This window comes from Salvelinus fontinalis, chromosome 32 (assembly GCF_029448725.1).
Source record: "Salvelinus fontinalis isolate EN_2023a chromosome 32, ASM2944872v1, whole genome shotgun sequence".
Taxonomy (NCBI): domain Eukaryota; kingdom Metazoa; phylum Chordata; class Actinopteri; order Salmoniformes; family Salmonidae; genus Salvelinus; species Salvelinus fontinalis.
The window spans coordinates 18642708-18758491 of record NC_074696.1 but is presented as its reverse complement, the minus strand read 5'-3'; the positions used below and the strand labels follow the sequence as shown (position 1 = coordinate 18758491).

Genomic DNA, 115784 nt, shown 5'->3' with positions numbered 1-115784 from the left:
TCCAGTGTGGGATTAAGAGGAGTGTCTCTCTCTCTCACCCCTGCCTGAATTGATCTCTCTGGTCTGGTCCGAGGCTAGGCTGGGCTAGGCAGGCCTGGCTGACACTCCCTGTCGATCTGTCTCGCCGCCTACGTTCTCTGTCATGTGGCCATGTTACGGAAACACAGATCAACTGTACTGTGTACCTCTGCTGGAGTGATGCAGTGGTGAAAAAAGTAGTTGTGATTAAAAAGTTACGCTCACTATACTTTCAATGCCGTTTTCTGCAAAAGGTGGGTAAACTGTAAAGCAATTTCTTTTTTTTTAAGCTGGGGAAACGTTTACTTACGTTTACCCTCCACTACACCACTGCTCTGCTGTAGACGTTGTAATGGGCATTGCTTTAAAGCATACGACCACCAATTCTTCCCATAGTTCTGTCAAGTTGGCTGGATATCCTTTGGGTGGTGGACCATTCTTGATTCACACGGGAAACTGTTGAGCATGAAAAACCCAGCAGCGTTGCAGTTCTTGACACAAACCGGTGCGCCTGGCACCTGCTACCATACCCTGTTCAAAGGCACTTCAATCTTTTGTCTCGCCTATTCACCCTCTGAATGGCACACGTACATAATCCGTCTCAATTGTCTTAAAAATCTTTATTTAATAACCTGTCTTCTCTCCTTCTTCTACACGGATTGAAGTGGGTTTAACAAGAGACATCAATAAGGGATCATAGCTTTCACCTGGATTCACCTGGTCTGTCTATGCCATGAAAATAGCAGGTGTTCATAATATTTTGTACACTCAGTGTATAACTGGGGGTTTAGCATTCCCATCCATCAAGCTTGGTATCTTAAGATCTACATGCACAAAATAAGAGCTTGAATGTGATTTGAATATTCAAAGGATGTAATCAAAGGCGCTATAATTTCATCTGAATCCCTATCAAAAAGTTCAACAGTGAACTCTGCATTCACGGAATCCTGGGTTTGATAGTGAATATTTTATTTTAAATAATCTGTGTTTATTCACAGACCTTTGTTTTTTGTTGGGGCTGAAGCATATACCTTTAGTCTGTAGGTAGAATCTTCCTTTATTTTGTGATGGGCGGTAGCATACACCTTCAGTCTGTAAACAGAATCTTCCTTGATGGCACACATTCTATGACTCTCAATGGAGATAAAGTAGATCCACCACTGTAGCCTGCATGCTGCACGCGTGCCAGAGTCATTTTCAATCAAAGTTTGGAAGATTACAAATTACTCAAACAAATCCCCTGAATACAGACACACAGCCACACATTTCTTAACCTGATGTATTTTACAACACATTCACAAAGTAAAGTGAAGAAAGATTTCAATATGTGCACTCCACGCGGCAGCCTCCAAAGGTTAACAACTTTATATCAAAAATAAATGTCATCCGTTCTCAGCAGACTTGGTAGGTAAACACATTGGCGCTATTGTATTTGTGTGTCTTAATAAAGTAATATATTTTGTTAGGTTTGTGGATGGAGGCTACTGTAGAGCGCTCCACCTCCTGAGAGCTGAACTTAGAACCCTCTGAATAGGCAAGGCGTATGCAAATGTGAGGCGTGGAACCATCCTTCTTCTGTGATTACCTTCGTAAATCAAACAAAACGTTATTCTGCCAATGGAGCACAGCTCAGAGGAATGGTCACGAAATGCTGGCCTGGTACCAGGGGAGACTGAGTGCATATGCTTCTAGCACCACAGTTTCTGGAGTTGAGTTGTAGTGGGTCTACAGTAAATAGAATGTGTCCCACAGTATTGCCTACACACAATAAATCAGACAACATTTTGACCATAAAGGTCTTCTCCAGCTGATGGGATTGAATTCTGTGGCTCTACAGGTTTTTTTAAAAGGTTCTTGGAAGAAAGTTTAATTTCTCATATGACAGTGACATGTGATGTGTGTAACAGCATCTTACCCCACTGTGAGTAGACCTGCAGGTCTTAAGATTGTGACTTTGATAAATACATTAGGGAGGTTTGAATCTGTGTGGGCATCCACCATTTTTGAGCCATTCCAGAATCAAGGACCTATCAATTCAACACAATCTACAGACTTATTTGTTACCAAATATACTAATTGGAGGAGTTGGAGGAAGTCTCCAGATTTTACCAGAGGGATCCTCTCTGTGGATCCAGACAATTGATGCCCGTGACATTATCTGCCACCAGCCGCCATTATGTGCCTTTATTTTCACCTCCAGAGCCTAAAATGTAGCATCTCCTCGTGAAACCGGTGCCTGACTGGTTCTATTTCCTCTCTACCTGGCTCAAACAATGGCCATGATGGGCTTAAGCTGGATAAAGATCTCTTCCTTGCTTGTGAAGGTCACTGTGGCTGCCTCATATCTAATAAAACATGCAAACCAGTGGGCAGCTGAACCACACTGCTAACCTTATGCCTAACCCTAACCTTAAATTAAGAGCAAAATATTCATTTTAGTTTTCATTAATTTCTAAAATTTAGCTAATTTTGACTTTGTGACTGTGGTAACTAGTGGAAACCGCGGCTTTGGCTTTCTAAGAGGATTCTGCCTGCAGCTTGGCTCAGTGTTTTACGCTATGTCAAAACCTTCATCCAGGTGTAATTGCCCTTTTAAAACCCCAACTCTCACTGGTCTCCAATGGACAGATGAACTAGAGGAGAGAAGCTGCGAAGCTGGTGAGAAAGCCCCTGTGTAGTATGGTTATTATTACCAAGGCTGTGTCCTAAATGGGACCCTATTCCCAATCGCTACATAGTGCGCTACATTTGACCAGAGCAATGAAGGTTCTTGTCAAATGTAAGGCACTACAGTATGTAGATAATAGAGTGCCATTTCGAACACATCCCAGGAGTTTCTTCTCTCTACCTGGTTAAATTAACATTGTGGCATCGCTGATGCACAGTGTGTATTAAAGTGTGTATTAAAAGCATCACTAGGAGGTGGCAGTTTAATTTGACATGCACCTATTAAGGTTAATCTAATGATCTCGTGGAGACGTGAACAAACACTCCTCACATACAGTCGTGGCCAAAAATATTGTCAACCTTGCACTTTTTTCAAGTAACTCACAATTTTCCCAGAAAATAAGTTGACAATTATTTGGTTTCCACAATTCTTTATTGCACTGTTAACATTACAGAGCCTTTGTTTTTAATTCAGAACTTAATATATCCATTTGAATCAGAAAATAAACAGAAATAGCATCGTCATCGTTATTGACACCCTAGACTTAATATTTGGTAGCACAAACTTTGGTCAAAGTAACTGCAATCAAGTGCTTCCTATAACCATCGATGAGCTTCCTGCACCTCTGTACTGGCAGTTTGTCCCACTCCTCTTGTGCAAACTGCTCCAGTTCTCCCAGATTAGAAGGGGGCCTTCTCCTAACTGCTGTTTTCGGATCTCTCCACATGTTGTCAATGGAATTTAGATCTGGACTCATTGCTGGTCACTTCAGAACAGTCCAGCGTTTTGTCTTGAACCATTCTTGGGTGCTTTTTGAAGTGTGTTTAGAGTCATTATCCTGCTGGAAGATCAATGACCTTTCGACGGAGACCCAGCTTTCTGACACTGGGTCCGACATTGCGCTCCAAAATGCCTTGGTATTCTCCTGATTTCATGATGCCATGCACACGTTCAAGGCACCCAGTGCCAGAGGCTGGAAAGCAACCCCAAAACATCACTTAACATCCTCAACTTTTGACTGTAGGGAAGGTATTCTTTTTTTTGAAGGCTTCATTTTGTTTTCTGTAAACATAGAGATGGTGTGCTCAACCATAAAGCTCTTATTTGGTCTCATCTGTCCACAGGACATTCTCGCAGGAGGATTTTGTTCAGGTGTGTTTTGGAAAATTGCAGTCGGGCTTTCTTATGTCTCTCTCTCAGCAGTGAGGTCCTCTTCGGTCTCCTACCATATAATCCCTTTTCATTGAGTTGGCGACGGATGGTGCGAGTTGAAATTGTCATACCTTTGAATATGTGGCAGTTGAACAAGGTACCTTTCCACCATTTAAAAAATCCTTTGCTGCAATCTTCCATCAGGTTTTCTCTTGCGACCACGTCCAGGGAGGTTGGCTACAGTGGCATGAAACTTAAACTTCCTAATAACATTACATACGGTAGAAACAGGAATATCAAGGTCTCTGGAGATGGACTTGCAGCCTTGAGATTTTCCATGCTTGGCTACAATCTTGTGTCTGACCTCCTTGGATAATTCCCTGGTTTTCTTTCTTTTCTCCATGCTCATTGTAGTACACAGTGACACAAAACAGGAGACTTTGTTATTTTCTCTATTCAAACTGGTTGAATGAGTGATTTTTATATTGCAGGCAGCTGCAACTCACCACAGGTGAGTTTAATGTCAAAGTAAAGGAGAAGCACCGGCTTGAGATCTAGTTATTTATAATACTTCTAAAAGGTGGCAATAATATTGTCCGGCCCATTTTAGGATTTATTTGTGGAATAAGCTAAGCTTTAATAAATGATTCAATTTTTTTGTTTTTTCAACTGGATACCAAAATATTTTGACATTTCAACAGTTTTCTGAAAGAAATGGTGTATTATTTCAAAAAAGTGCAAGGGTACCAATATTTTTGGCCACAACTGTATATGTAATTACTTGTGTGCCTTTAATATCAAGCAAACCTTTAGAATTCGAGAAAATTGAACTATTGCAAACAAAACAAAACATATTGAAAGCAAAACATTAACCCAAACGTATTGAAAGAAAAATCTATTATATTGCAAGGAAATACATTTTGAAAGGCAAGAACAAACGAATTGTAAATGAATGCAAAAAATTGCAGTGAAACATTTTCAATGATAATGTGATTGTGATGAAACACTTCCCTCTTTGCTTGCAATGTTTTCTATCTTTGGTTACGTTACCCTGCCCTTTGCATTCGTTGCCTTTTTATGTTTGCAAAATTCTGGCACATTCATTCCATGTAGGTGGGGTTTAGCGGGATGCATAGATGATGAGTCTCTATTGGTCAATAGGTTTTGGAGTGACAGTTCTTCCTCATTTTTTCTATCCCAGCTAGCAGCTTAAAACGATCACCCGGACAGCAATGTTAGATTGCTAGCTAGCTGGCGATGCTGAGGCAACAGCATTTTATGCTAACTACCTGTCACGACTTCCTCCGAAGTCGGTCCCTCTCCTTGTTCGGGCGACGTTCGGCGGTCGACGTCACCGGTCTTCTAGCCATTGCCCATCCACCTTTCATTTTCCATTTGTTTAGTCTTGTCTTCCCACACACCTGCTTTCAATCCCATCAATTACATGTTGTGTATTTAACCCTCTGTTCCCCACATGTCCTTGTCCGGTATTGTTGATTGTAAGAGTTTGTGCACGTTATGTCTGGCGTGTGAAGGGTTTCGTCCCATTGTACTTATTTATTGTTTTTGTTCACTGTGATTTTTATTATTGAACTGCACCGTTGTAACACAGTCTTTGCTCTCCTGCGCCTGACTTCTCTGCCGCCAGTGCGCACGCATTACACTACCCAGCTAGTGTATAAACAAAGCTTGATTGTTTATTATTTAACTGTACATGTAGGTAGGGGTAGGTAGTAGGTAGTACCAATAAAAAATGTACCCCGATTCTCCACCGTTCTCCCCTAAGTGTCCACTTGCACCCTTTTTGCATGGATTTAGCAATGCCAGGGTTTTTTTCTGTATCAAAATGGGGATTAGGTGATGGGCGTGGCTGGGGCTTGGCGAACGGTACATTCCCAGACCTAACATGTTTTAGGACCTGCACATACATGTAGCAAAAAGACAGAAACTGCAAAGTTATTTTCAAAGTTGGAAGAAGAAAAAACATATATGAAAAGATTGTTTGCCCGCCCCGTTCTCCCCAGTGAATTAAATGTCTATCTTCTCAGCATTGTTTCCCCTGCTGTTTGAGACTTAGAGATGACAAGATCATCATGCATTTCAGTCTAATAATATGTCATGAATATGCAGCTTCACGCCCCCATTACCCCCTCTCTGTGTGTGTGTGTGTGGGTGTATGTGTGTGTGTGTGCGTGCGTGTGTGTGTGCGTGCATGTATGTGTGCGTGCATGTGTAGAATACAGACAGATAAATGCTGAAGCTATAATGACATTGACGTCAGGCAAACACCTGGAAGTGCACCAATGAGGTGGGTATAGAAAATAAAAAACAGCAGAGAAAAACTAAATGTTCTTCCAAATGTCTTGAACTGGGGCTTCTGATTTAGCGAATGATGAGGAGGAGGAAGAGCAGGAGGTGGAAGAATAAAAAGGTGGTGACAATGGTGATGATGTTGATAATGATTACCAGGACAATGACAGTTCTGATGATGATGGGGAAGATGATGTTGGTTTCTGCTGCCCCTCCTATTGCCATTGTCTTTTGAGGATTCAATGCTGCTTGTGCTTGGTTTTCAGTGGATCTGGTTTTCAGTGGAACCCGACTCTATCTACACCTTACACATAAGACACTTTTTTGTAAAATGATTTTTTTTTAAATTTAAATTTTAATATATGAAATCACAAACTCCTCACCTCACAAAAGAAAAGATCATTTAAAAAATATGAGTTAGTTAATGTTCAACATTTTCTTAATGAATCAGTATCCATTGAGGAGAAAGATGATAACGACAGCAATAATCAACCGGTGGGAGTCTTAATTTCAATTGGGTTGCATGTATATTACCTCACCCAGGACGGTCACCCAGCACCATCGCATATTGTAACCTGAGCGTTGAATTTCCTTTTTAGAGTCCTTCACTTGTGCCAAGAGCGCCAGTCAGAAGAAAGCACACGCTGAGATGCTCGCGCCTCGCCACTGTGAGTCTTTAACAAAGTGCAGAAACCCACCAGGCAGTCACAATCCTAGGAGGAACTCCGCGAAACGGGAGGCAGTTAGATGCACTTGGATTACCGGTTGGTGAAGTGTCACAGAGTTAACCGCGAACAGACTGGCGCGTTATCACCGCAAAACGTAAACCACGCGTCAGTCATAAAAAATTGCTTTCATAGCTGCAATGAAATCAACAATGGCAATTGTCGCACTTGATTGATATTATTATTATTTGATTTTCGAGTGGATATTCCTTTTCCGGTTGAAAAAAATATTGTAAATGTACATTTGGTTGAGTTAAATAGAATCACGGACGATGGAAGTCAGTCTCAGAATAAGCTTTCTGTCTACATAGGCTGCACCACCGGGCTCTTCTGAAATACATCACTATTGGACTCCTTACAGAATTGTAATCTTTCAACCCATTTTTTAGCAAGGTAAGAGCTTTCAATTATGTTGTTGCATTTATTTTATTTTATTCCTATTTGTATTCATTCAATTCTTTTAACGTGACAGTCACAATCTTAAAATTAAGTTTAAAAAAATTAACTAGAATAGCTTGCCAATTAACAGTCATTGATCATTGTTAAATTTTGCGATTTTACATAAATAAATTGCGCCTTCATATTCCGTTGTACAGCTTGTGCTGAGTAGATGGCAGTGAACTTTGCCTTCCACCTACTCTGTTCATAATACTGGCTGATATGGAAGGAATGAGACCAAGGGAATCCAATGTTATAAACACCAAAGAGGCACAATGGTAAATATATTATGAATTTATCTGTGACCATAAAAGGGCATATGTGTAGGTCTACTGGTTGGTTTCTGATTGATGAGCTCTCTACACTCATCAGTCATTAGTCAATGGGATGGCATATTTCGTTGGACATATCAAGCAATCGGTCTCACACAATTTAACATGGTTTATAGGAATGTGACATTTATTTAATATCATAACAAATCAAATCACAAAATGAAATGCTGTATTGACTTTTAAAATGTTTCATACCTTAAAAGCCCACACCCATCCCTCCCAAATAGACTAATACTGTTGACACATATTCTAGATTTCTGTTTCAGCATGTGAAATATGCTGATTGAAGACATTCTCGCAAAGCTTATGTAGAAAACATTGCAAATTTCCATTCCCATACCATACTGTATAGCCACTTTCCCTCTCAGTCATTTGGGCAGATTTCTAAGTATAATCAGATCAGTGGTCTAGCAGTGCCATTTAGAGGTGCATATAATTTTACATGTGAATCAAAGTAGCCAGTTGAGCATTAAACATTGTGCCTAAAGCAGCACTTTTGCCCCTCATGAGGAGTGTGTAAAGGAGATGTGATTGGGACTGGGGAGACTGTGGCTGTTGTCAATGTACCGAAAGTCTAACGTAGTCAACCACCAGGTTGAATTACAATCAGTGTGGTATTATCCAAGCACCACAACGTGTCCACTCAGACGATTTGATAGTGAGAAGAGAACTGCCATGACACAACCTAGAACCATTCTCCTTATACATTGTTTTAGCATATTGATGAAGAAGATCATTAGCAATCAATGATGTCATTCCATAGGCTACTTATATCAAATTCATTCTTGTCGAGAATCAGTCAGGCTACGTCCCAAATGGCACCCTATTCCCTACAAAGCGCACTAACATTGACCATAGAAGGGGCAGAAAGTACCCAGGCGGCTATTGTGGCTAAATGTTGAATAGATTAGTTCTGTTAATGTAATCATGTTTAAGGAAATGTATTACCATCTGTCTGTCTGTCGGTCTGTCTGTCGGTCTGTCTGTCGGTCTGTCTGTCGGTCTGTCTGAACGGGCATTGATTTGAGACGGGATGATGGGCTGAAGGGGCGATGTGCACATATATGACGGGATACTGTCAGAAACACACACGAACACACAATTGGAGTGTCACATTTGGGTGGGAATTCTATGTTCATTTTCTATGTTTTGTATTTCTTTGGTTTTGGCCGGGTGTGGTTCTCAATCAGAGGCAGCTGTGTATCATTGTTTCTGATTGAGAACCATACTTAGGTATCCTTTTCCCACCTGTGTTTTGTGGGTAGTTGTTTTCTGTTTTGTGTTTCTGCACCTGACAGAACTGTTTCGGTTTCATTCGTTCTCTTTGTTGTTTTGTTATTTAGTATTCAGTTGTATTAATAAATCATGAACACTTACCACGCTGCGCTTTGGTCCACTCCTTCTTCTTCAGACGGCCGTTACATGGAGCTCAGTTGCATACGTCTGGTTGCTCTATCTGTGAGATTGGGGAGTGATACATCAGCTGTCTGATCAGTGATGAGTGGAGCGGCAAATATGCCAGACTAACAGGAAAGCAGAGAGCCAGGAGGGAGATCAAATTAAAATGAAAGTTAAACCTCGGTGCTTTCATGCCCTGAAATGGCACACACACAAAAGGGTTTTCTAATGATTAATTAGCCTTTTAAAATGATAAACTTGGATTAGCTAACACAACGTGCCATTGGAACACAGGAGTGATGGTTGCTGATAATCGGCCTCTGTACGCCTATGTAGATATTCCATTTAAAAAATTGCCGTTTCCAGCTACAACAGTCATTTACAACATTAACAATGTCTACACTGTATTTCTGATCAATTTGATGTTATTTTAATGGACCAAGTTTTAGTTTTTCTTTCAAAAACAAGGACATTTCTAAGTGACCCCAAACTTTTGAACGGTAGTGTATGTAACTAAGAGCTATCTGTCAACGGAGGTCAGCAGTGTATACAGACTGAGCTTGTTGTTCCTATGTATTAAACTAATGCTTCATGTTTTATTCATTGGTTCGTTCATGTACGCCACTCTGCCTCTCTCTGTCTGTCTCAGGCTGCGGTTCTGTTTACAACGCTCCACTAGGGTAATTTGACAGAGCAACGATATTTGTCATAATTGTTTCCAGTAGAAAATATCTGTTCAATAGTAAATTTCATTCTTCCATGTTGTTATCTTTCAAATCCCAGACTGTAGCTTTAAAATAAATGGGATTGAAATGTGTTAGTTGTTGTGGGGACATGTTGTCCTTCGGCCTTTTGTGTAGTGTAGGTTGTGTGTAAGACAAAGTTTGTGCAACCTTAGCTTGTAGTCGTTTTCTATTTGTCTTCCTCTTTTATGGACCTTGTCAAATTTCACAGCATCAAATTGTACTACGGGCTAAGTCAAGACATTAGCCAGCCAGAATGACGTGTGGATGTTTTCCCATTATAAAATACACATTAGTGCATGAAGCCAGTGTGAGAGAATACAGCTCCCTTTCGGATACTTGTTCTCGCGGATGTGTGGATGCAGCTGCTCCCACAAACATTGATTAAGTCCCCGCAATGTAGTAAAGACATTTTCAGAGCTAGCGATGATATGATGTGGTTATTACATTACATGTGTAAGTGTTTCAATGTGTGCTGTGATTTTCAAATTAGTGCATATCACTCATGTTCTTGGAGCAACATGATCGGTTGTGTGCGACCTACCCATGAAATGACACCGTAGTGAAATATTTTCTTAACATTTCCTTATTCATTAATCTGCTCCAACACAAAGAGGAGCTGTTCTCTCTGGGTCTATTTTTGTATAGTCCCGGTGCGCCAGTTCTCCACACCCTAAGCGGTGAACAATTTCCAGTGATTGCCTGCCCTGTGTCTACCTAACGTTCGCTCCAGGGAGAAGTTTCCCCAAGGTACAAATCTAGGATCAGCTAACCCTTATTCATTATTACATTAACCATTAGTGGGGGAAATGCAAAACGGACCCAAGATCAGCATTTAGGGATAACTCCCCCATACTCTCCAGAACTACAGTGTCTATTGTCACGTTCCTGACCTATTTCTGTTAGTTTGTTGTATGTGTTAGTTGGTCAGGACGTGAGTTTGGGTGGGCATTCTATGTTTTCTGTTTCTATGTTGGTTTAAGGGTTGCCTGGTATGGCTCTTAATTAGAGGCAGGTGTTTGGCGTTCCTCTAATTGAGAGTCATATTTAGGTAGGTTGTTTCACAGTGTTCGTTGTGGGTGGTTGTCTCCTGTGTCAGTGTTTGTCGCACCATACGGGACTGTTCGGTTTGTTTTGTACATCGTCATTTTGTGTAGTCTATTTTCCCTGTTCCTGCGTTCTTCGTGTTTATGTAAGTTCGTCGTCCAGGTCTGTCTACTCCGTTTGTTGTTTTGTTAGTTATAGTGAAGTTTGTGTTTTTTCGTCTTTTCTTTAAATAAATTATGTGTTCACAACCCGCTGCGCCTTGGTTCCATCACTACTCCTCCTCTTCGGTTGAAGAGGAGGAGGACCGCCGTTACAGTCTATAATATACTGAACACTAGTGATGGGGGAAAAATCGCTACAGTTACATATCGAGATATTATTTTTGACAATATAGCATATTGTATTGTTTTGACAATATCGCAAAAAGGGTAGTTGGCTGTACCTGCACCAAAACGTTTCCTTTATAGATTGTTCTCCATCTTCTTTTTAAATAAGGAGCCAATTCGTTTTCAGCACTTTTATTTCCATTACTGATCATAACTCGTTTTCTCATGCCTCTCTCTTGTCCCTCTGCAGCAGACATATGGTGATCAACATGTTTTCGAACATCGAATCGGAATAAAAACACAGTATCAAATCACAATACATATAAACTCTGCAAAAAAAGAAACGTTCCTTTTTCAGGACCCTGTCTTTCAAATATAGTTCGTAAAAATCCAAATAACTTCACAGATCTTCATTGTAAAGGGTTTAAACATTGTTTCCCATGCTTGCTCAATGAACCGTAAACAATTAATGAACATGCACCTGTGGAACTGTCGTTAAGACACTAACAGCTCACAGACGATAGGCAATTAAGGTCACAGTTATGAAAACGTAGGACACTAAAGAGGCCTTTCTACTGACTCTGAAAAGCACCAAAAGAAAGATGCCCAGGGTCCCTGCTCATCTGCGTGAACGTGCCTTAGGCATGCTGCAAGGAGGCATGAGGACTGCAGATGTGGCCAGGGCAATAAATTGCAATGTCCGTACTGTGAGATGCCTAAGACAGCGCTACAGGGAGACAGGACGGACAGCTGATCGTCCTCGCAGTGGCAGACCACGTGTAACTATACCTGCACAGGATTGGTACATCTGAACATCACACCTGCGGGACAGGTACAGGGTGGCAACAACAACTGTCTGAGTTACACCAGGAACGCACAATCCCTCCATCAGTGCTCAAACTGTCCGCAATAGGCTGAGAGAGGCTGGACTGAGGGCTTGTAGGCCTGTTGTTAGGCAGGTCTTCACCAGACATCACCGCCAACAATGTCGCCTATGGGCACAAACCCACCGTTGCTGGACCAGACAGGACTGGCGAGTCGCGGTTTTGTCTCACCAGGGGTGATGGTCGGATTCGCGTTTATCGTCGAAGGAATGAGCTTTACACCGAGGCCTGTACTCTGGAGTGGGATCGATTTGGAGGTGGAGGGTCCGTCATGGTCTGGGGCGGTGTATCACAGCATCATCGAACTGAGCTTGTTGTCATTGCAGGCAATCTCAACGCTGTGCGTTACAGGGAAGAAATCCTCCTCCCTCATGTGGTACCCTTCCTGCAGGCTCATCCTGACATGACCCTCCAGCATGACAATGCCACCAGCCATACTGCTCGTTCTGTGCGTGATTTCCTGAAAGACAGGAATGTCATTGCCATGGCCAGCGAAGAGCCCAGATCTCAATCCCATTGAGCACGTCTGGGACCTGTTGGATCGGTTGGTGAGGACTAGGGCCACTCCCCCCAGAAATGTCTGGGAACTTGCAGGTGCTTTGGTGGAAGAGTGGGGTAACATCTCACCGCAATCGAACTGGCAAATCTGGTGCAGTCCATGAGGAGGAGATGCACTACAGTACTTAATGCAGTTGGTGTCCACACCAGATACTGATTGTTACTTTTGATTTTGACCCCCCCTTTGTTCAGGGACACATTATTCCATTTCTGTTAGTCACATGTCTGTGGAACTTGATGAGTTTATGTCTCAGTTGTTGAATCTTGTTATGTTCATACACATATTTACACATGTTAAGTTTGCTGAAAATAAATGCAGTTGACAGTGAGAGGATGTTTCTTTTTTTGCTGACTTTAGAATTGTGAGAATCGCAATACATATCGTATCGGTACCCAAGTATTGTGATAATACCAGCCCTACTGAACACCCCGTCTGCATCAGTAGGTGGAGCTGATGTACACAATAGTTGTGTGCCCAATCTACCTCATCCCCATACTGTATTTATTTATTTATTTATTTATTTATCTTGCTCCTTTGCACCCAAGTATCTCAACTTGCACATTCATCTTCTGCACATCCTACCATTCCAGTGTGTAAGTTCTATATTGTAATTACTTTGCCACCATGGCCTATTTATTGCCTTACCTCTCTTATCCTACCTCATTTGCACATGCTGTATATAGATTTTTCTACTGTATTATTGATTGTATGTTTGTTTATTCCATGTGTAACTCTGTGTTGTTTTATGTGTGGAACTTCTTTGCTTTATCTTGGCCAGGTCGCAGTTGCAAATGTGAACTTGTTCTCAACTAGCCCACCTGGTTAAAGAAAGGTGAAATTAAAAATAAAAACAGAAAAATAGCAGAGGGCTGCGATTACACTTGATCCTATACAGAGCTTATCAGAGGAGAGACATAGGGTATGATTCAGATGTCATTTTTCTCCAAATGAGGGAGTTCTGTGCATTGTTGTGATTTTACTTCGAGGCATTTTTCTATTTGTGAAAGGTGTAAAATTCATCTTTCAATACTTGCATTCTGTATAGAAGCAACACAAGCCTCTCTCTCTCTTTCTCTCTCTTTCTCTCTCTCTCTCTCTCTCTCTCTCTCTCTCTCTCGCTCTCTCTCTCTCTCTCTCTCTCTCTCTCTCTCTCTCTCTCTCTCTCTCTCTCTCTCTCTCTCTCTCTCTCATTTGAGTTGTCTCCCCTGACATGAGAAAGAAGAGAGGACATTTTCTGAAGATGGTTAGGGACTCCTCTGTCCTGATGTTAGGGGGAAGCTTGTTCCAACATTGGGGTTCCAGGACAGAGAAGTGCATTGACTGGGCTTAGCGGGAGCTGACTCCCTGTATGGATGGGAGGGTCAAGAGACCATAGGTGGCAGATCAGAGTGCTCAGGTTGGGGTATAGGGTTTGAGCTTAGCCTGAAGGTACGGAGGGGCAGTTCCCCTTGCTGCTCTGTAGGCAAGCACCATGGTCTTGAAGTGGAAGCCAGTCAGTGTGCCGAGGAGCGAGGTTACATGGGAGAACTTCGGAAGGTTTAACACCAGGCATGATCTGGAATTCTGGATAAGTTACGGGGGTTTGATGGCACAAGTGCGGAGCCCAGCCAACTGAGAGTTGCAGGAGTTCAGACACGTTTTACCCACTGTGCAAAAACTGGTTCAATCAACGTTATTTCCACGTCATTTCAACAAAATGTTATGTGATGACGTTGAATCATGTAGAAAACGGTCCCGTGTGGCTCAGTTGGTAGAGCATGGCGCTTGCAACGCCAGGGTTGTGGGTTCAGTTCCCACGGGGGGACCAGGGTTCAATTCCCACGGGGGGACCAGGATGAATATGTATGAACGTTCCAATTTGTAAGTCGCTCTGGATAAGAGCGTCTGCTAAATGACTTAAATGTTAAATGTAAAACTTTGAGAATGTCGACCATAGATATCTTTCGATTAATGAGCAGATGTTCTATGCGTCATACATAGATATCTTTTGATTAATGAGCAGATGTTCTATGTGTCATATATATATATATTTTGATTAATGAGCAGATGTTCTATGCGTCATATATAGATATATTTTGATTAATGAGCAGATGTTCTATGCGTCATACATCTACGTACTGTACAGGCTATCATGGGGTTGGGATGAAAAGGGCACAACGGATCTGTCAGCCTCTGATAAAACTGAGGAAAACACTGACACAGTCAGATTTGAAAGCTTAGTTCTCCAGCCATAAGAACAAGACTTTCCCTAACTAAAAGGCTTCCCCAGTCTTACACAAGTCTATCAGAGAGACTGGAATAACTGTTTGGTTGCAAATTATAATTCATTTCTCTCAGCGATTCATTAACAATTGTGAGACATTTATAATTCTGACTGATTATGCTTCCCCTTTCCAAGTCTCTCTGTCCGGATAATCCCTCAATGGTAATTGATTTTCCTACTCCTAATTGATTGCGTTTTACCTGGCCACCTATACGTAACTGCCATTTTGGCACATTTTGGAACACCAGCAACAATCATCCCCAGATGGGTTTTTCTATTCTATTGATTATGAACCCTAGGGCCTGTCCTGGTGCCTTCAAAGGAAGTTTGCATCCCAAACGGCACCCTATTTCCTATACAGTGTGCTACTTTCTGACTAGGACTGATAGGGCTCTGGTCAAAAGTAGTGCACTATTTAGGGAATAGGGTGCCATTTGAGACGCAGACGAACGGATCAATATTCTTTGTTAAACCTTCTTAATCTCCTGTCTGTGTGGGGGCTATTTCTTCTGGATAGGTTTTTGAGAACCAAACAAAAGTGGATACTGAAGACAAGTTAGAGTTTTTAGAAACATTTTGTCAAATGTACAAAAATATTATTAAAACGGTTTGTATACTTTAACAATTGTAATTTCATTTAGGCTACTGCTATGTGAACGCTGTTTACACAGTGGAATTGTCTCTGCCAAAATCAATATAAATTGGTAGCAATGGAAATTATGCACCAATGTTGCGGTATAAAATCTTTATATACTCTCCATACTTGATATATGTATTGGTTTTAGAATTGGTTAAAAACAATTGATTAAAAGCAATTTTTTTCTACATTGCAGCTCTAACATGCATCAACTCAGCCTAAGATAACAATCAACAATAAAAGGGTCTGTTGAGCATTATTAACCATCGTCAGTGGCGAACAGGCCCTCGGCTACCTTTAAACAAGCTTGTCAGAGCAATATAGCGGCCCGGCTTGAGTTCTCTGTCCCAGAACCAGAGCATGCTTCTCAGTTAACTATTTAACGAGAGACCGGGGGCTTGTCATAAAATAACTAGCGTCCTCTCTGTACACTGACACTGTTCTCTTTCTTTCTCTCTCTCTCTCTTTCTTTCTCTTTTGCCATCTCACACCCTCAATGTTTGTCTTTTATTTCACACACCAAACTCTTGTGATGCTATTTCTGAGTCTCTCTTCCCAGCTCTGGTGCTTGTTTTAGTTCTGTGTGTCTGTGATCGCCGGACCGTGCTCCTAGCTCCTCTGTTCTCCTCTGCTTATCCACACCCCACTACATCCAAATGCTGCCTAGTTAGTCCAACACCCAAAAGACTATACTGGAAAGCTCAGTGCAGAAGGGAATCATAATGCTTCTCGGCTAATCTCCAGCCACAAATGTTTATTTAATCACTTTTCCCATTTCTGCCAGCCGCAAGTATAAGGCTACTTCCCCAACGATTACATATGGGACTTTTTCATTCAGGACAAAGGGTGAATTTTGTTTTTATTTATACATGAACATGAATCTTGCCCACTCTGCATATCAGCAAGTTGTTTTGATCTTTTGATGAATATTTTTTTAAATTATTCAGCATTTGACAAAATGTTGGTACGTTTAATTCACATTACAAATTGTTCTCTTTGAAACTCCAGTAATGCTATCTCATTTGGTACCAAACTGTATTAATGAAAACTGTATTGAAAATGAAAAGTTCTCCAGAAACTTTTTCAAAATGTCTGCCATGTTCAGCGAGATAGAACCTTTGATTACAATGAGGTAGTTTTCTCATGATGTTGATATATAATGATATCTGCTGCCTCTGCCTGTCTTTGCCATTCACTGTTAGGTTGAGATGATGAGTGATAGAGGAGAAAAGAAGAAACCGTTAGAAAAGCACATCACTCCGTCTTCGAGATGGAAAGGGAGGGAGGGTAAGAAGGGATTCTTGGGAAAGGTCTTCTCTCCTGGTAATAATTGAAAGCACACACTAAAAGAATGTGAGCAAGTTTTTCTTGAAAAAGGAGGATATCAAAGCTCATGAGTTATGATCCACAGATGCATTATCATATATAGAAAGGCTTATACTGAGTCAACATACATGTCTGCATACAGGGTTCTGGGTTCAATCTACTGGATTATTTTCTTGATTTATCTTCTATGAATTCTTCTAAAGATCTTGACATGTTTAATGTTCATTTTAATTGGTTGTACTAAACACTACTTCAAACAAAGTTGGTGAAGTAATTGGAGAGAGTTTGGAATACGCTGTTTTCAATTTGCCATAATAGATGGAATGGTCATAGTTATTTGTATTTTTTTAATCTGTTGTAATATGCTGTACTTTAACAAAGTGAGTAAATCATTTGAAACAATTAGGAATATACTGTTTTTGATTTGCCAATATAGAATCAATGATCATTGTTATTTTTCATGGATTTTTTTTTTTATTTTTTTTATCCATTCTAAATCATACTAGCTAACTCAAAAGTAATACAATGCACATTCCCTCACACTAACTACGAAACTCCAGGTAGGAATTCCTACCAAATGTCTGCAAAAATAAATTATAGCAGTTCATGAAATGTTATTATCAGCCTATCAAACTCTCAAAAATACACCAACGTGTCTGTGATCGTTAAAGACGTACAAAACTCGGCTCAAGTCTAGAATGACATCATTTCACTTGTGGCATGCTCACCCTAATGCCAAGTCGCAGATTCAGGACCAGGGAAGTGTTTTCATGTGGTTATCAACATTTTCCTGGACCATCCGACGTATCTTTTAGTGCCGATGGAAGAATGTGAGGAGAAAAGTTGATTTATGATGTCTTAAAAAGAAAAGCTCTACTTTTGCTAAACTTGCAGCGTTGTTTTATTGCAAGAAATGCAATGTGATAAAGATAAATACACTAGCCTGCTGGTGAACACCAAACAGCTTCTGGCTGAGATGGATTTATTGCCTTCTCTTCTAATCAATGCAACACAACCGATGGCCATTCTTCATCATTAGTTTTCTAGAATCAAATGTCCCTCGAGAATTTCCAACACTGCTAAATAGCCCTGATTTATTTGCATCTACAGTATCATCAGAAACAAAAATGCATCAAGACTGAATTGTTTCTACTTCTCCACAGAAAAGGAAAGATCTTAGTTGAATCTGTGCAGTGTATGTCACCTAGACAGACCTGGGAAATTAGCTTCAAAGAGCCACTGCAGATTGTTTTACTGCCCATAAAAAGACATAGGCCAGACCCCATCTAGTGATTAGTTAATAGTTGTGTAATTTAGACCTTACTTACTTAGCTGTCCAGAGGGAGGGAGAGAAACAGAGAGAGAAAAAGGGAAACAGAGAGAGAGCGAGATGGACAGAGAGAGAAACAGAGAAAGAGTGTAAAGGGAATGGTACGTGTTTTCCTTACTGACAGACCAACACGTTTAAAGAAAATACCTAAGCCAGGCGCAGATAAAAGAAGAGCTCCTGATGAGATAAACATATCTGAACCCACTGACCATTTACATACTGTAGATTAACCAAACAGAAAAACAGAAAATGCATCCCTTCAATAACCATTTGTAAATTGGTAATCTGAGACTAGAAATAATAGAATATGTCACGTTCCGTGGGCATTCTATGTTGTCTGTTTCTATGTTGGTTTAGGGTTGCCTGGTATGGCTCTCAATTAGAGGCAGGTGTTTGGCGTTCCTCTAATTGAGAGTCATATTTAGGTAGGTTGTTTCACAGTGTTCGTTGTGGGTGGTTGTCTCCTGTGTCAGTGTTTGTCGCACCATACGGGACTGTTCGGTTTGTTTTGTACATCGTCATTTTGTGTAGTCTATTTTCCCTGTTCGTGCGTTCTTCGTGTTTAATGTAAGTTCGTCGTCCAGGTCTGTCTACTCCGTTTGTTGTTTTGTTAGTTTATAGTGAAGTTCGTGTTTTCGTCTTTTCTTTAAATAAATTATGTATTCACAACCCGCTGCGCCTTGGTTCAATCACTACTCCTCCTCTTCGGTTGAAGAGGAGGAGGACCACCGTTACAGAATAGCAGAATAGCGAGAGTAGACAGAAGTCAAGTTACGTAGTTATCTTCACAGTAGAGCTAGGCATGCAGTATTTCTATAAAGATACATTTCAATGATCAAAGTGGCGTTAATTACCTTTCAGGTACAGTCCCAGTGCTCATGACTTAATTACAATTTAATTCAAATTAGCTAAGTATGAATTATTATAGTTATTTAATGTTAAAAGGCACTGTAAAAGTGTTATGCATGTTATGCACATATGTTGGATTTTAGATGTGTCATCTGTCAGTCACCAGAGCCAGATGACATCACAACAGGAACCGCCTCACTAAAAGGGTTATTTTGCACACAGGGAATGCAATTGTATGGGTCTGTCTGTCTGTCTGTCTGTCTGTCTGTCTCTAAGGGTTGTTTTGGACACAGGGAATGCAACTGTATGGATGTGTCTGGCTTCATTGAGAATCTCTCTCTTTCACTCTCTCGCTCCCTCTCCCTCGCTCTCCCTCCCTCGCTCTCAATTTCAATTTCAATTTAAGGGCTTTATTGGCATGGGAAACATTTTAACATTGCCAAAGCAAGTGAAGCAGTTAATAAATAAAAGTTAAATAAACAATAAAAATTAACAGTAAACATTACACTCACAAAAGTTCCAAAAGAATAAGGACATTTCAAATATCATATTAAGTGCAAATAGTTAAAGTACAAAAGGGAAAATAAATAAACATAAATATGGGTTGTATTTACAATAGTGTTTGTTCTTCACTGGTTGCCCTTTTCTTGTGGCAACAGGTTATTGAATTATTTGTGTGTCTGTGTAATCTGAAGGAAAAATGTGTCTCTAATATGGTCATACATTTGGCAGGAGGTTAGGAAGTTGATGCCAGGTGATGCAGACTGTTCTAGTGCCCTCGCCAATTCGTTGATATATATGTTGAGGAGGGTGGGGCTTAAGCTCCCCTTCTCATGTGGAAGCTATTTCTTTAATAAACAGAAAGTAATTCCTTTGATTGAACATTCCACCGTATCAAAAACCTTTCTCATTGTGACATGAAAGGATCCTGGATTTACATTTAACATTTACATTTAAGTCATTTAGCAGACGCTCTTATCCAGAGCGACTTACAAATTGGTGCATTCACCTAATGACATCCAGTGGAGCAGCCACTTTACAATAGTGCATCTAAATCTTTTAAGGGGGGGGGGGCAGAAGGATTGGTTTATCCTATCCTAGGTATTCTATCCTATGGATTAAAGGTATGTGGTACAAATGCAAGTTTACAAATTCTCTATTACCTCCTAGTGGTCTGTCTAAGACTATAGAGGTAAATGTCCTCATTCTTTCTGATGTTGTTGTCTTCTGGGACACAACGTCCCCATTCAGACATCTGAGGCTGCGGGGCATGTTGTGTGGATCAAAAGCCGCTCTCCCATGATGCTTTTCTGTGAATGAGAACATGGCTCGGAAAGGCATAGCAATAATCCGGTTAATAATAGATTTTTCCCTCCAGTGTTGTCGTCACATGTAGTTCCTCTTACGTCATCAGTAGGGGTCGATATGACAGAATGCACTACAGTGAATAGGGGACACTAGCACCATAGAAATTGAACAGGCCATTAGAATGAGATCAATTATTATATTTTGATGGAATTAGATCCATTATTCACGCACAATTTAACTGGGGGAGAATGTGCTGCTGGCGCTGTTCGTTAACGATTTGGGAAATCTTTCAACGTGGCCACGTTCCAGGGCTGGGAATGCGGTGGCATCTCCGCTCTGATCTCGTGTGACTGACGAATCTGCTATAGAAACTTTCCTTTCTATTCCCCGCTAAAATAAATGTGGTGTTGACTGTTGACACAACATGTGATTGAACATGTGGTACATAGGTTAAATGTTTTGTTATATGGGTGTGGTTAATTATGAGGATTAGTTGGCCAGGGAGAAGGGTCCAGAGCTGGGCTGTCTTCTAGCGTGACTCTCCCAACGGGTCCTATGCAGCTGAGCTGTCTGTGTTGCTGACAATGAGCAGAACTACAGAACCAGAACACTCTAGTGTCAAGCTACATTCACTTTTTGGAACCATCACTTATTTGGAGTGATATTTACTGTAATGCTTTTATTAAAACGCTGTCAAAGCAATGAGTTTTGTCATAAAATTAAGTGATATGTAGGTGTATAATCATGGTGTGTTTCAATGGTTTATTTTAACTGTACATCTTTAAATGATTTAGCAAAATCAGAAAAGGCCAGTGAAGAGAAAAGGTTGATGTCAGAATCACAGCTGAACTGTACATGTATTAGTAGACTAGCATTATATACACCTTTCATGTCTCTGTCATTTCTGAAGGAAACTGGGTGTTAAGAATAGGTTTATCACGCTGATTCAGGGATTCCTTATTTGGCTAGAACAACCATACAAAATATTGTAAACCCTGTATAAACCCTAACATACACAATGGGATGGTTTAGCCACCGGTAATGTATATATGAGAGTGTGGAGTAGACACACACACACACACACGATGAGAGTGAGAGAGAGAGAGAGGGTGAGACAGACAGAGAGTGAGATATAGAGAGAAAAGGAAAGGGAAAGAGAAAATGTGAAAAATAAGAAATTGAGAGAGAGAGAGAGGGGAGCATAAAGAGAAATAGAAAGCTCCAAAGGAGCACCCATGCAGGCAATAAATTCTGTGGTTTGGTGGTAGCTGGCATGCTGACTGACTGACGCTCAGGGAGCCAACAGAATAATGAGATGATACCACTCCGTCCTCTGAATTCTGTTTAACCCAACCGCAGCCTTTCTTTTCTCCTCCCGTACCTAATTTATATATGTCATAATGTTCTCATGGCTGTGCTTGCCAGGTTTGCAAGCACGCTCACCCATTTTCATAAGAAATTACTTTTGCAGGTATTCTGTGCTAGTTAAAAATACATGTTGAAGAGATTTCCATGGAATGAACGATTCTTGTTTTTTTTTATGGTACACAAGCAATATTTCTGTCTTGTTTTCAGAGAGAAAGACTTGTAAGTGCATTGTTAGGTAAAGATTTTCCTCGGGAAGTAAGTTGGGGGTGCTTATTTCCATGGAGGGGGGGAGGGGGGGGAGCCCAATAACAGTCTTCTTCTCATTAAGGTTAGTCGGTGTGTAGCCTACCCCTTGGCCATATTGCATGATGGAAGACTGACATCCCCCTCGAGTCTCCATTGACTTGACTGGGCTCTGTCTGCTTCTCTGCTCTCACAGAGGCTGCGTCCAAAATGCTATATAGGGAATAGGGAATACTATATAGGGAATAGGGTGCCATTTGGTATGCAAACAGAGCTATTTCTGGAAGTTTTTTGCCTCCTACCGGCTCTGATTTATCGGACCAATGTTGCTTCCATTCACCAAGCGCTGCACTTCCCACAGCTCTTAGACACTCCCTTTGTGCACCTATATTTATCATTGAGCATGTTTGTGTTCTTTCTCTTTGAAGCTTTGAACCTCTCAATTTGAGTCCCAAGATTGAGTGTTAGGATAGGATTTCTGACCTATTTGGCCTTCCATCTAGTCCACAGATCTATCATCTCTCCTAGATCCTCAGCCTTTGACCCTGAGGCCTAATCTTGGTTTGACTGGATGTGGCCCATCAGTCCTAATGCTTTAGGACAGAGGCAGCTCAGCCATACCTGTTGTGCTGTTTTGATCACATTGTCATATTTCTGACTGTCTTAGCAGTTCCACTATGAGGCCAACCTTTTTATTATCTAGAAATACCTATGTGAAACAGGCATAATAAACTTAGCCTTATAATTCAGTTCTGATTTTAAAAAGATGGCAATATTGTGCACTTGTTGTTTGACATAGGAATATGGATACACTCGTACAGTATATGTTATTTTTTGTTGTTGCTGTACAATCATCGGGATGTCATTCCTGTCTGTGTTTTCCCTTTCTCGGGCCTACATGGCCTAAAGCTCTGGCAGCAATATTCAATACGTCACTCTGCATCATAATAGTTATGACTGTCTGCTTTTGGAGAGGAGAAGAACAAATGTCACTCGCTGAGAGATGAGATATACGTTGGTGAAAAAGTCAAAAGAAATCAACAGACAAAGGGAAGGATAAACCAGTGCAGGATAAATCAGTATAAACAGAGGGAAGGTTGGCTAAATGAAAGGACTTGATATTCTCCCCCTATAATAGCCCTCAGCCCTCATTCAAACGTAGATATCCGTATAATAGGCCTGAAATCATGGACTTTTTATCCCCTCGAAAATAACTATTATGCAATGTTAGAGAAGGGCCTGAAATCAAGGGGTCTACCTAGTAACAGAAGAGCGAAACAATACAAAATCAGTCCAGGGATAATCAAAATGGCGGCACTGTCAGAACAGAATTTGAGTGTCGGCAAGAAAAGAGCACTGTTGTTCCTTTAACTGAATTACATTTATTTATTTATTTTCCTTTGTTGATATCAAAGTGCAGACAACTGTGAAAATACAGGGGAAATTATAGGATATTTGACAGCTGTCTGCCACCCCAGCACAGCTGCATTCCTTCATTGCCTTGCAGTAGAGCAAAAAGAGGACGTCATGATCGAGCATTACTACCCACAGGGCTGGAAGCAAGGGGGATTTACAAGAGGAAGTGTGTAGGATTTAGAGATGATTGACTGTCCGCAACATCTCCTGAATAAAATCCTGAGAGTAAAACAACATCTCCTGAATCAAATCCTGAGAGTAAAACAACATCTCCTGAATAAAATCCTGAGAGTAAAACAACATCTGCTGAATAAAATCCTGAGAGTAAAACAACATCTGCTGAATCAAATCCTGAGAGTACAACAACATCTCCTGAATAAAATCCTGAGAGAAAAACAACATCTGCTGAATAAAATCCTGAGAGAAAAACTGTCCTATTAGTCCTAGACCAGAGTTTAACAGCCTGGTATTGCAAGTATTTGGGGTTCACGAGTGTGGACTGTTTTCCTGGTGAGATACTGTACACCAGAACTGGGTTACAAATACCTACATCGATTCACATAGTGTATCTGTGTCTGTTTGAGCTTGCCTGGCTTAAGAAACAAACAGGAAAGTTAAAAAAAACTGCAAACCCTGCCCATCTGTCACTTCAGGCAGAAGGCAAGCAAACGTTCCAAGTATTTGAACACATCTTTTCTATATTTGCAGCCCAGGTCTGCGGCACACATGGTGTTTTCATCCATATAGTAACTCTCCATGTACTTCCGATGTTTTCAACATCACAGAAACATATCAATGTACTGTGTAATGTGGTGTTATTGTTGTCATGCGGTGTTGCAACCATCTGCGCTGTCATGTGTTGCTGCCATGCTATGTTGTTGTCTTAGGTCTCTCTTCATGTAGTGTTGTGGTGTCTCTCTTGTCGTGATGTGTGCTTCGTCCTATATTTTTAATCCCAGCCCCCGTCCCTGCAGGAGGCCTTTTGCCTTTTGGTAGGCCGTCATTGTAAATAAGATTTTGTTCTTAACTGACTTGCCTAGTTAAATAAAGGTTCAATATCATCTAATAAAATAGTTCTGCGTGAACTGTGAATGAACTAACATGTTGGTTCCATGTTAGTTATAATGCTATTCTTCTCTCTACTATTGGCACAGCTGAGAAAGAAGCTGCAATAGAAACGTTTTCTATTTACAGGTAAACAGTATAATTGTTTGAATCTCTATGTAGCAGCACCACTGTTTAGATAACCAATTCCAGTACAGTACCAGTCAAAAGTTTGGACGCACCTACTCATTCAAGGGTTTTATTTATTTAGTATTTTTTACATTGTACAATAACAGTGAAGACATCAAAACTATGAAATGTGTCCATTGGTCTGATGAGTCTAAATTTGAGATTTGCTGGTGACACTGTCTGTGATTAATTTAGAATTGTATTTATTTAACTACTCGGCAAGTCAGTTAAGAACAAATTCTTATTTTCAATGACAGCCTAAGAACGAACAGTGTTCAGGGGCAGCACAACAGATTTTTACCTTGTCAGCTCGGGGATTTGATCTTGCAACTTTTCGGTTACTAGTCCAATGCTCTAACCACTAGGCGACCTGCCACCCCAATTCAAGGCACACTTAACCAACATGGCTACAACACCATTCTGCAGCGATACGCCATCCTATCTGGTTTGCGCTTAGTGGGACTATCATTTGTTTTTCAACAGGACAATGACCCAACACACCTCCAGGCTGTGTAAGGGCTATTTGACCAAGAAGGAGAGTGATGGAGTGCTGCATCAGATGACCTGGCCTCCACAATCACCCAACCTCAACCCAATTGAGATGGTTTGGGATGAGTTGGACTGCTGTGTGAAGGAAAAGCAGCCAACAAGTGCTCAGCATATGTGGAAACTCCTTCAAGACTGTTGGAAAAGCATTCCAGGTGAAGCTGGTTGAGAGAATGCCAAGAGTGTGCAAAGCTGTCATCAAGGCAAAGGGTGGCTACTTTGAAGAATCTAAAATCTAAAATATATTTGGTTACTCCATGATTCCATATGTGTTATTTCATAGTTTTGATGTCTGCAATAGTATTATACAACATAGAAAATAGTAAAAATAAAGAATGAGTAGGTGTGTCTAAACTTTTGACAGGCACACCTGTCAATTGAAATGCATTCCAGGTGACTACCTCATGAAGCTGGTTGAGCGAATGTCAATAGCTTTCATCAAGGCAAAGGGTGACTACTTTGAAGAATCTCAAATATAAAATACATTTTCATATGTGTCCAAACCTTTGACTGGTCCTGTAGATAGTGAGGAAAAAATCCCCAGACAGCTGTCAATCTTCCTCTTTAATCTTCCTCCGCATCCCAGGTGTCCCAATGCCATCAGCCATCAGAATACAATGCCATCAGAATACAATGCCATCAGCCATCAGAATACAATGCCATCAGCCATCAGAATACAATGCCATCAGCCATCAGAATACAATGCCATCAGAATACAATCACACACATGTAAATCATTCTGCAGAGTTGTTAGAGCACCATTCAACCAGGGCGTTCAGTGTACTGTTTCTGACCAGGGCCCATTATTGCTTCCTCCTAGTGAGTGTGTTAATGATTCATACTTTAAATATGCAGCACACTGTTACTAAGAATGAATAATACCCTAAATATTCAGACTGTTACTAACGACATGACTTTGTTCTCTGCCTGACATAAATATAAAACCTGAGTGTATTTCGGGACAGCTGTTAATGCTCTAATGTTTTTAGAGAATGGAGATGGAAGGATGGAACAATCTGGCTCATTTTGAGATATTTCCTCGCTCTAAAAGGGAGTGCTTAAAGGTTCTATCCTCAGAGCACAGAGACAGGCGCGTAAGGAAGCTTATGGGTCTGAGTTATGACAGAGTGGACTGGGAGTTAGCCTTACGAGACCCGACAGTATTCCATGTTGTCATATTCAAAGTGTTGAAGGAGGAAATGCTCATTTATTCTCAGCAGGCGCCTTCACAAACATAAAACCCCCGTTGTAAATCTCCACCCAATGCTGCCTGAGAAGAGCCTCAGGCTACAAAACACTGTTCAACGTGGCCTTCTCCTGTTAAAACAAAACTCAAAACTCTTTTTCATAGTGTATCCACTATCCATATTACTCCCCCTCCCTAGCCCTGTAACTCTCCCCCCATTCCCCAATCTCCACCCTTGGTTCTGCTGCTGGCTTATAAAGGAAATGCGTGGGTTGCCGTATAGCGTGTCGATGTGATATGAATCAAGTGTACATGGAGTAGTAAACGCCTAATGGCTTGCATTGAAGAGGCTCACCACCAGAGTACTTGACACTGCCTGCCTCTCTTTTCCTGTCTTCCATTCCATTCTGTAGAAAATCAAATCTGCTCTCATAGTGAAGGGTGCTCCTTCTCAATGGCAGGAAAGGATAGGAAAGAGCTGGAGTGTGTCTCAAAAGGCACCCTATTCCCTATATAGTGCACTTGTTTTGAAAAGAGCCCTATGGTTCCTGGTAATAAAAGTAGTGCACTACAAAGGGAATAGAGTGCCATTTGGGATACCGACCAGGTCTGCTCAGGCAGGGAATAACCCCCAGTGCTCTGTTAGAATAACTATGGGAGAAGGGCCAAGTAACAGATCAATAGCTTTTGCTCTTATGAACTGTAAATATTACATTTTACAAGTTTTTTTGTAACAAAATGGCCTTAAAAATGTTATTGGACAAGATAAGTATTGGCCTTTTGGATAAAAATGCTGACTGTGTCATTGGATGCCTGGACACATGTATTTAACCATTCCTGAAAGGATAGCTGGGTTACTGGGCTCTTATATCCAAGCTGGGCTTCACAATAACAACATTGGTGTAGAACCATTTTCTATTACATTTTTTGTCCATTCTGGTTTTCAAAGTTAAACAATAGAAAAGTAAACACACAAAAAAAATGGTATCCAACTCAAGCAGGAGATTATGGCTGTGTATTATCCTCCTAAATACATTATCTGCATGCGGCACCAAATTTACAAATCCAATTGACCTGGATCTGACTCCCAGATGGAGACTCAGAATAAAGATCTCTCATTCGGTGAGAACGGCAGAACGCTGCACACCGCCGCTGTTTGGTAGGCCTCCATTTTAATCACAACCAACAGGTTTTGGGCCCATAAAGCCACAGATATTTAAAAAATAAGTCATTCTGTGGTTAATTGCTTACAGTTGCCGTTTTCCCTCCATTCTTTTTCTATTATTCCATTTTTTTTTTATGCTGTCAGGCCAGTCTCCGGGGGCTGCGTCGTTGAATATATGCCTTGTCTGGTTCTTGGGGAATAGCAGCAGCTGGATCACATGTGAAAATGGGGCGGAGAAGTGTAAGACGAGGCGGAGACGGATACACTTGAAATGGGACAGGTCTCAATAGAGGAACTCTGCTTGGAACCGAGTAGCAGAGGATATATAGGTTCATGAATGAGGATATCAGGAGGAGAGGAGGAGAGGAGGAGAGGATAGTTTATGAATCAGGGATCAGGAGGAGAGGATAGTTCATGAATGAGGATATCAGGAGGAGAGGATAGTTCATGAATCAGGGATCAGGAGGAGAGGAAGAGAAGAGGAGAGGAGGAGAGGATAGTTCATGAATGAGGATATCAGGAGGAGAGGATAGTTCATGAATCAGGGATCAGGAGGAGAGGAGGAGAGGAGGAGAGGATAGTTCATGAATCATAGATCAGGAGGAAAGGAGGAGAGGATAGTTCATGAATGACGATATCAGGAGGAGAGGATAGTTCATGAATCAGGGATCAGGATGACACTTCCAGAGTCATACATTTAAGATAGCTATAATAAATAATTATAATAACATTTTAATAATATTTTAAATATTTGGCCCTGCACACATCCATTTAGTCAGGTCTGGCTCTGGTTCCATTTAGTCAGGTCTGGCTATGGTTCCATTTAGTCAGGTCTGGCTCTGGTTCCATTTAGTCAGGTCTGGCTCTGGTTCCATTTAGTCAGGTCTGGCTCTGGTTCCATTTAGTCAGGTCTGGCTCTGGTTCCATTTAGTTAGGTCTGGCTCTGGTTCCATTTAGTCAGGTCTGGCTCTGGTTCCATTTAGGCAGGTCTGGCTCTGGTTCCATTTAGTCAGCTCTGGCTCTGGTTCCATTTAGTCAGGTCTGGCTCTGGTTCCATTTAGTTAGGTCTGGCTCTGGTTCCATTTAGTTAGGTCTGGCTCTGGTTCCATTTAGTTAGGTCTGGCTCTGGTTCCATTTAGTCAGGTCTGGCTCTGGTTCCATTTAGTCAGGTCTGGATCTGGTTCCATTTAGTCAGGTCTGGCTCTGGTTCCATTTAGTTAGGTCTGGCTCTGGTTCCATTTAGTCAGGTCTGGCTCTGGTTCCATTTAGTCAGGTCTGGCTCTGGTTACATTTAGTCAGGTCTGGCTCTGGTTCCATTTAGTAAGGTCTAGCTCTGGTTCCATTTAGTCAGGTCTGGCTCTGGTTCCATTTAGTTAGGTCTGGCTCTGGTTCCATTTAGTTAGGTCTGGCTCTGGTTCCATTTAGTCAGGTCTGGCTCTGGTTCCATTTAGTCAGGTCTGGCTCTGGTTTAAAGTAACTGTCCAGTTTTTCCAGATTTTAATTCATGAAAATATGAGTGAAATAAACATGTAATTACGTGAGTGAAAAAGCAGCTTTTCTGTGTTTGAATTATGTTGGCGTACCCAAACAACAGAATGTAGTGGGTGTTTACTGGTCGTTAAAAATATTCAATGAAGTAGACGACTGATTGGCCAGCTCATCCTCCTCGGGAGTTTGAGGTGGGGTTTTTGAAGTGTTTTTTCTTTAATTCATGTTTTGGCCACAAATAAGAGTATAGGATGAGCCAACAACATTATTTGGGTCTGAGTTAACAGAATATTAACTTTCAAAAGTTCGATTTTTTCACTAGACATTTACTTTACTCGTGTGGCCAAACCCATGACCAAACCAGACTGAATAATGATGTCTAATACAATGACATGTCAGGTCCAGAGAATATTCATCCTGGAACAGATCATACTGGCTGGGAAGATTCATCCTGGAACAGATCATACTGGCTGGGAAGATTCATCCTGGAACAGATCATACTGACTAGGAAGATTCATCCTGGAACAGATCATACTGGCTGGGAAGATTCACCCTGGAACAGATCATACTTGCTGGGAAGATTCATCCTGGAACAGATCATACTGGCTGGGAATATTCACCCTGGAACAGATCATACTGACTGGGAAGATTCACCCTGGAACAGATCATACTGGCTGGGAAGATTCACCCTGGAACAGATCATACTGACTGGGAAGATTCATCCTGGAACAGATCATACTGGCTGGGAAGATTCATCCTGGAACAGATCATACTGACTGGGAAGATTCACCCTGGAACAGATCATACTGACTGGGAAGATTCATCCTGGAACAGATCATACTGGCTGGGAAGATTCATCCTGGAACAGATCATACTGGCTGGGAAGATTCATCCTGGAACAGATCATACTGACTAGGAAGATTCACCCTGGAACAGATCATACTGACTAGGAAGATTCATCCTGGAACAGATCATACTGGCTGGGAAGATTCATCCTGGAACATCTAGATCCAGACAGAGAGGTGACAAACGACAATACCACCCCGCACCAAGAGGTGACAGACAGACTGATAACTAAAACAGAGAGAGATAGAGAGAAAGGGGGTGAGAGAGATGGAGCGATAGCGAGAGTGCACTCGTGAGAGAGTGAGCGATAGAGCGATGGAGAGAGATAGCAAGAAAGAGAGTGGGAAAAAGAGAGAGAGGGAGAGGGAGAGCGAGACAGAGAGAGATACCCAGTGAAAGAGAAAGATACCCAGTATGGAAAGGCCGCTCGAGAGAGTGGGAGAGAGAGACAGAGAGACAGAGAGACAGAGAGAGAGAGAGAGAGAGAGAGAGAGAGAGAGAGAGAGAGAGAGAGAGAGAGAGAGAGAGAGAGAGAGAGAGAGAGAGAGAGAGAGAGAGAGAGAGAGAGAGAGAGAGAGAGAGAGAGAGAGCTACCCAGTATGGAAAGGCCACAGTGTCCACGTGCTCTGTGAAAGAGTTGACAGAAATAGAGAGCGAGAGAGACAGAGAGAGAGAGAGATTTGACAGCATAATCCTACCAACAGCTCTTTACGGAAGTGAGGTTTGGGGGCCACTCAATAAACTGGAGTTTAAAATGTGGGACATGCATCCAATTGAAGCCCTAAATGCCGAATTCTATCCAAAGAATTGGTGTATTCCAAAGAAATACACCAATGCATGTAGGGCAGAATTAGGCCACTTTCCAGTGGTAATTAAAATACCAAAAATATTATAAAAAGATCATAAAATATTCAAGACAAATTCAAGTCTCCAATTTAAAGTACTTCAAACCCAAGAGCTGAGCCCAGAAACGAGCCCTCTCAGTCAACTGGTGTTGGACCTAACCAACCAAGCTGACACCAGCACTGCTTCAAAATAAATCATTCAAATAAACAAAACCAATCAAAGGACATTGGAAAAACAAAACAAAATCCCAAAGCCGACTAAATTGCTATCAGGCCATAAACAGAGAATATTAATGAGCTGAGTGACCACCGATTGGCAATAGAAACCAGCAGATGTGCTGTAAGAAGACATGGCTACCCAAAGAGGAGCATGTATGTGGTCACTGCACGACAGGGGAGGTAGAAACAGAGATTGACTTTCTCCTTTCCTATGAGAAATATTCCTCACCAAGAGATTCATTATTCGCAGAAATTACTACATTTATTCCAAACTTTAACTTATTAAACTCAGAGGAAAAACAAAAAATACCCATGGGCGAAGGAACAAAGGCTCCTGTCAGAGTCGTGTGTATAGGTGGCAGGGAAGTCAAGCGCAGGAGAATCAAATTAGTGGAATGGAGTGGTTTAATGACTTAAAACAAAACATAACTACAAAACTACAAAAACAAAGTGGGTACGAGGACCCGTCGCGCAACAATACAAACAACACGAAATCTGAACAACAAACAATCTCTGACAAAAACATGAAGGGAAACAGAGGGTTAAATACACAACAGGTAATGAATGGGATTGAAATCAGGTGTGTAGGAGGACAAGACAAAACCAATGGAAAATTAAAAATGGATCAATGATGGCTAGAAGACCGGTGACGTCGACCGCCGAGCACCGCCCAAACAAGGAGAGCCATCGACTTCGGCAGAAGTCGTAACAGCTCCTATGTATTTGCCTGCCATAGCCTGAGGCACAATGAATAATAACATCTGCATAGTAAATAGTAACTTAGTATTATTGTTATTATTGTTATTACTATTATTGTTATTTCTATTATTATTGTTGTTTATCATTCCAAATAGTAGTGGTACGGGAAGTAGGGTGATGGTAATGATAGCAGTTTAATGATGGTGGTGGTAGTAGTAGTAGTAGTAATGATGATCAAATCAAATCAAATGTATTTATATGGCCCTTCTTACATCAGCTGATATCTCAAAGTACTGTACAGAAACCCAGCCTAAAACCCCGAACAGCAAGAAATGCAGGTGTAGAAGCACGGAGGCTAGGAAAAACTCCCTAGAAAGGCAAAAACCTAGGAAGAAACCTAGAGAGGAACCAGGCTATGAGGGGTGGCCAGTCCTCTTCTGGCTGTGCCGGGTGGAGATTATAACAGAACATGGCCAAGATGTTCAAATGTTCATAAATGACCAACACTGTCAAATAATAATAATTACAGTAGTTGTCGAGGGTGCAGCAAGTCAGCACCTCAGGAGTAAATGTAAGTTGGCTTTTCATAGCCGATCATTAAGAGTATCTCTACCGCTCCTGCTGTCTCTAGAGAGTTCAAAACAGCAAGTCTGGGACAGGTAGCATGTCCGGTGAACAGGTCAGGGTGATAGTGATGTAGTACTGATGAAATGGTGAAGATGACAGTTATAGGTTAGTTATAGTTTCATTTTCCATGTTCAGCCTTTTATATTTATTACATTTCTACTATTGACCGTTACCATTTTATCGTTGTTATTTTTATTTAGAGGGAGAGAGAGAGAAAGAGAGAGAGAGCGGTAGAGCAAGAGAGAGGGAGAGAAAGAGGGAGAGAGTGTCATGTTCTGACCTTAGTTCCTCCACCAACGACAACCGTTACAGAACTACCCACCAACCAAGGACCAAGCAGCGTGGTAAACGGGAGCAGAGGATTATGGACTCCTGGACAGGGGAGGAGATTTTGGACGGAAAAGGACCCTGGGCACAGCCTGGGGAATATCGCCGCCCCAAGGCAAAGCTGGAAGCAGCGAAAGCTGAGCGGCGGCGATATGAGGAGGCAGCACGGCAGCGCGACAGGCACGAGAGGCAGCCCCCCCAAACATTTTTGGGGGGGCACACGGGGAGTGTGGCAGAGTCAGGTTGGAGACCTGAGCCCACTCCTCGTGCTTATTGTAAGCAGCGCGTTACTGTGCACCGTGTTATGCGGTTAAGCGCACAGTGTCGCCAGTACGCGCCCATAGCCCGGTGCGCTATAGGACAGCCCCCCGAAAGTGTCATGCGAGTATGGGCATCCAGCCAGGGCGTATTGTGCCGGCTTAGCGTGTCTGGTCTCCGGTACGCCGTTTCGGTCCAGGGTATCCTGCGCCGGCTCTGCGTGCTGTGTCTCCGGGGCGCTGGGAGGGTGCAGTGCGTCCTATGCCTGCCCTCCACTCATGCCGGGCGAATGTGGGAATTGAGCCTAAGGGAGAGGTGCGCGTAGTGTGCACCAGATCTCCAGTGCTCACCCACAGTCCGGTTCAACCTGTGCCTGCTCTCTGGAGGGTCCGGGCTAGAGTAGTCATCCAGCCTGGGGGAGTGGTGTCAAGGCTGCGCACCATAGCTCCAGTGCTCCCCCACAGCCCGGTCCTTCCGGTGACTCCTCCAAGCACCAGGCCTCCTGTAGGTCTCCCCAGCCTGGTGGGTTCTGTGGCGGCCCCACGCACCAGGCTGTCTCTCCGTCTCCTCCCTCCAGGTTCTCTTTCCAGGCCAGAGCCGCCCATCTGTCCTGAGCCGCCCGCCCGACTGTCACGTTCTGACCTTAGTTCCTTTTGTATGTCATTATTTTAGTTGGTCAGGGCGTGAGTTGGGGTGGGCATTCTATGTTGTTTTTTCTATGTTTTGTTCTGTACGTTATATTTCTATGTGTTTGGCCTAGTATGGTTCTCAATCAGAGGCAGGTGTCGATCGTTGTCTCTGATTGAGAATCATACTTAGGTAGCCTGTTTTCCCACTATGGGTTGTGGGCAGTTATTTTCTGTTTAGTGTTTTTGTTTGCACCTTACAGAACTGTTCGTTTGTCGGTTTGTTGCTTTTGTTCAGTATTCATTCTTTATTTAATTATTATGAATACGTACCACGCTGCACTTTGGTCCTCTTCTCCTTCCACCAACGACAACCGAGAGAGAGAGAGAGAGAGAGAGAGAGAGAGAGAGAGAAAGAGAGACAGAGAGAGATATGGTTGTGAGGTCTGGGTTCCACTCACCAACTAATAACTCACAAAATGGGACAAACACCAAATTGAGACTTCATGCAGAATTCTGCAAAACGATCCTCTGTGTACAACATAAAACACCAAATAATGCATGCCAGTACCCGCTAATTGTCAAAATCCAGAAAAGATATGTTAAATTCTGCAACCACCTAAAAGGAAGCAATTCCCAAACCATCCATAACAAAGCCATCACCTACAGAGAGATGAACCTTGAGAAGTGTCACCTAAGCAAGCTGGTCCTGGGGCTCTGTTCACAAACACAAACAGACCCCACAGAGGCCCAGGACAGCAACACAATTAGACCCAACCAAATCATGAGAAAACAAAATATAATCACTTGAAACACAGGAAAGAATTAACCAAAAAAACTGAGCAAACTAGAATGCTATTTGGCCTTAAACAGAAATACACAGTGGCAGAATACCTGACCACTGTGACTGACCCAGAATTAGGGAAAGCGTTGACTATGTACAGACTCAGTGAGTGTGCATAGCCTTGCTATTGAGAAGGCAGACCTGGATTTCAAGAGAAGACAGGCTATGTGCACACTGCCCACAAAATGAGGTGGAAACTGAGCTGCACTTCCTAACCTCCTGCCAAATGTATGACCATATTAGAGACACATATTTCCCTCAGATTACACAGACACACAAAGAATTTGAAAAAACAAGTCCAATTTTGATAAACTCCCATATCTATTAGGTGAAATACCACAGTGTGCCATCACAGCAGCAGGATTTGTGACCTGCTGCCATAAGAAAAGGGCAACCAGTGAAGAAAAAACACCATTATAAATACAACCGATATTCATGTTTATTTATTTTCCCTTTTCCACATCGTTACACCAGTGTATTTATTTATTTGACCTTTATTTAATCAGGTAGGCTAGTTGAAGTTCTCGTTTACAACTGGTATATAAACATAATATGACATTAGAAATGTCTTTATTCTTTTGGAACTTTTGTGCGTGTAATGTTTTTTAAATTGTTGATTTCACTTTTGTTTATCATCTATTTCACTTGCTTTGGCTATATGTTTCTCATGCCAATGAAGTCCTTTTCTTCCTGAGAGATCACTGGTCAGATTTTCTCACATATAAAACTTTGGCAATTTATTCTCTTTACTGCCGTGTTCTTCTCTCCTAATCTAGTCTTCACATTTCTAAAAACCAAACCTTTAGCCTAAGTGGCTCTGGAGAGGTCCCTACCCCTCTACACATAAGCCTTGTAGCCCCACTTGATCCACATCACCATCCTTTCCCCAGCGATGTGCCTGGTACACTGCTACTGCTACTGCTGCTCTAAAGTGCCATCTTATTATAGATGCTCTCCAGCTAGTGGGTGCCTTTCTCTGTCCTCTGTCCTCTGCATGGGAGTTACACACAGAGCCACATCTCAGTTGTGTGTCCATTCACAGTATTGTACCTTTACATACCACACTTGTCAAAGGCACAGATAATTGCCCATTGATGTTAAGGTCTCCATATATCTCTGTGTAGAGGTTGTTGAGCTACTGAGGTAATGGGTTAGGCAGAAATACTGTAGCACTGTGAATTCCCCAGCTGGAAGAGAAACATGCCCAGAGAGTTAAATCAACTATAGTCTAGGGATTAGCCTACTAGGCTGGGGTTAACTACCTAATGTGTGCCTAAGATATTAAGGATCATGCAGAACGGAAAGCCCATTATTTATTTATTAAGACAGAGTGGATAGTACTGTTCAAACTCATCCTGGGAAAAACTATTTTGTTGAGAGAGAAAGAGGGAGAGATTGCGAGAGAGATGGAGAGAGATGGAGAGAGAGACAGACTCTCAGGATGTTCCTAGGAAGTGTATCTAGTCAACACACATATTCCAATATAAACTGAACAACAATATTAATGCAAGATGAAACAATTTAAAAGATTTTAAGGGAGTTACAATTCATTTAAGAAAACAAGTCAATTAAATGAATTCATAAGGCCCTAATCTATGGATTTCACATGTCTGGGAAAACAGATATGCACATAAAAAAAAATATGGGGCTTGGGTCAGTATCTTGTGTGACCACCAGTCGCCTCTGGAAGCATGACACATCTCCTTCACATAGAGTGGATCAGGCTGTCGATTATGGCCTGAGGAATGTTGTCCCACTCCTCTTCAACGGCTGAGCAAAGTTGCTGGATATTGGCTGGAACTGGAACACGCTGTCGTACACGTCGATCCAGAGCATCCCAACAAGCATACTATATTACATTATAGAATTACATTTTATCATTATATTGTACTATTATATGATATTATTATGTTATATTATTAAATTATATGATGGTATTATTATTATTATGATTATTATATGATATTATTATATTATATTATTATATTGTTATATTATATTATTATTTCATATCATTATATTATTATATTGTACTATTATATAATATTATTATATGATATTATTATGATTATTGTATTATATTATTATATTGCACTATTATATGATATTATCATATTATATTATTATATGATATGATATTCTTATTATTCTTATTATGATTATTACATTATTGTAACGGTTTCTCTCCTCCTCTTCGTCTGAAGAGGAGGAGGGATCAGACCAAAATGCAGCGTTGAATGCAGACATAATAGATATTTATTAAAGACAAACGAAACACGAAAACTTTTACACAAACTACAAAACAACAAACGACGTAGACAGACCTGACCTTGTGAACTTACATAAACACGAAGAACGCACGAACAGGAACAGACTACATACACGAACGAAAACGAAACAGTCCCGTGTGGTGCGACATACACAGACACGGAAGACAATCACCCACAAACAAACAGTGAGAACAGCCTATATGGTTCTCAGAGGAAACGTCAAACACCTGCCTCTAATTGAGAACCATATCAGGGAACACATTAAACCCAACATAGAAACACAACTCATAGAATGCCCACCCCAACTCACGCCCTGACCAACTAAACACATACAAAACAACAGAAAACAGGTCAGGAACGTGACAATTATAGTATTATATTACAGTATTATATTATATTACATTATATTATTATATTATTAAATCATTATATTACATTATAATATTACATTACATTATAATATTATTATATTAATATATTTTTATATGATATTGCATTCTATTATTAAATCATTATATTACATTATAATATTATTATATTATATTACTTCATAATGTTATTATTTTATATTATTATATTATAATATTAAATTATTATATTATTATATTACATTATTATATTATATTACACTATATCCATAAAGCCTATAGTGTTTCTCATTCTGTCTTTGTCCAAAGACTTGATCACTGTTGACTATTGTCAACGTTGTGTGTATAGGTGGCAGGGAAGTCAGGCGCAGGAGAGTAAACGAAGTGTAGATGGAGACTTTTAATGAATGTCCATGACATGCTCCAAACACGAGAAATATACATACATCAAATAAAAATGGGTACGAGGACCCGTCGCGCACCTATACACCAATAAAACAACACTTGACATAAAACAATCTCTGACAAACACATGAAGGGAAACAGAGGGTTAAATACACAACAGGTAATGAATGGGATTGACAACAGGTGTGTGGGAAGACAAGACAAAACCAATGGAAAATGAAAAATGGATCGATGATGGCTAGAAGGCCGGTGAAGTCGACCGCCGAACACCGCCCGGACAAGGAGAGGCAACGACTTCGGCAGAAGTCGTGACAACTATAATGGTTTGCAATTCACTTATGTCCAATTTTAGTCAACAGATATCAGTATTGATGTTGACTAGGCTGTCATTCATCTTGTTGAAACTCAATTTCTGTAATAGAGTTCTCTCCCTGATGTGCTGCCCGTCTTAGAAGGCTGTCTGAGGCAGGTAGTGCACTAAATAGGGAAAAGGGTGCTATTTGAGACACACACAAAGAACCAAGAACCAAACGGCGCTCGACTGAGCGTGACTACGACTGAGTGTGAATTCAAACAGCTTGTGTCCTGATGGGTGGTTACTGGTTTCTTAATAGTTTCTCAGGCTCGGACCCATTTACGATCTATCTTCTTCCACTGCTGCCATTTGATTTATGTAGTTGTTGGTTTGAGTTTCATAACTTTTTAAGGCTAGTCCCTCTGGTTGTTCCCTGCGGTATACTCTGTGAACTGTGTCCTTAAATGAAGGTCAGTTTCTCTCCACAGGTCAATGTGTCCCCAAAGTTTTTGTTTCTGGCAACAAAATCTCATGTGGACAGATTGCGTAAACCTAAATGGTTCCGTAGATCTGTCATGATACAACAGGATGCATGAGCAGCACTAGTTCCAGTGCAAATCACAATTTAATCTAGCATTTTAACAATTGGGTGAGACTTTAGTTCTGGATTAACCGAGATTACGGGCAACACTACATTGTCACGTTAAAATATCCATAATTTTCTCCTAAATGACCATTACATGAAAAACTTGCTCTTTAAGCTATAACTGTCTCTGTTCCCTTGAAGTCTTGAATTATAAATGTATGGCTTATAAACAGCATCAGAGGTGTTCCTGTATAGAATTTATAGCCCATAACAGTTTGTCATTAACACTGTGCCTTTGGAACAAAGACCCGACACTTGCTAGCCTGAGGGACACTGCCTCACAGTAGTAAGAAAGGATGAGGATGAAGGTAAAAAGGTAGACCTAGCACATACAGTACATTACAATCCCCACCCTTCTCTCCTTCCTTCCTTCCCATGTCTGGGTGCCACAGAAATGTACACTGGCATTTTTCTGTAACACCCACATATTCCCATACTTCTCTCTGTGCACCATTTCACAGGCGGGTGGGTGGGTAAGCCATGCCAGCAGCAGATAAGTGCCTTGTTCTCAGCCATCTGGCAGGGGTAGGAGCTGGAGCTGGCATGCAGAGACGAACAGGGGCTTTAACTGTCTGTGCTCAGCAGGACTTCCACCTAGGCACTGATCTGTGGTCAGTTTTACTGTTTTTTGCTGATTCCGGGAGGTTATGCTGCCTACAGGTAACTTCTACTCCAAGCTGTTCAGATGACTATGCCTGTTCTGAGGATGTATTTTCTGTCACGACTTCCGCCGAAGTTGGTGCCTCTTCTTGTTCGGGCGGCGTTCGGCGGTCGTCGTCACCGGCTTTCTAGCTGCCACCAATCTATGTTTCTTTTTCCATTTGTTTTGTCTTGATTGTACACACCTGGTTCCCATTATGTTATAATTTATTCCCTATGTAACCCTCTAGTTCCCACATGGTTTTGTGCGTGTTTGTTCTTTGTTTAGTGTTCAAGACTTCTGTGAGCTGGAGTGTTTTCCCTGCATGGAAATTTTGTTGTTTCTTTTCAAGTAAAGTATGTCTTTTACTCAGTTCTGTGTCCTGCGCCTGACTCCGTCCTACCCGCTGCACATTGTCACTTGACATTTTCAGGGTGTACGGTAGTGAATGCACTTGCACTGATATCATTTCCTTTCCTACACTGCTCCTTAGCCACCAGTAAGCCACAGCTTATTATGTCACATCAATAATGTTCATATAGGGCTTATAGGTTTTTAAGTAACACATTAAAATAATTCAGTTCTTAATCACAGCAACATTAATGAAGTGCTTAATCACCTCTCCAGTTCTTTCTCCTCTTAGACTGAACACACTCCCCCAGCCCCCGTCCGACCTCCAAAGCCAGTCACAATGATATGCTTACTGATGTATGTCTATCAACTGACAGTGGAACCTGCTGTGGAGCCCCAGTGAGGTGTGGAAAGCTAACAGCAGTGCACTGATTGGCGTAACCCAGCATAGTAATGAGTTTACAATGGGGATCTGCAGGGCCAATGTAGAGAGACCTGAGGGGAATTCTAATCTAACTCCCAGGCTTGGCAGTCCAGCCATTCAACCTGAGAAAGAAGCACCACTGTTGACAGTACAATGATTAACTAGCATTAACTATTTTTGTCTGCCTCTTGTGTTGTCTGCCTCGATCGATCTCATTCTCTCTCTCGCACACTGTAGTTTCCCCCCTCTTTCTCACACTGTAGTTGTCCTCCTCTCTCTCACACTGTAGTTTTCCTCCTCTCTCTCACACTGTACATTTACATTTACATTTAAGTCATTTAGCAGACGCTCTTATCCAGAGCGACTTACAAATTGGTAGTTTTCCTCCTCTCTCTCACACTGTAGTTTTCCTCCTCTCCTTCACACGGTAGTTTTCCTCCTCTCTCTCTCTCGCTGTAGTTTTCCTCCTCTCTCTCTTACACTGTAGTTTTCCTCCTCTCCCTCACACTGTAGTTTTCCTCCTCTCTCTCTCTCGCTGTAGTTTTCCTCCTCTCTCTCACACTGTAGTTTTCCTCCTCTCTCTCACACTGTAGTTTTCCCCCTCTCTCTCTCGCTGTAGTTTTCCTCCTCTCTCTCTCACTTTAGTTTTCCTCCTCTCTCTCTCACACTGTAGTTTTCCTCCTCTCTCTCTCTCGCTGTAGTTTTCCTTCTCTCTCTCACACTGTAGTTTTCCTCCTCTCTCTCACACTGTAGTTTTCCCCTCTCTCTCTCGCTGTAGTTTTCCTCCTCTCCCTCACACTGTAGTTTTCCTCCTCTCCCTCACACTGTAGTTTTCCTCCTCTCTCTCACACTGTAGTTTTCCTCCTCTCCCTCACACTGTAGTTTTCCTCCTCTCCCTCACACTGTAGTTTTCCTCCTCTCTCTCTCGCTCTAGTTTTCCTCCTCTCTCTCTCACACTGTAGTTTTCCTCCTCTCTCTCTCAATCTCTTTTTTGAACTATCATTAACTTTTTTGTCAGTCACATACATTAATGCAAACACACACACACACACACACACACACACACACACACACACACACACACACACACACACACACACTCACACTCACACTCACACTCACACTCACACTCACACTCACACACACACACACACACACACACTCACACTCACACTCACACTCACACTCACACTCAGACTCAGACTCAGACTCAGACTCACACTCACACTCACACTCACACCACAACCCGGGACAGAATAACTTTCATTGCCCCAGAACAGTCAATATGGGAACCACTGTTGCAGTATACTAGTATTCAAGAGTAAAGAATGTTGTGCTGTTCTCAACCCTCAAGGCTGCCTAATCGTGATTCAAAACAACAACCTGGTTCTGTTTGTTAATCCAATTTTCCGCTAGAATTTTTTTCTTATTCCCTTCTCTTCTCTGTCTCTACAGACTTGGCTGGAACCAGACAGTATGGGGTTAAAAAGCTCCTACTGGCTTTTGATATCTTTCATGATGGTGAGTACATCTTCAGCTTTTCATTAAAAGTTTGGACACATCTACTCATTCAAGGGTTTTTCTTGATTTGTACTATTTTCTACATTGTAGAATAATAGTGAAGACATTCTTGGCATTCTCTCAACCAGCTTCACCTGGAATGCTTTTCCAACAATCTTGAAGGAGTTCCCACATATGCTGAGAACTTATTGGCCGCTTTTCCTTCACTCTGCGGTCTAACTCATCCAAACCATCTCAATTGGGTTGAGGTTGGGTGATTGTGGAGGCCAGGTCATCTGATGCAGCACTCCATCACTCTCCTTCTTTGTCAAATAGCCCTGACACAGCCTGGAGGTGTGTTTTGGGTCATTGTCCTGTTGAAAAACAAATGACAGTCCCACTAAGCGCAAACCAGATGGGATGGCGTATTGCTGCAGAATGTTGTGATAGCCATGCTGGTTAAGTCTGCCTTGAATTCTAAATAAATCACTGACAGTGTCACCAGCAAAGCACCCCGACACCATCACACCTCCTCCTCCATGCTTCACGGTGGGAACCACACATGCAAATATTATCTGTTCACCTACTCTGTGTCTCACAAAGACACGGTGGTTGGAACCAAAAATCTTCCATTTGGACTCATCAGACCAAAGGACATATTTCCACCGGTCTAATGTCCATTGCTCGTGTTTCTTGGCCCAAGCAAGTCTCTTCTTATTATTGGTGTCCTTTAGTAGTGGTTTCTTTGCAGCAATTCGACCATGAAGGTCTGATTCACACAGTCTCCTCTGAACGGTTGATGTTGAGATGTGTCTGTTACTTGAACTCTGTGAAGCATTTATTTGGCCTGCAATTTCTGAGTATGAAACACTAATGAACTTATCCTCTGCAGCAGAGGTAACTCTGGGTTTTCCTTTCCTGTGACGGTCCTCATGAGAGCAAGTTTCATCATAGCGCTTGATGGTTTTTGAGACTGCACTTTAAGAAACTTTCAAAGTTCTTGAAATGTCCTGTACTGACAGACCTTCATGTCTTAAAGTAATGATGAACTGTTGTTTCTCTTTGCTTATTTGAGCTGTTCTTCCATAATATGGACTTGCTTTTACCAAATAGGGCTATCTTCTGTATACCACCCCTACCTTGTCACAACACAAATGATTGGCTCAAACACAATAAGAAATGAAGAAATTCCAAATAAATTTAAACTCTGGAATGAGTCGGTGTGTCCAAACCTTTGACTGGTACTGCAAATACTTGTTGTTAGATTACTTTTTGCTGTGTTTATTACTGTAATGCAGTTTATATATTACTGTAATTTTTTACCATATTGTACAGGATTTATTCTGTAAATGTGTTTTAACTTGATAAAATACCATGCATTGTCTCAAAGTACTAGATAAACTGCAATGCGTTTTGCTGTGCTGGTTTTCAACGCATAGAGAAAATCAGAGAGATGAATTTGATGTAGTTCACTAATCCGTTAATCACTAATTGGTTCAGTTTGGCCACTAGAGACATGGATGACCTAAAAGCCAGAATATCTTTCAGCCATGACGCTCTGCAGATACTTTCTATGAATGGCAGAGGTTGTTTGGTTGGTGTATATCTGTGTCTCTGTCTGTCTCTCTCTCTGTGTGTGTGTGTGTGTGTGTGTGTGTGTGTGTGTGTGTGTGTGTGTGTGTGTGTGTGTGTGTGTGTGTGTGTGTGTGTGTGTGTGTGTGTGTGTGTGTGTGTGTGTGTGTGTGTGTGTGTGTGCGTGCGTGCGTGCGTGCGTGCGTGCGTGCGTGCGTGCGTGCGTGCGTGCGTGTGTGTGTGTGTGTGTGTGTGTGTGTGTGTGTGTGTGTGTGTGCGTGCGTGAGCGTGATGGATGCATCCCCACTTGTTTGCCAACCCTCATCATACTTTACTTAAACCCAATGGTCAGCTGGCATGGAAAACCAGTTACCTTATAGCACAAATGCCACTGTCTTTGCCTTTTGTTACTTTATGATCTTGAAACTCAAGGCAGCAGATATCAGCCTCATTTATTATTCATGAGATGCAAAGGGTATTATTTATGATGGTAATTTGTTAGAACGTTTGTGTAATTACAGTTTGTAATACCATGTCTTGTTTTGAGGTGTTTTTACTTATGCACGACTATACTAAGGGAGGGGGGGCGAGCTCACTTTCCCTGCCTGTCTCATTACACTACGATCAGAGCCGGCTGCAGACAATAATCAACTAGGGGAAAATCAGATTTTTTTACATCTTGATGTTATATTTATAATTATAAAAAATATATCCAACAAATTTTCCACTAACAGGTTTCTGTGCAAATGCACCACACACATCCAATAAGCAATGAATAACTGCATAACGATTACCGACTTCGAGCGCTTATCATCATGTTTGTGTTTTCAACACCACAGTCAATCTCGACAAACTGAAAATACATCCCTCCCTACTCAGTAGCGAAGGCTTGGTTTGGCAATCTCTGAATGTCATTAAACTTTTTGGTGTTTTGTAACAGATTTTTTGGGGTATTTTGTCTCTTTCCATTAATCAAAAGGTTGTGGCACAGTTTGGATGCTGGAATGATATTAGAGTGGAATTGGATGAATGTGCGCAGGTAGCCTACAGGTAGCCTACAGGTAGCCTACAGGTAGCCTACAGGTAGCCTACAGGTAGCCTACAGGTAGCCGTGCTTCTACATCTGCATCGCTTGCTGTTTGGGGTTTTAGGCTGGGTTTCTGTATAGCACTTTGTGACATCGGCTGATGTAAGTACATTTGATTGATTGATTAGCAACCCATCCCTCACGGGATTAATTGACACATAAACAAATATTACAATAAGTCACTGTGATAATTCAGTGATAATTCTTACGGTGTTCTGTGCAGTGCGCACCTCATAAAGAGTGAACAAGAAATCACGACATAATAGTAAATAAGGTTATCCAACAATAATTATATCCATAGAGCAGTAAAAATAGTACATACAGATAATAAATCCAAGCGCAATGACACACCTGGCCTCTCCCCTGCCTATCAGCTATTCTTCTATCTTGTGGATTTATATTGAAAATCTGTGCAGATGTGAATGATTTAATCTGTGGTATGATTGCTAGTTAGCCTATTGCAGATCTGGACAAACGATGCATGTAGAGCATGTAGAGGTAAAGTAGGTAAAGCGTGTCGAGCTTGCCCAGGTAAAGCATGTAGAGGTAAAGTAGGTAAAGCATGTAGAGGTAAAGTAGGTAAAGCATGTAGAGGTAAAGTAGGTAAAGCATGTAGAGGTAAAGTAGGTAAAGCATGTAGAGCTTGCCCAGGTAAAGCATGTAGAGGTAAAGTAGGTAAAGCATGTAGAGGTAAAGTAGGTAAAGCGTGTCGAGCTTGCCCAGGTAAAGCATGTAGAGCTTGCCCAGGTAAAGCATGTAGAGGTAAAGTAGGTAAAGCATGTAGAGGTTAAGTAGCTAAAGCATGTAGAGGTAAAGTAGCTAAAGCATGTAGAGGTTAAGTAGGTAAAGCATGTAGAGGTAAAGTAGGTAAAGCATGTAGAGGTTAAGTAGGTAAAGCATGTAGAGGTAAAGTAGGTAAAGCATGTAGAGGTAAAGTAGGTAAAGCATGTAGAGCTTGCCCAGGTAAAGCATGTAGAGCTTGCCCAGGTAAAGCATGTAGAGGTAAAGTAGGTAAAGCATTTAGAGGTAAAGTAGGTAAAGCATGTAGAGGTAAAGTAGGTAAAGCGTGTCGAGCTTGCCCAGGTAAAGCATGTAGAAATTAGTTTTCTTTGTCACCAAAATGGATTCTAGACGTTTTATTTAACATGTTTGTCGGGACACATACTTGTATTGTTGAACTGCTTTATCGGTACACCAACAGGTTTTTGGCTCATAATAATACCTTTGTACTGATGATAATACCTTTGTACTGATGATAATACCTTTGTACTGATGATAATACCTTTGTACTGATGATAATACCTTTGTACTGATAATAATATATTTGTACTGATAATAATACATTTGTACTGATAATACCTTTGTACTAATGATAATACCTTTATACTGATAGTAATACCTTTGTACTGATTATAATACCTTTGTACTGATTATAATACCTTTGTACTGATAATACCTTTGTACTAACGATAATACCTTTATACTGATAATAATACCTTTGTACTGATGATAATACCTTTGTACTGATAATAATACCTTTGTACTGATAATACCTTTGTACTAACGATAATACCTTTATACTGATAATAATACCTTTGTACTGATAATAATACCTTTGTCCATTTGGTCTTCTATTCATCAGTGTCGATGTGAAATTAAATGTTCACCTGATGATAAGTTGGCTGTCGATAAGTGTTTGTACCATGTAATTAAATTACATTTGTCTGCCTTGCTGAGTGTAAAAGGTAAATCGAATCCATGCTGATCTCTTTAATCTGGCTGATGTTCATGCACTTGTCTTTGCGTCCAGTGAAGCTTTACTCTAAGCTTCTGAAGTAACTATTATTTCAGCAAGATGCGTGGAGGAAAGGATAGAGGAAGGACATTTGTGTACAGGTGAGGTTTACTTATTGTCTGGACCTTTAAAGCTGACATTGGTGGTGGCCTGGTGGTCGTATGTATGACGTCATTTACTTCAACGTTTGGAGTGACATCATATGTACGGCTGCTAAACTGCTACATGGGACATCGTGAATATTCCGAAAACTCTCTCAGACTTAAAAAAAAAATCTCCCCTTCCTTTTATGTTTGTGTCTGTAGCTCAGTATGCTTTGAATTGTCAGGTAACTGATGTACTATTCCCTGGAGAAGGAAAAGAACTCTCCAAAAGTTCAACGGGAAGAGATGAAAGTAATTAAAAAAGAGAGAAAGGAGGGAGGAGGTTAGGGCGGGTGGGAGGTGTTTGCGAACAAATCTCTCCAAGCTATTGTGTTAATATTTATGTATAATTAATTAAAGTGTGGAAGCGGAAAGAGAACAAGAGAATAAGAGAGAGTGAGCGAGAGAAATGACAAGCCCCGGCGCTTGAGTGGCTTAATTCTCTGTAGAAATATTAGGAGAGATGAGTCACACTCACGACGACACATTGGACACAGTTGCTATTTGAATCTTGATTTCCTTCTCGTCTTTGTGCAGCAAAGTGTTATCTACATCAGCGTTGGAGACGAGACGAGCTCCCATGGTTTTTAAAGATTTTTTTTCCAAACCACACAATAGGAGAACAGACAGGATCAGAGAAACGTTCTTGTCCTCTTCATATAAAAAATCTATCCCTTTTTATTAATTATATTTTTAGTTCTCAAATGCATTTTACTGTGTGGAGGAATACATGAATGAGTCAACCACGATTTGACAAAACTATCGATAGAGAATTTGTAGGTTCTTGTATGCTAGTCATCTGTAACCATGTCAACGCACGTTTCAAATACAGCATTGGGACACTCACAGAATGATACTCTATTCTTCTATTGCTATAAGCATGAATTTAAAAAAATATATTTTTACCTTTATTTAACTAGGCAAGTCAGTTAAGAGCAAATTCTTATTTTCAATGACGGCCTAGGAACAGTGGGTTAACTGCCTTGTTCAGGGGCAGAACAACAGATTTTTACCTTGTCAGCTCAGGGATTTAATCTAGCAACCTTTCAGTTACTAGTCCAACGCGCTAACCACTAGGCTACCTGCCTCTAACCACTAGGCTACCTGCCTCTAACCACTAGGCTACCTGCCGCCCCAAGTTCATGTGGGACTATACTGTCAATAAATCGCTCTCACAATTCCAACAGTATACCATAGAAAGAGAACAGCTCATTCTAGGACTCATTCTAGATTATTACACATTCACATTGACTGTTGAAGAACAAGCATGCCAATATTGTCACAACACAATACAAATTGATTCAGCTCAGGGCAATTAGTTTCAGGGCAGCACACCCTAGGTGCAACCTACACATACATCACTATCCAGTCACTTAGATGTTAAATAGCTCTATTTTGGTAAGATGAAGTGGTTGCTGTGTCTTTGCAGAGCGGAACTGTTGCCGGGGAGTCCAGCTCTGAGCCTGCTAGCCCAGACACATCTCTCAGGCCTGTCCTGACCATAATGGAGGACGAGAGGCAGACCATGACCGAGGGTCAATACAAATGTCTTGAGCTGTTCAGCCGAGACCAGCAGCACAACATCACAGGTGAAGCACAAATCACTCATTTAAAAGTACAAAAATTGATGTACCAATCCCAGATTGCCCCTTTAATCTAATCACACTACTTACTGGGAGTCTGGGATCTGATTAATGGAGCTCTTTGAGAAAGCACTAGTGTTGATGCTATGACCTTTGTTGCTTAAGTAAATCTTAGTGGATGGATGTGTAATCAGTGCTCCCTTGATGCTATAGGTAATAGAAATGCTGGTACTATCTTTTGGTATTTGTTTCATTAGTCCATTGTTGACATACTCCCAAAATGTTTTGCTTGTCACCAATCAAGTTTTCAAGATAGTATGTAACTTTCAAAATACAGAAATAATCACGTATGATACATTTTGCATTATATAATATAAAACACAGCATCATATGATGTAAAATGCGCCATACGGAGATCATTTCTGTATTTTGAAAGTTACATATCTTGAAAACTTGTTTGCTGACAAGTTGGGAATATGTCAACAATGGACTAATGAAAATAAATACCAAAAGATAGTTTTGGGGTGGAGTGTTATATGCCTATAAAATACTTAAATGCTGTGATTTAGGCCTATAAAATACTTAAATGATGTGATATAGGCCTATAAATGACTTAAATGCAGTGACAAAGGCCTATAAAACTACCATAGCTAAATGGTTGGAGCATCTCTGCTTTTATGGAAAGTGCTAAAGGCACCGAGCATCTGCTAAATGTCTCAAATAGACAGTATCAGTCAAAAGTTTGGACACACCTACTCATTCAAGGGTTTTTCTTTATTTCTAAAAATGTTTACATTGTAGAATAATACTAAAGACATCAAAACTATGAAATAACACATATGGAATCATGTAGTAACCAAAAAGGTGTTAAATCAAAATATATTTTAGATTCTTCAAAGTAGCCACCCTTTGCATTGATGCACTAGCGTTTCTGGGGGGGGGGGGGGGGGGGGGGGGGCATTGCCCATGTGAGAACAATTTTGGACCCCCTAAATGTGGAGTGTGAAGTAATTTTTACATAACTCATTTTTGCTATCGTTATTTTTTTTTACATCCATTATTAATGATGATTATGAACATGGTCTTTTGCCTGCTAATGCCTGCAATGCAGTGAAGAAAACAATATGACAACAATAACGTCTAATGTAACTGGCCCCTCTAACATTACAACTGGCCCCAGCCCCCCCAGTTGAAATGGTTTACAACCGCACTGCATTGATGACAGCTTGCACACTCTGGTATTATCTCAACCAGCTTCATGATGTAGTCACCTGGAATGCAATTCAATTAACAGGTGTGCCTTGTTAAAAGTTGAATTGTGGAATTCTTTTCTTCTTAATGAATTTGAGCCAATCAGTTGTATTGTGACAAGTTAGGGGTGGTATACAGAAAATAGCCCTATTTGGTAAAAGACCAAGTCCATATTATGGAAGAACAGCTCAAATAAGCAAAGAGGAACGACAGTTCATCATTACTTTAAGACATGAAGGTCTGTCAATATGGAAAATGTCAAGAACTTTGAAAGTTTCTTCAAGTGCAGTCAAAAAAAACATCAAGCGCTATGATGAAACTTGCTCTCATGAGGACCACCACAGGAAAGCAAGACCCAGAGTTACCTCTGCTGCAGAGAATAAGTTCATTAGAGTTATCAGCCTCAGAAATTGCAGGTCAAATAAATGCTTCACAGAGTTCAAGTAACAGACACATCTCAACATCAACTGTTCAGAGGAGACTGTGTGAATCAGACCTTCATGGTCGAATTGCTGCAAAGAAACCACTACTAAAGGACACCAATAATAAGAAGAGACTTGCTTGGGCCAAGAAACACGAGCAATGGACATTAGACCGGTGGAAATCTGTCCTTTGGTCTGATGAGTCCAAATGGAAGATTTTTGGTTCCAACCACTGTGTCTTTGTGAGGCACAGAGTAGGTGAACAGATGATCTCTGCATGTGCGGTTCCCACCGTGAAGCATGGAGGAGGAGGTGTGATGGTGTGGGAGTGCTTTGCTGGTGACAATGTCAGTGATTTATTTAGAATTCAAGGCAGACTTAACCAGCATGGCTATCACAGCATTCTGCAGCGATACGCCATCCCATCTGGTTTGCGCTTAGTGGGACTGTCATTTGTTTTTCAACAGGACAATGACCCAAAACACACCTCCAGGCTGTGTCAGGGCTATTTGACCAAGAAGGAGAGTGATGGAGTGCTGCATCAGATGACCTGGCCTCCACAATCACCCGACCTCATCCCAATTGAGATGGTTTGGGATGAGTTGGACCGCAGAGTGAAGGAAAAGCAGTCAACAAGTTCTCAGCATATGTGGGAACTCCTTCAAGACTGTTGGAAAAGCATTCCAGGTGAAGCTGGTTGAGAGAATGCCAAGAGTGTGTAAAGCTGTCATTAAGGCAAAGGGTGGCTACTTTGAAGAATTTCAAATATAAAATGTATTTTGATTTGTTTAACACTATTTGGGGTACTACATGATTCCATAGGCGTTATTTCATAGTTTGATGTCTTCACTGTTATTCTACAATGTAGAAAATATTAAAAATAAAGAAAAACCCTTGAATGAGTAGGTGTGTCCAAACTTTTGACTGGTACTGTAAATAATAGGGTTAGACATGAATCGTTAGCACATGGTTCAGCAATATGGAGGTAGCCTGAAGTGTTATTAATGAACAGCTAGTTAAAGATATTAAACAGTAATTCTCCCTAACGTAGGTGTGTTCTGTAGTCGTATGTGGGATGGCTTGTTATGTTGGGACGAGACTCCGGTGGGGACCTACGCCACACAGAACTGCCCATACTACCCCGGCCTGGACACCACTGGTAAGACCGCATACTGATAAATGATCCAATTTCTGCAGAGGGAATTGGCCAAGTCACAGGTAGATTATAGAGATAATTTTGACCAATAGTCTCTATAGGAATGACAATGTAGCATCTTACACTCAAGTTCTGATCTAGGATCTAGGATCAGATTATATGGACAGGGGGGAACTGGTCCTAGATCTGTATCAAACATCAATCTAGGATCAGGTCCTCCCTGTCCATGTACTCTTATGGAATGTGATCTAAAAGGCAAAACTGATCCTAGATCAGCACTCCTACTCTGAGATGCTTTTTGAATACAGGTACTTATCTGACCAGTCTGACCAGTGACACAATGACTGCAATGAGAGTTGGACTAATGAGTGTAGAGTATATAGATTGTTAATCACTAGTGATGCAACAATTGATCTAATTATTTCACTCTTCTTTTGTTCTGTTGAAGCAAGCTGTCTTGGATAGCTCAGCTGGGTTTTATGTACAGAACCGTTGATTAGCTGCTGGGGGAGGACAGGCTGCTGGGTTAGCGTGCTTACAGACAGGGAACATCGTGATCTCAGTCATTATCCAATAGAAGATTCAACTTACGCTTTAGTGATTAGAGCAGGGAAGAGTTTCCCCAAGTCTGGTATATTAAAGTGTTATGTGATGCTCATAACTTATATCTTAAGTGTTTTTCTAGCTTTGGTGGTGAATTAGTTGAATGATAAGGAGCTGGCTCTCAGTGTTATGGAATGCAGTGATGCTCAATTGAGTAATGAGGACAAACAGAATAACACTTAAAGGGGCAATCTGCGTTACAAATAGCAACATTTATATGACAGCAAAATGAGAGAGAAAAAACTACCGACACGGCACAAACTGGTTGAATCAACGTTGTTTCCACGTCGTGTAAAAAAAATAACTGATAGGATTTTTTAAAAATCATCACTGTGAAGGCATTTCAGATTTTTTTCATCCAGCTTCTAACCTAATGACATAGTGAAATGTTTTGTTATTTTCACGTTGAATTCACGTTAGTTGACAACTCAACCAAATGTAAATCCAAACTAGGTGTTGAACTGACGTCTGTGCTCAGTGGGTAACTATTGCCTCTACAGTTGATATTACAGTCCAGTCAGTGTAGCTATAGCAGCGGCTTCATGTGACAATGATGGATTCAGTGATGGATTGATGATGGATTCAGCAGCTGCCAAATCACCATTACTCATTGCTGAAATTATATCGCTAACAATTACCATGAAGTGTTTATTTTTTTGCAGGAAAAGTGTCAAAATATTGTGATGAATCTGGTAATTGGGTCCAAAGTCCCTTCATTAATAAGACCTGGTCCAAATGTCTGACGTTCTCCAAGGAAAAGTTAAAGGTAATTGGAGATTGATTCGTTCTCAGTTGATTAATGGACAAAACAGTACAGGTCTGTCTGGGACAGGCAATGCATCCAAAATGGCACCATAGTCCCTATAAAGTCCACTACTTTGGACCAGAACCCTATGGGCCCTGGTCTAAAGTATTGCATTTTTTAGTGAATAGGGTGCCAATCCTCACGCTGTATTCCATCTATCTGTGTCTTGGTAATCACTGTTATTGTTCCCTGTTGACAAGTAGAAATCCTCACGCTGTATTCCATCTATCTGTGTCTTGGTAATCACTGTTACTGTTCCCTGTTGACAAGTAGAAATCCTCATACTGTATTGTGTGTGTTTCTTTATGGTGTCTGTCCCGTTACATGTGGTTCTTCCCCAGAAGGTGACTCCCCATGGTCTGCTAGAGCCAGGGTCTGTGGAGCCCACTGTGGAGACTCCAGTCAGCCAGAAGGTGACTCCTCATGGTCTGCTAGAGCCCACTGTGGAGACTCCAGTCAGCCCCAGGGTCAGTCAGGAGGAGGAGGAGAGGAAGAAGATCATCGACGGTCAATACAAATGCTTTGAGAAGATGAACAGAGACCAGCCGTATAACAAATCAGGTAGTGATGATGTGCGCTACTCTAATTCCGCTTTCACATAGGATTTATGGGATTTTGCCTGTAAAAAAAATTGCATTTTTGCCTGCATATGCTTTTTATACCTCCAGTGCACATTCCTTTTATACCTCCAGTGCACATTCCTTGTATACCTCCAGTGCACATTCCTTTTATACCTCCAGTGCACATTCCTTTTATACCTCCAGTGCACATTCCTTTTATACCTCCAGTACACATTCCTTTTATACATCCGGTGCACATTCCTTTTATACCTCCAGTTCCAGTGCACATGCCTTTTATACCTCCAGTGCACATGCCTTTTATACCTCCAGTGCACATGCCTTTTATACCTCCAGTGCACATGCCTTGTATACCTCCAGTGCACATTCCTTTAATACCTCCAGTGCACATTCCTTTAATACCTCCAGTGCACATTCCTTTTATACCTCCAGTGCACATTCCTTTATACCTCCAGTGCACATTCCTTTTATACCTCCAGTGCACATTCCTTTTATACCTCCAGTGCACATTCCCTTTAAACCTCCAGTACACATTCCTTTTATACCTCCAGTGCACATTCCTTTTATACCTCCAGTGCACATTCCTTTTATACCTCCAGTTCCAGTGCACATGCCTTTTATACCTCCAGTTTACATTCCTTTAAAAAACCTCCAGTGCACATTCCTTTTAAAAACCTCCAGTGCACATTCCTTTTATACCTCCAGTGCACATTCCTTTTATACCTCCGGTGCACATTCCTTTTATACCTCCAGTTCCAGTGCACATGCCTTTTAAAAACCTCCAGTGCACATTTCTTTTATACCTCCAGTGCACATTCCTTTTATACCTCCGGAGCACATTCCTTTTATACCTCCAGTTCCAGTGCACATGCCTTTTATACCTCCAGTGCACAGCCTTTTATACCTCCAGTGCACATGCCTTTTATACCTCCAGTGCACATGCCTTTTAAATCTCCAGTGCACATTCCTTTTAAACCTCCAGTGTACATGCCTTTTATACCTTCAGTGCACATGCTTTTTATACCTCCAGTGCACATTCCTTTTATACCTCCAGTGCACATTCCTTTTAAACCTCCAGTGCACATGCCTTGTATACATCCAGTACACATTCATTTTATACCTCCAGTGCACATGCTTTTATACCTCCAGTGCACATTCCTTTTATACCTCCAGTGCACATCCTTTTATACATCCAGTGCACATTCATTTTATACCTCCAGTGCACATTCCTTTTATACCTCCAGTGCACATTCTTTTTATACCTCCAGTGCACATGCCGGTGAGGAGTGGTAGTAGTGGTATACAGATGTGGGTGGGTGTCTATTTGAATAAATCCATTGAGAAAATACTCAGGTCATGAGAAACAATATAAGACTAATGAAATGTGTTTTCAAAAGAATAGAATGAAATATTTTGAGTTGAATTATGTTACTGGTCTGTGCAGTCTATATGATATGTGGCTGTGCCATACACAGGAACTCTAGTTATTTTGTTCATTAAACAGACAAGATACACTTAGGCTACGCTGATCACAGTCAATACACATATTTTATAGTAGGCTAAGAATATAATGAAATATAACAGAATAAAATACTGCTAATATGTTTCCCATACAACTTGCGTCGTGGCAACGTGTGGAAACGTTATCATATAAAAAAAGTGATATTTTGAAACAGAGCCCAAGTCTATACTTTTTTCATCCGCGTTTCATTTCTTTCCTCACGCTGCCTTGTTAGGGAGCAGGCGCTAGAGTTTTACATTGAGAATATCTTCATCAGGCGCTAGAGTTTTACATTGAGAATATCTTCATCAGGCGCTAGAGTTTTACATTGAGAATATCTTCATCAGGCGCTAGAGTTTTACATTGAGAGTATCTTCATCAGGCGCTAGAGTTTTACATTGAGAGTATCTTCATCAGGCGTTAGAGTTTTACATTGAGAAAATCTTCATCAGGCGCTAGAGTTTTACATTGAGAATATCTTCATCAGGCGCTAGAGTTTTACATTGAGAATATCTTCATCAGGCGCTAGAGTTTTACATTGAGAATATCTTCATCAGGCGCTAGAGTTTTACATTGAGAATATCTTCATCAGGCGTTAGAGTTTTACATTGAGAATATCTTCATCAGGCGCTAGAGTTTTACATTGAGAATATCTTCATCAGGCGCTAGAGTTTTACATTGAGAATATCTTCATCAGGCGCTAGAGTTTTACATTGAGAATATCTTCATCAGGCGCTAGAGTTTTACATTGAGAGTATCTTCATCAGGCGCTAGAGTTTTACATTGAGAATATCTTCATCAGGCGTTAGAGTTTTACATTGAGAATATCTTCATCAGGCGCTAGAGTTTTACATTGAGAATATCTTCATCAGGCGTTAGAGTTTTACATTGAGAATATCTTCATCAGGCGCTAGAGTTTTACATTGAGAGTATCTTCATCAGGCGCTAGAGTTTTACATTGAGAGTATCTTCATCAGGCGCTAGAGTTTTACATTGAGAGTATCTTCATCAGGCGCTAGAGTTTTACATTGAGAGTATCTTCATCAGGCGTTAGAGTTTTACATTGAGAAAATCTTCATCAGGCGCTAGAGTTTTACATTGAGAATATCTTCATCAGGCGCTAGAGTTTTACATTGAGAATATCTTCATCAGGCGCTAGAGTTTTACATTGAGAATATCTTCATCAGGCGCTAGAGTTTTACATTGAGAATATCTTCATCAGGCGTTAGAGTTTTACATTGAGAATATTTTCATCAGGCGCTAGAGTTTTACATTGAGAATATCTTCATCAGGCGCTAGAGTTTTACATTGAGAATATCTTCATCAGGCGCTAGAGTTTTACATTGAGAATATCTTCATCAGGCGCTAGAGTTTTACATTGAGAGTATCTTCATCAGGCGCTAGAGTTTTACATTGAGAATATCTTCATCAGGCGTTAGAGTTTTACATTGAGAATATCTTCATCAGGCGCTAGAGTTTTACATTGAGAATATCTTCATCAGGCGTTAGAGTTTTACATTGAGAATATCTTCATCAGGCGCTAGAGTTTTACATTGAGAGTATCTTCATCAGGCGCTAGAGTTTTACATTGAGAGTATCTTCATCAGGCGTTAGAGTTTTACATTGAGAAAATCTTCATCAGGCGCTAGAGTTTTACATTGAGAGTATCTTCATCAGGCGCTAGAGTTTTACATTGAGAATATCTTCATCAGGCGCTAGAGTTTTGCATTGAGAGTATCTTCATCAGGCGCTAGAGTTTTACATTGAGAGTATCTTCATCAGGCGCTAGAGTTTTACATTGAGAGTATCTTCATCAGGCGCTAGAGTTTTACATTGAGAATATCTTCATCAGGCGCTAGAGTTTTACATTGAGAATATCTTCATCAGGCGCTAGAGTTTTACATTGAGAATATCTTCATCAGGCGCTAGAGTTTTACATTGAGAATATCTTCATCAGGCGCTAGAGTTTTACATTGAGAGTATCTTCATCAGGCGCTAGAGTTTTACATTGAGAGTATCTTCATCAGGCGCTAGAGTTTTACATTGAGAATATCTTCATCAGGCGCTAGAGTTTTACATTGAGAATATCTTCATCAGGCGTTAGAGTTTTACATTGAGAATATCTTCATCAGGCGCTAGAGTTTTACATTGAGAGTATCTTCATCAGGTGCTAGAGTTTTACATTGAGAGTATCTTCATCAGGCGTTAGAGTTTTACATTGAGAAAATCTTCATCAGGCGCTAGAGTTTTACATTGAGAGTATCTTCATCAGGCGCTAGAGTTTTACATTGAGAGTATCTTCATCAGGCGCTAGAGTTTTACATTGAGAATATCTTCATCAGGCGCTAGAGTTTTGCATTGAGAGTATCTTCATCAGGCGCTAGAGTTTTACATTGAGAGTATCTTCATCAGGCGCTAGAGTTTTACATTGAGAGTATCTTCATCAGGCGCTAGAGTTTTACATTGAGAATATCTTCATCAGGCGCTAGAGTTTTACATTGAGAATATCTTCATCAGGCGCTAGAGTTTTACATTGAGAGTATCTTCATCAGGTGCTAGAGTTTTACATTGAGAATATCTTCATCAGGCGCTAGAGTTTTACATTGAGAATATCTTCATCAGGCGCTAGAGTTTTACATTGAGAGTATCTTCATCAGGTGCTAGAGTTTTACATTGAGAGTATCTTCATCAGGCGCTAGAGTTTTACATTGAGAGTATCTTCATCAGGCGTTAGAGTTTTACATTGAGAGTATCTTCATCAGGCGCTAGAGTTTTACATTGAGAGTATCTTCATCAGGCGCTAGAGTTTTACATTGAGAGTATCTTCATCAGGCGCTAGAGTTTTACATTGAGAGTATTTTCATCAGGCGCTAGAGTTTTACATTGAGAGTATCTTCATCAGGTGCTAGAGTTTTACATTGAGAGTATCTTCATCAGGCGCTAGAGTTTTACATTGAGAGTATCTTCATCAGGTGCTAGAGTTTTACATTGAGAATATCTTCATCAGGCGCTAGAGTTTTACATTGAGAATATCTTCATCAGGCGATAGAGTTTTACATTGAGAATATCTTCATCAGGCGCTAGAGTTTTACATTGAGAGTATCTTCATCAGGCTGTAGAGTTTTACATTGAGAGTATCTTCATCAGGCGTTAGAGTTTTACATTGAGAATATCTTCATCAGGCGCTAGAGTTTCACACTTCTTTTACATTTTTCCTCCTTACATCACAGACATAGTAACTCCTTTTTATGTTAATGATTCATCCCCTCTGGCATTTAGCCACCGTTATCTTTTTGCCTTGCACTAATTTTAGTTTGGTTTCATGTTAGGGCATGGAAACATTAAAGCCATCGCAATAGTTCAAAATTAACATACATGTCATCCTGCTAACTCCTCTGAAATTAACAGACATGTCATCCTGCTATCTCCTCTGAAATTAACAGACACGTCATCCTGCTAACTCCTCTGAAATTAACAGACATGTTCTGGAAAATTCCCAATAGGCGTAACCATGGCAACAGTAAATATTAGGCCATATCACTGGTACAACAGTCATATCCACTCCCCAGACATATCTAATATCTAATGGTGTCTAATGACCCAGAGCACATATAGAGAGCACTACTCTTGCTGGCTCCTCTGAAATGAGCACACATGTTCTGGAAAATACCCAACACCAACACTTTGAAATCCTCAAAATGATGAGAAAACTCCACATGTTTTCCTTTCATTTGCAAAAACTCAGCCATCTCTGACTTTTAAGCCCCTTCCCCAAACTCAGCCATCTCACGTTTGTGTGGTAGGGGAGATCTGCATGACCCGACGCTGTCTCTTCCAACAGTGAGACAAACTGCCTGTGGTTTAAAGATTTTGCTCTTATGAAGTTGACCACTTTAGGGACTGTATCCACAACATGGCTCATTTACAGAGCACCTCCTGATGAATAATGCAATGCAGGAAAATAATTTTCTGATCTGGGTTCAGCTCAGCTACCTGATCTTCTATCCTTTTCAAAAGGCCAACGTTTTTTCCTGGGCACCCATCAGTGGTCACACTGGATAACTTTCAAAAGTCAGTCCCAGCTTTGACACACACTTATTAACCTCCTCCAAGAAATCTTTCCCTGTGGTTGTGCTCTTGGCTGCACTGAAGCAAGCTCCCCTGTAATTTCAAAGTCTGGGGTTATGCCTCGTAAGAATATCAACAACTGTGCCGTGTCACGTGCATCACTGGTCTCATCCAGGGCCAAGGAGAAATAGGTGAAATCCTTTACCTCGTCTTTCAACTGTTGTTCCATATTCTCTGCGATGTCCTCAACATGCCGTGTCACTGTTCGTCTTGACAGGAAAACATTTTCAAACAGCTCTTTCATGTCGGGGCAAATTATTGCTGCAGAGTCAATTAAACATTCTTTAATGAATTCCCCTTCAACGAATGGCTTGCTATGTTTAGCAATTTTGTGGGACAGTACATAGCAGTACATATTGAATCAGATCGTGGGTCGTGGCCGCATACGGCCCCCGGGCCGGTCTTTGCCCGGGCCTGGCGTAGTGCTTGCCAATGCCACCACAGCATTACGGATACATTTTATAGTAGGCAGAACTTTTCCTCAATCATGACTAGGTAGTTTGTCGGAAATAAAAGTAGAGGCTTTGTAACCGGCAATATCTTTTATAAAGAAAAGTCGGCAAAAAGTTGACTGGATGCTAAAGTTGTCAGAAAAACGTATTGGTTTAAAAGGTGTATAATAATACAAACTCAGAGTGTGTGATTATTCCAGATAAGAATTATCAATCAATCAATCAAGTTTATTTTATATAGCCCTTCGTACATCAGCTAATATCTCGAAGTGCTGTACAGAAACCCAGCCTAAAACCCCAAACAGCAAGCAATGCAGGTGTAGAAGCACGGTGGCTAGGAAAAACTCCCTAGAAAGGCCAAAACCTAGGAAGAAACCTAGAGAGGAACCAGGCTATGAGGGGTGGCCAGTCCTCTTCTGGCTGTGCCGGGTGGAGATTATAACAGAACATGGCCAAGATGTTCAAAATGTTCATAAATGACAAGCATGGTCAAATAATAATCAGGAATAAATGTCAGTTGGCTTTTCATAGCCGATAATTAAGAGTTGAAAACAGCAGGTCTGGGACAGGTAGGGGTTCCATAACCGCAGGCAGAACAGTTGAAACTGGGACAGCAGCAAGGCCAGGTGGACTGGGGACAGCAAGGAGTCATCATACCCGGTAGTCCTGACGTATGGTCCTAAGGCTCAGTTCCTCCGAGAGAGAGAAAGAAAGAGAGAAGGAGAGAATTAGAGAGAGCCAAGATGTTCAAAATGTTCATAAATGACAAGCATGGTCGAATAATAATCAGGAATAAATGTCAGTTGGCTTTTCATAGCCGATCATTAAGAGTTGAAAACAGCAGGTCTGGGACAGGTAGGGGTTCCATAACTGCAGGCAGAACAGTTGAAACTGGAACAGCAGCAAGGCCAGGTGGACTGGGGACAGCAAGGAGTCATCATGCCCAGTAGTCCTGACGTATGGTCCTAGGGCTCAGGTCCTCCGAGAGAGAGAAAGAAAGAGAGAAGGAGAGAATTAGAGAGAGCATACTTAAATTCACACAGGAAACTGGATAAGACAGGAGAAGTACTCCAGATATAACCAACTAGCCCTAGCCACCCGACACAAACTACTGCAGAATAAATACTGGAGGCTGTAATAGAATATAATACATTTCATAACCACTTCAAGGTTACAGCACACAATCAGAAGAACCCACAAAGACAAGTACGGTCACAAATCACAGAGCCAAACAATGTCACTGTGAAGAGTTACGATTACCATGCTATTCCAGTAGACAGATGACAGACGAGTGTGGCCAAATGGTTAATGTAGCCTACAGCTGGTTTCACTAAGCTAAGCTACATAGTGTTTTCACAGTGAGTGTTCATTCGTGTGCTGTGTCTGGTTGTGTGTTGCTGGCGGTGCAGGGCTGTACTGTAACCGGACCTGGGATGGCTGGCTGTGCTGGGATGATACACCAGCTGGGACAGTCACCTGGCAGAACTGCCCCAACTATTTCCCTGACTTCGACTCCACAGGTAAGTCCTGGCTATAAGAAGCGTTTGTTTTTGTGTCCTGTTTGTCTCTATGTGTGTGCGTTTGTTTTCTATGCTATTTTTTACTATGTAAATTCTGCATTTCTTTACTTTCTGTAAACTACAAGCAAGAATAAATAAAGTCAAAGTTCTGGATGGTCAGATGCTCCAATGCTGACTTGTTAACTCATTGTGATAAATGCATCACTCTGGAACTTGTCTTGAATTTAAAATATTCATAATATTTAAAGGCCTAGTGCTTTATATACATTTTCACACTATGAGGTTGGAATAATACTGTGAAATTGTGAAAATTATGATAAAACCTTTTTAGTTGTTTGAAAAGATGGCCTGAAATTTCAGCCTGTTTTGATGGGATGGAGTTTTGGCCTGCCTGGTGTCATCACCAGGGGGTAAATTAGTTATTAGACCAATAAGAAAGAGAGTTCCAAACCTACTCAGACCACTCCCAGACAGTCCTAGCAACATTCTTGCTTGAGAAATAGCTCTTTGCTAATAAGCTATTTTTGCCCATTTTAATTAAAAATAATAACAGTAAGGTATTTAATTGTTACCCATAAATGATTTGATATCACAGTATCAACGGCTGCAATTGGACCTTTAATTCCTTATTCATGGTTTCAAGAGGTTGCAAAGCTTATGGACATTGCACAGTGTAACGGCTGTTTTCCTCCTCTTCGTCTGAAGAGGAGGTGTAGGGATCGGACCAAAATGCAGCGTAGGTGGAATACATGATGAATTTATTAAACGAAAGACGAACACGAAAAACACTTGGAAAATTACAAAACAAGAAACGACGTAGACAGACCTGAACATATGAACTTACAAAAACACGAAGAACGCACAAACAGGTACAGACTAGCACAAACGATACAGTCCCGTGTGGAAACAAACACTGACACGGAAGACAATCACCCACAAACAAACAGTGAGAACAGCCTACCTTAATATGGTTCTCAATCAGAGGAAACGTCAAACACCTGCCCCTAATTGAGAACCATATCAGGCAACACATTTAACCCAACATAGAAACACATAACATAGACTACCCACCCAGCTCACGTCCTGACCAACTAAACAAAGTTAAACAAAGGAAAATAAGGTCAGGAACGTGACACACAGTTTAAGTGTTTATGTTTAAAGGTCAACTTTGGGCACACAAAACGGTCCAACTCGCCTCTTTCTCAATTTTCAAACAGATATGGGGTGTGCATTTGGTGGTTCATCGATGTGTCATCCTGGTCATGGGCGCCGCGACCGACGTAGCTAGTTCGTTAGCTAAGCTAGCCACTTGTAGCTAGCCAGTAACTCCTCCAGTATGTGTTGACATCATTTCACAGGATTTGTTTTTGGACAGAAGCTGTAGAGATCGGTAAGAAATGGCACTTCTGTAGCCAAATATCTCATTCATCATTTTATTTGTATTTATTTTTGCGTTCAATTACCTGGTATGATGGTGCATTGATCAATTATCTTCTCTGCGCTACGGATCCCTTTTAAAGGAAACATTCAGAGGACACCTGACTACTTATGAAACATCTCGCTAATTTTTCAAAATAAAAGCCTGAAACTATGTCTAAAGCCTGGTCACAGCCTGAGGAAGCCATTGGAAAAGGAATCTGGTTGATACCCATTTAAATGGAGGATAGACGAGCCAGGGAACACAGATTTTATTTTTTAAATATCACTTCCGGGTTACATTTTCTCAGGTTTTCGCCTGCAGAATAAGTAGTGTTATACTCACAGACAATATTTTGACAGTTTTGGAAACTTTGGAGTGTTTTCTATCCTAATCTGTAAATTATATGCATATTCTACGATCTGGGTCAGAGAAAATGTCCGTTTACGTTGGGCACGTTATTTAAAAAAAATATCTAAAAACATCTGACCCCTAGCGCTAAGAAGTTATGCAGTTTAAAGCCGTTATTTGTGCGGTTTTTGTCCAAAGTCGACCTTTAAGTGTTATAGACTACCATAGACTACTTTCAAGGTGAGGAACCATCTAACATCAAGTTGTAAAATAGTGAACTACTCCTTTAAGTGTCTAAGTGTTAAACATGTTTTGTAGCATGTGTCATTAGTCCTACTTGATTGTTTCAACAGAAAAAGCTACAAAGATCTGTAGCGAATCAGGACAGTGGTTCCGCCACCCAGACACCAATAGGACGTGGTCCAACTACACCCTGTGTAACTTCCACACTACAGGCAAGCTGAAGGTAAGGGTTGTCACAGAGTGATCCATCAATCCCATTTACACATGCTATTTTGAACATACACTTGATCCCATTTTACAATCACAATAAGGGGACATTTTCTCAAGGGGATAATATGCAGAGGAGACAAATGTGGGAAAAATGTGTTAAATTAAGCTAGATATGATAAATATGATACAATAAATGTACCAAAGCTTACACTTGATGACATTTTACAATCATGACATATGGAAGAGGTCATAGAGGGAACAACTGGTCAAATTAAGCTGGCAAACGTTTCTATTTCTGACCAGTGAGTAGTAGTAAAACTCCTGACCCTAGCAATGGGAAACAGGCAGGGCCGGTTTCTTAAATCAATCAAATGTATAATTTATTTATAAAGCCCTTTTTAAATCAGCAGATGTCACAAAGTGCTATACAGAAGTGGGGCATCCTGAGTACACAAAAAATGCTATGACTATTTGTCTACGTCAGTGGTCACCAGCCTTTTATAAGTCAGGATCTCTTTCGGAGTCAAAATGCAAGCCGAGATCTACCACTCAGTTTGTTTTTAAACATGACTTGAAAAACATAAGCCTATCCAACATGAACCAATTATAAACAGTTCTGTAGCAATGAGGTTTGTGCAGTACGCTTTAGGCCCAATACATTATCACTGCATATTGGCTATGCTTGAATTGCCCTGCCAATGTTCTTGTCAGACAATTTTTTTATTATATTTAAAAAATGTAGGTATATGATCACACTGATAATAGATCATTTGTTGTATTACTTGTGAGCCACAGCTGAGTGAGCATAATAATATTTTTTTTTTTACTTGACTGATGGCCTGCATCTGATGATCAGCCTGAGGGGAGGGAGGGAGCAGCGGTGAGGCTAGCTCTCACCCGACTCACCGTCTCTCTGCTCTCCCTCCTCCCTTTGCTGAGAAAAGGGGACACATTCTTCCAGCTGATGGTGGAACTCAAGTCACACTGCATTATCTCTTCCTCATGCACCAATTCCTGTTGTTACTCCTATGATTAGAGAAAAAAACACATGGGGCTAATAATAACAACGCAAGCTTATCGGACCACTTTGCTGTACTCAGTGGTGTAGCTGTGTCTGGAGAAGTGGGTATACTCTAATTTTGACAAAAAAAATGGCTTGCACGGAACCCCGCCGATCTTTCACAACTGGACTACCGACGAAATCTGCTTGAGGGGGTACTCAAACGGGCTCCGCGGCACTGCTAGCCACGGCCCGCTAGCGTTAGATGTCTAGAGCACACCGGACTGTTAGCTTTAGAGTCCCAAATTCTTCGGCCACTATACCTATTTTGCCAATTGGCTTGGTTTACCACACGGAGCCCTGCTGATCCATCATCCGTCATTTTCAGCACGAGGGGGCCACAACAGACTTTCTTCCGTCGCAACGTCCTTCTAAGGCCCTTCTGCTAGCTGCTAGCCCCGGCCCTCTAGCTGCCTGAAGCCACTCACTGGACTTCCATGATTACTCGGCTACGCATGCCTCTCCCTAACGTCAATATGTCTTGTCCATTGCTGTTTTGGTTAGTATTTATTGCCTTATTTCACTGTAGAGCCGCTAGCCCTGCTCAATACGCCTTACTGAACATTTTAGTCCTTACTGAACACTCTATGCACAGGTTTACCCCCACTGTATTCACATCCTACCATACCTTTGTCTGTACATTATGCCTTGAATCTATTCTACCGCGCCCAGACATCTGTTCCTTTTACTCTCTGTTCTGAACATACTAGACGACCAGTTCTTTTAGCCTTTAGCCGTACCCTTATCCTACTACTCCTCTGTTCCTCTGGGGATGTGGAGGTTAACCCAGGCCCTGCAGTGCCTAGCTCCACTCCTATTCCCTAGGCGTTCTCATTTGTTGACTTCTGTAACCGTAAAAGCCTTGGCTTCATGCATGTTAACATTAGAAGCCTCCTCCCTAAGTTTATTTTATTCACTGCCCTAGCACACTCCGCCAACCCGGATGTCCTAGCTGTGTCTGAATCCTGGCTCAGGAAGGCCACCAAAATCCCTAAAATTTCCATCCATAACTATAACATTTTCTGACAAGATAGAACTGCCAAAGGGGGCAGAGTTGCAATCACTGCAGCGATAGACTGCAGAGTTCTGTCTTACTATCCAGGTCTGTACCCAAACAATTCGAGCTTCTACTTTTAAAAATCCACCTTTCCAGAAACAAGTCTCTCACCGCTGCCGCTTGCTATAGGCCACCCTCTACCCCCAGCTGTGCCCTGGACACCATATGTGAACTGATTGCCCCCCATCTATCTTCAGAGCTCGTGCTGCCTGGTGACCTAAACTGGGGCATGCTTAACACCCTGGCCATCCTACAATCTAAATTTGATTCCCTCAATCTCACACAAATTATCAATGAACCCACCAGGTACAACCCCAAATCTGTACACATGGGCACCCTCATAGATATCATCCTAACCAACTTGCCCTACAAATATACCTCTGCTGTTTTCAACCAAGATCTCAGCGATCACTGCCTGCATCCGTAATGGGTCCGCGGTCAAATGACCACCCCTCATCACTGTCAAACGCTCCCTAAAACACTTCAGCGAGCAGGCCTTTCTAATCGACCTGGCCCGGGTATCCTGGAAGGATATTGACCTCATCCCGTCAGTAGAGGATGCCTGGTCATTATTTAAAAGTGCCTTCCTCACCATCTTAAATAAGCATGCCACTTTTTTTAACCAGGAACAGATATAGCCCTTGGTTCTCTCCAGACCTGAATGCCATTGACCAGCACAAAAACATCCTGTGGCGTTCTGCATTAACATCGAATAGCCCCCGTGATATGCAACTTTTCAGGGAAGTTAGGACCCAATATACACAGGCAGTTAGGAAAGCTAAGGCTAGCTTTTTCAATCAGAAATTTGCATCCTGAAGCACAAACTCAAAAAGGTTCTGGGACACTGTAAAGTCCATGGAGAATAAGTGCACCTCCTCCCAGCTGCCCACTGCACTGAGGCTATGAAACACTGTCACCACCGATAAATCCACTATAATTGAGAATTTCAATAAGCCTTTCTCTACTGCTGGCCATGCTTTCCTCCTGGCTACCCCTATCCCGGTCAACAGCCCTGCATTCCCCACAGCAACTCGCCCAAGCCTCCCCGATTTCTCCTTCACCCAAATCCAGACAGCTGATGTTCTGAAAGAGCTGCAAAATCTGGACCCCTACAAATCAGCCGGGCTAGACAATCTGGACCCTCTCTTTCTAAAATGATCTGCCGAAATTGTTGCAACTCCCATAACTAGCCTGTTCAACCTCTCTTTCGTATCGTCTGAGATTCCCAAAGATTGGAAAGCTGCAGCGGTCATCCCCCTCTTCAAAGGGGAGACACTCTAGACCCAAACTGCTACAGACCTATATCTATCCTACCCTGCCTTTCTAAGGTCTTCGAAAGCCAAGTTAACAAACAGATTACCGACCATTTCGGATCTCACCGTACCGTCTCCGCTATGCAATCTGGTGTCAGAGCTGGTCATGGGTGCACCTCAGCCACGCTCAAGGCCCTAAATTATATCATAACCGCCATCGATAAGAGACATTACTGTGCAGCCATATTCATCGACCTGGCCAAGGCTTTCGACTCTGTCAATCACCACATTCTTATTGGCAGACTCAGCCTTGGTTTCTCAAATGATTGCCTCGCCTGGTTTACCAACTACTTCTCTGATAGAGTTCAGTGTGTCAAATCGGAGGGCCTGTTGTATCTGATCCACCTCTACGCAGACGACACCATCCTGTATACTTCTGGCCCTTCGTTGGACACTGTGTTAACTCATCTCCAGACGAGCTTCAATGCCATACAACTCTCCTTCCGTGGCCTCCAACTGCTCTTAAATGCAAATAAAACTAAATGCATGCTCTTCAACCGATCACTGCCCGCACGTGCCCGCCCGTCCAGCATCACTACTCTTGACGGCTCTAACTTAGAATATGTGGATAACTACTGTTAGTTTCTTCTTTTTCAGAGTAAATAACCCACAAACACTAGAGAAGCTTTAACCAAGTTAATTCATCCCAAAGGTTCTGTACAGCTGAAATCAGACAGCAAAACATTTCAGACATCACAGTTTATATACATCCCACTTAAGACACTCCTCTTTCTCTCCAATCCTTACATTTTATGGCTCTACGGGAAGCTAATAAAGAGGGTATAATGATTCCAAACATGTATTACTGTCACGTTCCTGACCTGTTTTCCCTTGTTTTTGTATTTATTTAGTATGGTCAGGGCGGGAGTTGGGTGGGTTGTCGATGTGTGATTTTTATGTTGGGATTTTGTGTGTTCGGCCTGGTATGATTCTCAATCAGAGGCAGCTGTCAATCGTTGTCCCTGATTGAGAATCATACTTAGGCAGCCGGGGTTTCACGTGTGTTTTGTGGGTGTTTGTTCTTGTGTTAGTGTTTCGCCACACGGGACTGTCACAGTAGTTATTTTGTTATTTTGTATCGCATATTGTTTTGTTATATTAAATCACTATGGAAACTAACCACTCTGCGTATTGGTCCGATCCTTCTCGCCTCTCCTCGTCCGAGGAGGAGGAAGAAAATGACTATCGTTACAATTACTCTCTTAAGAGAATCTGTCCTCACCTCCTGACCTCAAACCCTCTTTCATCTAATACACAGATGTCCATCTGTCTTCCCTATATCAACCCATCGCTCTCCTCTCCTCCATCAAACACATTCCAAAGCCTTCTGTCTTTCTTCAGAGAACCATTAACTTCTAACATAACACCCAGTCTCTTTCATTTCCTATCATTCATTTAATATCTCAATGTTCAAAGTTTAGCCGATTCCAACACTACAAATACTTAGGTGTCTGATTAGACTGTAAACTCTCCTTCCAGACTCACATTAAGCGTCTCCAATCCAAAATTAAATCTAGAATCGGCTTCCTATTTCGCAACAAAGCATCCGTCACTCATGCTGCCAAACATACCCTCATAAAACTGACCATCCTACTGATCCTCGACTTCAGCGATGTCATTTATAAAATAGCCTCCAACACTCTACTCAACAAATTGGATGCAGTCTATCACAGTGCCATCCGTTTTGTCACCAAAGCCCCATGTACTACCCACCACTGCGACCTGTTTGCTCTCGTTGGATGGCCCTCGCTTCACTCACGTCGCCAAACCCACTGGCTCCAGGTCATCTACAAGTCTCTGCTAGGTAAAGCTCCACCTTATCTCAGCTCACTGGTCACCATAGCAGCACCCACCTGTAGCACACACTCCAGCAGGTATATCTCACTGGTCATCCCCAAAGCCAACTCCTCCTTTGACTGCCATTCCTTCCAGTTCTCTGCTGCCAATGACTGGAACGGACTGCAAAAATCACTGAAGCTGGAGACTCACATCTCCCTCACTAGCTTTAAGCACCAGCTGTCAGAGCAGCTCACAGATCACTGCACCTGCACATAGCCAATCTGTAAACAATCCATCCAACTACCTCATCCCCGTACTGTATTTATTTATTTATTTTGCTCCTTTGCACCCCAGTATCTCTACTTGCACATTCATCTTCTGCACATCTACCATTCCAGTGTTTAATTGCTATATTGTAATTACTTCGCCACCATGGCCAATTTATTGCCTAATCTCCCTTTTCTTACCTCATTTGCACTCACTGTATATATACTTTTTGTTTTATTTTTCTACTGTATTATTGACTGTATGTTTAAATATTCCATGTGTAACTCTGTGTTGTTGTATGTGTCGAACTGCTATGCTTTATCTTGGCCAGGTCGCAGTTGCAAATGAGAACTTGTTCTCAACTAGCCTACCTGGTTAAATAAAGGTGAAATAAATAAATATTTTAAAAAATCTACTTCTTTTACAGTCTATGGCTCTAGGAAACTGTGCAGACACAGTGTTCTGAGCTATCTGATTGGTCAGCAGTAGACCTATAGGTGCACTTGATTTGCTCTCTGGGCCTGCCAAGTGGGTGGAGTTCTACCTTCATTGAACCTTTATTTAACTAGGCAAGTCAGTTATGAACAAATTCTTATTTACAATGACAGCCTACCAAAAGGCAAAGGTACCGTCCAAAGGTACCGTTTTGGAGGTGTTCAAAACAAGGTTAAGAGTAGAGGAAGCTTGTTGGACACTAAGAAAGCTTTGTTGTAGAGCGTTTAACAAAACATCCGGGGAGGGGCCAGCTGAGTATAAGACTGTATCATCTGCATATAAAGGATAAGAGAGCTTCCTACTGCCTGAGCTATGTTGTTTATGTAAATTGAGAAGAGCGTGGGGCCTAGGATCGAGCCTTGGGGTTCACTCTTGGTGATAGGCAGTGGCTGAGACAGCAGATGTTCTGACTTCATACACTGCACTCTTTGAGAGAGGTAGTTAGCAAACACAGACACGTGAAATTGTTCAAAATGAGAACACTTTGCCTTCCCAGCCCTAGGGCTACTGAATCAAGTGCAACACCGCAAAACTAATTTTAAAAAAAAGGAACGCAAGGCTTTATCATTTTCTTTTTACAGAAATGGTTATTGACTAGGAATGGCTTGGAGATTGACCAGTCAATCGACCAGTTAGTGACCACTGTTCTACATGGTAAATGGTTCAAGCGTGGCTTAGTCACACTGTGATTAGAGTACGAATGAAAACCAGCTGTGCTGCAGAGCTTAAGGACCTGATTTGAAATACCCAGGTCCTAAACCTTAAAGGGATACTTTGGAATTTTGGCAGTGAAGCCCTTTATCTGCTTCCCCAGAGTCAGATGAACTGGTGGTTACCATTTTTATTTTAGCTGTTCCTGTAAACTTTGTCATTGCGGTAACACTAGACAATATCGTCAAAAACTTCCTTCCAGAGTCACAGACACAGAGTCATAAAAATAGTATCCACGAGTTCATCTGACTCTGGGGAAGTAGATAATCATAATCATGAGTGCCGAAATCCCGAAGTATCCCTTTAAGGTCCTAGTCTCACCCCTTTCATATTTTGTTTACATCAAGGTAGAAAATGGAAGTCAGGGTTAATGGTTCATGAATGTCCTTGATGCACCACTGTATGAAATGTTTTGTCATACCTGTGGTATACAACAGCTGTCAGCCAATCAGCATTCAGTGCTCAAACCACCCAGTTTATAATGGTTCACGAATGTCCTTGATGCACCACTGTATGATCCTGTTTGTTTTAATGTTCATGTATCTGTATTTTCCAGATGGCCTATATCCTGTACTACATGGCGATTGTTGGTCATGCCTTCTCCATAGCCTCCCTCCTGATCTCTCTGGCCATATTTTTCTACTTCAGGTAATTATAGATGCTGCTGTTGCTTTCTTTATGAAACAAACTACTGGTTTGATTAGGGAGAGTAGTCGGTCTTGGACTATCAAAGCTTTTTCCCCCACATGATTAATGAATACTTCTGATGATGGTGATAATGATGACGATGATGATAATGGTGATTATGATGAAGATGAAGACACATCTAATCGTGATGAAAATTAGGATGTTGATGATGATAGTGGTGATAAATATGATGAAAGTTATGATACTATTGATGGTGGTGATGACTGCGATTGATACAGTTCAGGCGGTATAATATATTTCTCCTAAGGATCTGAGAGTGCTTTATCAATCATCTTGTCATTATTTAACGGAAGAGATGGCTGTGTATTTCCTCTAAGATAACTGAATTGTAAAGATGGCCGCAGTGGTGAAAAAAAGTACTTAAGTAAAAATACTTTAAAGTACTACTTAAGTAGTTTTTTGGGTGTATCTATACTTTACTATTTTTATTTTTGACAACTTTTACTTTTAATCCACTACATTTCTAAAGAAAATATTGTACTTTTTACTCCATACATTTTCCCTGACAACCAAAAGTACTCGTTACATTTTGAATGCTTAGCAGGACAGGAATATGGTCCGATTCATGCACTCATCAATAGAACACGTGGTCGTCCCTACTGCCTCTGACCTAGCAGACTCACTAAACACAAATGCATCTTTTGTAAATAATGTCTGAGTGTTGGAGTGTGCCCCTGGCTATCTGTAAATAATGTCTGAGTGTTGGAGTGTGCCCCTGGCTATCTGTAATGATGTCTGAGTGTTGGAGTGTACCCCTGGCTATCTGTAATAATGTCTGAGTGTTGGAGCGTGCCCCTGGCTATCTGTAAATAATGTCTGAGTGTTGGAGTGTGCCCCTGGCTATCTGTAAATAATGTCTGAGTGTTGGAGTGTGCCCCTGGCTATCTATAAATAATGTCTGAGTGTTGGAGTGTGCCCCTGGCTATCTGTAAATCATGTCTGAGTGTTGGAGTGTGCCCCTGGCTATCTGTAAATAATGTCTGAGTGTTGGAGTGTGCCCCTGGCTATCTGTAAATAATGTCTGAGTGTTGGAGTGTGCCCCTGGATATCTGTAAATAATGTCTGAGTGTTGGAGTGTGCCCCTGGCTATCTGTAAATAATGTCTGAGTGTTGGGGTGTGCCCCTGGCTATCTGTAAATAATGTCTGAGTGTTGGAGTGTGCCCCTGGATATCTGTAAATAATGTCTGAGTGTTGGAGTGTGCCCCTGGCTATCTGTAAATAATGTCTGAGTGTTGGAGTGTGCCCCTGGCTATCTGTAAATAATGTCTGAGTGTTGGAGTGTGACCCTGGCTATCCGTAAATAATGTCTGAGTGTTGGAGTGTGCCCCTGGATATCCATTCATTTTAAAACAAGACAATGGTACTTGCTGTCTGCTTTGCCCCTTTACCCAGACCTACATGTACATATTACCTCAATTACCTTGACTAACCTGTTCCCCAGCACATTGACTAGGTATCTGTACCCCTTATATATACTGTAGCCGTGTTACCATTATTTTATTGTGTTAGTTTAGTTTATTTAGTAAATATTTTCTTAACTTAAGTTTTCCTAACCACATTGTTGGTTAAGGGTTTGTAAGTAAGCATTTCGGGGTAAGGTCTGCCCTTGTTTTATTCGGTTCATGTGACAAATACATACTTTTTCCACCACTGAATGGCTGTGTGTTTTCTCTGAGATAACTGAATTGTAAAGATGGCTGTGTGTTTTCTCTGAGATAACTGAATTGTAAAGATGGCTGTGTGTTTTCTCTGAGATAACTGAATTGTAAAGATGGCTGTGTGTTTCCTTTGAGATAGCTGAATTGTAAAGATGGCTGTGTGTTTTCTCTGAGATAACTGAATTGTAAAGATGGCTGTGTGTTTTCTCTGAGATAACTGAATTGTAAAGATGGCTGTGTGTTTTCTCTGAGATAACTGAATTGTAAAGATGGCTGTGTGTTTCCTTTGAGATAGCTGAATTGTAAAGATGGCCGTGTGTTTCAACTGATATAACACTGGCAGTGTGCAGTGTGATGATGATTACATCGTCTGTGGATCGATTGGGGCGGTAAGCAAATTGAAGTGGGTCTAGGGTGCGTCTTTCTTTTTCGCAGTTAAGCCAAAACTACGCCCCGTTATTCAGAGAGGTGTTCTACTACGCTGTCATTGGCTGGCTAATGTTGTCTCACTCACAGGCGATCAGCGCAGAGACAGTGGCCTTCCAAGGTAAGGATGGAAAGTGTCATTTAACAATTAGCTGCCTACCGTAATGCAGGCTTACTATTATCATGCTTGGTCAAATTTGCCCATGTATTTATTTTTAGAGTTGTAAAAATGTCTCAGAACTCCGCTGAATTCCCTCAACTGAAGGTCAGCTAAGTTTACCTAGGCTATGTAACGTTACTAGCTCCGTATTGTTATTAGTTGTTATATTATCATTAGTAGTCTATTTTCATGTAAAAGTATATGCTTATTATTAATAATTTCTCAAATATGTATTAGCTAATCATTCAGTCGAATAAGCTCTGCTACAGCCATTGAATCTATCTTTGAGCGTTAAGGGACGTTAATGGCTAGGTCTGTTCATGACATTATGTTATCTATTTTTCAATCTTGAAATACATAGGCAAATGTTATTAATCAGTGACTGAAATTTCGCGCTACGTGATATTCACTTCCGGACATGGAGAGCACTCAAAGCGTTGTAGAACGCCTCTCTGAATAACGGGGCGTGGTTTTGGCTTAACTGCGTTGGGAAAAAGAAAGACGCTGTTGGTGTAGCAGACTGGGATAGGGAGAAATTGAATATGTCAGTTGGTCTACGCATGCTCCGAGGACACGGTTTGGGACGCCATCTGAGCCGGCAAACTTGTGAGGGTTAACACGCTTAAATGTCTTACTCACGTCGGCCACGGAGAATGAGAGCCCACAATCATAGGTAGCTGGCCACGTCGGTGGCACTGTTATCCTCAAAGCGGGCGAAAAAGGTGTTTAGCTTATCCGGAAGTAAGACGTAGGTGTCCGTGATGTGGCTGGTTTTCCCTTTGAGTCCCTGCCACATACGTCTCGTGTCTGAGCCGTTGATAAGTTATTAATATGTCCATACACTCTTGATTTTTTTGTTATCTTGAAGCTGAAAGGGTTCCCTCGGTTGTCCCCATAGGATAACCCTTGGATAACCATTTTTGGTTGCACGTAGAACCCTTTTGGGTTGCAGGTAGAACCCTTTCTACAGAGGGTTCGTTCTACAACATTTTTTTCTAAGAGTCTATAACCATTAGGCCATTATCCTTGAATAAACATTATGGGGGACATAACTGCAGGAGCAAAAACAACATTTCTGCATCATATTGGTTAATACAGACTTGGGATAGTTCTCAATTGGCTCAGTTGCCAATGTGAAAATTCCCAAAATGTTGACATTTGACGTGTTTCAAATCTCAATGGATATAGCAAGTAGGGTGTTAACCAGCAAATGCAGCTGTGGAGCAACAGGTTTTGTAACAGACTGCAATGTGAGCTAAGTACAGTAGGTCTTGTAACAGACTGCAATGTTCCGCAAAGTTTATACCTGCTCATAAATCTAGCTAAGACATAGTTCAGGTGCATATCTTAGTAGCCAACTAGCCGCTATCCATAACAATAGTAAACGCTCAAACATGACACAAATCAGTAAACGCTGTGTCATGACACGAATCAGAATAGAATAGATCCTTTCTTGGCATTGTAAAGCATCAATGGACGATCAAAGCCATCAGCTAATTATGACCTCAATTACATTTTAAAGATGGCAAGCAAAGCATTGCTTTTTAGGGGAACATCGTTTTTATGATCATGGCACTATCTTTATAGGCTGATCCCTTTAAAACTGAAAGTCTTAATGTTCCCAGATGTGCAGTTTACAGTGGTATTTGACGAGGTACAGCTGCACTGTCTTCTTATTTATGGCCTCCACTTCATCACTGCCAGGACTCACCGACAAAAAATACTCCGGCTAGCTGTGGAAAAATACAGTTGGGTTAGCTTAAAAAATATTGTGTCACTGTGCAGTTTGATCCTGTCCTAATGCATACATGATGCTTGTTGTCATAAAATGGCTGTCTGTTTTGACAGGCCCTGTCTGATTAAAGTGTCAATGTACATGGGGTTATCATTTTGGTAGTTCCTGCTTTTACTGTACCTTGCATGTCAGACGTTGCCCTGAAACTCCTTTAGCTTGTTTAGGTGTAGTCTGAGAACATCCATACAGCATCTTCAGATGAAGAGCGTTCTTCTGTCTGTTCTATTTTCTGCTTATCCTAGTTTGAAGATATTCTGCTAATACGTCATTTTACTTCTGTTGTGCCATTTAAAGGTAGCCTTGTTCTCAAAGACATCACACACCACTGACCCAGAATAAGTAATTTACTAATGTTGCCATGCTGACATTTCTTCTTCTTCTTCTTCTTCTTCTTCTTCTTCTTCTTCTTCTTCTTCTTCTTCTTCTTCTTCTTCTTCTTCTTCTATAAACAACACATTTACAGCAAGACTGTTACATTAGCTTCCTAATGACTGGAGACAGATAACAGGACATTGTTGCTGTACACTGGTTTGGCACAAAGTGTTTTCACTCCAGTAAACACTGTTTCCTCCTATCTTTAATTGCTCGTGTTTGGCATTACTTTCCTAACCTTTTATAGAAAATAGTATCATTTGATTCCACTGCCATCCATATGGATGATGGAGCTTTTGATTACTGATGATTTTACCCCCAATACTTTGTAAATTACTTATTATGTGACTAATACGCTTCTGTATCAGATTCTGTGAGAATCAGGAAGCTCCACAGGGACCTCAAATACAGTCGTCAATAATCTTTTTTGACAACTGATTCCACTTATTGTCGGACGTTGTGTGTGCCAGTATTTAGCACGGCTGAACCGAAGCAAATGATATCAGTTCTTTGGTGTTGCTTGGGAGAATTGTTGTGTATTCTTATACCAGTTTACAGCATGCTCTGAATGGAATGACAATCTTTATTTATATTTTACAAGAGGATCCTTCGTTCAGATGACCGCAACATCTGACTAAGTCATTATGGGTCAGAGTTAGTCATTCCAATGGTTCATGTTATTTATCGTCCTGTTTACTTCATCAAAGCTCGAAACATATTTTTTGTAGGATTAAATATGTTGAAGTTGCAGATTAGTTTTTTATTGCAACGTGCAGAATGGATTTTTCATCATGAATATTCATTATTTGATGTTGTTAAAATTCGATTTGCATACAGTCCCAGTAATTTTTTTAATCGTTTCTCATGGCAAGAATAATTTACCTCCAGTTTTGTAGATTATATTCTCATCTGTGACTATCAACTGTGAAGTTATTTTTCAGATTTCACATACTAATGATTTATATTGAAGTTTGTTCTCTCGTTTCAGACTTACAATTTACACTCTCTCTGTATCACTTACAATTCTGTAACCTATGTTCTCGACAGCATGCCCTACATATTTTCACACCAAAAAATGTGATAATCAGCTTAATCTTTTGGCTTCTGTCATTTGGTAAATAGTTTGATGTAGCTCTCTCTGTGAATGTCTGCTGGGGTAACCGCAGCCAGACCCACATCATATGTTAACGTTATTATGCTGTGTCTTTGTCTTCACTCAGGAACCTGAGCTGCCAAAGGATCACGCTTCATAAGAACCTCTTTGTTTCCTATGTCCTCAACTCCGCCCTAACCCTCATCTACCTCATAGCAGTGGTCAACAACCCAGATGTAGTGGGAAGAAATCCAGTAAGTATCACTTTACTTTACTCAACCCATATCACAGTCAAATACATCACAGAAATACATTTCACCTTTAAGGTAAAGAAGATCAATGGGAAGAGGAAATTTAATGTACTGTGTTGCTCAGTGTTGCACTGCATGATCATTTCAAAATAATACTTGTTTGAATTCTTAAAAACGATGTAGCCCTCGAGCACTATTTTATTTCATTCAAATTAGTTTACTCTATATCAGCTGTTTTTTCTAAAAGCGTTCGTTAGAATATAATTTCTTCTTTTCAGCATATCTTTTTAATGTGTTTTGCCATTAACAGACAGCCCAGAGCTATACTTCTCATATCACTCATACTTCTTTAATTTGTCAGACTTTTGAACATTTGCCACTCGTTGAGTTCCAGTCAAACGTGAATTCTTTGTATCCTAAGGTCTGTTAAGGTGAAGATAGTAAATCTGCCTCTATGGAATGTGACATTACTGTATCTGGAATAATCCTCCCTTTCTGATACTTTCAGTATTGTCTTTTAAGAGACATTTTCATTGTCCACCTTTCAATGGAAATTATTTGAATAAATCATCTTCTTATTATACAGTATTGTGACTCAGCAGATAGAGTTACAGAGTTGCAGGCTTCTGTTCCATAAAATTACAAAGAAAAAAATTGAATAATAATAATAATAAAAACAGGTCTGAGAATTGTAGAGATGATGTTAATGTAGAGAAATATCTAGAACATGGGCTTGTAGAGATGGATAGCCTATGAGTAGAGACATTGTTTTTTCCCCCGGTTAGGTTAAATGGTTAGTAAAAAACTGCTGGCCCAATGTATACAGTAAGGTCCTGTTATCATTCTCTCGATTGGAGCATCTCTTTAGAGATGTCCTTCAGTTTAGCCAGACACAGAAAATAACTGTCGTCTGGGTTTGATTTTCAGCGTCTCTTCTCCCCGTACCATCACGTTCTCACTGGAGAAACAGACTTCAAGCCTAATCCAACTGGCATATTCACAGTCGGAGATTTATTCAGATATACCAGCTGACCCTGGTGATCCAACCGACAGGGAGGAAGGAACGACAGCTTTCAAAATGAATATGAATAGCTATGTTCTAGCATCATTGGCTCAGAACCATCTTTCCCAATCTTTACAAATCTGTCTTAAATTTATTATAATCTGCTTGTTTTGAACCAAATTGCAGTTTGTCTTTCACACCTCAGACAACATGGTTTTGATTTCCAGGGATGGGATGAAAAAAAATCCCATCACAGTTGGTTGCACATACTACACGTCTTTAGTGGAACATGTTGAAATTCTAGAGCGGCAAATTTAGACTGGGTTGGTCTGTGTTCTGACTGCATGTTTGATTTAGGGATGTGGTGCTCTGTTGGGAGAATAGACTCAGCTCTCTCTGAACAAAAAGAACAAGGTCTCTTTCTCTCTGGTGGATCACAGCAGAGACTAGTAGTCTGCCAGTAGTGAAAGTGGATCCCTAGTGCTCAGGTCAAGTAGGGCAAAGACTTGAGACACACTTTGGAATCGTCAGACATGAGTGCCTTAAACTCTGTTCCATAAAACACTGAGAACCATCCAGACTGTCCCATTACATCAGGCTGTGGTCATGAAGTGGTGAGACGTTTAAAAATATATATCTTAAATTGAACCTCTACAAGATCGGTGGGTTCCTCGCGGAATGGTTGAGCTAACGTAGGCTAATGTGTTTAGCATGAGGTTGTAAGTAACAAGAACATTTCCCAGGACATAGACATATCTGATATTGGCAGAAATTATTTTAAATGATTTTTAATCTAACTGCGCTGTCCAATTTATAGTAGCTATTACAGTGAAAGAATACCATGCTATCGTTTGAGGAGATTGCACAGTTAGGAACTTGAAAATGTATTAATAAACCATTTAGGCATATTTGGGCAGTCTTGATACAAAATTTGGAACAGAAATACAATGGTTCATTGGATCAGTCTAAGACTTTGCACATACACTGCTGCCATCTAAAATCTAAACTGGAATAATACATTATGGCCTTTTTCTTGCATTTCAAACATGACGGTACAAAAAGAATACAAAAAACGCATATTATTTTCTTTGTATTATCTTTTACCAGATATAATGTTTTTATGAATTTAATATTTTCACAAACTTCAAAGTGTTTCCTTTCAAATGGTATCAAGAACATGCATATCCTTGCTTAAGGTCCAGAGCTACAGGCAGTTAGATTTGGGTATGTCATCTTAGCCAGAAATTGAAAAAGGGGCAGATCCTTAAGAGGTTTTTAACTAGGCAAGTCAGTTAAGAACAAATTCTTATTTACAATGACGGCCAACCCTGGCCAAACCCTAACCCGGACGACGCTGGGCCAATTGTGCACCGCTCTATGGGACTCCCAATCACGTCCGGTTGTGATACATCCTGGAATCGAACCAGGGTCTGTAGAGACACCTCTAGCACTGAGATACAGTGCCTTAGACCGTTGCGCCACTCGGGAGCTCCCATGAAGTGTTCTGATCACACCAATAGACCTTAGTAATGTCAACTGTCTTTCACCATACATGTAATGGCGCAAGAGAAATAGGAGGAGGAGGAAGAGGGGAGAGGAGGAGGTGACATATGGCTAAGAGTTTGTGGGTGACTGACTGGTTTTTAAGGCTGTGTATGCTGCGTACACGGACCTCAGGGACAGGAGACTAGCTAATACCAATGCCAGTATCTTCTAATTAGATCAGCACACTTGGAGACAGAGGGCTGAGAACCAGGAATCTCAACATGGAAAAACTAGAGGATGAGCCTCAGTTAATATGTATAGGCCCGTCTCAAATGGAACTCTATTCCCTATATAGTGCACCACTTTTGACCAAGTCCCATCTTAACAGAAAAGGTGCTATCAATAACCTAAAAGGGTCCTTCAGTTGTCCCCATAGGACAACCCTTTGAAGAACCCTCGTAATTTGTAGGAAATAGGGAGCCATTTGGGACGCAACCCCATTAAAAAAATAGAAAGGCTTTAAAAGACAGAAAGAGACATATGATAGTATGGTGTTGACTGACAAGAATGTGGGGATATTATTGAACAGAATATAGGCTGCTTAACAGTCTATTTTTTCTGGCAAATACAACTATCTGAAATGTGGAGCGAGGGATACGCTGTGGCTCGAGCAGTAAGGGGTAAACGGATAAACATCCTCCTCTCTGAAAAATCATTATACCCCACTAACGATTTTGTGTCAGGGCTGGTTGAGTGTTGGGCTTTGTGTTGTTGTTATTATTGTTTAATGTTGTTGTTATTGTCTCTGTGACTCTGTAACTCTTTGTGATCCTAATCCCCTGCAGGTTGGCTGTAAGGTGTTGCACTTCTTCCACATGTACATGCTGGGCTGTAACTACTTCTGGATGCTGTGTGAGGGGATCTACCTGCACACGCTCATTGTGGTGGCTGTGTTCGCCGAGGAGCAGCACCTACACTGGTACTACCTCCTAGGCTGGGGTGAGTCTTACTACCTGCCTTAACCACAGATCTAGGATCAGTGGTTATAGCTAGCAATAGAAGGTCAACAGTCAATTCAATAAGCCAGAGTTGAATGGTCACAAAACCAAAAAAGGTGAATCAAAATGTTTGAAATGTCCTTAAATCCGACGTCCCAAAAACAGTTAAATTCTTTCCACAAAAAGATCAATTATAATCCAATAAGAAGTGTAGGAGAGTCAATCAACAAAGGAACAAATAATAAATGATCAACCAAAGGTTATCTACATATTGACAAGATGCTGGACTGATCGCTCGTATGCTGTGTTCATAACCAATTGAGAAGGTGGTATTTACCACATACGACTGGGAATTACCTCCAACTGGTAATTACTAGTGGAAAACTTGTTTATCATCCCTGAGCTCCAACTTCTCGCAGATGCTGACCTCTGACGTCACCTACTAAGGAATTGACCTTGATTACATTTTTCTGCAGTTGAATGCAACAAAAATAATATTTTATAAAAGCAATCTAATTAATCTATTTTTTTTAACACAAATGTGTTTACATGCATGATAGTTGTACTTTTAATTTATGCTTGATGCAGCTTGTGGCCATTAGCCAATCAGCGTTTCTGAACGAGTTCAAAGCACGTGAATGCATCCAACTGGTATGTATGAATGCAGCATAACAATGGGAATAAATGTCCACAAAGAAGAAAGGCAAGCGCGAGGAGGCGGTATCAGGCTGGAACATTCTAGCTCATAGGAGGGGGCAAAAACACATGTGAACAGCAGCAACAACTCCGATATAAAATAGTTTTTCTCAAAGTTGCCTGAATGCCATGTGCGTCCATTTTATTTACAACCTAAACATTACTAAACTTATATTTAATAAAATAAGACTCACATAGTAAATTAGAAATGTCATTATTTGTTGACCAAAGTCTTTTCTGCTTCTCGCTGTATTTTCGCACAAACAGATTTTGGGGCGCATTTAGGCCTTTCACGTAGCCTCTTCCTCTCTGGATAAACTCACCACTCCTTGGTGATGATAGGAAGTTCTTATGTGAGAGTAGTCCAGTAATTCCCTTTCTCCAGGCAGATAACCCAAGGGAACAGGTTTCTACCACAGGCAGCCGGTTGCACCTTAATTGGGTTAATTGGCTTCCATGTGTTTGATACCATTCCATTTACTCCATTCCAGCTTTATTATGAACCGTCCTCCCCTCAGCAGCCTCCTGTGGTTCCTACAGCACACACTATTTAAAATTGAATTCATTGTTTCTCAAACCATGGCCATTTCTCTCTCCTCTTTCTACTATACTTCTACTATACTTAAAGTGACAGTCCTCATTTTTAACCATCAAGAGAAATGTAATTTAATGATGCAGTCGTTTAGCCAGATGTAGGCAATTCACCTTTATGATGAGCTCACTAAAACGGAATCCATAACTTTGACAGTGTACCTTGCCCATCTTTTTATGGGTCCTTTATTTTATTATCTCTGTACTCTATTCTGTTTTGTAATTATATTTAGATACCACAAAAAATGATGTCTGAGTTAACACGATATGGTAACAAGCCTGTACAGCAGCTTGTTGCATGTTACAGTGTGTTCTAAACATTAAGCTAATCACCTCTTACTTAGCCTCGGAGGCCTCTGCTCCCTTATATTATGATTCATAGACTATCTTCATATTTCATCACCCTGTACTCACTGTAGACACAAAATAACATAGTAAACAGCTCCCAACATATCGCTGAACCACACATAGATGGGCTTGTGTCACACAACAGGACGGGACAGAGTCTGTGTTGGGACACAGGATCAGAGACATCCCTGAGGTCACTGTTAACCGCGACATTCCCCGTGTGTTGAACCCGCCAAACCTTGCATCAGATTGACAGCTTTATTAGCTCTTCCTATTGGATAGCAGCTATTCATGTGCTGTCTGTTCTGATTAAAGGAGGAGTGTTATAGTATGAGCCCTGGCCATCCGATAAGTGGTACGATATAACTGTGAATGGTTGGCCATTATTAAAGATGCAGCGATATAACTTCGGGGCAGTAGCTACAGTATCTTTCACAGCCACCCAAAGGGATGGAGGGATGGATGGAGAGAGGGAGAGAGGGATAAGAGAGATGGATGGAGGACCTTGATAAATGACTTCTAAACTGACCCGCTGCTCGGATTCATCTGTTTCATCTGTCTATGGCCCCAGCTAAAATGAGAACCCCAATAAATACTGGCATGGTTTGTGTTGTTTTTAGGGAAAGGATTTAACCAGACTTGGTAAGTAGAGGAAATGGCCTCGTATGGGTTGTTCTTGCTAAGCTTGTAGCAGACAACATGATGCTATAAGCTTGTTTTGAGTTTAGAAAGAGCTTCCACTGTCTGTTCTGTCAGGTATCTTCACTATAAATTGCATGATCAATACTTATTAACAGCCTTAAAGGGATAGTTCAAAGGGATATCCACTTACCTCGGCTGTGTTTATGCTCATTTTGTATTTTGAGTGAAAGGGAAAGGGAAAGGGGGATACCTAGTCAGTTGTACAACTTAATGCCTTCAAATGAAATGTGTCTTCTGCATTTAACCCAAACCCTCTGAATCAGAGAGGTGCATGGGGCGACCTTCCCCTTTAACTTCTTCTATACAGGATACAATACAGTAGATATACAAAAAGTGACTCTTATAAATGAGGAATTACACACAAATTACTGTAGTAAAAACATTATAGCGGTTTACTTTATAATAAACACAACATCATTAGTTCATGAATTGATTAATTAAAGTTTTGCAGATGTCCTTACAGTGTTTGTCTTCTCGTTTCCAGGGTTTCCCTTAGTGCCTGCATCCATTCACGCTGTGGCGAGGAAGAAGTATTTTGATGACAAGTGAGTAATGGTCCTGTGCAGTGGTATTGTAAATAAGCTGAGCAGCTGTGTGGTGGGCTGCAGTAAACAGATCTAGAAGGAGAAGAAGAATACTTCATTGTCTGTTTGTAGAGAGGGACTTGTTTACCGGCTAATGTTTCTCCTTCCTGTAGCTGCTGGATGAGTGTTGAGACCCACCTGCTCTACGTGGTCCACGGTCCCATCATGGCAGCGCTGCTCGTAAGTCACACCCTACTCAATTGAAATGCCTAAAGTGAATACTCAAGGATACATCCTGTACAGCCTGGTCTCATAGACTAGACGTAACATAGCAAATGTAAATCCGGGACACCGAAATTAGTATGATATGTTATATTTGGTATGGATGCATAAGACAGAAAGTTCTTTAATGCGAACGTCTAGGAACTCAAAAGGTTGCACATGCGAATCTCATCACGGACATTTTTAGCATTTTAGCTAATTAGCAACTTTGCAACTATAATAAACAAAAATCTAAACGCAACAATTTCAAAGATTTTACTGAGTTACAGTTCATATATGGACATCAGTCAATTGAAATACATTCATTAGACCTTAATCTATGGATTTCACATGACTGGACAGGGGTGCAGCCATGGGTGGGCCTGGGAGGGCATAGGCCCACACACTTGGCAGCCAGGCCCACCCACTGGGGAGCCAGGCCCAGCCAATCATAATTAGTTTTTCCCCACAAAAGGGCTTCATTACCCCCTCAGCACCCCCTCAGACAATCCTACATGTGAAGAAGCTGAATGTGTAAGTCATGGGCTGGTGTGGTTACATGTGGTCTCCGGTTGTGAGGCCGGTTGGCTGTACTGACAAATTATCTAAAACAACGCAGGAGGCAGTTTATGGTAGAGAAATTAACATTCAGTTATCTGGCAACAGCGCTGGTGGAAATTCCTGCAGTCAGCATGCCAATTGCACTCTCCCTCAAGACTTGAGGCATCTGTGGCATTGTGTTGTGTATCAAAACATTTTAAAGTGGCCTTTTATTGTCCCCAGCATAAGGTGGGTTAAGATCACTTGGTTCATCAACTGTATGCAAGGTCTAACTGAAATTTGACTTCCTTTTTATCCCAACCACTCCAAACACAGTACCAGTCACAAGTTTGGACACACCTACTCATTCAAGGGTTTGTCTTCATTTTGACTATTTTCTACATTGTAGAATAATAGTGAAGACATCAAAACTATGAAATAACACATATGGAATCATGTAGTAACCAAAAAAGTGTTAAACAAATCAAAATACATTTTAGATTTTAGATTCTTCAACGTAGCCACCCTTTGCCTTGATGACAGCTTTGCATACTCTTGGCATTCTATCAACCATCTTCTTGAGGGATGCTTTTCCAACAGTTTTGAAGGAGTTCCCACATATGCTGAGCACTTGTTGGCTGCTTTTCCTTCACTCTGCAGTCCAACTCATCCCAAACCATCTCAATTGGGTTGAGGTCGAGGGATTGTGGAGGCCAGGTCCTCTGATGCAGCACTCCATCACTCTCCTTGGTCAAATAGCTCTTACACAGCCTGGAGGTGTGTTTTGGGCCATTGTCCTGTTGAAAAACAAATGATAGTCCCACTAAGCGCAAACCAGATGGGATGGCGTATTGCTGCAGAATGCTGTGGTAGCCATGCTGATTAAGTGTGCCTTGAATTCTAAATAAATCACAGACAGTGTCACCAGCAAAGCAACCCCTCTCCATCACACCTCCTTCTCCATGTTTCACGGTGGGCACCACACATGCGGAGATAATCCGTTCACCTACTCTGCGTCTCACAAAGACATGGCGGTTGGAATCAAAACTCTAAAATTTGGACTCGTCAGACCAAAGGACAGATTTCCACCGGTCTAATGTCCTTTGCTCGTGTTTCTTGGCCCAAGTCTCTTCTTATTATTGGTGTCCTTTAGTAGTGGTTTCCTTGCAGAAATTCGATAATGAAGGCCTGATTCGCGCAGTCTCCCCTGAACAGTTGATGTTGAGATGTGTCTGTTACTTGAACTTTGTGAAGCATTTATTTGGGCTGTAATCTGAGCTGCAGTTAAATATAATGTTCTTATCCTCTGCAGCATATGTAACTCTGGGTCTTCCTTTCCTGTGGCAGTCCTCATGAGAGCCAGTTTCATCATAGTGCTTGATGGTTTTTGCAACTGCACAATTCTTGGCCTTTTTTCTCATTGACTGACCTTCATGTCTTAAAGTAATAATGGACTGTCATTTCTCTTTGCTTATTTGAGCTGTTCATGCCAGAATATGGACTCTTGTCTTTTATCAAATAGGGCTATCTTCTGTATACCATCCCTACCTTGTCACAACACAACTGATTGGCTCAAACGCATTAAGAAGGAAAGAAATTCCACAAATTAACTTTTTAACAAGGCACACCTGTTAATTGAAATGCATTCCAGGTGACAACCTCATGAAGCTGGTTGAGAGAATGCCAAGCGTGTGCAAAGCTGTCATCAAGGCAAAGGGTGGCTACTTTGAAGAATTTCAAACATAAAATATATTTTGATATATTTATATTTGTTTAACACTTTTTTGGCTACTACATTATTTCATATGTGTTATTTCATAGATTTGATATCTTCACTATTATTCTACAATGTAGAAAATAGTAAAAATAAAGAAAAACTTTCAATAGTACTGTATATATACAGGTTGGAGAGCTTGGAGCAGGAGGCTGCCACTCTGGGCGCACTTGGAGCAGTTGTTGTGGCAGGTTAAGTGCCTTGCTAAATGGCACAATGGCAGGAAATGGCATCTAGGATTCTATACCAGCGACCCTCCACTTCCCGACAGATTTTTCACGTCAGACTCGGGATTCAGACTGGCAACTCTCACCTCTCCAACCGCTAGGCTACCTACCACCCATATGGTTCATGGATTTTCTGCTAGATCAAAACTCAATGGGTTGCCGTTGTTGGACCTATAATCCTATATTGTTATACTGTTGAATGTGCAACACATCAATCAAAGCAAATGGTTTCTCATGCTGGTGTTGAGATTTCCATCGTTCAGACAAAATCATTATAATCAGATTAGGTTGCAGCTCTTTCAGACACTGCAACCATTTTCAGCTGTTTATAAAATCCTTTCTTTCCCAGGTAAATCTGTTCTTCTTGCTAAACATCGTGAGGGTGCTGGTTACTAAGCTGAGGGACACCCACCGGGCAGAGTCTAACATGTACATGAAGGCAGTGAGAGCTACCCTGATCCTGGTCCCTCTCCTGGGCATCCAGTTTGTCATCTTCCCCTGGAGGCCAGAGAACCGCCTGGCGGGGGAGGTCTACGACTACATCATGCATATATTAATGCATTACCAGGTAATGACTACATCATGCATATATTACCATGTAATGACTACATCATGCATATATTACCAGGTAATGACTATATCATACATCACCATTACCTCGCTGTTTATTATAGACTCGCTGTTTATTATCTCACTGTCTATTATCTATCACCCCTACGTACATGTACAAATTACCCAGACTAACCTGTACCCCCGCACATTTACTCGGTACCTGTACCCCCTGTATATAGCCTCGATATTGTTATTTTATTGTGTTACTTTTGACAATTATTTCATTTAGTTTATTTGGTCAATCTTTTCTTAACTCTTTCTTGAAATGCACTGTTGGTTAAGGGCTTGTTAGTAGACATTTCACGGTAAGGTCTACACCTGTTGTATTCGGAGCATGTGACAAATAAATTTTGATTTGATTACCAGGCATGACTACATCATGCATATATTACCAGGTAATGACTACATGATGCATATATTAACACATTACCGGGTAATACTACTGATCGCTATGACTACATCATGCATATAAACTCAGCAAAAAAAGAAACAATCTTCACAGATCGTCATTGTAAAGGGTTTAAACACTGTTTCCCGTGCTTATTCAATGAACCATAAACAATTAATGAACATGCACCTGTGGAACACTCGTTCCAGTCAGCTTACAGACGGTAGGAAATTAAGGCCACAGTTATGAAAACTTAGGACACTAAAGAGGCCTTTCTACTGACTCTGAAAAACACAAAAAGAAAGATGCCCAGGGTCTCTGCTCATCTGCGTGAACGTGCCTTAGGCATGCTGCAAGGAGGCATGAGGACTGCAGATGTGGCCAGGACAATAAATTGCAATGTCCGTACTGTGAGACGCCTAGGACAGCGCTACAGAGAGACAGCACGGACAGCTGATCGTCCTCGCAGTGGCAGACCACGTGTAACAACACCTGCACAGGATCGGTACATCCGGACATCACACCGCAATAGGTTGAGAGGCTGGACTGAGGGATTGTAGGCCTGTTGTAAGACAGGTCTTTAGAAGACATCACCGCCAACAACATCGCCTATGGGCACAAACCCACCGTCGCTGGACCAGACAGGACTGGCAAAAAGTGCTCTTCACTGGCGAGTCGCGGTTTTGTCTCACCAGGGGTGATGGTCGGATTCGCGTTTATCGTCGAAGGAATGAGCGTTACACCGAGACCTGTACTCTGGAGCGGGATCGATTTGGAGGTGGAGGATCCGTCATGGTCTGGGGCGGTGTGTCACAGCATCATCGGACTGAACTTGTTGTCATTGCAGGCAATCTCAACGCTGTGCGTTACAGGGAAGACATCCTCCTCCTTCATGTGGTACCCTTCCTGCAGGCTCATCCTGACATGACCCTCCAGCATGACAATGCCACCAGCCATACTGCTCGTTCTGTGCGTGATTTCCTGAAAGACAGGAATGTCATTGTTCTGCCATGGCCAGCGAAGAGCCCGGATCTCAATCCCATTGAGCACGTCTGGGACCTGTTGGATCGGAGGGTGAGGGCTAGGGCCATTCCCCCCAGAAATGCCTGGGAACTTGCAGTTGCCTTGGTGGAAGAGTGGGGTAACATCTTACAGCAAGAACTGGCAAATCTGGTGCAGTCCATAAGGAGGAGATGCACTGCAGTACTTAATGCAGCTGGTGGCCACACCAGATACTGACTGTTACTTTTGATTTTGACCCCTCCTTTGTTCAGAGACACATTATTCCATTTCTGTTAGTCACATGTCTGTGGAACTTGATCAGTGTATGTCTTAGTTGTTGAATCTTGTTATGTTCATACGAATATTTACACATGTTAAGTTTGCTGAAAATAAACGCAGTTGACAGTGAGAGGATGTTTCTTTTTTTGCTGAGTTTATTACCAGGTGTGACTACATCATGCATATATTACCAGGTAATGGCTACATCATGCATATATTAACACATTACCAGGTAATGCTACTGATCGCTATGACTACATCATGCATATATTAATGCATTACCAGGTAAATTATGCAACTGATGGTATGCCAGCAGCACAGTCCTTGCCAAAGCTCTGAGCTGACAAACAGTATGTTAATATTAGCGAGAGTATCTGATGTTTTGTTTTTTTTGCTTTTCCTCCAGGGGTTACTAGTGGCAACGATATTTTGCTTTTTCAATGGCGAGGTAAGCATGACTTTTCAGTAAAACTCAAGCAAATATTTTTCTTCACTTCCCATACAGTTCGACTCTTAGATAATTTGTTTCTTGACGTACAGTTGACAGTATACTGTAACAATTTACACTTGAACCTCTGAAGAACCCTTACCCTTTGGTTAAGTACAGTTTTAATTGAACCTCTGAAGAACCCTTACCCCTTGGTTAAGTACAGTTTACACTTGAACCTCTGAAGAACCCTTACCCTTTGGTAAAGTACAGTTTTGATTGGTCATGTTGAGGGGAAGACAAGTCAGATACCATTGAAACAGCTCATCGCTGCCTGGTGGCGTTTCCAGGTCAACAGGCGGCCATCTTGTGCACCTGATAACACATTGATGAGTGGTCCGTGGTTATAGAGTGGGAGGGAGCGTCTCTGCTGCTGACTCCTGTACAGCAGCAAGGACAACAGCAGTAAGGCCATCTCAGATGAAGAGGAAAGAAGACAGACACTTGAACCTCTCTGGGGCGAATCATCCTGTCTGTCTGCCTGTCTGGCTGTCTGCCTGTCTGTTGCCAACTTAGCTCAGCCTGCAGCTGTTTGCTGTCTAGATTCACCAGTGGGCTCCCCCACCCAGTTAGTTAATGTCATACGCTGATAGAACGCATTTGATAGTTCAGGGGTTGCATACTGCTTGACCAGAGAATAGGAGAAAGAGGGACTGACTGAGCATTTTCTTCGCTTGAGAAACGAGAAAACAAAAACAATACACAGACCAAGAAAAACTGATACCTTATTTGAATACTCAGCATGAGGTGGTATCTGGCACTGACAAAAACACAGCGAATTAACACAGCGTTCATTCATTATCAGGCGCAGTGTTAAGTTATGTTTTATACATTGGAAATGATTTCTGGGCTGGGTAAACGGGTCAATCGTTAGCTCCTGCATGAGCAATCAGACCTCATCAGCGTCACTCCATCGGCTCCCGTAAACAAGTTCGACATGTCCAAAGAACAGATTCAGTTTCGGGGGGATAAAAGACACATTGACACAAAGTTATTGTTTTTCGGTAGAGGAATGTTTGTTTGCTTTGCCGCATAATAGTTTGTACTGTCTCTGAAACATTAGTTTTTGGGGCTGAGTTCATTGCCCGATTTGATTCTGTGGCCAAACTGGATAGACCTAGGCTATGTTCCAAATGACACCCTATTCCCTATATTCCCTATGGGCCCTGGTAGTGCACTACAGTATATATGTGAATAGGGTGCCATTTGAGACTCCAAACAACACAGACTGTTGAATAGCTCTTTGTCAAATTCAGCCAATGGGGAAAAAAGTTGTACTTATTTTTATGTTTTCTAGGCTGTGTCTAAAATGGCACCCTATTCCCTATATAGTGCACTACTTTGGAACAGAGTACAATTAGTTAATACAAAGGAAAGAGAAACCCTGTGCACAGCAGTGTGTCTCGGTCCAGCTGCTGGTTTTGGCAGGAACAACGAGTATTACAAAACAAGAGTAAAAACAGCATACTGAAGAAAAACATGCGATTGGTCGCCTTTTTATTGTTTTTGAATGCTAGTTGTTGATATGCTCTGCATCATTAGATCATGGGAGAGTGCAGTGTGTCCTGTCCTCATTTTCCCTCAGTAATTAGTGTGGCGTTGTTCAGGAATCAGACATTCCTTGTTCTGGGTCAGCCCATTCTTTTGAGTTAACTATTGGCTCTATTCATTCCGTATCACGGACGTTCAGCGTTACAGCGTGATTGATATTGAAAAGCAATGTTCCCTCGTTAGCTGTGATTGCATTCACTATAAACGTCAGCTCAATCGGAAATTACCTTTACATCTTTTATGGCACATTCTGTAACTCTTCAGCGATACAGATTATAATAATAATTATTATTGAATAGGGCCCTATTTCACACACTGCTTTGATTTACATTTTTAGACTGCACACTTATCATGCAGTATAACATTATCACACAAGATAACGCTCCTTAATCAGATTGGTGCTGTGCTCAAAAATGTGATACTCTCATCATGTAAAATGTACAAACAAACAGCAGATAATCTAGCCTAAATTGACACTTGTGTTCACGTGTCTCTTTTCAAAAGTGCCTAACTATTGTTTAAATGCCTCAAACTACTCAACCTGTACTAAACTCAGTGAGGAAGGAAGGTGATTCAAGTAATGACAGGAAATGGGAGCCTAGATTGTGATTGAATTCAGTTCTTGCCAAATTCATATCTACAAACTTCTATTAACATGTATCAAATCAATCCACATTTCCTCAGCTGTCACATTAAATTGAGTTAATGATCATGCATATTGATGAAAGTGTGTGGTTAGACACTAAAATGCCCAACAAATAGTGTTATTTGACATGTATCTTTTTTGACACGCAAAGACCCAAACGGCGTTCCATAGTATATTTGTTTGTTTTGTATGTGTGTTCATGTGAGTGTGTAAGAAAATTCTATTGTCACGTCAAATAGTGTTATTTGACGTGTTAAATATGAATGTTGACCAATCAGGACCTGAATATGACTGCACGTCACATAATAATTTAACGCGTTCATACATTTTTTACGTAGTTGTTACACATTGATTACACTATCAGTCGTATTCCATGTCACAACGATTCATCGACACGTTTGCTATGACGCTGTTAAAGTTGTCTCGCGCACCTAATGTGCTGGTCATAAAAAAAGATCGTTAGCTGATGGATGCCATGTTCTTCCCCAAAAACATGGCAAAACGACATCATCTGTCTCGATAGCTATAGTTAGCTATCTAACTATATAGCTAGGTGTCATCATCTAAAATAACCCTAATTTATAAAACAGTTCTTATTTGATTAATGGTGGTCGGACCCTCTATGTGAAGCTAGCCACAATAAGGATTAGCCACAATACTGGACTTTGCGCTTAGCCTTCAAAATAAAAGTAAATTATTGACAGTGATGCAAATTAATACAAATAGTAGAATTATGCCATAATTTAATAGATCATGCTAAACGAGTTTGGAATGTTGTTATATAAAATCAACAAAAGACAATAATTTGTTAATTTTACAAAAATCTGTTGAAATCACGCTGGATGTATTATACTTTAGAATTGCATTGGGGGCGTACTTATTTCACTGTACAGCCTTACCTATGGATTGTGGATCAATGATATGGGGTATCAGTCTACTCAGTGACATGCAGAGAACATTAGCGTTGTAACAGTTAGCTCTTATTGTGTATAATTTGTAATTTGTTGTACCCCCTAGCATATGTTATAAGTGTCTATTTATGTACGTACTGTATGTATACAGACTTTTGGTAATTGGTAATAAAAAAATATATATATATATAATTTCTTTTAAGTTAGCTCTTATTGCGGGTCTCTGAAACAACTGAATTGAGACACATTTATTGTCAACCTACTATGTGTATTTAACATTATTCCCGAGGAAAAACAATACTGCGTGGATGTTTTGGAGTCTGATAAGTCTGAGGAGGGCGTTGGGAAAAAATATATTGGGTATTGGGTAGATTGATACCCACATTTCATTGATCCCCAAGACTTATTGTGCCTAGCTTCACAACACAACCCGGTCCGGTCAAGCCTTACTAGTCCGATGAAGCTAGCTGGCTGTTTATAACATTAGCTTTTGGCAACACGGTTAAGTAGTTGGCTAGTTATTTATTTTCATGAACTGAAGTTCAATTTCAATAGGCGAACAACAAGTAGCTAATACTTACTCACAAGGATTCCTAAATCATTGCTAAGAATAATGAAAATAACTGCAGTTTCTACTGGTCATTGTTTTCAGGCTGGTTGTATTGGTGCTAGCTAGGTACGCAGCTACCCCAGAAGTAGCGTTCAAACAAATAATGCCTTATTACCAATGCGGTATTGTGAACAAATAAAATTGTATTGGTCACATACACATGGTTAGCAGATGTTAATGCGAGTGTGGCGAAACATCGTTCGTGGCCGGTGTGTGCTTGTTTGCAGACTTTTGTACAGCTTTGACAGTCCTACTGATAAGTACTAGTGGCGCTTGGCTTGCACGCAGTGTTGCCAACTCCTCAGTAAGGAAAGTAGCTATTGGCTGTCCTAAAAGTCGCTAGAAGTCACTAAATGACGCCATCGCCTAATTTGCATAATTGGTTACGTGCATATAATTGTGATGGACGATGTAGAAGAGAGGAATAACATCGTGGGAGAGACAAAATGTGAGTAAAAAACACCCTAAATATGTTTAGAACTACAAATGAACTTTCTTCTTCTTGTTTTTTTAATGTCACAATTCCAACCCTCCTCCTTTATCCCGGCTTGGGACCGGCAAAAGTGACCCAAAAGAGACACTGGCAGTTACTCAATTTTTATTTTTTACATTTACATCCCGCCCTGAATGTAAGCCAGGGCGGGATCAGTCAGCGGCGGGTTCCCGCATTTGCGATTAATTTGCTGTCTGTATGCGGAGGGGTGAACATCTCCTGCTCTGACTGCAGCTGGGAGGGACTGCTGCGCGAGGACTGGGCCGCGGGTGGGGACGGGGCTGCTCGTTGAGAAGAGTAAGAACGATATGTGCTTTCACGTCAGACTATCTAAAAGTCTCCAATAACATCCGAAAAAGTCGCTAGATTTGTCGCTAGTCGCTTTTTTAAAAAAATGTGTCGCTAGAGGGGTCTGAATACTCGCTAAATATACTGCAGTGTTGCCAACCAATTTTCAGGGTAAGTTGCTAGAGGCAGGTTGATTTGTTGCTAAAGTTGCTAAATGACGTTGTGATGTCATTGCGTGATAACGTAAAACTGCGTCATTACGTAGAATACACAATAACGTTACTCAAATTGACTGGCCATCTCGGCAAAAAATATGATTTGACATTTGTTCAGGTACAGACTCCCACTATTTTCTGTACAATTTTGATTGAGACATGTTGATTGATGTTGTAAGTTCTGTTCAAGATCAAACATTCATGACCAACTATATTCATTGTGTTTCGCTCGCCGAACCCATACATTACTGCTGCTGCAGTCAACCAACAAATGATTTGCAATTTGTTGAAATTGCTGCTGGCCTGCTGCTGCCTGTGCGCGAGCTGAACGCCTGCTGGTGACGTCACTCACAATGCACTTTTGCAGCCAGGCACGTGTGTTGCGACTGAGTGTGTGACAAAGAAAATCGCGTGTGTCATTTAGAATACGTGCATTTCAGCGTTTGAGTCACTTTTCGAAAGTTGCTTAAAGTTCCAAATACATTTTTAAAAATAGCTAAATTTGTTGCTAGGTGCTGTTTGAAAAAAAGTTGCCAGGGTAGTCTGAAAAGTTCCTAAATCTAGCATTAAAATTGCTAAATTGGCATCACTGCTTGCACGTGGAAATTCAGCACACACACCATTCTACAATAGAATAGTGTTATTTGACGTGCATCTTTTTTGACACGCAAAGAACCAAATGGCGTTCCATAATATAATTTTTTTTCTTCGTAATTACTGATCAATTAATTTATACACTTATAAAACCTACTATTTATCTGTTTTAATAAACGTTTTTATTTTTGTACTTATGTTCAGTCTTGTGAAAAAGTAAGTACACCCCCTGGAAAGTATTTATTTTCTTTCTTTTTTTACATATTTGGACAGATGAATATGTAATCTTCACTTCAACACTATTGACAGATAAAGGTAACCTATTGTAACGACCCGGTATTGTGTTCTGTGTTTGTGGGTGTGTTATTGTTCTCATGGCTACTAGCAGGGGTTGAATATGTCAGGACGGATGGAAAGGTTGGGGGGGTATGATGGGTAATACCGCGGGATTTGGAAATGCATAAATAGGGATTACTGTCTCATTGTTCTCTCTCTTCTGTTCGTGCCTTGATCTGTTCCTATGAGAGTGACTCTTGACCCGACAGGGTAACATTGTGTACGTTCGGCATTTAGCGGCGTGGGTTGTGGCCGGAACAATAGCCCAGTTTATGAATAAACCTGTGTTCTGACCTGCACACCTAGAGTCCGTCTCTTTTCCCTTTATGACCCAGCCGGGTCATTACATTGGTGTCAGAAGTGCTTTCGAACTACGGGATCGTGACTAGGCGAGTTAGCTGTTCAGTATAGGCCGGGTTGGCTTTAGCGTGACTCGCATCTACGGTCATGTCGCTTGGGGCGAGGCGGAAAATTAAGGAAGAGTCGGACAAAGTGTCCGTTGTGGGCTCGGGGGTACCCGGTCGGGAGGGTCAGGCGGCGACTGCCGTAGGGAAGCTGGAGAGCCACATGGCGGGAGTTAAATTGTCAGTCAGCAAGATGGCAGAACTGGCGGGTTTTCCTTCGCATCGCTCGAGAGCTGACGTCACGGCGACGGGGATATCGACGTCACCGGGTGCGGAAATGGCTGGGCCTGCTAAGGTAAACAGAGATGGCGGCGACCTATTGCCATTAGCCACGGTAGCGGCTAAACTACCAAAGTTCAATGGACAAGGTAAATGGGAAGTTTTTTTCACTCAATTCGAGTTGTTGGCTAGAGCCGGGAGGTGGTCTGACGAGACGAAAGCGTTACAGCTTGCCCTGAGCCTGGCGGAGGAGGCGTCGGAATGCCTGCTAACGCTAGCCCCGGGCGATAGGGGCGACTACGGTGCGCTAGTGGAGGCATTGGGGGGCCGTTTCGGCAGCGACGCGCAGCCCAACATGCTGCGTATTGAACTGTGTAACAAAAAGAGACTTCAGGGGGAATCATTAAAGGCGTTGGCAAGTGGTATTCTGAGCCTGACCAGGCGGGCTTATGCAACTATGCCGATTGGGGTGCAAGACGAGCTGGCACGGGACAGTTTTATTAGAGCGCTCTCTTCCACCGAACTGGGTAAGCATGTTCAGATGGCGGACCCACCATCTCTGCAGGCTGCAGTGGAGATAGCCAGGAAGAGGGAGCTGATCTGGGGTGAGGGAGTGAGAGTGGAAGTCACCAGTCAACCAGAGGTGAGAGCAGCGGTGGCTGGGGTGCCAGGGGTCACAAAGCCAGAGTGGGTTGACGAGTTGGGCGGGCTGGTCAAGACTGCTTCGCTTGTCATGGAGAGGGGCTCAAGGCAACGTCGCAGTGTCAGCTCAACTCCTATTGTCTGCTGGGGTTGTGGCCAACCTGGCCACATTCAGCGGGAGTGTGGCAGATTCCCCCGTCACCAGGGAAACGACAACGGGTTCTCGCGCAGGGGGCAGCGCGGATCCACCCCCCCGCCCCCGAACCCACTGTAAGCAAAGGAGGTACCCAGCAGCGCAGACAAGAGGGTGGGGTCCTGCTCCCCCAGGGTGTAGCTGCCGCCGTGTTTCCTAGTCCGGTAGTTGTGGTGGGACGTACCACCGTTGGGGACTTCTGCAATGTCGTCGTCAAGGTAGAGGGGGTGGAATGTTTGGCCCTGGTCGACACGGGCTCTACAGTAACCCTGGTGAGACCAGACATACTACCTGTTGGGGTGCGGGTGGAGCCGACCCATGTCCAGCTACGGACTGTCACGGGGGAGCTAGCCCCCATGTTAGGGAAGTGTCAGCTATCTGTGACTGTGGGGGGGAGAACTGTGGGGTGTCCGGTGTGGGTAGCAGCGGTGCAGGACCCCTGTATACTGGGAATGGACTTTTTGAAAAACTGTGGGGCTCAGTTGGACTTAGCGTCAGGTACTTTGAGGCTGTCGGGGGGGCCCACAGTGGGAATGTCGCCTTCGGGAGGGCCAGCAGGGGGCAGGGCTGTTCCTCCGTCTTCCTCCAAGCTTGCAGAAACTCCACCGGTCATCCCGGCTGCTCCCTTGGTCGTTGTGCCATCCCAGCAGCTGTCTCCGGCGGCGACGGCCTTCACTCCCCATCATGGTGCAAGCACAGGCAGCCCAGTAGCCCAAAACACACTGGCCCCTTCAACCCATCAGCCCGACGGGGGGAAGGAGGAAGCTATCGACGCCGTCGAGGCTGTGTGGCTGAAGAACTGTCAGGGTCTGGATGAGGGACAACAGAGACAGTTAAAGCAGCTGCTGTTGGACTTTAAAGATAGCTTCGCTTGGGGGGAAGATGAGGTAGGACAAACGCACCTAGTTCAGCACGAAATAGACACTGGGGACGCCCGACCCATTAAAATTCGGCCCCGTCGTATTCCCCTTGCCAGGAGGGAAGCAGCAGACACAGCTATTGTTGACATGTTGCGGGCTGATTTCATTGAGCCATCAGATAGCCCATGGTCCGCGCCGGTCGTCATGGTGCCTAAGAAAGGGGGTAAACTTAGGTTTTGTGTTGACTACAGGGGCCTAAATTCTGTCACCACTAAAGACTCTTATCCCCTACCGAGGATTGATGAGTCGCTAGACCACGTGAGAGGGTCCTCGTGGTTCTCCTCCCTTGATCTGCGCAGTGGCTACTGGCAGGTGCCCCTCTCGCCAGGGGCACGTGAAAAAACGGCCTTCTCCACAGATAGGGGCCATTGGCAGTTCAAGGTGCTGTGCTTCGGGCTCTGTAATGCTCCTGCCACCTTTGAGAGGCTCATGGACAGAGTGCTGGCGGGGGTTCCGAGAGACGAGTGTGTTGTGTACCTAGACGACATATTGGTGCACGGCACATCGTTTGAGGGGGCACTGGGGGCAATTAGGCGAGTGTTGGAGAGAATCTCGGGGGCGGGGCTAAAATTACATCCGGGAAAGTGCCATTTCATGCAAAGGGAGGTGGCGTTCCTGGGGCATCAGCTGGGTGGTGAGGGCATCAGCACGATGCCAGACAAAGTAGAGGCTGTGAGGGGGTGGCCAGTTCCAGGGGGAAAAAAAGAGGTTAAGAGCTTCCTGGGACTGGCATCCTACTATCGTAGGTTTGTGAAGGGGTTTGCGGGGATAGCGGCTCCTTTGAACCAGCTACTCAAGGAGGACACTGTTTTTCAGTGGACCGAAGAGCACCAGCGGGCGTTTGAGGCCCTCAAACGGGCCCTGATGGAGGCCCCTGTCCTGGCCTCACCAGACCCGAACCGTCCGTTCATCCTGGACACCGACGCAAGCAATGAGGGGTTGGGGGCTGTGCTGGCTCAGCGGGGTCCTGATGGGGAACACGTAGTAGCTTATTACAGCAGGACTTTTGATAAGGCTGAAAAACGCTACTGCGTGACAAGGAGAGAGCTTTTGGCTGTCGTGGCAGCAGTACGCCATTTCAAGTACTACCTGGGGGGCCTGCCGTTTGTGGTCCGGACGGATCACTCCGCCCTGCAGTGGCTTCTCTCCTTCAAAGAGCCAGAGGGTCAGATTGCCCGCTGGCTGGAGGAGCTACAACCCTACGACTTCCAGGTGGAGCACAGAGCCGGCCTTCGCCACAGCAATGCAGACGCCTTGTCCCGCCGCCCGTGTGCTGAGGATGGCTGTGGGTACTGCGCCAAACGGGTGGAGCGAGAGAGAGAACTGTGCAGGGAGGAGGGAGTCACCGCCACGGTGAGTCAGCTGAGTGTGACAGAGTGCCGGGAGCTTGAGGCTGTGGACGTTGGGGAGTGGAGGCGTCGCCAGGAGGAGGACGCAGAGCTGCGTCCTGTGCTGCGGTGGGTGGAAGAGAGAAGACGACCGCCGTGGGGGGAAGTAGCCCCTCTATCACCAGTCACCAAAGGACTGTGGGCTAAATTCACAGTCCTTAGAGTGGCTGAGGGAGTGCTCCAGAGGGGGTGGAAAAAGCCAGCGACTGGAGAAATTACGTGGCAGGTAGTGGTGCCCAAAAGGCTGCAGGGGAGCGTGTTACAGCAGCTTCATGGGGGAGTAGGCGCAGGGCATTTTGGGGTCTCCAAAACGTTAAAGCGCATGCGTAAAGGCTTCTATTGGGCAAGGCACAGGAGGGATGTTGAGGACTTTTGTAGGCAGTGCGACGAGTGTGCTGCTAAAAAAGGACCTCCAGGTCAGTCACACGCCCTCCTACAACAATTCCCAGTAGGGGAGCCCATGGAGAGACTGGGGGTAGACATAGTAGGGCCGTTTCCAACCACAGACAGCGGTAACAGGTGGATTCTAACCGCCATGGACTACTTCACCAAGTGGCCGGAGGCTTACGCTCTCCCAGACCAGGAGGCGGGGACAATAGCTGATGCGTTGGTGGGGGGAATAATCAGTCGGTTTGGGGTGCCACAGTCTATTCACAGCGACCAGGGAAGAAACTTCGAGTCACGGGTGTTCTCAGAGTTGTGTAGACGGTTGGGCGCGGAGAAGACGCGCACTACTCCGCTTCACCCGCAGAGCGATGGGTTGGTGGAAAGATTTAACAGAACATTAGCACAGCAGCTGGCCATCGTTACCTCAAAACACCAGAGAGATTGGGACACCCACTTACCGTTTATTCTTATGGCGTGTAGGTCGGCTGTTCAAGAATCGACTGCGTGCTCCCCAGCACTACTAATGTTAGGTCGTGAGTTGCGCACCCCAGCCGAACTAACGTTTGGCCACCCTCCTGATAATGACGACGGGGTTTTGCCTGGCCCGAACTATGTGTGTCGTCTGCAGAACCGGTTAGAAGCGGCTCACACCTTCGCAAGAGAGCAACTCGAAAACGCAGGGGTGCGCCAAAAGCGCCACTACGACTCGCGCGCTAGGGGGAGGCACTTTGGAGCGGGAGAATGTGTGTGGCTTCACAACCCCACGCGCAAGAAGGGGCGGTGCCCAAAGCTGGACAGTGCATGGGTGGGGCCGTGTCTGGTGATAGAGAGAGTGGGGGAGGTGACGTACCGGGTGGAGGTTCCCCCACGGAGCAGGAAGGTGGTGGTCCACCGGGATCGATTGGCACCCTACAGAGGGAGGAAAACGGTAGGGAATGGGAGTGAGGGCTCTGATGTGAGCCCACGGGAACAGTCTAACGAGGAGACTCTAGCACAACCTGAGCCTGGGGAGGGGGCTGCTTCTTCGGAGGGCGCTGGAAATGACATTGGGGCAGAGGAGCGTTCTGGGGGGCCACCGCTGAGAGTCACGGGGAGGCCCAAGAGACTGATGCGACCTCCGGGTCGTTTTAAGGATTTTGTTGTGTAACCCTAGGGGCTAGGGTTTAGAAAGGGGGGGGCTATGTAACGACCCGGTATTGTGTTCTGTGTTTGTGGGTGTGTTATTGTTCTCATGGCTACTAGCAGGGGTTGAATATGTCAGGACAGATGGAAAGGTTGGGGGGGTATGATGGGTAATACCGCGGGATTTGGAAATGCATAAATAGGGATTACTGTCTCATTGTTCTCTCTCTTCTGTTCGTGCCTTGATCTGTTCCTATGAGAGTGACTCTTGACCCGACAGGGTAACATTGTGTACGTTCGGCATTTAGCGGCGTGGGTTGTGGCCGGAACAATAGCCCAGTTTATGAATAAACCTGTGTTCTGACCTGCACACCTAGAGTCCGTCTCTTTTCCCTTTATGACCCAGCCGGGTCATTACACTATTTTAACAAATGACACTGAAAGATTATACTTTGCAATTATTTATTCATTAAAAAAATCTACTGAAATGCAATTCCATAGTGCAGAAAAAAGAAGTACACTCTAGCTTCAATAGCTTCTGTTGCCCCCTTTGGCTGAAATAACATAATGTAGCCGTTTCTTGTAACTGTCGATCAGTCTCTTACATCGACTGGGAGGAATTTTTGCCCACTCTTCATTACAGTACTACTTAAATTGTGTCATGTTCGAGAGCTTTCTTGCATGCACGTCCCACTTCCAGTCCCCCCACAGCATTTCGATAGGAATTGGGCTTTGACTCCATAACCCTCCATTTCTTCTTTTTCAGCCATTCTGTTGTAGCTTTGCTTTTGGATCTTTGTCCTGTTGCAAGATCCATGTTCAGTTCAGCTTTTTGGCAGATGGCCTCATATGCTTCTCAAGAATTATCTGGTACATTATAGAATTCATAGTTGACTCAATGATGGCAAGTTGGCCAGGCCCTGAGGCAGCCCCAAACCATAATGCCACCACCTCCATGCTTTACGGTTGGTATGAGGTTTTTCTGTTCAAAGGCAGTGTTTCGTTTTCGCCAAACATGGCGTCTGGCATTGCGGCCAAACAACTCTACCTTTGACTCATCTGTCCAGAGCATATTGTGCCAGTAGTCTTGGTCTTTACCCAGGTGTTGTCTGGCAAACGTCAGTTGTGTCTTGATATTATTTTTTGAGAGCAGAGGCTTCCTCCTTCCTGACCTCCCATGTAGGCCACGCTTGTGCAGTCTCTTTCTGACAGTTGACTCAAGCACTTCGACATTGATTGGGACAAGAGAGGTCTGTAGATCCCTTGATGTTACCCTGGGTTTTTTAGAGACTTCTATAAGTGTTTTTCGGGTCAACTCTTGGACTGAATTTGGTGGGACGACCTGTCCTAGGTATATTGCCTGTGGTCTGGAATTTTCTCCCATTTGTAGATGAGCCGTCGGACAGTGTAATGATGTACTTAGAATTGCTTGGAAATGGATTTGTAACCCCTCCCAGACTCACAAGCATCAATAATATTTCTTCTGAGGGCCTCGGGTAGGTCATTTGATCTTGGCATGACGTATTACCACACACCCATATGGTTAAGACCAAACCAGACCAAGTTTCTAATCTTTATGGAAGGCTGGACCCTCCTTAATTTCTGTCTAATTATTTTGTAATCATTTGCACCTGTTTTGGTGCACCTGATTCTAATTTTAGCCATTTAATGTGATGGTAAAGGTAGGGGTGTACTAACTTTTTCTGCATAAGGAAAATGCATTTTTGTTTATTTAATTCCATAACATTTTCCCAAACATTTTTGGGGGTGATTTGTTATACTGGGTTACCTTTGTCAATGAATGTGGTGGGAATTGAGCTCATATCCATGTGTTCAAAAATGTTAAAAACATGTATAAATAATACTTTCCAGTGGATGTACTTACTTTTTCACATGACTGTATATTTATTTATTTATTTTACCGTTATTTTACCAGGTAAGTTGACTGAGAACACGTTCTCATTTGCAGCAACGACCTGGGGAATAGTTACAGGGGAGAGGAGGGGGATGAATGAGCCAATTGTAAACTATATAGATTTGTGGTTTTCAAATCAGCCCTTGGGTTTCCAACCACACCTGCACACTTTATTTAATTTGTTTATATCTGTATTGTTGTCTATCACTTGTTTTCTTTGGTGAAAAAAAGGCTGTGTGATGACAGTGAGGTACAAACAGGCTATGTGTATTTGTTTTATGCACCTGTCCCTGCCTAATGAGTCTGTAAAACCCTGATGAAGGCAACAGCTGAAATGCATTGATTTAATTCATAAAGAAGCTTTTATGAAATGTACTTCCATTGTCCTCCAAGAGTAGCTAAATATGGTTGTACCCTCTCTCTATGTGTGTGTTTATGCGTTTGCATGTTTACTCACCCATTAGAGAATACAGTTTATAATCTGAATGTCCCTTTTTCTCAGGTCCAGGCGGCTCTGAAGCGACAATGGATTCAGTACAAGGCCCAGTGGGGTCAGAGACGGAGGGACCACTGCTCCATGCGCTCTACCTCCTACACAGCCACATCCATCACTGAGGTGCCCGCCTTCATGTACCACCACGACTGCAACAGCGAACACTTAAACGGCAGACACACCTCTGAGGACTCTGAGCTGGTGGCTCTTAAGACAGGGGAGACGTACGCCTGACAAGCGGGAGGCAGTCTGAGTGTCGGAGGAGAGTAGAATTAATAGAGGAACCAAGATGGAGACGTTTCTCTAATATCCCGCCGCAGTTCCACATTTCATAGATAGAACTGGTGGGTTCAGCCCCAGACTGTGAAGGAGAAGACAGTGTGTGTCTGGACAGTGATATCTCTCCCATGAATTGGCCAATGATGGCTGATGCTTCATTTACATGACATTGCTGCTGCTATGGCTGCTTATTAAAAACACTAAGATATACAGTACATGAAACGGGAGCCGCGTTTGAAATGTGGCGCGTCCTAAAGCTGCTATCTGTGGGACTTAACACATCATGGGAATGTTAAGGTTGTTGATGATGATGATGATAATTAGAATGACTATGATGATTATTATAATGATGATGAAGATGATGATGCTAATGGTGATGATGAAACTGTATTGTTGCTTTGCCTATACCAAAGGGTGTGTGGGGTGGGCTGCCCGTATGAGAGGCATGCTCTGTGTGAACTGAATCCAACACTGAAGAGATCCCCTGAAGGTCACATACTGTCGGACAGCACAGTGCATGTGTGTTTGTCCATGGCGACACGAGGTCAATGGTTTAAAAGGCTCCCTGTGCCTAAGTTCTGGAATCCTGTAAATAATGGTTTCCCACTTTCACTTTAAAAGTGTCAAAGTGTGTTTTAGAGGATTTAATTTTTTATGACTAAATGTTTTTTTTCCTTGCCAACGACTTGCTCTTTAAACACTTTCTGTCTGTTTCGTGAAGCTAGCGAGCTCCTCCAGACTGCTTACAGCTGCTGACTGTGCTAGCGGTGTGTTTGTCACACCGCTCATTCTCTTGAGAATATTTTCAGTGAAATAGTCTGTATTTTGTTTGACGTGTCCATTTGCCAAAAGGTCTAATGTGAAGCTTCTAGGACTCCACAATAAGCGTTATTTGATGTTTTGTGCTTAAATGAAAGCCATTCCAATATGGTGAAATGATTTTCTCTATGTCATATCAGTTATGAGTAGAGAGGGAGGAGAGAAGAAAAAACAGTATGGTTACCTGCAAAAATAATCATAAAAACAATAACAATATACCCTTTTTAAAAGAAAAGTCTTGACAATCTAGGCCTATGGAAGATGTTTCCATGTAAAACCCTCGTTTCCCCAGGCAATTATCTATATTGAAAACATAATTACCTTGAAATAGCATCCTTCTAGTGTACAGAATCTGTCAAATGTGAAGAAAATCATTCTGATTGAGGGCTATTTGAAAGATTCTGTTGTCATTTTTCTTGTGTGAATAATACAGTGTATTTTCATTCACTGTTTATTTTCATACACCTATATTATGCCCATAGATTATTATGCCCTTAGATCCTAAATGAAAGTCTTTGAGGCATTTCAATCAGGGGTCAATTTAATCAGTAGCGCAGAATATCTGAATTGAGTAGTGTGGAATCCCTTGCTCTTAGCCAATCTGCTAGCCCAGGCTAATTTCTAGGAGTGGGATTTTGCTTTTATGTCACAAAGGCTGTCCTAGGGAGTCAGGAATGGAAACAGAATCTCAAGAGATATCTTAAGTGGGGTTATAACTATTATTTACCTTTTGTTTCTCAGAAATCCTCATCTCCACCTACTCTCAAATGTATTCCTTTGTAGGTTGCGCAACCATAAGATTCCTAAATTAGACACATGGAAAACCAATCTAAACCATTGAAATACTGTTTTGTATTGAGTAAAGATGTGTGTGCGAGCGTGTGTGTGTGCGAGCGTGTGTGTGTGTGTGTTCATGTTTATCAGTGTGTAAATGGAGCTAGTGATGCATGAGCCTTGGGGCCTTCTGATGTTTAAATTATTCCCATCTTCACATTAATGGTGTTTAAAGATAGACATCTGCTATGATTTATCTCCAGGGGACTTTCAGAAACTAAGAACAGCTCTGATCTGGATATAGTGGACACTTAGGAAAAAAGAGTTCCATAAGGGTTCTTCTGCTGTCCCCATAGAACCCTTTTTGGTTCCATGTAGAGACCTTTTGGGTTCCATGTAGAACCCTCAGTGGAAAGGTATAACCCAAAACGTTTTTTTCAACAGGTTCTCTTATGGGGACAGCCAAAGAACCCTTTTAGGTTCTAGATAGCACCTTTATTTCTAAGAGTAGAGCACTATGCTAGATATATACCAAGACTTTAGTAGGGTACCGAGGACAGCCGAGGGGAGTCATTTATAACACCTTTTTTATCTATATTTAATCCTAAATTGTGCATACAACGAAATCCACAGCAACAATATGATTTATACATCTCAAACAATTTATACATGAGGCCTCAGGTGCCCAGACCCATAGCAGACGAGTCTGGATTTGAATGCCTAAGACACATCTTTCTTTGGGGACAATCAAGCTTATCTTACCTTAGACCCTGTCACACTTATTGTGCCAATCTAATTTATTTTACAGCTTCAATTCCTATTAGGCCAAGATCAAATAAATCTTTACACTTATGCCAATGTTTATACTGAATCCAATGTCTTTGCTGTTGTTGGGCCATCATGGAAGAGACAGAGACAATCAGTTTGAAATGGGAGAAGGCCATTAGATGAGGTCTCAATAGGCTCTATTCAATTTGGATTGAGGAAGTTCGGCGTTACAGAGCGATTGAAATGTAAAGGAAATGTTTCCTCAATCGGAAATTACCTTTACATTTCTAGTGCGCATTCTGTAAGGCTTCAGCGATCCCGATTAAATGGAGCCCTAAGAGCTCATTCTGTAAGGCTTCAGCGATACAGATTAAATAGAGCCCTAAGAGCTCATTCTGTAAGGCTTCAGCGATACAGATTAAATAGAGCCCTAAGAGCTCATTCTGTAAGGCTTCAGCGATCCAGATTAAATAGAGCCCTAAGAGCTCATTCTGTCTGATATCAGAGAAGGTGTTAACTACTGTGCATTCTTATAGATGATTTAGAAAGGTTTTGATCCATCCATATTTTAAGTTTGATTTGTTCTGGATATGAACACAATGTTAAGGTTATTTGTTCTGGATATGAACACAATGTTAAGTTTGATTTGTTCTGGATATGAACACAATGTTAAGGTTGATTTGTTCTGGATATGAACACAATGTTAAGTTTGATTTGTTCTGGATATGAACACAATGTTAAGGTTGATTTGTTCTGGATATGAACACAATGTTAAGGTTGATTTGTTCTGGATATGAACACAATGTTAAGTTTGATTTGTTCTGGATATGAACACAATGTTAAGGTTGATTTGTTCTGGATATGAACACAATGTTAAGTTTGATTTGTTCTGGATATGAACACAATGTTAAGGTTGATTTGTTCTGGATATGAACACAATGTTAAGGTTGATTTGTTCTGGATATGAACACAATGTTAAGTTTGATTTGTTCTGGATATGAACACAATGTTAAGTTTGATTTGTTCTGGATATGAACACAATGTTAAGGTTGATTTGTTCTGGATATGAACACAATGTTAAGTTTGATTTGTTCTGGATATGAACACAATGTTAAGTTTGATTTGTTCTGGATATGAACACAATGTTAAAGTTGATTTGTTCTGGATATGAACACAATGTTAAGGTTGATTTGTTCTGGATATGAACACAATGTTAAGTTTGATTTGTTCTGGATATGAACACAATGTTAAGTTTGATTTGTTCTGGATACGAACACAATGTTAAGGTTGTTTTTTTCTTCATTTGGAGGGAGATGAATATTTCTGTATATTTAGTATGTTCATGGCTATGTTGTCCAGTGCCCATGTCAACATGACCGCAAAGTTTGTGTGTGTAATAGATGTGAAATGTTTTGACCACTGTTTTTGGATCTTTTGTTTTGCTTGTGTTTGCCTCTCAACCTCTAAGCTCTTTGTGTGGAGTTACTTCAAACAAGAGAAAAACTGTGTTTTTTTAATTCACAAATCGACCAGCTTTTTGTTTGAAAGCTATTGCAATCAGAAATATATTGGAAAAGATTCTCTGTTATTTCTTTCTTTCCCGCACGATAACAGGTAACCTCTAGTACTTCAGAACAGCCTTGGTGTGTGTGTGTGTGTGTGTGTGTGTGTGTGTGTGTGTGTGTTTTTTCGAGAAGGAGCAGAAAAATATGGTTTTAAAAGTTCCAAAATACCTCATCACCGATGTACCTCTCAGCAGACAACAACCAATTCTCCCTGTATTATTTGTCTATAAAAATGTCCCCACTAAATTATTTAGGTGTACTTTGATATGTAGTGTCCTTAATGGAAAATACACATTTCAAGCTTCAGAAGATTTGCGTGGTAAGTATGTGAGGGAAATTATGTAGTGTAGTGTTTGACTTAATTTATATTCCTGCTCTCTCATTCATCAACCGTCGTACAGTAATGCTTTTGACACCCATTATACAACACAAAGTCTCAAATGGCATTTTATTCCCGACATAGTGCACTACTTTTGACGAGGGCCAAAGGAGCTCTGGTCAAAGTAGTGCACTATGGAAGGAATAGGGGGCCATTTGAGACGCAGGCAAAGTCTGGGCCCATCAGAGCTCAGTTGTCCTCTGAAAAGGACAGTTATTCTCATCAGTAGACTCTGGTAAAGGCTGTTATCATCCTAAAAAGGGAAAGCTTTTGCTTTTCTAAGAGCCTGCTGCAACTATAGGGTATCTATAACATGAAGTACAATTTCAAGGCCTGTTGGTTCCTAATCACAGCTAAAAAGGAAAAAGCATTCCGCCCCCATATTCATAGTATTGTGTGTTTGTAAACCCATAATAAGTCAGTGGCAATGAAGTTGGATTTGTAAAGCCATTTCAATAATATTATTCTAATTGCTGTTTTACAATACTTACAGGAAAACCCCAACCCATAAATAGGAATCATTAAATGATAGTGTTCAACTTGAAACTGGTGGTGAATTCACCATGCCTGTTAAGTTTCATGAAAATAATCTGAATCTTAGCATTCAAACTAAGTAAGAGTAGACCTACAGTACCAGTCAAAAGTTTGGACACACCTACTCATTCAAGGGTTTTTCTATATTTTACTATTTTCTACATGGTAAAATAATAGTGAAGGCATCAAAACTATGAAATAACACATATGGAATCATGCTGTAACCCAAAAAAGTGTTAAACAAATCAAAAGACATTTCTATTTTATATTCTTCAAAGTAGCCACCCTTTGCCTTAATGACAGCTTTACACACTCTTGGCATTCTCTCAACCAGCTTCACCTGGAATGCTTTCCCAACAGTCTTGAAGGAGTTCCCATGTATGCTGAGCACTTGTTGGCTGCTTTTCCTTCACGCTGCGGTCCAACTCATCCCAAACCATCTCAATTGTGTTGAGGTCGGGTGATTGTGGAGGCTGGGTCATCTGATGCAGCACTCCATCACTTGGTGTGGTCAAATATCAAATCATATTTTATTGGTCACATACATATGTTTAGCAGATGTTATTACGGGCGTAGCGAAATGCTTGTGTTTCTAGCTCCAACAGCGCAGTAATATCTAACAAGTCAAATCTAAAAAAAAAACATTTCACAACAATACACACAAATCTAAAGTAAAGGAATGGAATTAAGAATAAATAAATATTTGGATGAGCAATGTCGGAGTGGCATAGACTAAAACACAGTAGAATAGAACAGGATACAGTATATACAGTTGAAGTCAGAAGTTTACATACACTTAGGTCGGAGTCATTAAAACTCGTTTTTCAACCACTCAACACATTTCTTGTTAACAAACTATAGTTTTGGCAAGTCGGTTAGGACATCTACTTTGTGTGTGACAAGTCATTTTTCCAACAATTGTTAACAGAGAGATTATTTCACTTATAATTCACTGCATCGCAATTCCAGTGGGTCAGACGTTTACAAACACTAAGTCCACTGCCTTTAAACAGCTTGAAAATTTCCAGAAAATTATGTCATGGCTTTAGAAGCTTCTGATAGGCTTATTGACATAATTTGAGTCAATTGGAAGTGTACCTGTGGATGTATTTCAAGGCCTACCTTCAAACTCAGTGCCTCTTTGCTTGACATCATGGGAAAATCAAAAGAAATCAGCCAAGACCTCAGAATTTTTTTGTAGACCTCCAGAAGTCTGGTTCATCCTTGGGAGCAATTTCCAAGTGCCTGAAGGTACCACGTTCACCTGTAACAAACAATAGTACACAAGTATAAACACCATGGGACCACGCAGCAGTCATACCGCTCAGGAAGGAGACACATTCTGTCTCCTAGAGATGAACATACTTTGGTGCAAAAAGTGCAAATCAATCCCAGAACAACAGCAAAGGATCTTGTGAAGATGCTGGAGGAACCAGGTACAAAAGTATCTACATCCACAGTAAAATGAGTCCTACATCAACATAACCTGAAAGGCTGCTCAGCAAGGAAGAAGCCACTGCTCCAAAACTGCCATAAAAAAGACAGACTACAGTTTGCAACTGCACTTGGGGACAAAGATTGTACTTTTTGGAGAAATGTCCTCTGGTCTGATGAAACAAAAATAGAACTGTTTAGCCATAATGACCAGTGTTATGTTTGGAGTAAAAAGGGGGATGCTTGCAAGTCGAAGAACACCATCCCAAACGTGAAGCACGGAGGTGGCAGCATTGTGTTGTGGGGGTGCTTTGCTGCAAGAGGTGACTGGTGCACTTCACAAAATAGATGGCATCATGTGAAAGGAAAATTATGTGGATATATTGAAGCAACATCTCAAGACATCAGTCAGGAAGTTAAAGCTTGGGTGCAAATGGGTCTTTCAAATGGACAATGACCCCAAGCATACTTCCAAAGTTGTTGCAAAATAGCTTAAATACAACAAAGTCAAGGTATTGGAGTGGCCATCACAAAGATGTGTGGGCAGAACTGAAAAAGTGTGTGCGAGCAAGGAGGCCTACAAACCTGACTCAGTTACACCAGCTCTGTCAGGAGGAATGGGACAAAATTCACCCAACTTATTGTGGGAAGCTTGTGGAGGCTACCCGAAACATTTGACCCAAGTTAAACAATTTAAATGCAATGCTACCAAATACTAATTGAGTGTATGTAAACGTCTGACCCACTGGGAATGTGATGAAAGAAATTAAAGCTGAAATAAATCATTCTCTCTACTATTATTCTGATATTTCACATTCTTAAAATAAAGTGGTGATCCTAACTGACCTAAGACAGGGAATTTTTTACTAGGATTAAATGTCAGGAATTGTGAAAAACTGAGTTTAAATGTATTTGGCTAAGGTGCATGTAAACTTTCGACTTCAACTGTACATATGAGATGAGTAATGCAAATATGTAAAGTGACTAGTGTTCCATTATTAAGGTGGCCAGTGATGTCAAGTCTATGTATATAGGGAAGCAGCCTCTAACGTGCTAGTGATTGCTATTTAACAGTCTGATGGCATCTCGGTCCCAGCTTTGATGCACCTGTACTGACCTCGCCTTCTGGATGTGGCTCGGGTAGTTGTTGTCATTGATGATCTTTTTGGCCTTCCTGTGACATCGAGTGCTGTAAGTTTCCTGGAGGGCAGGTACTGCAGTTTGTACACAATGAAGCGTTGGGCAGACTGCACCACCCTCTGGGGAGCCCTGCAGTTGCACGCGGCGGTGCAGTTGCCTTACTGTCGGTGATCTAAATATCCCTTACACAGCCTGGAGGTGTGTTATGGGTCATTGTCCTGTTGAAAAACAAATGATAGTCCCACTAAGCGCAAACCAGATGGGATGGCGTATCACTGCAGCCATGCTGGTTAAGTGTACAATTGGCCCAGCGTCGCCCGGGTTAGGGTTTGGCCGGAGTAGGCCGTCATTGTAAATAACAATTTGTTCTTAACTGACTTGCATAGTTAAATAAAGGTTAAATAAAAAGTGTGCCTTGAATCCTAAATAAATCCCTGACAGTGTCACCGGCAAAGCACCCCACACAATCACAACTCCTCCTTAATGCTTCACGGTGGGAACCACACATGCGGAGATCATCCGTTCACCTACTCTGCGTCTCACAAAGATACAGTGGTTGGAATCAAAAATCTCACATTTGGACTCATCAGACCAAAGGACAGATTTCCACCGGTCTAATGTCCATTGCTCGTGTTCCTTGGCCCAAGCAAGTCTCTTCTTCTTATTGGTGTCCTTTAGTAGTGGTTTATTTGCAGCAATTCAACCATGAAGGCCTGATTCACGCAGTCTCCTCTGAACAGTTGATGTTGAGATGTGTCTGTTACTTGAACTCTGTAAAGCATTTATTTGGGCTGCAATTTCTGAGGCTGGTAACTAATGAACGTATCCTCTGCAGCAGAGGTAACTCTCGGTCTTTCTTTCCTGTGGCGGTCCTCATGAGAGCCAGTTTCATCATAGCGCTTGATGGTTTTTACAACTGCACTTGAAGAAACTTTCAAAGTTACGAATTGGCTGACCTTCATGTCTTAAAGTAATGATGGACATTTGTTTCTCTTTGCTTATTTGAGCTGTTCTTGCCATAATATGGACTTGGTCTTTTACCAAATAGGGCTATCTTCTGTATACCACCCCTACCTTGTCACAACACAACTGATTGGCTCAAAGAAATAAATAAATTCCACAAATTAACTTTTGTAGAAAATAGTAAAAATAGAGAAAATCCCAGGAATGAGTAGGTGTATCCAAACTTTTGACTGGTACTGTGTCTCAGAGACCGGACATAGACATATATAGATAGACCCAGGGTGCAGAAAGGGACTCAAAATGACTTGTTTGTTTGGTTGCGCATCTCTGTGTCCCCTAGTCTAGCCTCCCACGCTGAGACGTCAGACCCAAACACATCTCCTCTCGTTCTCTCCTCGGCCCTCTGACACGGGCCTGTAAACTACAGTTCAGCCTCCTCTCCCTCCCTCCCTCCTTCCTTCCCAAGGCTGTAATATTTTCACCTATTACGCAATCATTCTAACTCAGTGATCCTAGCGGTATGGGTCTGTATAAATGTCTTATTTTGGGTATACAGCATTTCACGTCACCACAAAACATTGTTTAATTGGGATTGTCTCATGACTGGACCTGCATCAGTCTCTTGTTGCGCTAAGCTTATGGTCTTCACTGAGCATTGACCTCAACATGAGCAGCTAATGGTTGTACAGTATTAACCTGTAAGTTACCAGGGAGGAGTAATCAAGTACAATGTACTTTGTAATTTTACCTCACACCAATGTTTACAGAACCTCTCCTGTCGATGGTTTAAGCTGTAAATGCTTATTGGATTGCTGCCGCTCAAACTCAATGTCATAGTGTCCCATCTGCTGTGAACGCACAGCACCAGATTGCCTTTGGCATTACATTCATATTGGAGAAGATCTGTACTACCAATCATGGATCTTGTAATGGAAGTCTTTCGCAAGTGTTTATGTAACAGCCTACAATCAGTTTGTGTGAGAGTGCAACTATTTATTTTCTTCAACATTTTTATGTAGTAGTTTTATTTTGTGCTTCCTCCATATGCTGGCATTGTTAGCCCCCTGCTGAGATAACGGTTCTCCTACCAAACACACACACACACACCATCATAAACATAGATCAGCAGATCTGTCAGCCTTTAGCTCCAATCCATCAGGAGGATGCAGTACTCTGTGTGTGTGTGTGTGCGTGCGTGTGTGTGTGTGCATGTGTGTGTGTTTTTGTGTGTGTGTGTGCGTGCATGTGTGTGTGTGTGCGCGTGTGTGCGTGCATGTGTGTGTGTGTGCGCGCGTGTGTGCATGTGCATGTGTGCGTGCATGTGTTGTGTGTGTGTGTGTGTGTGTGCATGCGTGTGTGTGTGTGCATGCGTGTGTGTGTGTAGTGTGAGGAGACCAAGTCTGATAGATGTTGTCAATCTGGTTGTCACTGTCTGGAGACGCTAGAAACGACGGAGTTATGATGCTCTTCTAACTGCGAATCACACATTCTGTCTGTCCCCATAGAATAATCCTTTTTGGTTCCAGGTAGAACCCTCTGTGGAATGGGTTCTAAACAAAACCCCAAAAGGTTCTACCTGGAGCCAAAAGGGTTCTACCTGGAACCTTTTAGGTTCTAGATGGCATCTGTTTTTCCAAGAGTGTAGTGCACTACTTTTGACTAGGGCCCACAGGGTTTTGGTCAAATGTAGTGCACTATGTTGGGAATAGGGGGGCCAGTTAAGATGCAGACAGACAGCGATATGACAGTAGGGACGATATGACAGTAGGGACGATATGACAGCAGGGACGATATGACAGCAGGGACGATATGACAGCAGGGACGATATGACAGCAGGGACGATATGACAGCAGGGACGATATGACAGCAGGGACGATATGACTGTTACGAATCCCTTTGGCCCGACAGTCTAGGGGGGATGGTAATGGGACCCGTAACATAACTCATGCAAATTATAGTAGTGACAAAGTAAGAGTGAGAACGAAATAACCACGACAACTAATATCTACCGTCAAACACTCAGGGTTTATTTACAAGCACACGGTAATGAGCAGGAAAAGGGGCTGAGCTGGGCCCAAGGAAAGAAATAATAAGAATCCACAAACACCCCTAAGCTAGACTAGCCTACTTCACCAACAGCTAACTAACTAACCAATAATACAGTGGGTGGTCCGCCCAGTTCTAACTAGTGTATTTAACAAAGTTTACCTACGGGTAGTGTATGCCCATGGGCGACCTGTCTGGTTACCCCCTTTTTCCACTATCAAAGAAACACCATAACAAAACCAATACTCACAGGTGGGGACAAAGTGACATGTAGTTGCAAACCAAACAATAGATCTACAGACAGATGGCATTGACAAAGAGAATTGAGCTCTAGAGAACACAACTGACAGGGTTTTTAAACCAAGGGAAAGGGAATGTGATTGGGTAGGAGAAAAGGAGCAGGTGTCTTCTGATTAGCGACTGATTGATGACTGATTGGGGAATGATGATTGTCACCTGTGAATAGGGGAGAAGGAGAGAAAAGAAATACACAGGCTACACACAGAATACTTGTATCCGTAACAATGACGTAGGGACGATATGACGTAGGGACGATATGACAGATATGACAGTAGGGACGATATGACAGTAGGGACGATATGACATAGGGACGTTATGAGGTAGGGACGATATGACAATAATGACAGTAGGGACGATATGACAGTAGGGACAATATGACGTAGGGACGATATGACAGTAGGGCCGATATGACAGATATGACAGTAGGGACGATATGACAGATATGACAGTAGGGACAATATGACGTAGGGACGATATGACAGTAGGGACGATATCACAGTAGGGACAATATGACGTAGGGACGATGTGGTAGGGCAACCTCCTGCTTAGCTTACAATCTGACATTACAGCCTCCCCCTACTGTGTTAACATTATGTTGCCATAGATAGACTTCTTTAATCTATAGTGTAATTTTACACAATGACAACAGAAGATGCACAAAGGCCATAAAAACCCTTTGCCATTGACTAAGGTGGAACACACCCCTCTGTAACATCAGAGCTTTGGCTTGCTTGTGATCCCATCCCTCCATTTTGAAGTGCTTCCTCTATTACTCAGGAAACACAGTTCAATAACACCGTTATTGGATTTTAAATGGCACTTGATGGTGTGTGTCTCGCTGTCAAATTAGCATCCCTCAGATGTCTTCTGATACCTTGAACTTCCTCTTTATGGACTATAATACAATGCACACGGCGTAATCATCAACAATGACCTAAGTAGCATAAATCCTTTGATATTTAAGCAAGTTACTACAATACACATGGCGTGACAATCATCATTGAGCATTCTGATTTAAATCCTTTCATATTAAGTGGAAATGATTCAACAATGCCCACCAGAGCACCCCTTAATCCACTTATGTAACGTTTACTTTCAATTTATATTACCATATTTTTATTTGTAAAGCAGGGGATGAGACAAAAGACCAATGAACATCGGAGACTGGGCTGAAAGCCTGCATGCTGCCATTCGTAACCAGCCTACTGCTGCCATTCATAACCAACCTACTGCTGCCATTCATAACCAACCTACTGCTGCCATTCGTAACCAGCCTACTGCTGCCATTCATAACCGACCTACTGCTGCCATTCATAACCAAGCTACTGTTGCCATTCATAACCAACCTACTGCTGGCATTCATAACCAACCTAGTGCTGCCATTCATAACCAACCTAGTGCTGCCATTCATAACCGACCTACTGCTGCCATTCATAACCAAGCTACTGTTGCCATTCATAACCAACCTACTGCTGGCATTCATAACCAACCTAGTGCTGCCATTCATAACCAACCTAGTGCTGCCATTCATAACCGACCTACTGCTGCCATTCATAACCAAGCTACTGTTGCCATTCATAACCAACCTACTGCTGGCATTCATAACCAACCTAGTGCTGCCATTCATAACCAACCTAGTGCTGCCATTCATAACCAACCTACTGCTGCCATTCATATCCAACCTACTGCTGCCATTCATAACCAACCTACTGCTGCCATTCATAACCAACCTACTGTTGCCATTCATAATCAACCTACTGCTGCCATTCAAAACCAAGCTACTGCTGCCATTCGTAACCAACCTACTGCTGCTATTCGTAACCAGCCTACTGCTGCCATTCGTAACCAACCTACTGCTGCCATTCGTAACCAGCCTACTGCTGCCATTCATAACCAACCTACTGCTGCCATTCGTAACCAACCTACTGCTGCCATTCGTAACCAACCTACTGCTGCCATTTGTAACCAACCTACTGCTGCCATTCGTAACCAACCTACTGCTGCCATTCGTAACCAACCTACTGCTGCCATTCGTAACCAACCTACTGCTGCCATTCGTAACCAACCTACTGCTGCCATTCATAACCAACCTACTGCTGCCATTCATAACCAACCTACTGCTGCCATTCGTTACCAACCTACTGTTGCCCTTCATAACCAACCTACTGCTGCCATTCATAACCAACCTACTGCTGCCATTCATAATCAACCTACTGCTGCCATTCGTAACCAACCAACTGCTGCCATTCGTAACCAACCAACTGTTGCCATTCGTAACCAACCTACTGCTGCCATTCGTAACCAACCTACTGCTGCCATTCGTAACCAACCTACTGCTGCCATTCGTAACCAACCTACTGCTGCCATTCATAACCAACCTACTGCTGCCATTCATAACCAACCTACTGCTGCCATTCATAACCAACCTACTGTTGCCATTCGTAACCAACCTACTGCTGCCATTCATAACCAACCTACTGCTGCCATTCGTAACCAACCTACTGCTGCCATTCATAACCAACCTACTGCTGCCATTCGTAACCAACCTACTGCTGCCATTCATAACCAACCTACTGCTGCCATTCATAATCAACCTACTGCTGCCATTCATAACCAACCTACTGTTGCCATTCGTAACCAACTTACTGCTGCCATTCATAACCAACCTACTGTTGCCATTCGTAACCAACCTACTGCTGCCATTCGTAACCAACCTACTGCTGCCATTCGTAACCAACCTACTGCTGCCATTCGTAACAAACCTACTGCTGCCATTCATAACCAACCTACTGCTGCCATTCATAATCAACCTACTGCTGCCATTCATAACCAACCTACTGCTGCCATTCGTAACCAACTTACTGCTGCCATTCGTAACCAACCTACTGTTGCCATTCGTAACCAACCTACTGCTGCCATTCGTAATCAACCTACTGCTGCCATTCGTAACCAACCTACTGCTGCCATTCGTAACCAACCTACTGCTGCCATTCATAACCAACCTACTGCTGCCATTCATAACCAACCTACTGCTGCCATTCATAACCAACCTACTGCTGCCATTCGTAACCAAACTACTGCTGCCATTCATAACCAACCTACTCCTGCCATTCATAACCAACCTACTGCTGCCATTCGTAACCAATCTACTGTTGCCATTCGTAACCAACCTACTGCTGCCATTCATAACCAACCTAGTGCTGCCATTCATAACCAACCTACTGCTGCCATTCGTAACCAACCTACTGCTGCCATTCGTAACCAACCTACTGCTGCCATTCGTAACCAACCTACTGCTGCCATTCATAACAAACCTACTGCTGCCATTCATAACCAACCTACTGCTGCCATTCATAATCAACCTACTGCTGCCATTCGTAACCAACTTACTGCTGCCATTCATAACCAACCTACTGTTGCCATTCGTAACCAACCTACTGCTGCCATTCATAATCAACCTACTGCTGCCATTCGTAACCAACCTACTGCTGCCATTCATAACCAACCTACTGCTGCCATTCGTAACCAACCTACTGCTGCCATTCATAATCAACCTACTGCTGCCATTCATAACCAACCTACTGTTGCCATTCGTAACCAACCTACTGCTGCCATTCGTAACCAACCTACTGCTGCCATTTGTAACCAACCTACTGCTGCCATTCGTAACCAAGCTACTACTGCCATTCGTAACCAACCTACTGCTGCCATTCATAACCAACCTACTGCTGCCATTCATAACCAACCTACTGCTGCCATTCATAATCAACCTACTGCTGCCATTCATAACCAACCTACTGCTGCCATTCATAACCAACCTACTGCTGCCATTCATAACCAACCTACTGCTGCCATTCATAATCAACCTACTGCTGCCATTCGTAACCAACCTACTGCTGCCATTCGTAACCAACCTACTGCTGCCATTCGTAACCAACCTACTGCTGCCATTCGTAACCAACCTACTGCTGCCATTCGTAACCAACCTACTGCTGCCATTCGTAACCAACCTACTGCTGCCATTCGTAACCAACCTACTGCTGCCATTCGTAACCAACCTACTGCTGCCATTCGTAACCAACCTACTGCTGCCATTCATAACAAACCTACTGCTGCCATTCATAACCAACCTACTGCTGCCATTCATAATCAACCTACTGCTGCCATTCGTAACCAACTTACTGCTGCCATTCATAACCAACCTACTGTTGCCATTCGTAACCAACCTACTGCTGCCATTCATAATCAACCTACTGCTGCCATTCGTAACCAACCTACTGCTGCCATTCATAACCAACCTACTGCTGCCATTCGTAACCAACCTACTGCTGCCATTCGTAATCAACCTACTGCTGCCATTCATAACCAACCTACTGTTGCCATTCGTAACCAACCTACTGCTGCCATTCGTAACCAACCTACTGCTGC

General features: G+C 42.0%; 1 protein-coding gene across 3 annotated transcripts; it reads left to right on the top strand.

Annotated features, from left to right (window-relative positions):
* The first annotated feature begins 6313 nt into the window (after window positions 1-6313).
* LOC129830831 (calcitonin gene-related peptide type 1 receptor-like) lies at window positions 6314-104575 on the top strand. Of its 3 annotated transcripts, none has more exons than XM_055893597.1 (16): window positions 6314-7266; window positions 41104-41169; window positions 47175-47334; window positions 50053-50160; window positions 51423-51526; window positions 51910-52126; window positions 59634-59744; window positions 61866-61978; window positions 69204-69295; window positions 74988-75114; window positions 78445-78598; window positions 81419-81479; window positions 81632-81698; window positions 84610-84828; window positions 86948-86989; window positions 100365-104575. In XM_055893597.1, exons 2-16 carry the CDS (start codon window positions 41125-41127, stop codon window positions 100587-100589), a joined length of 1845 nt encoding a protein of 614 aa, XP_055749572.1. In that variant the 5' UTR covers window positions 6314-7266; window positions 41104-41124; the 3' UTR covers window positions 100590-104575. The 3 variants fall into 3 exon arrangements, with proteins under 3 accessions (XP_055749572.1, XP_055749571.1, XP_055749573.1); XM_055893596.1 differs by having other exon boundaries at window positions 6316-7266; window positions 51907-52126; XM_055893598.1 differs by lacking the exons at window positions 6314-7266; window positions 47175-47334 and having other exon boundaries at window positions 51907-52126.
* The last annotated feature ends 11209 nt before the right edge of the window (window positions 104576-115784 follow it).

What these genes read in the sequence shown, in the direction of transcription:
- LOC129830831 (XM_055893596.1), top strand. Translation starts at nt 41,125, where the DNA reads ATGGGGTTAAAAAGCTCCTACTGGCTTTTGATATCTTTCATGATG. An exon ending in TTTTGATATCTTTCATGATG is followed by an intron (nt 41,170 to 47,174) that starts GTGAGTACATCT and finishes GTGTCTTTGCAG; the next exon opens with AGCGGAACTGTTGCCGGGGA. An exon ending in ATGTAGTGGGAAGAAATCCA is followed by an intron (nt 75,115 to 78,444) that starts GTAAGTATCACT and finishes AATCCCCTGCAG; the next exon opens with GTTGGCTGTAAGGTGTTGCA.